The sequence below is a fragment of the Podarcis liolepis genome (assembly GCF_965112155.1).
Source record: "Podarcis liolepis genome assembly, chromosome: 18".
NCBI classification, from domain to species: domain Eukaryota; kingdom Metazoa; phylum Chordata; class Lepidosauria; order Squamata; family Lacertidae; genus Podarcis; species Podarcis liolepis.
The window spans coordinates 12,275,936-12,416,150 of record NC_139572.1 but is presented as its reverse complement, the minus strand read 5'-3'; the positions used below and the strand labels follow the sequence as shown (position 1 = coordinate 12,416,150).

The 140,215-nt window shown below is 52.9% G+C and overlaps 3 protein-coding genes across 9 annotated transcripts; all 3 read right to left on the bottom strand.

The window, feature by feature from the left end:
* Nucleotides 1-39,809: 39,809 nt before the first annotated feature.
* On the bottom strand, nt 39,810-55,153 carry LMNB2 (lamin B2). Of its 2 annotated transcripts, none has more exons than XR_014520998.1 (12): nt 54,469-55,153; nt 53,008-53,144; nt 48,695-48,851; nt 47,533-47,658; nt 46,557-46,727; nt 46,150-46,275; nt 45,548-45,768; nt 45,095-45,383; nt 44,863-44,970; nt 44,433-44,552; nt 43,752-44,255; nt 39,810-43,467 (listed from the first exon to the last, which is right to left on the bottom strand). XR_014520998.1 is itself a non-coding variant. In XM_083483845.1 (12 exons), exons 1-12 carry the CDS (start codon nt 54,706-54,708, stop codon nt 43,176-43,178), a joined length of 1,842 nt encoding a protein of 613 aa, XP_083339971.1. In that variant the 5' UTR covers nt 54,709-55,151; the 3' UTR covers nt 39,810-43,175. The 2 variants fall into 2 exon arrangements, 1 of the variants encoding a protein (XP_083339971.1); XM_083483845.1 differs by having other exon boundaries at nt 39,810-43,217; nt 44,151-44,255; nt 54,469-55,151.
* A 16,845-nt stretch (nt 55,154-71,998) lies between these two features.
* Nucleotides 71,999-112,892, bottom strand: LINGO3 (leucine rich repeat and Ig domain containing 3). Of its 6 annotated transcripts, none has more exons than XM_083483857.1 (2): nt 112,808-112,892; nt 71,999-77,198 (listed from the first exon to the last, which is right to left on the bottom strand). In XM_083483857.1, exon 2 carries the CDS (start codon nt 77,162-77,164, stop codon nt 75,341-75,343), a length of 1,824 nt encoding a protein of 607 aa, XP_083339983.1. In that variant the 5' UTR covers nt 77,165-77,198; nt 112,808-112,892; the 3' UTR covers nt 71,999-75,340. The 6 variants fall into 6 exon arrangements, with proteins under 6 accessions (XP_083339983.1, XP_083339984.1, XP_083339982.1 ...); XM_083483858.1 differs by having other exon boundaries at nt 112,779-112,874; XM_083483856.1 differs by lacking the exon at nt 112,808-112,892 and adding an exon at nt 112,424-112,483.
* Nucleotides 112,893-114,344: 1,452 nt separating this feature from the next.
* TMPRSS9 (transmembrane serine protease 9) lies at nt 114,345-135,928 on the bottom strand. The gene is made up of 19 exons (XM_083483637.1): nt 134,869-135,928; nt 127,688-127,845; nt 127,064-127,191; nt 126,110-126,177; nt 125,833-125,999; nt 124,979-125,020; nt 124,542-124,655; nt 123,540-123,711; nt 122,745-123,019; nt 121,326-121,462; nt 120,898-121,213; nt 120,630-120,801; nt 119,516-119,787; nt 117,875-118,011; nt 117,197-117,548; nt 116,742-116,858; nt 116,437-116,608; nt 115,630-115,895; nt 114,345-115,391 (listed from the first exon to the last, which is right to left on the bottom strand). The coding sequence occupies exons 2-19, from the start codon at nt 127,836-127,838 to the stop codon at nt 114,862-114,864; spliced, it is 3,588 nt and encodes a 1,195-aa protein (XP_083339763.1). The 5' UTR covers nt 127,839-127,845; nt 134,869-135,928; the 3' UTR covers nt 114,345-114,861.
* Nucleotides 135,929-140,215: the final 4,287 nt, after the last annotated feature.

The window sequence follows — 140,215 nt, the reverse complement described above, 5'->3', positions numbered from 1 at the left end:
AGAGCGCAAAGGCCATCTGATGCGTCTGACAATGAACTGGAACAACCACTGTTCACCATTGGTCACTTTTCTCCTAAGAAAGAGGAGATGAGTCCAGAAGACTTGCGTTTAGTACGCAGATCTGAGAGAGCCACGAAGGGCAGACCTCCAAAGAGATTTGCTGATGAGTTTGCTAAGACGGCAACTGCTGTTCTTAGTAGCTCAGAGAAGGTGTGGGAACCTTCAAGCTTCAAAGAGGTTCAGGAGTTAACCTCTAAAGATGCTGAGCCTTGGCTTAATGCCATGAAGGCTGAAGTTGATTCCTTGAATAGGAACCAAACTTGGGAACTGGTACCGGTAGTCCCAGGAATGAGACTGGTTGGCAGCAAATGGGTCTTCAAGGCCAAGACAGACCAGAATGGCAAGGTAGTCAGACACAAAGCCAGATTGGTTGCCAGAGGTTTTTCACAGGTACCAGGACAGGATTACCACGAGACCTACTCACCCACCGTCAAATATGAGAGCATTCGGCTGATGCTCAAGATCGCTGCAGAGGAGAAACTGCATGTTTCCCACCATGACATTAATACAGCTTTTTTGTACGGGGTTTTGGGGGAGGAGCTATTTATGCTTCCACCTGATGGAATGCAGAAGGGAATGGTCTGTAAACTGCAGAAATCCTTATATAGTCTCAAGCAGAGTGCCAGGTGTTGGAACACAAAGCTCACTGAGACATTGCTTTCTCTAGGTTTTCACCAGGGCAAAGCTGATCCATGTGTGTTTGTCAAGGAGGAGGGGCAAAACAAACTGTATTGTTTATGTTTTGTTGATGATCTTCTGATGTTTTGGAAGAATCAGGCTTTCTACCAAAGCACCCTAGCTCAGCTGAAGGAGCACTTTGACATGAAGGATCTTGGTGAGGTATCCAACTATCTTTCTCTGCAGGTGGAGAGGGACCAAGCAGGTAATTTTCTGGTACACCAAACACAGAAAATTGCTGATGTATTAACCAGGCTGAATTTGGTTGATGCAAACCCAGCAGACACACCGATGGTGACAGGTTACCAGGTAGACAGTACTGCTGAAGCGTTTTCTGACACAATGCTGTACAGATGCATTCTAGGCAAGTTGAATTTCATTGCTAGATGTTCAAGACCTGACATAGCTGTAAGCACTAACCTGCTTAGCAGACATGCTAACAATCCTACTGTTCAGGATTGGAAAGCTCTGAAGCGCATAGCCCGCTATTTGAAAGGGACTTTGCACTACAGGCTGAGGTTCACCAGTCAGAAGACTGGAGGTCTTGAAATCTTTGCAGATGCAAGTTTTGGAAGTGACACCACGGATGGTACAAGCACTTCTGGAGTATGCTACATGTACAACCACTGCCTGTTTGACTGGTTGTGCAAAAAGCAGACGACAGTGAGCCTAAGTTCCTGTGAAGCAGAACTCAATGCTCTGTCATTTTCACTCATGGATTGTGAATGGTTGATGCAACTATTTAAGGACATCAGAGTGTCTGTGAAATGTCCTGTACAAGTGTATCAAGACAATAGATCGTGTTTGGTTTTGCTGAACTCAGAGAGTTGCAAGCAAAGAACCAAGTACTTGCAGATTAAGCTACATTGTGCAAGAGAGTGTATTCAGAAAGGGCTCATTCAGGTGTCCTACATGGCAGGAAATGAAATTCCTGCTGATCTGTTGTCTAAGGTTGTTAACAGAGAACAACTTAAGGTTTATGTACAGAAGTTGCAATTGGGTTGAACCACAGGTACTACAGGTTACACAGAAAGGGGGAGGATGTTAGGATATTTCCGTTCCACCTTAAAAGGGAGCAGGCTGTGAGTCACAGAGTCTGCGTATTTCCTGTTCATAGGATGTTTATGTTTCTATTGCTTTCGTTCTCTCTGTGTCTGGAGACACTGACGCAGGCAGTGTAAATAATGCTCTCCTGAGTGCGACTTTTGCTGTGCATTATCTGCTGATAGAGTGTGCATGAGCTCTGGAATGTGGCAAGATATTTTCTAGAAACTCATTTCGCTAATTGCTGATACTGCGTGCCTACGGGAGATCAATGGATCGTCTGGCAGACGGCTTGGGGCCATGATGGACTTTGTCTCCCTGGCAGTATCCCAACAACCTGTTCCTCAGCCGTTGATGCCTCCACCGCCTGTGCCTCTAATGCCTATGCCGCGTCCACTGCCATCTGTACCTCTACCACCTATGCCTGTACTGCCTGTGCTGCTGCCTCCTATGCTTCTTCAACCTGAGCTACTGCCACTGCCACCTGTACCTCTACCCCCTATGCCTCTGCCAGTGCCGCTGATGCCTCCACTGCCTGTGCCTCTACCGCCTGTGCCGCTGCCACCTATGCCTCTTCCGCCTGAGCTGCTTCCACTGCCGCCTGAGCCTCTGCCACCTCTGTCTCTGCCACTGCCTCTTGTGCTTCCACCACCTGTACCTCTACCGCCGCTGCCGCTGCCGCTTGTGCTTCCACCACCTGTGCCTCTGCCACTTATGCCTCTACCGCCTGTGCCTCTACGGCCTGTGCCGTTGCTGCTTGTGCCGCTGCCGCTTGTGCTTCCACCGCCTGTCCTTGTACTGCCTGTACTGCTGCCCACCTGTTTATCTACTGCCTCTGCATCTGCCTCTCCCGCCTCTGCCACTGACGCTGATGCTTCCACCGCCTGTGCCTCTACTGCCTGTACCGCTGCCGCTGCCATCTTTGCATCTACCGCCTGTCCCACCTTCGCCTCTCCCACCTGTGCTGCTGCTTCTTGTGCTTCCAGCGCCTGTGCCTCTACTATGTTTACCACTGCCACTGCCACTTATGTATCTACTGCCTGTGCATCTGCCTCTCTTGCCTGTGCCTCTGCCACTGCCACTGATGCATCCACCGCCTGTACCTCTACCAAATGCCTCCACTGCCTGTGCCTCTGCCACCTCTGCCGCTGCCGCCTATGTCTCTTCTGTCTGAGCTGCTGCCACCTATGCCTCTGCCTCTGCCACTGCCTCTTGTGCTTCCACCACCTGTACCTCTAGTACCTGTGCCTGTACCGCCTGTGCCTAAGCCTATGCCGCTGCTGCTGATGCCTCTACCTCCTGTACCTATACTGCTACCACAGCTGCTTATGCCTCCACCGCCTGTTCCTCTACACCTGCCGCTGATGCCTCTACCACCTGTGCCTATGCCACTTATGCCTCTACTGCCTAAGCCTATTCAGCAGCCGCTGGTGCCTCTACAGATAGTGCTTATACTGCTGCTGCTGCTGCTGGTGGTGCCGCTGCTGCTGGTGCCTCTATGGCCTGTGCCTGTACTGCTCCCACTGCCGCTGGTGTCTCTACCCCCTATGCCTATGTCTATGCCGCTGCCACTGGTTCCTCTACCACTTGTGGCTACGCTGCGTGTTCCTTTTATGCCTATGCCTATGCCAATGCCTATGCTGCTGCCGCCGCTGATGCCTCTACCACCTGTTCCTATGCCGCTGATGCCTCTACTGCCTAAGCCTATGCAGCAGCTGCTGGTGCCTCTACTAACAGTGCTTATACTGCTGCTGCTACCGCTGAGGCCTCTACTGCCTGTGCATATGCCGCTACTGCTGCCGCTGGTGCCTTTACTGCCTGTACCTATATTGCTGCCTCTGCTGCTGGTACCTCTACCGCCTGTGCCTAAGCCTATGCCGCTGCCGCTGGTGCCTCTACTTGCTGTGCCTATACTGTTGCCAGAGCCGCTGTTGCCTCGACTGTCTGTGCCTCTACCGCCTGTGCCGCTGCCACCTGTTCCTCTGGCATTGCCACCTGTACCTCTGCCACTGAAGCTAATGCTTCTACTGCCTGTGCCTCTACCGCCTGAGACTCCACTGCCTGTGCCGCTGCCACTTGTTTCTCTACCGCCTCTGCCTCTGCCACTGCTGTTGATGCCTCCACTGCCTGTGCCTTTACCAAATGCCTCCACTGCCTGCACCTCTATCACTTGTGCCGCTGCCGCCTATGCCTCTACCGCCTGTGCCGCTGCCGCCGCTCTCTTCTGCCTGAGCTGCTGCAACTGCTACCTGTGCCTCTACCACCTGTGCCTCTACCGCCTGTGCCGCTGCCGCCACTGCCTCTTCTGCCTGAGCTGCTGCAACTGCTACCTGTGCCTCTGCCGTTTATGCTTCCACCGCCTATGCCTCTACTGCCAGTGCCTCTGCCGCTTATGTCTCTGCTGCTGCCGCTTGTGCTTCCACCACCTGTTCCTCCACCACCTGTGCCTCTACCACTTGTGCCACTGCCTCCACTGCCTGTGCCTCTACCACCCGTGCTACTGCCTGTGCCGCTTCCTCTGCTGCCTGTACCTCTACTGCCTATGCCTCTACTGCCTGTTACCACAGTACATGCCTCGACCGTATGTACCTCGACCGCCTGTGCCGCTGTCAGTACCGTTGATGCCTCCACTGCCTGTGCCTCCAGAGCCTGTGCCACTGCCGCTGCCGCTTGTGCTTCCACTGCCTGTACCTCTACCACATGTGACTCTAGTGCCTGTGCCTCTAGCGCCTCTGCCACTGCCGCTGATGCCTCCACCACCTGTGCCTATGCTGCTACCACAGCCGCTGATTTCTCGACTGCCTGTGCCTGTACCACCGATGCTGATGCCGCTTGTGGTTCCACTGCCTGTACCTCTACTGCTTGTACCACTGCCACTTCCGCCTGTGCCTCTACCACCTTTGCTGCTGCCACTGCCGCTGATGCCTCTGCCACCTGTGCCTATGCCTCTACAGCTGGTGCCTTTTATGCCTGTGCCTATGCTGCTGCCGCTGCTGCTGGTGCCTCTACAGCTTGTGCCTCTGCCACTGCTGCTGATGCCTCTACTGCCTTTGCCGCTGCCACTACCGCTTGTGCTTCCTGTTGAATGGTCTCTTTAAATTTGAAGGTTCATTATTGTTCCACAAGATGTGTATTTCTTTAAGAGCAAATAACCTGACCTAGTTTTACAGCTGTGAGGCAGGTACTGTTAAGTTGTGGTGATTAAGCAGTTGGGTATAGTATATAAAGAGCTCTCTCAGTACCCTGGTGGTTGAGTTGGTGGTTGGGCCATGCTTATTGATATATTATAATTAATGTAAAAGGAGTTTTTGTTTTTGTTATTGAAACCTAGCAAAAGTTATTCTTGCGTTCCTTGTAATGTGTAGTCTCCCCAGCACGCCTTCTGCAGCGCAACTAATCTGCAAATAGCCAAAACTTACATCCCCTGTGCCTCTACCTCCTGTGCTGCTGCTACTGCCACTGATTCCTCTACTGCCTGTTCCTCTACTGCTGCTGCTACTGGTGTCTCTACCACCTGTTCCTATGCCGCTACCGCTGGTGCCTTTTATGCCTGTGCCTTTGCCGCTGGTGCCGCCACTGCCTGTGCCTCTACCGCCTGTGCCGCTGCTGCCTATGCCTCTACCACCTCTGCCTCTGCCACTGCCGCTGATGCCTCCACCACCTCTGCCTCTACTGCCTGTTCCGCTGCTGCCGCCAGTGCCACTAGCACTGCTGCCTCTGTCTCTACTTCCTGTGCCTCTGCCCCTACCGACTGTGCCTCTGCTGTCTGTGCTGCTTCCTCTACCATCTGTGCTGCTGTCACCTGTGCCTGTGCCACTGCGACTGATGCCTCCACCACCTATACCTCTAACGCCTGCACCTCTGCCACTTCCACCTCTGTGTGTGCCATCGCCGCTGATGCCTCTGCAGCCTGTGCCTCTGCCACTGCTGCTGATGACTTCATCGCCTGTCCATCTACCACCTGTGCCACTGCCGCTGCCTTCTGTGCCTTTACAGCCTGTGTTGCTTCTACTTCTGCCTGTAACTCCACCACCTGTGCCTCTACCACCTATGCCGCTGCCACCTGTGCCTCTTTCACCTGTGCCTCTACCTACCGCCTATGCCTATTCTGCTGCTGCTGGTGCCTCTACCGCCTGTAGCTATACTGCTGCCACTGCCACTGTTGCCTCTACCGCCTATTCCTATGCCGCTGCCACTGCCACTGGTGCCTCTACTACCTTTGCCTATGTTCCTGCCGCTGATGCCCCTAGCGCCTATGCCTCTGGTGCCTTTACCGCCTGTACCTATACTGCTGCCTCTTTTGCTCGTATCTCTACTGCCTGTGCCTAAGCCTATGCAGCAGCTGCTGGTGACTCCACTGCCTGTGCCTATGCCGCTGCCATTGCCACTGGTGCCTCTACTGTCTGTGCCTCTGCCACTGCCGCCTGTACCTCTGCCATTGCCGCTGATGCCTTTACCACCTGTGCCTCCACCATCTCTGCCACTGCCGCTTTTGCCTCTATCAACTGTCCTGCTGCCTCCACCGCATGTGCTGCTGCCGCCTATGCCTCTACCACGTATGCCTCTGCCACAGCTGCTGATGCCTCCATCGCCTGTGCCTCTACTGCCTGTGCCACTACTGCCTGTGCCGCCTGTGTCGCTGTAGTAGATGAAGCTGGGTGCAGGGCGGGTGAAGTCAGGGACAAGCATGCAAGCAGGGAGCCAGAGCGGGTCAGGAGGTCAGGCAGGTAAGCAGGACAGGGTTCAGGCAGGAAGTAGCAACCAACAGGGACTTCCGGGGTGGCGCCATCGGTAATGGCGGATTCCCTCTGATCCGGAGGGACTGGCTCCACGGAAAACGGGTCTGTTCCACTACGGCGAAGCGGGGACCCTTTAAAAAATCACAGGCGGATGAAGCCTGTGACCATGGGACTCGGTGGGCACCTTTCGCGCCCCCCCAATTCGTAAAGGAACCCAATTACGGGCTCCGGAGCAGAGAGGGGCTAGTGGCGCGGTGCTGAGAGTCAACTGCTTCTTCCGTGGAGCGAAGCCGCACAGCGGTTGCTGGAGAGCGCTACCTTTTTCCTGGGACAATTTGGCTACAAAAACAACTACCCGTGAGCAGATCAAATTTGGACAATTGGACTTTAAACAACGATCTATGAGTAGAACGGAAAATTGGATTAAGAAATTCCTCTTAATTTGGCACTGAAGCGGGAAGGTCTAATCAGGAAGTCAGCCTTCCGTTTCTTGTAGATAGATTAAAGCAAAAACATGGGAAACTAGAGTTTAGAAAATCGTTTGTAAAGGATCAACTTTCATCATCTATGTCAGAGCTGCTTCCAGATCCTAGCTCACAGAGGATCACGCTAGCCAGCGGTCACTTGCAAAAGTCTTTTATTGAGTTACAGTTTCCATTCTCAAGCTGCTGCGCGCAACTCTACGTCTTAAGGGTTAGACCGGCGAAGCTCCGTCTGAGTCTCCGCCCCCTGTACACCAACTTAATACCCTAGCCTTACTCCACCTTTTCCGCCTGACTGTTCTTCTCTGGGTCCCTCTGCCCCCCGGGGTCTCTTCCTTCCGGGATTCTTCTGACGCTGACCCCCCGGACCCTCCTGTCTCCTTGCGCCGGGCTTTAGGACCTGGCTCCCTTTCCGGGCTGCTTACTGCGCCACCTTCCTGTGCATTTGAACTTGGCGCGCGCGCCCAACCTTCCACTTTCCATCTGACCGTTTCTTCGCTCCCCGATGGAGGTGTGGCCACTCCTGACTCGTGCCCTCCCTCCTGTTGTGAGCTTCCAGCGCTTGATCCCTGGCGCCCTTCCTCTCCCCTGCTCTCTGTTGGTGACGCTGGTCCCGATTTCCAACTGCTCCCCTCTGAGTCCCCTCTGGCTCTATCTTCCTGGGGTGTCCCCCTAGTCTCCCCCCTTGCCCTGGCCACTGGTGCTCCTTTCTGTGAATCTTCTGATTCACTGGAAAGACTCGGAGATCTCGGGTCGTCGTCATCACTCATCTTTTCTTCTGCCTCCTCCCCCTCGCTCTCTGTTTCCTCCCTTGCCCTTGCCTCTGCTCCTGAACCCCTGACATCCATCCCCCCCTCGAAGCCCCCCGTTCCCCCCTCCCCTCCTTCTGGTGCGTCCCCCCGTGTCAGGGGGACGAATGTCGGATACAGTTCGCTTCCCGTGGCGGGCCTCCATCTGAAGGCTTCCGGTTCTTCCTCCCTGCTCTCGTCGACGACGGTCACCTCCGCTTCCATCTCTGTGCCGCCGTGCTCGAAACCCGGGTCGTCCCCGAATACGTCCATGTCCGTCTCTCCCTCGTTTCCTTCTGGGGACGTTGCTCGTCCTGGACCCTCCAGCCACTTTCTGCGCCACTGCTCCTCTGGTCTATCGTCCCACCAATACGAGGGTTCTGAGGCAGATCCCGAGGGTGACCCCTCCGGGGAACGGGCATCACGTGTCGGTTCCTCGTCCGAGTCGAACCCCTGGAACGTGCTGGCTGAAAGCGTGGGCGTGAAAAGCCAGTCGTCGAAAAAGTCTGCTGGCATGGGCCTATGTGGGAAGAGGGCATGAAACTCTTCTTTGAGCAGAGGTTTGTCTAAAGCGTAGCCCGGCACCCAGCTGTTGGCCCTGGCCGGGGTGCCCTCCTTGGTGAGAAGGTATTCTACCCCCTCTTCCCCCCATCTGGAGTCCAAAATCTCCGTGACTTCGTTGATGTGCTCCTCCTGTGCCACTCCCCCTTGCTCGGGTCTCTCTCGGAGCGGACTCGGTGCCGTTCCTGGTTCCTGAAACCTGTGAGGTGCCTTGTAGGGAGTGAGCACCGATCTGTGGAACACCGGATGCATCCTGGAGCCCTCCGGAAGTGCCAGCCTGAAAGCCACCGGGTTGACCTGCTCTTCGACTTGGTAGGGCCCCAGTTGTTTATGCCCTAGTTTCTTCTTCGCCAACGACCTGGCCGGCACTGCGTGGGCTGCTAACCAGACCCAGTCTCCCACATGGATCTCTTCGCCAACCCTTCTGTGTTTGTCCGCTTGTACCTTGTATGCGTGTTTAGCCAGCTCCAGGTGCCGCCGCAGCTGATCGTGGACCTCCTGCAACTCCGACGCGAACGCATCTGCTGTCTGCGGCTCCCCCTCCCCCATTCTTTCCAGTCCCAGGAAGGTTCTGGGGTGCCTCCCGTTGTTGGCGAAGAACGGCGTGACCCCCGTGGACACGTGCTTCGTGTTGTTGTAGGCGAACTCGGCGAGAGGCAGGTAATCCACCCACGTCGCAGGCTGTTGATTCGCATAGCATCTCAGGTACTGCTGCATGATGGCATTGACCCGCTCCGCTTGCCCGTTGGTCTGCGGGTGTCTAGCCGACGCCAGGTTGATCTTGACGTTCAGGAAGCCCATCAGCTTCTGCCAGAAGTTCGAGATGAACTGTCGCCCTCGGTCGGACAGAATAGACCGCGGCAGACCGTGAACCTTGAACACGTGATCTATGAACAGTTTGGCGGTTTGTTCCGCCGTGGCCACCTTCGCACACGGAATGAAATGTGCCATCTTGGAGAACAAGTCCACCACCACCAGCACTGCCGTCTTGCCCCTCGAGCTGGGCAGATCCGTGACAAAGTCCAGGGCCACTCTCTCCCATGGTTCGCACGGAGTTTGCAGCGGTTCCAGCAGTCCGGCCAGCGGTCTGTGCACTGGTTTGGCCCTCTGGCAGGTGTCACACCTCGCCACGTAGTCCGCGACTTCCCCTCTCATTCCGGGCCACCAGAAGTCTCTGGCGACTAATTCCACCGTCTTCTCCTTGCCAAAGTGCCCGGCAGTGGGCGCGTCGTGCAGCTGCTGCACTACCTTGGCGCGAAGTTCGTCTCCCGGCACGTAGATGGCCCCTTTACGGAGGAGCAATCCATCTCGCAGCTGGAACTCGTCGGTCGCTGCCGTGCCCCTGTGCACCTCTGCCATCTTTGCTTGCGCGAAGGAGTCATCCTGCAACGCTTGTCGCACCGCCTCCAGGTCAACCGTTGCCGCAGCGCACGCCCACACTGTCGGTGCGAAGATGTGCATGGCGGCCGCTGGCGTTGCCTCCTCCAGATACTGTGGCTTACGGGAGAGAGCATCCGCCATGATGTTGGTGTCCCCCGGGACATACTCTATTCGGAAGTCGAAGTTCGCAAAGAACTCAGCCCAACGTATTTACCTCTGGTTCAGGAACTGTGCTGTGCGCCAGTGCTCCAGATTCTTGTGGTCTGTGCAGACCTGCACCGTGTGCTTGGCGCCGATCAGGAAGTGCCTCCATGCTTTGAATGCTGCATGAATGGCCAGCAACTCCCTGTCCCAGATGGTGTAGTTCTGTTCGGACTTGCTGAGCTTCCTGGAGTAAAACGCTCCCGGCCTCCAAACCCCCTGTGGGTCCTTCTGCAGCAGGACTGCTCCGACGGCTCTGTCCGAAGCGTCTGTCTCAACCCTCATCGGCCTGCTGGGGTTGACATGAAGCAGCTGTTCTTCCGACGCGAAGAGAGGCTTGAGTGCCTGAAAGGACTGCTCCGCCTGCTCTGTCCAGATGAACTTCTTTTTCTTGGAGCTGAGCGTGTCCGTGATGGCCGCTGTCTGCATAGCAAAGCCTTTGATAAACTTGCGATAGAAGTTTGCGAAGCCGACAAACCGCTGGACCTCCTTCCGGTTGCGTGGGCTTTTCCAATCCAACACTGCTCGAACCTTGGCGCTGTCCATGGCGAGCCCCTTGTCAGACAACTTGTAGCCCAGGAAATCCACCTCCGTCACGTCGAATTGGCACTTCTCCAGCTTGGCGTAAAGCCTATGTTGCTGTAGCCTGCTCAGCACTTCCCTGACGTGTCTGTCATGCTCCTGCTGCGATTCCGAAAAGATCAGGATGTCATCCAAGAAACAGACGCACGTCTTGTAGAGGAGCCCCGCCAACACGTGATGCATGAAAGCTTGAAAAACGTGGGAGCCATTTTGCAATCCAAAAGGCATAACTCTATATTCGTAGGTGCCCAGGGGCGTGAACATGGCTGTCTTCCACTCATCTCCTTCCCGCATGCGAATGAGGTTGTACGCCCCGCGCAGGTCCAACTTGGTAAACACGCTGCCCTTGCGTACCTTTGCGAGGAGGTCGTCGATTCGGGGCATGGGGAAGTCCGATGGCTTGGTCACACTGTTCAAAATGCGATAGTCCACTACGAGTCTTTTTTGGGGCGTGTCCCGCTTCTTAACAAAGAATACCGGACTGCCCCCCGCTGCCTTGGACTCTCGGATGAAACCGCGCTCCAAATTATGATCTATGAACTCCTTGAGTTCCTGCAGTTCGTCCTCAGACATGAAATACAGCTTCCCTTTGGGCAGCGCCGCCCCCGGCAGCAGGTCAATTTTGCAGTCATATGGTCTGTGGGGGGGTAGCCTGTCTGCCTCCTTCTCGCAGAAAACCTCCAAAAATTCTGCGTACTTGTGGGGAACCGCTTGCAGCGTGCCTAGCTGCAGCTGTGACTCCTCTTTCTCTCCTTCCTGCCGTGGCACGATGCAGTGTTCAGCGCAAAAGGAAGAGCCGAAGGTCAGCTGCCTCTGGTACCAAGCCAGCGTCGGGCTGTGCTTGTCCAGCCAACTCATGCCCAATACAATGGGCGTGTCCGATAGTTGAGTGACGTTGAAGCTGATGACTTCCCTGTGATTCCCAAGTCGCATCACCATTGGTGGCGTCTGCTTCACCACTTGCCCCCCTAGCAGCTCCCTGCCATCCACCGTGACAACCTGCAGGGGCAGCGTGGCAGGCAGCAACTGTATAGCGTGCCGGTCGACAAAGTCCTGCCCTATAAAGTCCGCGTTGCTTCCTGAGTCAATGGTGATTGGCACGTCCATGGTGATTCCATTGGGCAGCTGGAGAGATGCGGTGAGCCTTACTACTGGTTTGGGCGGGAGGGGGTCCATGGGCTGTAAAATCTCTGGGGACTGCTTCACTGAGACGTCTGGCTGGGCCCCAGTGCCTCTTCCTCCAGCCAGACTCCGTCGTTTCCCTGCTGTGGTTCTGCTTGCTGCGTTGCTGCAGTTACCATTGCTGAGGCTGCAGTGTGCTTGTGGAGCCTCCGGGGACACTCTTTCGCCATATGCTGTGGATCATCACATATGTAACACTTCCTGTTCCCTCTAGGAGGCTTCGCTTTCACTGTTGCCGGTGCTAGGGCTCTGGCTGCTGACTGAGCCCTTGCACCTCCAACCTCCATAGGTTCCGCCCCTCCTCCGGGCGGAGGCGTGGATTGCGCACGCGCTGCTTCTCTGGGAAGGAAGGAGGAGCCCCTGGCTGGTTCGCGCCCTCCACGCCCTTCATCCCTGCTCCACGGACGTTCTTCCAGCCGCACCCCCACCGCCAGCGCCCTCTGAACGATCTCCTGCGTGGTCCGGGGTCTCTCCCCCCTCGCAATTTCATCTTTAACCGAGCTGTGCAATCCCTCCCAAAACAGGTCTCTTACAGGGGCCGAATCTCTGTCCCATTCCAGGGCACTGACCAAAGCGAAAAAGCGGGCATGGTACTGCCTTACGCTGGCCCTCCCTTGCCTTAGTCCATGCACCTCCTTCCGGGCAAGATCCACGTCAATGCTTGATAAAAAGCACCCATCCATCGCTTTAATAAAGGCATCCGCATTTTGGAGCGCCGGATCCTTATCTCTCCACAAATTGCGCAGCCATCCTTTAGCGTCTCCATGTAAATGGGACATTATGAACCCCACCTTCTCTTCCTCATCTCTAAAGTCTTTGTTCAGCAGTTGCAGTGCACACATTACATCTGCTCTAAAGTTGGGGTACTGTTGCAAATTCCCATCGAAGTGAGAGACCAGACCGCCTGTTCGTCTCCCCAACCCAATCCCCTCTGGTTTGGGTGTCTGTTGCCCTTGCTTCGTAAGCACTTCCAACCTGACCTGGAGATCCCTGTAGGCGGCAGCTGCGTCCTCCTCTCTCTTCCTGGATGCAAGAGCCTCGGCATTCAGTCGTGACACTGCTTCTCTGAGTTCCGCTATCTGCTGTTCGGCCGTCATATTGTCTGCCGTTCGTGAGCTCGCTAGTAGGCACCCGCTTTCTCTCCTCTCCGCGAGGCCGTGGATGCCCACAAAATATAGAGACGGAGCTTACTGTCAGAGTTGCTTCCAGATCCTAGCTCACAGAGGATCACGCTAGCCAGCGATCATTAAAGAAAAGTCTTTATTGAGTTACAGTTTCCATTCTCAAGCTGCTGCGTGCAACTCTACGTCTTATGCTTAGATCGGCGAAGCTCCGTCTGAATCTCCGCCCCTTGTACACCAACTTAATATCCTAGCCCTGCTCCACCTTTTCCGCCTGACTGTTCTTCTCTGGGTCCCTCTGCCCCCCGGGGTCTCTTCCTTCCGGGATTCTTCTGACGCTGACCCCCCGGACCCTCCTGTCTCCTTGCGCCGGGCTTTAGGACCTGGCTCCCTTTCCGGGCTGCCTACTGCGCCACCTTCCTGTGCATTTGAACTTGGCGCGCGCGCCCAACCTTCCACCTTCCGTCTAACCGTCTCTTCGCTCCCCGATGGAGGTGTGGCCACTCCTGACTCGTGCCCTCCCTCCTGTTGTGAGCTGCCAGCGCTTGATCCCTGGCGCCCTTCCTCTTCCCTGCTCTCTGGCGGTGACGCTGGTCCCGATTTCCAACTGCTCCCCTCTGAGTCCCCTCTGGCTCTATCTTCCTGGGGTGTCCCCCTAGTCTCCCCCCTTGCCCTGGCCACTGGTGCTCCTTTCTGTGAATCTTCTGATTCACTGGAAAGACTTGGAGATCTCGGGTCGTCGTCATCACTCATCTTTTCTTCTGCCTCCTCCCCCTCGCTCTCTGTTTCCTCCCTTGCCCTCGCCTCTGCTCCTGAACCCCTGACAAGTACCTCAAGTACCTAAGGAACAAAGTATCTTCCTCGAAATGTTCTGTCCATTTTTTCTTTTTTTGAAAGCGAAAAGAAACAATGGAGTCACAATGTTTCCCTCCTTTTAACTATCTGTCAAAGTATTTATTTCTGGTCAATGAACTTCAAACGTCAAATCTGACCCCCCGCTCCAGGGGCAGGACGGTGGAAATTTACTTTACTTTCACTTTATTTCCGCAGGTTTTAACAAGTCAATAAGAAGACCCCCTTCTTCTCCTGCTTACGAAGGGGGGGGTTCCACTGTTTTAAATGGTGAAAGATGATCTTTTAAGAGAGATTTTTAAGGCTCTAGTTAGCATTGTCTTTCCTTTGTTATAACACAAGGGAACGGAAAGGCGACTTCCTGTTTAGCTCTTTCCGTTTCAGTACCAAATTGGGGTAGATTTTAAAGTCCAGATTCCTTTAACTTCGCCAATGCTTGTTTAAAATCCAGATATGTAACGTTCCAGTACTCACGGTTGGGTGATTTTAGTGCCAAATTGTCCCAGGAAGAAGGCAGCGCTCTCCGGTGACATCTATGCGGCTTCACTCCGCAGAAAAAGCAATCGACTCACAGCACAGCGCCACTTCTCCCTCTTCACTTCGGAGCCCGTTTCTGGGTTCCTTAGTGGGTTGGGGGGGCGCTAAAGGTGCCCGCCGAGTCCCACGGTCACAGGCTTCATCCGCCTGTGATTTCCAGAAGGGTCCCCGCTACGCCGCAGCGGTAAAGACCCGTTTCATGCGGAGCTTGTCCCTCCTGTTCAGAGGGAGTCCGCCATCATCAGAGGTTGTCTGGTCCCGGGGTTAAGGTACCTTGGGTGTAGCAGAGTCCACACGAAGAGGGGCGAGGTCCGAGGCAGAGAGCCGGGCGGGGAACAGGAACGCTGGAACAGGAGGCTGTGCAGGGAACAGGAACACCGGATGGTCGGGAACAGGGGGCCGAGCAGGGAACGGGAGTACCGGATAGTCAGGAACAGGAAGCCGAGCAGGGAACAGGAGTACCGGATAGTCAGGAACAGGAGGCCAAGCAGGGATCAGGAACACAGGAAGGTCCAAAGCCAACAACGACGTTGCTCCCGCAACCTGGGGCCGGGCTGACTGGGCTTTTATCCTCTTCTAAGGCCAGGGGCGGTCCCGGCCCCCAGGAGCCCCGCCTCCTCTGGCCTTAAGGCGAGCACTCCTCCTGGGGGCAACCAGTTCCCTTCGCCTCTCTGCCCTAAGCCTCTGCAGATCAGGAGAGGCCGAAGGGTTACTGGGCCCTGGAGGAGGCTCACCTGTGGCCACTGAGTCGTCAAGCCTCTCTGGGGCCAGAAGGGTTTCACCTGGGGCCAGCTCCTGATGCACTGCCACAGGTGCAGGTTCTTCAGCATCTAGGCCTTACCCCAGTTCAGCCGGCCCTGGAGGCGGGGACTCTTGTGCAGGCTGGGATTCCTCTGTTTCATCCTCCGAATCGGAATCCCAGGCCATCACACCATCCCCCCTCCCAGGCCCCCCCTCAACCGAGGGTCCGGACCCGGCTTGCCGGGGTACGACGCATGGAACTCTCAGAGGCAGGCAGGTGCGTGGACGTTGGCCGCTGGTTCCCAGGAACGGTCCTCCGGTCCGTACCCCTTCCTGTCAATGAGATACTGCAGCTTTCCCCTGCGGTATCGGGAGTCCAGGATGCGTTCCACCTCGTACTCAGGCTCTCCCCGAACCAACACTGGCTGCGGTCGGGGACGGTTCGGGTGGAACTCGTCGGGTGGGGCCACCGGACTCAAAAGGGACCTGTGGAAGACCGGGTGAACCTTCAGGGTTGCGGGTAACCGGAGACGAAATGCCACAGGAGAGACTTGGTCTACGATAGGGAACGGGCCGGTGAAGCGGGCGTCCAACTTCCGCGAAGGTCGAGAGGGGTGGAGGTGGCGAGTGGAGAGCCAAACCAGGTCACCGACGCGAAGTTCCGGCCCCACCTGGCGGTGGCGGTCGGCCTGGGCTTTGTACGCTTCCTTGGCCTGGTGCAGTTGCTCCACCAAAAGCTGTTGCTGGGACTGGAGCTCTTGAAGCCACTCCGTCACCGCCGGGACCGCGGACGCCGGCAGCACCTCTGGAAACAGCCGTGGATGATAACCATAACTGGCCTGGAACGGGGTCTGCTGGGTGGACGCATTCACCGCGTTGTTATAGGCGAACTCTGCCAATGCCAGGTGGTCGACCCAGTCATCCTGCTGGTAGCTGCAGTAACACCGGAGGTACTGCTCCAGCACCGCGTTCGCCCGTTCCATCTGGCCATCGGTCTGTGGGTGGTAGGCTGACGAGAGGCAGACCTCTGTCCCGAGGGTCTGGTGTAATGCTCGCCAGAACCGGGATGTGAACTGAACGCCCCGGTCGGACACCACGCGCTCAGGTAGGCCATGCAAGCGGAAGACATGCTGAAGGTACAGCTGAGCAGTTTCCTTGGCTGTGGGTACAGATGGACAGGGAGCGCAGTGCACCATCTTGGTGAAATGGTCGGAGAAAACCAGAAGGCAGGTACAGCCACGAGACGAGGGTAAGTCCACTATAAAGTCCAACGAAACCGTGTGCCAAGGGCGCGGTGGAACTGGCAATGGCTGAAGTAGGCCGGGGGGTCGCCCGGTAGGTCCCTTGGCGCGCCGGCAGACATCACAACCAGCAACGTAGCGAGCCACGTCAGCCTTCAGGCGGGGCCACCAAAACTCACGACTGACCAGATGGGTGGTCCGATACCGTCCAAAGTGCCCCGCTGCTGGGGCATCATGGGCCATCCGGAGAACCTCCAGCCGTAGTGGCCCTGGCGGGATGTACAGACGACCGTGATGCAGCAGAAGGCCCTGATGCAGGACCAGCCCCGGATACTGTGGGCTGGACCCTTCAGCCAGCTCCCGGAGCCGATCCTGGGCCCAAGCGTCGACCCGCTGCTGTTCCCGCACCCGAACCTGCAGTGGCTGCGCCTCCTGGGTGGCCAGGAATGCAGCCGGAGGTAGGATCGTGGTGGGTTCTGCTTGCTGTACCGTGTCTGCGTTGTCTTCAGGTTTCCGGGACAGGGCATCCGCCTTCTGATTCTGAGAGCTAGGGATGTAGCGGATCTGGAACTGGAACCGGGAAAAGAACAACGCCCACCGGATCTGTCTTTGGTTCAGCTTGCGGGTGGTCTGGAGGTACTCCAGGTTCCGGTGGTCGGTTCTCACCTCCACCGGATGTCGTGCCCCCTCAAGATGGTGGCGCCAGACCTCAAAGGCTACCTTGATGGCCAGTAGTTCCCGCTCCCACACAGTATAGTTACGCTCCGCTGGTAGGAGCTGGCGGGAATAGAAGGCACAGGGTAAGAGTGGCACTTCAGGACCAATCTGTTGAGACAAGACGGCACCAAGAGTCGTACTGGAGGCGTCGGTCTCCACCACAAAGGGTCGAGAGGGGTCAGGATGTTGTAAGATTGGTGCCCTCTGGAAACAGGCCTTCAACCCCTGAAACGCCTCCTCTGCCTCCTTGTCCCAGGAAAACGGCGTCTTTGGGCGCAGTAGCCGGGTCAACGGGGTGGTGCGATGAGCATAATCAGCGATGAAGGTCCGGTAGTAATTGGCGAACCCCAGGAAACGCTGTAGGTCCTTGCGGTTCCGGGGTGCCGCCCATTCTCGAACCGCTGTCACCTTCCCCGGGTCCATTTGCACCCCATCTGGAGAGAGCCGGTGACCAAGGAAGTCCACAGTCCGCTGATGGAACTCGCACTTGCTGAGCTTTGCGTACAAACGGTGCTCACGCAAGCGCTGCAGCACAGTCCGGACATGTCCCTCATGGTGAGCCGGGTTACGGGAGTAAATCAGTATGTCATCCAAATACACCACCACGTACTTGTCTAACAAGTCCTGAAACACGTGGTTGATGTAGCGTTGGAACACAGCAGGCGCGTTGCACAAACCAAAAGGCATAACCAAATATTCGAACTGCCCGTACCGGGTCCCAAACGCTGTCTTCCACTCATCCCCGGCTCGGATCCGAATCAAGTTGTAGGCCCCTCGGAGGTCCAGCTTGGTGAACACCTGTGCCCCTTGCACCCGCTCCAGCAGCTCCGAGATGAGGCGTAAGGGGTACCGGTCTGGGACGGTAATTTTGTTCAGGGCTCGGTAATCATGGCAAGGGCGGAGTTCCCCACATTTCTTCTTAACGAAAAGCACTGGTGCCGCGGTAGGCGAGGTGGAAGGCCTAATGAACCCACGCTCCAGGTTCTTGCGCAAGAAGTCCTGCAAAGCCTCGCGCTCTGGCTCTGTTAGGGAATATAAGCGACTCACTGGTAAAGGCGCTCCGGGTTGGAGGTCTATGCCACAGTCAAAAGGCCGATGCGGCGGCAGCTGGTCTGCCCCCCGTTCCTCGAACACGTCCTGGTAGTCCTGGTACACGGCTGGGAGCGTGGGTGCTGCCTCCTCTGAGGGCGCGGCCGCCAGCATTCCGGATTGAGCATGGGAACATGGGTCTGGGAAGTGCACGGTCCGTTTGACCCAGTCAATCTGAACGTTGTGGGCTTCCAGCCAGTCCATCCCGAGCACCAGGGGGAAGCGGGGCATAGAGGCAATGTCCAAAGTTCGCAACTCCCGGTGCTGCTGGAGACACAGGACCAGGGGCTGGGTCTCCTGAGTAACGGCACCTGAACGCAGAAGTCGTCCGTCAATCGCTTCCACCTGGACCGGTACTGGCTTGTTCCGAAGTGGCACCTGATGATGGGCGGCAAAAGCAGCGTCCATATAGGAGCGGGTTGCCCCTGAATCTACCAAAGCATGGGTGAGGATCCAGGGCCCACCTGGAGGGTATAAACGTACCAAAACCATAAGATGTTGCAAGTCCATTGGTGCGGGCCCATTCTGTACGGTTTGGGACCCCCGGTAGCTAGGGCCATCAGCTACTGGGGTTGGCGGTTTCCCTGCGGCTGGCGTTTCTCAGGGCAGGACCGAGCGAAGTGTCCACTTCCGCCACAGTAAAGACAGAGATTTCCCTCCCGACGCCGCGCCTTCTCTGCGGGGGAAAGGCGTGACCGCACTGCCCCGAGCTGCATAGGCTCCTCCGTTAAATCAGTTGTGACCGTGGGGCTGCTGGAAAAAGCTGGTGCCGTGAACTGGAAGTGTCGGCGACCCCGGGCCTGACGACGATCCTCCAACCGGTCGTCTATTTGTAGACTCCGTTGAATGAGAGTGTCCAGCGTGGTGGGGCGTTCCATTGTGGCCAACTGGTCCAGTACCTCGTCCGAAAGCCCTTCGAGATACTGGTCCCGCAGTGCCGAGTCATTCCAGGTCAAGTCCTGTGCCAACAGCCGAAACTCCGTGGTATATGCGGCCACCGTGGATTTGCCCTGTTTCAAACGCCGAATCGCCCGGTTGGCTTGACTCCCTTTCTGGGGGTTGCCGAACGCGGCCTCCAAACGATTGCAAAACCCCGTATAGTCTGCCAGCAAGGGGGAGTCTTGCCTGAGTAGCGGCAACGCCCACTTGGCCGCCTGGTCCTTTAACAAACTAATCAAAAAGTGCACCTTAGTACGGTCGTCAGGAAAGTTCCGGGCTCGCCCCTGAATATACAGCTTGGCCTGGGCCAGGAACATGGGAAAGCTGGCCGGGGCTCCATCAAATTTCTCAGGCAAAGCCACTGGGTACTTGCCCGGAGCCGGGGCGTCGGCCCCAGGAGCCGGTAGGGCTTCCAAGCGTTGCTGAAGTGCCACAACCGCGTCACTGAGCTGCTGCACGGTGTGAGTCAAGGCCTGGTTCTCCTGGGCCAAAGCCACCAGTGCAGCCGCCTGTTCAGCCATGGCCTCTGGCTCCTCCCGAATGCACCCCTACGAAGGGGGAGTGCGGGTGTGGCGGGAGCAAACTGTGCTGGTCCCGGGGTTAAGGTACCTTGGGTGTAGCAGAGTCCACACGAAGAGGGGCGAGGTCTGAGGCAGAGAGCCGGGCGGGGAACAGGAACGCTGGAACAGGAGGCTGTGCAGGGAACAGGAACACCGGATGGTCGGGAACAGGGGGCTGAGCAGGGAACAGGAGTACCGGATAGTCAGGAACAGGAAGCCGAGCAGGGAACAGGAGTACCGGATAGTCAGGAACAGGAGGCCGAGCAGGGATCAGGAACACAGGAAGGTCCAAAGCCAACAACGACGTTGCTCCCGCAACCTGGGGCCGGGCTGACTGGGCTTTTATCCTCTTCTAAGGCCAGGGGCGGTCCCGGCCCCCAGGAGCCCCGCCTCCTCTGGCCTTAAGGCGAGCACTCCTCCTGGGGGCAACCAGTTCCCTTCGCCTCTCTGCCCTAAGCCTCTGCAGATCAGGAGAGGCCGAAGGGTTACTGGGCCCTGGAGGAGGCTCACCTGTGGCCACTGAGTCGTCAAGCCTCTCTGGGGCCAGAAGGGTTTCACCTGGGGCCAGCTCCTGATGCACTGCCACAGGTGCAGGTTCTTCAGCATCTAGGCCTTGCCCCAGTTCAGCCGGCCCTGGAGGCGGGGACTCTTGTGCAGGCTGGGATTCCTCTGTTTCATCCTCCGAATCGGAATCCCAGGCCATCACAGAGGTGCCACCCCGGGAGTCTCCGAGAAGACGGATTTGATGACTGTTGCGATTAGAAATTTTGGACAGGTAGTGGGTATCTATATAGAGCCCACCCAGGAATCAACTCAGGAGTGTGCTCTGACAGATCAGATGAGGGAGGAGGTTGTTGTTGGACCTCGGGTGGCAGAGATGGAGGGAGCTGTGGCCCAGTAGGAACATGAGTTGTTGGATCTGACAAATGAACTTGGAAAAAGCCAGATTTGGAGAGATAGAGTTTTGTTTGGCTTGGAGATGGGGGGCTATGCAGAGATGTTTTGACTTTCCAAGTCTGGCAATGGGCTGTGAGGAGTTTGGGACCTTGAAACATGCTTTTAAATACCACATGGAGTTCAGTGTGGACTGTGGAAAAGGGGCTGATCTGCCGAGAAGGGACAAAAATACTGTCAAGTTGGAGTTTCCACGAGTGAAAGGACCAGGAGACAAAGTAAAGTACAGGTATAAATATGAAGAAGATCTGCGGAAGGGACATGGAAGACACTTAAGGGCCTCGGACATAAGATTACCAGGTTAATGAACTAGATGGATGGGATAGAAAGGACTGACAAAACCCGGGACCAGGAGGAAGAGACGTTGGATGAAGATTGGAAGAAAGTTTTTTAAAAAAATTATTTAGGATTGTTTTGTAATTAATGAGTATTATAAAAATGTTGGAACGAAATTATTTGGCTTTAGCAGAAATGTTAAAAAGAACTATGCAAGAATATGTTATGGTTATGAGAAATTGGTATAAATAAGATTTAAGATTTAAGTTTTAGGGTTTTTTATAGTAAGATAAGGTTAAAATAGATTAAGGTAATTTAATGACAGAATATTATGAAAAATGGGAAGGATTTGCTGTGATAATTAATAACTAGAATACAAAAAAGGGAGGTGTGAGGAGGTCAATGAAATAAGGTAATGACAAGAATTTGAGAATATTGGATCTGTTTTTAAATTTTTGTGGTTTATTTTTGTTTTTTGATTTTGATGCGTTATATGTTTTTGTTTTGCTTTTTATTGATTTGTACTGTTTGATTGCTGTTTGTTTTTCCCCTGTTTTTTCTTCTTCTTTGTCTCTTTGTTTTCTTCTGTAATTTTAAAATGCTTAATAAATATCATAAAAAAGGAAGTAGCAACCAACCATGTTGCTCCCGCAACTTGGGACTAGCCGGCTTTTATCTGCCCCGAGGCTTAGGGCAGCCCCGATCCTCTGGTGACTCGCCTCTCCTGGCCTGGAGGTGAGCACTCCTCCTGCGGGAACTTAGTTCCCTCCACCTCTCTGCCCTGAGCCTCTGCAGCTCAGGAGAGGCTGGAGGGTTACCAGACCCAGAGGCAACCTCAGCTTCCTCTGATGGGGCTGAGAGTGGAGCACCTGCAGGCAATGGGAGCCATCACCTCAGGAGCCAGAGCAGACTCAGCTGGTGCCTGCACCTGAGGATCCAGCACAGGTGAGGACCCTTCAGGCTCAAGCCCCAGCCCCGGCTCAGCTGGTTCTGGAGGCGGGGAATCCTGTGCAGGCTGGGATCCCTCAAGTTCAGCATCCAAGTCTGAATCCCAGGCCATCACACCACCCTTACCTCTACTGTCTGTGCTGCTGCTGCCTGTGCCGCTATCACTGCTGCCTCTGCCTCTACCGACTGTGCCTCTGCCCCTAGCAACTGTGCCTCTACAGCCTGTGCCGCTGTGCTTCTATTGCCAGTGCCTCTGCCACTGATGCCTCCATGGCTTGTTCCTCTACTGCCTGTGCCGCTGCCACTGATGCCTCTATCAACTGTGCCACTGCCACTGTCGCTGATGCCTCCACCCCCTGTGCCTCTATGGCCTGTGTAGCTGCAGCTGCCACCTTTGCATTTACCGCCTCTGCATCTGCCTCTCCCGCTGTGCTGGTCCCGGGGGGGGGAAAGGTACTATTACCGTAGCCCAAGTTCAGTCCAGAGTCTCTAGCAGGGTAGACGATCACTAGATGAGACGCGAGGTCCAAAACATGGAGCCGGGCGGGGAAACAGGAACGCTGGTAGGGCAGAAGCAGGAAGCCAGGCGGGGAACAGGAACACTGGTAGGGCAGAAGCAGGAATCCAGGCGAGGAACAGGAACACTGGCAGGTCAGCAGCGGGCAGCCGGGCGAGGAACAGGAACACCGGAGAGTCAGAAGCAGGAAGCCGGGCGAGGAACAGGCACACTGGGAGTGCAGATCTAGGTCTGGGTAAAGCAGGTACTCCACAACGACGTTGCTCCCGCAACCTGGGACTGGGCTGCCTGACCTTTATCTTCTTCTAAGGCCGGGGGCGGTCCCGGCCCCCAGGAGCCCCGCCTCTCTTGGCCTTAAGGCGAGCACTCCTCCTGGGAGACACCAGTTCCCTTCGCCTCTCTGCCCTAAGCCTCTGCAGTTCAGGAGAGGCCGAAGGGTTACTGGGCCCCGGGGGAGGCTCACCTGTAGACACTGAGTCCTCCAGCACCTCTGGGGCCAGAATGGTTTCACCTGGTGCCTGCTCTTGAGGATCTGGCACAGGTGCAGGCTCCTCAGCATCTAGGCCTTGCCCCAGTTCAGCCGGCCCTGGAGGCGGGGACTCCTGTGCCGGCTGGGATTCCTCCGGATCACTCTCAGACTCGGAATCCCAGGCCATCACACCATCCCCCCTCCCAGCCCCCCCCCTCAATTGAGGGTCCGGACCCGGCTTGCTGGGGTACGCCGCATGAAACTCTCGGAGGCAGGCAGGCACGTGGATGTTGGCCGCTGGTTCCCAGGAACGGTCCTCCGGCCCATACCCCTTCCAGTCAATGAGATACTGCAGCTTTCCCCTGCGGTATCGGGAGTCCAGAATGCGTTCCACCTCGTACTCAGGCTCTCCCTGAACCAAAACTGGCTGCGGTCGGGGACGGTTCGGGTGGAACTCGTCGGGTGGGGCCACCGGACTCAGAAGGGACCTGTGGAATACCGGGTGAACCTTCAGGGTTGCTGGCAACCGGAGACGGAATGCCACAGGCGAGACCTGGTTCACGATATGGAACGGGCCGGTGAAACGGGCGTCCAGCTTCCGCGAAGGCCGAGAAGGGTGGAGGTGGCGAGTGGAGAGCCATACCAGGTCACCGACGTGAAGTTCCGGCCCCACCTGGCGGTGGCGGTCGGCCTGGACCTTGTATGCCTCCTTGGCCTGGCGCAGCTGCTCCATCAACAGCTGTTGCTGGGACTGGAGCTCCTGAAGCCACTCTGTCACCGCAGGGACCGCAGATGCCGGCAGCACATCCGGAAACAACCGTGGATGAAAACCATAACTGGCTTGGAACGGGGTCTGCTGGGTGGACGCATTCACCGCGTTGTTATAAGCGAACTCCGCCAATGCTAGGTGGTCAACCCAGTCATCCTGCTGGTAGCTGCAGTAACACCGGAGGTACTGTTCCAGCACCGCGTTCGCCCGTTCCGTCTGGCCATCAGTCTGTGGGTGGTAAGCAGATGAGAGACAGACCTCTGTTCCGAGGGCCTGGTGCAAAGCACGCCAAAACCGGGACGTGAACTGAACGCCACGGTCGGACACCACACGCTCAGGTAGGCCATGCAGGTGGAAGACATGCTGAAGGTACAGCTGCGCGGTTTCCTTAGCTGAGGGTACGGATGGGCAGGGGGCACAGTGCACCATCTTCGTGAAATGGTCGGAGAAAACTAGAAGGCAGGTGCAGCCACGAGACGGGGGTAACTCCACTACAAAGTCCAGAGAAACTGTGTGCCAAGGACGTGGTGGAACCGGCAACGGCTGAAGAAGGCCGGGGGGTCGTCCGGTAGGCCCCTTGGCCCGCCTGCAGACATCACAACCAGCGACGTAGCGAGCCACGTCAGCCTTCAGACGGGGCCACCAAAACTCACGGCTTACCAGATGGGTGGTCCGATACTGCCCAAAGTGCCCTGCCGCTGGAGCATCATGGGTCATCTGGAGAACCTCAGCCCGCAGCGGCCCTGGTGGGATGTACAGGCGCCCGTGGTGCAGCAGAAGACCCTGATGCGAGACCAGCCCTGGATACTGAGGGCATGACCCTTCGGCCAGTTCCCGGAGTCGTTCCTGGGCCCAAGCGTCGACCCGCTGCTGTTCCCGCACCCGAGCCTGCAGTGGCTCAACCTCCTGTGTGGCCAGGAATGCAGCTGGTGGTAGGATCGTGGTGGGTACTGCTTGCTGAACCGTGTCTGCGTTCTCTTCAGGTTTCCGGGACAGGGCATCCGCCTTCTGGTTTTGGGAGCTAGGTATGTAGCGGATCCGGAACTGGAACCGGGAAAAGAACAACGCCCACCGGATCTGCCTTTGGTTCAGCTTGCGGGTGGTCTGGAGGTATTCCAGGTTCCGGTGGTCGGTTCTCACCTCCACCGGGTGTCGTGCTCCTTCAAGATGGTGGCGCCAAACCTCAAAGGCCACCTTGATGGCCAGTAGTTCCCGCTCCCACACGGTATAGTTACGCTCCGCTGGAAGGAGCTGGCGGGAATAGGAGGCGCAGGGTAAGAGTGGCGATTCCGGTCCGTGCTGCTGAGACAAGACGGCACCGAGAGCCGTACTGGAGGCATCAGTCTCTACCAGAAAGGGTCGAGAAGGATCCGGATGTTGCAAGATTGGCGCTCTCTGGAAACAGGCCTTCAACCCTTGAAATGCCTCCTCCGCCTCCTTGTCCCAGGAAAACGGCGTCTTGGGGCGCAGTAGCCGGGTCAACGGGGTGGTGCGGTGAGCATAATCCGCAATGAAGGTCCGGTAGTAGTTGGCGAACCCCAGGAAACGCTGTAGGTCCTTGCGGTTCCGAGGTGCCGCCCATTCTCGAACCGCTGCCACCTTCCCAGGATCCATCTGCACCCCACCTGGTGAGAGTCGGTGACCCAGGAAGTCCACTGACCGCTGATGGAACTCGCACTTGCTGAGCTTTGCATACAGACGATGCTCGCGCAAGTGCTGCAGCACGGTCCGGACATGGCCCTCGTGGCGCGCCGGGTCACGGGAGTAAACCAGAATGTCATCCAAGTACACCACCACGTACTTGTCTAGCAAGTCCTGGAACACGTGGTTGATGTACCGTTGGAACACAGCAGGCGCGTTGCACAAACCGAAGGGCATAACCAGGTATTCGAACTGCCCGTACCGGGTCCCGAATGCTGTCTTCCACTCATCCCCGGCTCGGATCCGAATCAAATTGTAGGCACCCCGGAGGTCTAGCTTGGTGAACACCTGCGCCCCTTGCACCCGCTCCAGTAACTCCGAAATAAGGGGCAAGGGGTACCGGTCTGGGATGGTAATTTTGTTCAGGGCCCGGTAATCATGGCAAAGGCGGAGCTCCCCACATTTCTTTTTAACAAAGAGCACTGGCGCAGCAGTGGGCGAGGTAGAAGGCCTAATGAACCCACGCTCCAGGTTCTTGCGCAAGAAGTCCTGCAAAGCCTCGCGCTCTGGCTCTGTTAAAGAGTATAAGCGACTCACCGGTAGGGGCGCTGCGGGCTGGAGGTCTATGCCGCAGTCAAAGGACCGATGCGGCGGCAGCTGGTCTGCCCCCCGTTCCTCAAACACGTCGTGATAGTCCTGGTACTCAGCGGGGAGCGTCGCAGCAGCCTCCTCAGTGGGCGCAGCTGCCAGCATCTCAGTCTCAGCAGGAGAACTTGGGTCTGGGAAGTGTACAGTCCGTTTGACCCAGTCAATCTGCACATTGTGAGCCTCCAGCCAGTCCATCCCAAGCACCAGGGGGAACCGGGGCATGGAGGCAATATCCAAAGTTCGCATCTCACGGTGCTGCTGGAGGCACAGGACCAGGGGCTGGGTCTCCTGAGTAACGGCACCCGAACGCAGGAGCCGTCCGTCGATTGCCTCCACCTGTACCAGTTCTGGCTTGTTCTGAAGTGGCACCCGATGATGGGCAGCAAAAGCAGCGTCCATATAGGAGCGGGTTGCCCCCGAATCCACCAGAGCATGGGTAAGAATCCAGGGCCCTCCTGGAGGGTATAGACGTACCGGAACCATAAGGTGCTGTAGTTCAATTGGTGCGGCCCCATTCTGTGCTGTTTGGGACCCCAGGTAGCCAGGGCCATCAGCTACTGGGGTTGGCGGTTTCCCTGTGGCTGGCGTTTCTCAGGGCAGGACCGGGCATAGTGTCCGCTTCCGCCACAATAGAGACATAAATTCCCCTCCCGACGCCGCGACTTCTCTGCGGGGGAGAGGCGTGGCCGCACTGCCCCAAGCTGCATAGGTTCCTCCAATGACTCAGCTGGGCCTGTGGGGCTGCTGGTAGAAACTGGGGCTGAGAACTGGAAGTGCCGGCGGCCCCGAGCCTGACGACGGTCCTCTAGCCGCTCGTCTATCTGTAGACTCCGTTGAATGAGGGTGTCTAGTGTGGTGGGGCGTTCCATTGTGGCCAGCTGGTCCAGTATCTCATCTGAAAGCCCCTCGAGATACTGGTCCCGAAGAGCAGAGTCATTCCAGGTCAAGACCTGTGCCAGCAGCCGGAATTCCGTGGTGTATGCGGCCACCGTGGACTTGCCCTGTTTCAACCGACGAATCGCCCGGTTGGCTTGACTCCCCTTCTGGGGGTTGCCGAACGCGGCCTCCAACAGATTGCAAAACCCCACATAGTCTGCCAGCAAGGGGGAGTCTTGCCTGAGCAGCAGCAACGCCCACTTGGCCGCCTGGTCCTTTAACAAACTAATCAAAAAGTGCACCTTGGTGCGGTCGTCAGGGAAGTTCCGGGCGCGCCCCTGAATATACAGCTTGGCCTGGGCAAGGAACATGGGAAAGCTGGCCGGGGCCCCATCGAATTTCTCAGGCAAGGCCACTGGGTACTTGCCAGGAGCCGGGGCGTCAGCCCCAGGAGCCGGTAGGGCGTCCAACCGCTGCTGAAGTGCCGTAACCGCGTTACTGAGCTGCTGCACGGTGTGCGTCAAGGCCTGGTTCTCCTGGGCTATTGCCAACAGTGTAGCCGCTTGGTCGGCCATGGCTTCTGACTCTTCCCGAACGCACCCCAACAAAGAGGGAGTGCGGGTGTGGCGGGAGCAAACTGTGCTGGTCCCGGGGGGGGGGGGAAAGGTACTATTACCGTAGCCCAAGTTCAGTCCAGAGTCTCTAGCAGGGTAGACGATCACTAGATGAGACGCGAGGTCCAAAACATGGAGCCGGGCGGGGAAACAGGAACGCTGGTAGGGCAGAAGCAGGAAGCCAGGCGGGGAACAGGAACACTGGTAGGGCAGAAGCAGGAATCCAGGCGAGGAACAGGAACACTGGCAGGTCAGCAGCGGGCAGCCGGGCGAGGAACAGGAACACCGGAGAGTCAGAAGCAGGAAGCCGGGCGAGGAACAGGCACACTGGGAGTGCAGATCTAGGTCTGGGTAAAGCAGGTACTCCACAACGACGTTGCTCCCGCAACCTGGGACTGGGCTGCCTGACCTTTATCTTCTTCTAAGGCCGGGGGCGGTCCCGGCCCCCAGGAGCCCCGCCTCTCTTGGCCTTAAGGCGAACACTCCTCCTGGGAGACACCAGTTCCCTTCGCCTCTCTGCCCTAAGCCTCTGCAGTTCAGGAGAGGCCGAAGGGTTACTGGGCCCCGGGGGAGGCTCACCTGTAGACACTGAGTCCTCCAGCACCTCTGGGGCCAGAATGGTTTCACCTGGTGCCTGCTCTTGAGGATCTGGCACAGGTGCAGGCTCCTCAGCATCTAGGCCTTGCCCCGTTCAGCCGGCCCTGGAGGCGGGGACTCCTGTGCCGGCTGGGATTCCTCCGGATCACTCTCAGACTCGGAATCCCAGGCCATCACACCCGCCTGTGCCTCTACTGCCTGTGCCGCTATCGCTGCCACCTGTGCCTCTACCACCAATGCCAATGCCGCTCGTGGTTCTACCGCCTGTACCTCTACTGCCTGTACCGCTTCTGCTTCCGCCTGTGCCTCTACTGCCTGTGGTGCTGCTGCCGCTGCCGCTGATACCTCTACTGCCTATGCCGCTGCCGCCTCTACCGCCTGTACCTCTCCACTGGTGACTCCACCGCCTGTGCCTATTCTGCAGCCGCTGCTGCCTCTACTGCCTGTGCCTCTACCACCTATGCCACTGCCGCTTGTGCATATACTGCCTGTGCCTCTGGCACTGCTGCCTGTACCTCTACCATTGCTGCGAATGCCTTTACTGCCTGTGCCTCCACCGACTGTGCCTGTACCGTCTGTGCCTGTACCGTCTGTGCCGCTGCCCCGGCCTCTTCTGCCTCCACCACCTATCCCTGTACTGTCTGTGCCGCTGCCGCCTGTGCCTCTACCACGTATGCCTCTGCCACAGCTGCTAATGCCTCTACCGCCTGTGCCTGTACCGCTGCCGCCTGTGCCTCTACCACCTGTGCCGCTGCCTCTGCCACTGATGCCTCCATCGCCTGTGCCTCTACTGCCTGTGCCACTGCCGCCTGTCTCTCCCCTCACAGTTCTTCCTCCAGGAACTTATGAGGACTCCTAGGGCTGGAGGGTGAGGCAAGGCAGGTGGAAGGAGGCCTTGCCTGATGGAGTCTCTCCCCTCCACTGATGCCTCCACTGCCTGTGCCTCTACTGCCTGTGCTGCTGCCACTGTGCCTCTGCCACCCCTGCCGCTACCAATGCCTCCTCTGCCTCCTGTGCCTCTACTCCTGTACCTCTACCACCTTTGCCGCTGCTATCGCCTGTGCCTCTATCAACTGTGGCTCTGCTGTCTGTGCTGCTGCTGCCTGTGCCTCTAATGCCTGTGCCGCTACTGCCTGTACCTCTACCTCTCTTTTAAATCAGAACCAGTGAAGGCGGTGAAGGTCCTATGTGAGTGTCTGGAGGCGGTTGGAGGATGGATGGCGGCTAACACATTGAGGTTGAATCCTGACAAGACAGAAGTACTGTTTTTGGGGGACAGGAGGCGGGCAGGTGTGGAGGATTCCCTGGTCCTGAATGGGGTAACTGTGCCCCTGAAAGACCAGGTGCGCAGCCTGGGAGTCATTTTGGACTCACAGCTGTCCATGGAGGCACAGGTCAAATCTGTGTCCAGGGCAGCTGTTTACCAGCTCCATCTGGTACGTAGGCTGAGACCCTATCTGCCTGCAGACTGTCTCGCCTTCTCGGTAGTGGCGCCCGCCCTGTGGAACGCCCTTCCAGCAGATGTCAAAGCGATAAACAACTACCTGACATTCAGAAGACATCTTAAGGCAGCCCTGTTCAGGGAAGTTTTTAACGTGTGATATTTTACTGTATTTTTGGTTTTTATGGAAGCCGCCCAGAGTGGCTGGGGAGGCCCAGCCAGATGGGCGGGGTATAAATAAATTATTATTATTATTATTGTCAGGGGTTTAGGAGCAGAGGCACGGGCAAGGGAGGAAACAGAGAGCGAAGGGGAGGAGGCAGAAGAAAAGATGAGTGATGACGACGACCCGAGATCTCCTAGTCTTTCCAGTGAATCAGAGGATTCACAGAAAGGAGCACCAGTGGCCAGGGCAAGGGGGGAGTCTAGGGGGGCACCCCAGGAAGATAGAGCCAGAGGGGACTCAGGGGGGAGCAGCTGGAAATCGGGACCAGCGTCACCGCCAGGAAGCAGGGAAGAGGAAGGGAGCCAGGGGGGAAGCGCTGGCAGCTCACCACAGGAGGGAGGGCATGAGTCAGGAGTGGCCACACCTCCATCGGGGAGCGAAGAAACGGTTAAGAGGAAAGTGGAAGGTTGGGCGCGCGCGCCAAGTTCAAATGCAGAGGAAGGCGGCGCAGTAAGCAGCCCCGAAAGGGAACCAGGTCCTAAAGCCCGGCGCAAGGAGGCAGGAGGGTCCGGGTCAGCGTCAGAAGAATCCCGGAAGGAAGAAGCCCCGGGGGGTAGAGGGACCCAGAGGAGGACAGTCAGGCGGAAAAGGTGGAGCAAGGCTAGGATATTAAGTTGGTGCACACGGGGCGGAGACTCAGACGGAGCTTCGCCGATCTAGCTACTAGACGTAGAGTTGCGCGCAGCAGCGTGAGAATGGAAACTGTAATTCAATAAAGACTTTTACTTAATGATCGCTGGCTAGCGTGATCCTCTGTGAGCTAGGATCTTCAAGCAGCTCTGACAGTAAGCTCCGTCTCACGATTGTGGGCATCTACAGCCTCGAGGAGGGGAGAGAAACAGGTGCCTACTAGCGAGCTCACGAACGGCAGACGACATGACGGCTGAGCAGCAGATAGAGGAACTCAGAAAAGCAGTGGCACAACTGAATGCCGAGGCTCTCGCATCCAGGAAGAGAGAGGAGGAAGCAGCTGCCGCCTGCAGGGATCTCCAGGTCAGGTTAGACGTGCTGACAAAGCAGACACCCCGGCAGGAGGGAATTGGGTTGGCGAGACGGACAGGCGGGCTGGTCTCTCACTTCGATGGGAACCTGCAACAGTATCCCAACTTTAGAGCCGACGTACTGTGCGCACTGCAACTGCTGCATAAAGACTTTAGAGATGAGCAAGAGAGAGTGGGATTCATCATGTCCCATTTGCATGGGGATGCTAGAGCATGGCTACGCAATTTATGGAGAGATAAGGATCCGGCGCTCCAGAATGCAGATGCCTTTATTAAAGCGATGGATGGGTGTTTTTTATCAAGTATTGACGTGGATCTTGCACGGAAGGAGGTGCATGGGCTGAGACAAGGGAGGGCCAGCGTCAGGCAGTATCATGCCCGCTTTTTCGCCTTGGTCAGTGCCCTGGAATGGGACAGAGATTCGGCTCCTGTAAGAGACCTCTTTTGGGAGGGGCTGCACAACTCGATTAAAGATGAGATCGCGAGGGGGGAGAGACCCCGAACCACCCAGGAGGTCGTTCAGAGGGCACTGGCAGTGGGGGTGAGGCTGGAAGGACGTCCGTGGAGCAGGGACAAAGGGCGTGGAGGGCGCGAACCAGCCAGGGGCCCCTCCTTCCTTCCCAGAGAAGCAGCGCGGGCGCAATCCACGCCTCCGCCAGGAGGAGGAGCCGAACCTATGGAGGTTGGAGGTGCAAGGGCTCAGTCAGCAACCAGAGCCCTAGCACCGGCAGCAGTGAAAGTGAAGCCTCCTAGAGGGAACAGGAAGTGTTACGTCTGTGAGGAGCCAGGGCATATGGCAAAAGAGTGTCCCCAGAGGCTCCACAAGCTTACTGCAGCCTCGGCAATGGTGACTGCAGCAACGCAGCAAGGGGGACCACAGCAGGGAAACGACGCAGTCTGGCTGGAGGAAGAGGCCCTGGGGCCCAGCCAGACGTGTTAGTGACGCAGTCCCCAGAGGTTTTACAGCCCGTGAACCCCCTCCCGCCCAAACCAGTGGTGAGGCTCACCGCATCTCTCCAGCTGCCCAATGGAATCACCACTGACGTGCCCATCACAGTTGACTCGGGCAGCAACGCGGACTTTATAGGGCAGGACTTTGTCGACAAGCACGCTATACAGTTGCTGCCGGCCACACTGCCCCTGCAGGTTGTCACGGTGGATGGCAGGGAGTTGCTAGGGGGGCAAGTGGTGAAGCAGACGCCGCCCATGGCGATGCGACTTGGAAATCACAAAGAAATCATCAGCTTCAATGTCACTCAACTATCGGATACGCCCATTGTATTGGGAATGAGTTGGCTGGACAAGCACAGCCCAACGCTGGCTTGGTACCAGAGGCAGCTGATCTTCGGCTCTTCCTTTTGTGCTGAACACTGCATCGTGCCCCGGCAGGAAGGAGAGGAAGAGGAGTCACAGCTGCTGCTAGGCACGCTGCAAGCGATTCCCCACAAGTACGCAGAATTTTTGGAAGTTTTCTGCGAGAAGGAGGCAGACAGGCTACCCCCTCACAGACCATATGACTGCAAGATTGACCTGCTGCCGGGGGTGGCGCTGCCTAAGGGGAAACTGTATTCCATGTCAGAGGACGAGCTGCAGGAACTCAAACAGTTCATAGATCATAATTTGGAGCGCGGTTTCATCCGAGAGTCCAAGGCAGCGGGGGGCAGTCCAGTATTCTTTGTTAAAAAGCGAGACACGCCCCAAAAAAGACTGGTCGTGGACTATCGCATTTTAAACAATGGGACCAAGCCGTCGGACTTCCCCATGCCCCGAATCGACGACCTCCTGGCGAAGGTGCGGAAGGGGAAAGTGTTCACCAAGTTAGACCTGCGAGGGGCGTACAACCTCATTCGTATGCGGGAGGGAGATGAGTGGAAGACGGCCATGTTCACGCCACTGGGTACCTACGAATACAGAGTTATGCCCTTTGGATTGCAAAATGGCTCCCACGTTTTTCAAGCTTTCATGCATCACGTGTTGGCGGGACTTCTCTACAAGACGTGCGTCTGTTTCTTAGATGACATCCTGATCTTTTCGGAATCGCAGCAGGAGCATGACAGACACGTCAAGGAAGTGCTGACCAGACTAAAGCAACATAGGCTCTACGCCAAGCTGGAGAAGTGCCAATTTGACGTGACGGAGGTGGATTTTCTGGGCTACAAGTTGTCTGACAAGGGGCTCGCCATGGACAGCGCCAAGGTTCGCGCGGTATTGGATTGGAAGAGTCCACGCAACCGGAAGGAGGTCCAGAGGTTTGTCGGCTTTGCGAACTTCTATCGCAAGTTTATCAAGGGCTTCGCTATGCAGACAGCGGCCATCACAGACACGCTTAGCTCCAAGAAAAAGAAGTTCGTTTGGACAGAGGAGGCGGAGCAGTCCTTTCAGGCACTCAAGCGTCTCTTCGCGTCGGAAGAGCAGCTGCTTCACGTCAACCCCAGCAGGCCGATGAGGGTGGAGACAGACGCCTCGGACAGAGCCGTGGGGGCGGTCCTGCTGCAAAAGGACCAGCAGGGGGTGTGGCGACCGGCAGCGTTTTACTCCAGGAAGCTCAGCAAGTCCGAGCAGAACTACACCATCTGGGACAGGGAGTTGCTGGCCATTCATGCAGCGTTCAAAGCGTGGAGGCACTTCCTGATCGGCGCCAAGCACACGGTGCAGGTTTGCACGGACCACAAGAATCTGGAGCACTGGCGCACGGCACAGTTCCTAAACCAGAGGCAGATACGTTGGGCTGAGTTTTTTGCGAACTTCGACTTCCGCATAGAGTATGTCCCGGGGGACACTAACATCATGGCGGACGCCCTCTCCCGTAAGCCACAGTATCTGGAGGACGCAACGCCAGCGGCCGCCATGCACATCTTCGCACCAACAGTATGGGCGTGCGCCGCGGCCACCGTGGACCTGGAGGCGGTGCGACGAGCGTTGCAGGATGACTCCTTCGCGCAAGCAAAGATGGCAGAGGTGCAAAGGGGCACGGCTGCGGCCGACGGTTTCCAGCTACGAGATGGATTGCTCATCCGTAAAGGGGCCATCTACGTGCCGGGAGACGACCTTCGCGCCAAGGTGCTGCAGCAGCTGCACGACGCGCCCACGGCCGGGCACTTTGGCAAGGAGAAGACGGTGGAATTAGTAGCCAGGGATTTCTGGTGGCCTGGAATGAGAGGGGAGGTCGCAGACTACGTGGCGAGGTGTGACACCTGCCAGAGGGCCAAACCAGTGCACAAACCGCCGGCCGGACTGTTGGAACCGCTGCAAACTCCGGTCGAACCTTGGGAAAGGGTGGCCCTGGACTTTGTCACGGATCTGCCCAGCTCGAGGGGCAAGACGGCAGTGCTGGTGGTGGTAGACCTGTTTTCCAAGATGGCGCATTTCATTCCGTGTGCTAAGGTGGCTACGGCGGAGCAAACCGCCAAACTGTTCATAGACCACGTGTTCAAGGTTCACGGTCTGCAAGCGGAGCGGGTCAATGCCATCATGCAGCAGTACCTGAGATGTTATGCAAATCAACAGCCTGCGACGTGGGTGGATTACCTGCCGCTTGCCGAGTTCGCCTACAACAACACGAAGCACGTGTCCACGGGGGTCACGCCGTTCTTCGCCAACAACGGGAGGCACCCCAGAACCTTCCCGGGACTGGAAAGAATGGGGGAGGGGGAGCCGCAGACAGCAGATGCGTTCGCGTCGGAGCTGCAGGAAGTCCACGATCAGCTGAGGCGCCACCTGGAGCTGGCCAAGCACGCATACAAGGTACAAGCGGACAAGCACAGAAGGGTTGGCGAAGAGCTCCACGTGGGAGACTGGGTTTGGTTAGCAGCCCACGCAGTGCCGGCCAGGTCGTTGGCCAAGAAGAAACTAGGGCATAAACAACTGGGGCCCTACCTAGTCGAAGAGCAGGTCAACCCGGTAGCTTTCAGACTGGCACTTCCGGAGGGTTCCAGAATGCATCCGGTATTCCACAGGTCGGTGCTCACTCCCTACAAGGCACCGCACAGGTTCCAGGAACCCGGAACGGCGCCGAGTCCGGTCAGAGACAGAACAGGGCACGCGGGAGTGGCACAGAAGGAGCGCATCAACGAAGTCACGGAGATTTTGGACTCCAGATGGGGGGAAGAGGGGGTAGAATACTTTCTCGCCAAGGAGGGCACCCCGGCCAGTGCGAACAGCTGGGTGCCGGGCTACGCCTTGGACGAACCTCTCCTCAAAGACGAGTTTCATGCCCTCTTCCCCCATAGACCTATGCCAGCAGACTTTTTCGACGACTGGCTTTTCACGCCCACGCTTTCGGCCAGCACTTTCCGGGGGTTCGACTCGGACGAGGACCCGACACAAGACGTCCGTTCCCCGGAGGGGTCACCCTCGGGATCTGCATCAGAACCCTCGTATTGGTGGGACGATAGACCAGAGGAGCAGTTCCGCAGACGGTGGCTGGAAGGCCCAGGACGAGCAACACCGCCAGGAGGAAGTGAGGGAGAGACGGACATGGACGTTTTCGGGGACGACCCTGGTTTCGAGCACGGCGGCACAGAGATGGAAGCGGAGGTGACCGTTGTCGACGAGAGCAGGGAGGAAGACCCGCGAGACTTCAGATGGAGGCCCGCCACGGGAAGCGACCGATATCCGACGTTCGTCCCTTTGCAACAGCAGCCCCCAGCTCCAGCACCAGAAGGAGGGGAGGGGGGAATGGGGGGCTTCGAGGGGGGGATGGATGTCAGGGGTTTAGGAGCAGAGGCACGGGCAAGGGAGGAAACAGAGAGCGAAGGGGAGGAGGCAGAAGAAAAGATGAGTGATGACGACGACCCGAGATCTCCTAGTCTTTCCAGTGAATCAGAGGATTCACAGAAAGGAGCACCAGTGGCCAGGGCAAGGGGGGAGTCTAGGGGGGCACCCCAGGAAGATAGAGCCAGAGGGGACTCAGGGGGGAGCAGCTGGAAATCGGGACCAGCGTCACCACCAGGAAGCAGGGAAGAGGAAGGGAGCCAGGGGGGAAGCGCTGGCAGCTCACCACAGGAGGGAGGGCATGAGTCAGGAGTGGCCACACCTCCATCGGGGAGCGAAGAAACGGTTAAGAGGAAAGTGGAAGGTTGGGCGCGCGCGCCAAGTTCAAATGCAGAGGAAGGCGGCGCAGTAAGCAGCCCCGAAAGGGAACCAGGTCCTAAAGCCCGGCGCAAGGAGGCAGGAGGGTCCGGGTCAGCGTCAGAAGAATCCCGGAAGGAAGAAGCCCCGGGGGGTAGAGGGACCCAGAGGAGGACAGTCAGGCGGAAAAGGTGGAGCAAGGCTAGGATATTAAGTTGGTGCACACGGGGCGGAGACTCAGACGGAGCTTCGCCGATCTAGCTACTAGACGTAGAGTTGCGCGCAGCAGCGTGAGAATGGAAACTGTAATTCAATAAAGACTTTTACTTAATGATCGCTGGCTAGCGTGATCCTCTGTGAGCTAGGATCTTCAAGCAGCTCTGACAATTATTATTATTATTATTATTATTATTATTATTATTATTATTATTATTACCTGTGCCACCGATGCCTCCACTGCCTGTACCTCTAATGCCTGTACCTCTGCGTGTGCTACTGCCACTGATGACTTCATCGCCTGTCCCTCTACCACCTGTGCCGCTGCCACTGCCTCCTGTGCCTCTACCAGTGTGGTGTAGTGGTTAAGAGCGGTAGTCACGTAATCTGGGAAACCGGGTTCGTGTCTCCACTCCTCCACATGCAGCTGCTGGGTGACCTTGGGCCAGTCACACTTCTCTGAAGTCTCTCAGCCCCACTCACCTCACAGAGTGTTTGTTGTGGGGGAGGAAGGGAAAGGAGAATGTTAGCCGCTTTGAGACTCCTGAAGGGGAGTGAAAGGCGGGATATCAAATCCAAACTCTTCTTCTTCTTCTACCGCCTATGCTGCTGCGACCTGTGCCTCTACAGTCTGTGCCTCCACCGCATGTGCCACTGCCTCCTGTGCCTCTACCTACGGCCTGTGCCACTTTCACTGCCACTGATGCCTCTACCGCCAATTCCTATGCCGCCGATAACTCTACTGCCTTTGCCTATGCCACTGGTGCCTTTACCGCCTGTACCTATACTGCCTTTGCCGCCTGTGCCTATGCCACTGCCTCTACCTCCTGTGCTTATATTGCTGCCGCTGCCGCCTCTACTGCCTTTTCCTATACTGCTGCTGCTACCACTGAAGATATCTAATACGGGAGTCTGTTGCTAGCATGTAATGTGGTTTATCCAGGTACTAAAAGACCTAGATTTGCCCATCCAAATGTATGGAGATAGTCAATCGTGCACTGCATTAGTGAGCTTGGAAATAATGAAATCTGCATCAAAACAAACGTGTGTACAGAATGGGGTAATCAATCAAAAGATAATACCTCGGGTTACAGACGCTTCAGGTTACAGACGCTTCAGATTACAGACTCCGCTAACCCAGAAATAGTACCTCGGGTTAAGAACTTTGCTTCAGGGTGAGAACAGAAATTGTGCGGTGGCAGCAGGAGGCCCCATTAGCTAAAGTGGTACCTCAGGTTAAGAACAGTTTCAGGTTAAGAATGGACCTCCAGAACAAATTAAGTTCTTAACCTGAGGTACCACTGTATTGATTTGTTTACCAAGCCGTTGCCAGGAACATGCCATAATGAATTGATGACAAAACTGGGTTTATGCATATAAGAAACAGAAGGGGTGTCATGGCTTAAAATTAGTCATTGCATGCATATTCACCCAAAAAACACAAAATGAAGTGAAATAAGCCCAAAGCAAAACACGTGTTTTACGGGTCAATTTGCGTAGAAAGAAGACGAATTAGCTTTGTTTGGGCTTATTTCACTCCATTTCGTGTTTTTTGGGTGTGCATGCATATTCACCCCAAAATGCAAAGCACAGTAATCCCAAACAAAGCAAAGCACGTGTTTTTTGGTTCAATATGTATAGATCGAGCACAAATAAGCTTTGTTTGTGCTTATTTCACTTTGTTTCGTGTTTTTTGAGTGTGCATGCATATTCACCCCAAAAACGCAAAACGAAGTGAAATAAGCCCAAAAAAAGCAAAATGTGTTTTTGGGTCAACATGCATAGAAAGAAGACAAATATGCTTTGTTTGAGCTTATTTCACTTCATTTAGCGTTAACACAAAACGAAGTGAAATAAACCAAAAGCAAACAAGTGTTTTGAGAGGAACAGCCACTTCGTGTCCCTCTCACCAGGAATGAAATGACCCAAGACATTTTGGCACCTGAGGCAAACCACAAGATGGCGCCTCCCCACCACGAAATAAGGCAGGAGTGAAGATTTCCATCGGGAAGAAGTGGGAGAATCAAATCACCCTCATCTTTTGGTTGAAGGGGGACTCAAGGGCCTCATCTTTTGTAGGTAAGGGGTCCACTCTGAATCATGTGAGGCGGGTGCAGACCCCTGGAGACCCTAGAGAGCAGCTCCTGCCATTTCCTCCCTAAGGGGGAGAGGACACCAGCAGCACCTTTTTCCCCAAGAGGCTGCATGGGGGACAGAGGGTGCTGCGGTGGAGGAAAGGTCAGCCTCCATGGAGCGCACTGCAGCTGTCACTTTTATTGTGGTGACAGCAGCGGGTGATGGAGCAGAATTTTCAACCTTTTGCTCTCTTGGCAAACTGTATTCTTTCTGTGGCATCAATGTCAGGAGTCCCGCTTCCCAGCTTGATCACACAGTAAGCATAGGTGATTAAAAAGGAGGATTTATTACCAAAACGAACAGCTATCTCCAGCTGCTCCAACGAAGCGTCTTGCACCACCAGTCTCCTGAATTTGAGGTGTCAACAATTTTGGTCGGCCCTCATGAATTTTTCCTTCATGAAATCCAGCCCTCTTTGGGCACCCCTACTGTAGGCTCTCTGCCGAATGCTTTGCTGGGCAGTCAACTCTAAATGCTCTATCCCTATCCCTAACCCCAACCTTAAACTTAACCCTAACCCTAGCTCCAGCCCTAGCCCTTTCGTTCTAACCCTAACCCAGGGGTCAGCAAGGTTTACCTCACCTGGGCTGGTTCACTCCAGCGGAGATCCCTCTGTGGACTGGATTGCATGCGCATGTGAGCGCACACGCACGCCTGTGATTTCCAGCAGACATTTCTGGTGTCTGAACAGACATGATTTTCGCACTGCAGAAGTGAGTACCCATGCCGCGCTGGTTTGCGCAGCATGCGGGGACTCGCTGAGCGGGTGGCTTGGTTCGGGGGCAGCTCGTGGGCCAGTTAAGCCCCGTGGGCCGCTTGTGGCCCATGGGCCTTAGTTACTTACCCCTGCTCTAAACCTACTTCTAGCCCTAGCCCCTTGCCTTTGCCCTAACCCTAAAGCAAACCTTAACCTTAACCATAGCCCTGTCCTAACACTAACACGAACTCTAAACCTCTAAAGCCCTAGCTCCAACCCTATCCCTGTCCCTAAACTAACCTTCACCTTGACCCCAACCCTACTGGGCAGCCCTAGCTCCACGTCCAACCAGTGGCGAGCCAGTGTGGTGTAGTGGTTAAGAGCAGTAGTCTCGTAATCTGGTGAACTGGGTTCGCTTCCCCGCTCCTTCACATGCAGCTGCTTGGTGACCTTGGGCTAGTCACACTTCTCTGAAGTCTCTCAGCCTCACAGAGTGCTTGTTGTGGGGGAGGAAGGGAAAGGATATTGTTAGCTGCTTTGAGACTCCTTAGGGTAGTGATAAAGTGGGATATCAAATCCAAACTCTTCTTCTTCCAACCCTAATGAGAGCCCTAACCCTACCTCACCCTACCTCTAGCTCTAACCCTGGTCCTCACCCTAACTCTAAGCCTAACCCTAAGCATAAGCCTAAGCCAAAACTATTCAAAGTTTGACCAAGTTACAATTTCTTCTACTAGTGGCAAAGATGTTGCTGCAGAAATATCATCAATCTGTTAGAGGACTGGGGGCACGCCAAACATTGATTTCTAAGGGACAAGGGGGTTGTGTTTAAACCCTTGTACTGACAGCATAACAGTATTTCTAGTCCTAATCACCTCAATTTCCAGACTGCTGGATCATGTGCTCCCCTTGTTGCTGGATCAGGCTGAAGAACAGTGCGCACAGAACCAGTTTGCATGCAATGCTGCTCTGCTGGCCAGGGATATTCCTACGTGTGCATGGTAAACCCTTGCCATTCAAACCCATCCAAGCTGGACAGAAACCTTTCTTGCTCACCACTCCTTTGTGGAGAAATTGGCTTTTGGTACAGCAGTTTGAAGCCACAAAGACATTTGGTGGCTGTGAGTTAGCCCGTCTCTCTGAGGCTCAGCTTCCCTAACATCATAACCTATACTAGTAAAACCTTTGCCTCACAGGAGTTTACCACAATGACACCAGGTAAAAATGCAAAACATTTATTGGAGTGTTTCGTACAAAAGGTTTCTGGTCAGAAAAGGTATATTACAAATCCTTGAAAAAGACAGAATTTGGCATGCATATCCATAATAAAGCAAAACAAATTTGAAATGCTAACGTCTAGATCAGTTTCCTCCAAAGGATGGGCAATGCCAACGCCATCTCTTCCGCAGCATGCACTCCGAGTCTTTCCTGCCACCATGCAGAACAGCTGCTTCATGAACAAAACCTGCAAGTCAGAAATTCACTCTACAAAAATAAAAGTTATAATAAGGAAATCCTTTCTGAATGAAGAGAGGCAGTTTGCAACACTTCTTTAGAGTTTCAAATAGCTTATTGCTTGTGGATTTAGTGTCAATTGACAGGGCATGGGGCAGGCAGATGTGTTTCGCCCACAGAGCAGTCTGCCCAAGACACCAGGAAGTGGAAACATGCTCAGTCATCCTACTGCTATGGTGAGAAGCAAAGACTTACCCCCATCCCCCAGCAAGCAACCCAGAGGTTTTCCACATCTTTTTAAGGGTTTGCTCTCTAGACTTTAGCATTTCAAGGCAGCATTAAAATTTTCTAATAACCATATATGAATAACAGCTCAGAGAGAATATAAATTTGCTTTTTCTAAGGGCAACCCCGCCCCCAAACATTCTGTCTCTCAGGTTGCAGCCCAACACCTCCACTCCCCAGTGGGAGCAAACAGAGTGGAAACTGAGGCCGGGAGGGAACTGGCCTCTCAGATGGGCTCCCACCTAGAGACAGAAAGTGGGATTTGGGGACCACTGGATTGGTGGGACGAGATCCATCCGGGCTGAACACAACTCAAAGTGAGGTGAGGGACATCAACCTTGTGGGACCCTAGCCAAGGTCGTCCTGATCGTAAAGGCTGGACGCTGCTGGGCTCGGCCCTTTGAAGGCTTTTCACAGCGCTCAGCTCCTGGTTCTGGGTTCTGCACTCCCTGACACAGCCCGAGACCGAGGGAGACAGTGCAAGGAGCAGTTGACACTGGCCTTGGCATTTTCACAGCAACTGTTCTGGAATGGCGGTTTGGGGGGGGGGTTCAGGGAGACCAAGAGGAGGGTGCCCTCCACAGCCGGTGGCCACCCTAAGTGCATGGCAAACAGCAGCACTTGGGGACTCTGCTCAGGTCCCTGGCTCAGCTTTGCAGAGCAGTCAGGAACCCCCCTCCTCCTCCCCTCTGGCTCAGGCCAGCACAAGAAGAGCAGCCTGCTTAGCCCAGTAGCACATTTGCACCTTCGCATCTTTAGTATTCACAGGAACAAGGAGACTGGCCTTGGAAGAGCAGCTGTGAGCACAGCAGGTGGCCAAGAAGCTTGTAAGCCAGACCTGAGAAACAGAATTCAGAGGTACAAGAGGGCAATGTCTATGGCAAACACCCTCAGCCCCTGGTCAAGCTGAGCAGAAGGAGCGTCATGCGGTAGAAGGGGAGGCAGAAGCCATACTTCCAAAAGAAGTGCTTTCCACAAGTGGCTCCATGAAACAGAGTTCAACTTCTAAATCTAATATGCTTCTCTACCACGTGGCATCATTAAAATACCTGTGGAATATTATTACCTCTGGGTTTTTTGTTTTTATTTTTAAATATAAAGTAGGACATTTTGTTCCCCAACCCATCCATTCCCACCCAACTTGCTCTGCACCAAAGCCTTGCCCGGCAACCGTCCCACGCTCCCCACAAGACCCTATGAACCAGAATATCTGCAGGGCTGTATCTCCTCTCTGTACACGTGCCACTAAAAGCATCAGAGCCCTGGGGTCCCAGGAGTGGGTGGCAGGAGCTCTGACCCCTCACTGCTGCAAGTGGGATATGCTGCTTGCTGGCGCCACTAACTCTGCCCCAGACGCAGCCCTGCTTGCCCCTCAAGGGGATCCAGGGCTGCCGGGAGAACATCACACACCACCTTTGGACAGGTGCTGCTCAGCCAAGGCAGCTTCTTTGGTGGAGAACAGCTGTGCCAAGGATTCTGCAAGGCCAAGGGTGGGGTGGGGAGAAGCTGAGCTGCCCTAGGAGGGGGTCACTGCCCACCTGCTCCAAATACTTATCACCTACCTGCCCATACCTTGTCCTCTCACTCTGGGAGGTGGTGCAGATCAGGGCAGAGTAAGCAGCGGCAGCATCTTCCCTAAACTCCCCTTCCAAACAAAGCACCCTGGAACTTGCAAGGCTGCCCAATGGGAGGGACCCATTGAGGCATGGGGCAACACTGCTCACAGTGCAACACTGAGCTTGCCTCTGCCCCCTCTGGGCAGTGTGGAGCGAGCTGCAAGGAAGAGGGACTCGGCAGAAGACGTCCCACATCCCCACCCACCACTGGTCTCCAGTGGCAAGACAAGCAGACAAGTCGCTTCTGGTTTTTTACTGCAGAGGACAGAGCAACATAGACCTCCAAGCGGAATCTCAGCATCCGACACGTTTTGTGTGAGGGCTCAACTCTGGATTTTGAGGGCAGAAACAGTTCCCACAAAATCTAGACTTCATAAGGGCTGGCCTTCAAGTGAGTTGCATCCATTGGATTCAGTGGGCCTTTGACCTGATTTGATACAACCCTGTTTCTAGGGTCATTTCGCAAGGAAGCAGCAATCTTAACCTCACTTACCTGGGAGTAAGCCCCACTGAAATCAACAAGACCTACTTCCGAGTAGACATGGTTAGGATTGTTCCCTGCTTGAAAGCATGGCAGCAGAACTTAGGCAGAGGAAGTTCTGCAATGACTTCAAACAAGCCTTGCCTTAAATCAGTGCTTCTCACTTCATCTCAGCTTCTGAGACCTCCATGCTCCACAGAGCTGCCCAAACTGTTTCAAGAGTCATTCTGTCTTCGGAGCTCCAGGCCTTCTGAGGCACACCTAGGGTCAATGGCATGAAAAGATCACTAATCCTCACATTTGCCACCTGGTTTTATCTGCACAACCACTGGGGTTGCCCCTGAGGGCACAGGCAGGCTTACACCCAGGGTCACTGCTTGACCACTTCCCCCCAGTACAAGAACAGGAGGGCCACAGAAGCAGACGGTCCACTCCAGAGTGGCAACTTCAGCCATGCTTTCTCTTCCCTGGAAACTCCTGGAGCTGCATCACTCTTTGGCTTGCAAGTAGGACAACAAAGTAGACCATGGGCATTGCAAAGGGAAAGCAAATCTTCAAAAGATGGTGGCAGTTCTGGCTGATTCAAGTTCTCTCTTTAAGAAGTTTACTAAGGAACCATCTCCAAGAAAGAAAGAAAAAAAGGAGTGATCATATGCAATGTATAAAAATAGTTTCAGTGACTCTGGGCAGAGTCCCTGGGCAGAGCAAAAAAAGGAGAAAAGACGAGCAGAGATGGTTTCCCTTCCTCTCACATGACGGTGCAGCCCCTGGAGGTGGTCCTGGGATCCCCCTGGAGATAGAGAAGGAAGGAGGGGCATCAGGAAGCTCCCCAGGTGGCCCCGGCAGAACCCTCTCTCCTGCCCCGGCTAAAGATCAGAGAGGCAACTTGGATAGAGCTCAGCCTAGCTGTCCTCTTAGCAGCTTCTACCACTTGGGGACCGACCACCCTAGAGAGAGGCAGGGGGTGTGTGCCACAGCCAGTTGGGTGCAGGAAGGAAAGAAGAGCAGCTCCTGGCACCACCCACAGCAGAGATGAGCAGCTGGGAGTCATAGAATTATAGAGATGGAAGAGACCACAAGGGCCATCGAGTCCAACCCCCTGCCAAGCAGGAAACACCATCAGAGCACTCCTAACATATGGTTGTCAAGCCTCTGCTTAAAGACTTCCAAAGTAGGAGACTCCACCACACTCCTTGGCAGCAAATTCCACTGTCGAACAGCTCTTACTGTAAGGAAGTTCTTCCTAATGTTTAGGTGGAATCTTCTTTCTTGTAGTTTGGATCCATTGCTCCGTGTCCGCTTCTCTGGAGCAGCAGAAAACAACCTTTCTTTCCCTCCCTCCCAGAATCTACCCTCACAAGTCCTCCCCTTTTCAAAATGAGTTAGGACCCAGGAACGCTCCCTCTGCCACACCAGGGAGGAAGAGACTCCTGACTTGGCCAATTTCTTCACTTTCCCTTCTTGAGCAGAGTCAACTCCCAACTCCTTTAGTTACCTTTGATAACTAAAAGGCTGGGCCTAAGCTGCTCAGCCTCGCTGTGTGTGTGTGTGTGTGTGTGTGTGTGTGTGTGTGAGAGAGAGAGAGAGAGAGCGCAGCTGCCCCTTAGGAGAGACCAAGGTACCCCATTGTCTCCTTGGAACCACCCCCAAACCATGGCTGCAGTTAGGCCCCAATCGATTCTACCCTTGGTGGGTGGGTGGAAGTGTTTTTTCTTCCAGCTACCTGCTGGTGAAAGAGGTCTTCCTCCCCAAACTCTGCCTCCTCATCTTCCTCCCCGTTGTCCTGCAGCACAGCAGATGACTGAGTCAAACTCCTCACAGCAACTTCCTGAGAAGAAGTAGGAGAAACACAGCTCAGGTTGAGTGTAGCAGGTGCTCAGTGAATGCTCAAAGGCAGCTTCTTTGTCATGTCCTTGCATCAAAAGCAAGGCAACCTTTTCTTCACTATTTGGCTTCTCCAGCACCTCCACCCCCCACCCGCAGCGCCCCCCTTCGGAGGACCTACCTCTCCATCAGAGTTCACCAGGTAGGTGCGGACACTGGTCCCGGTGCCCCAACTGGTCTGGTGCTTCCACACAAGGACCGAAGGTGGGCTGTGGGCCACCCCAGCATCAGCTGCCCAGATCTAGCAAGAAAGAGACTCCCTCATTCACAGGCAGGGCACCCTTGATCCTTCACCACGCCAGTGGGAGCAGCTCTCCAAGCTGACCCCAATGGCCAGCCCTCCAAGTGGCAGAGGCATCTGGGCTTCCTGCAGGGACCACCCCCCAGTCGCAGGGAGCCTTTTCTCCACAGGCTGCAGGAAACAACCAAGGAGGTTCTGCGTTGGGCACGGAAGGTGGGCAGAGTGTGAGCAGGTCTCTGGATACTGGGCAACCAATACCCTCCCTTCCAATGAGGAGGCCTTTTCTCCCGAGGAAAGAGCCATGACTTACTGTGACTGCCTGCCCAGCCCGGAGGACATATTTTGGGGTAAATTTGTAAGCCACCTCTTCTCCCTCACCAATCTTTTTCTTCAGCCTCCAGTTCCCAAGAGATTGATCCTGAGGGAGAAGCAGCGGGACTCAGGGAGCAGCAAAACCAGCCCCAGGGCCAGGCCAGCCAAGGAGGGAAGCCTGAAGGCTCCAACAGGGCTTCAGAGCCAAGACCTCTCTTCCCGCAGCCTACCTTGTCAGAGCGGTTCTTCAGCTGAACATACTTCCCCTCTGGGTCCACGTCCTCGATGCTGATGCTGCCCTTGGCAGAAGCCTGCTGGGAAGTCTGGAAGGCGCTGCTACTGCTGGCACTGCTGCTCCTGGTGCCCAACCCGCTGGAGCCACTGCCAGAGAGCTCCTCTGCTATTTCCAGGCGCTTCCGCTTCCCCCGGGAGGAGCGGGTGGCGGAAATGCCGCTGCTGGACGAGGAGGTGGCCCGCGAGACAGTGATACGGGCTGAGGGGCTGGGGGACAGCTTCAGCCTGGCGGGGAAAGGCAGGCGAGGGTCAGCGGGCAAGAGAAGTGAGGGAAGGGCCTGCAGCCCATCCAGCCAAAGAACCAAGCTGCTGGCGCCACTGCCCAACACAGAGTAGCACCCATGTGCGCTCTGCTCCTTCCTCTCTCTCCCTGCTTCCTCCCTCCGTACCTCTCCTCTTCCCCTTCGAGGAGCTTCCGGTAGGCGCTGATCTCCATGTCCAGGGCCAGCTTGACATCCAGGAGCTCCTGGTACTCCATCAGCTGCTGCTGCATCTGGTCCCGCATCTCTGTCATCTCCCTCTCCTTGGCGTCCAGCATCTTCCGGAACTTCTCTCGCTCACCAGCCATCAGCTCCTCCAGCTCCCGTATCCGGTCTTCTGCGGCGTTCGCCTGCAGGAGAAAGAATAGCGCTGGCCTGGGACCCAGAGAGAGGAAAGCCTCCCAGGTGGAAGGGCACTGTGAAAGGAAAGGGGGGCTAGGCCAAAGCACTGTGCAAGCACCCCCTCCCTCACCCAGCCCAAGGGCAGGGCCAACCCCACAGGGAAGGCCTGGATCAGAAACAATCGACTGGAAAGGAACACTTGAACAATCCCATACGAGAAACACTCCTGAGCTGAAAGGAGTTACTACAAATAAACACAGGAGCTTCTCTGGGAGGTATAAAAGGGCACACGTAGTACAAGGTAGCTTTGTGAGACCAGGACAGCCCCAGGCAGTCCAGAGCTGAGACTGGAAGGCAGAAGGGCGTGTGAGAGGCTGCCTTTACCTCACCTGCTTCTGCAGCCCTGAAAGCTGGTAGCTGAGGGATTCAATCCTCACGCGTGCCTCCTTCAGCTCCTCCCGAGCAGCACTGGCAGCTTTGTCGTTCTGATCGGAGCAGAGTTTGGCATTCTCCAGCTGACAGGAGATGGAGGAAAGCGTCAGGCTGCTCCCAGGGCTCTTCTGCCTGGAGATCTGCTGTACAGAGCACTGGGCACTCTCCTCCCAGCCGCCAACGCCAAGGAGCACCACAGAGAGCAACAGATTCCAGGAGGAGGGAGCTCCTGAAGCCCCTTGAACAGAGCTGCCCAGAAGCACTCCTGGCCACTGACGTGGAAGGAGTGCAAGGCCAAATGGACAGCAGCCCCCTCCCACGCCAAGCCTTTCCCAGCCCACTCAGCATCTGCCTCCTCCCTCACCTTGGCCTGGTAGGTCTGCTCCACCTCCAGCTTGTAGAGCCGGACCTGCTCGTCATGCTGCCGCCGAAGGTCTTCTAGCGTCTGGGAGAGTTTGGACTCGCACTCCTGCTGGCGGCTGCTATCCACCTCCACCAACTGGCGCTCGTGCCGCTTCCGTGTCTCCCGCACCTCCTGGGAGTGGGGAGCAAACCCAGGCCAGGGCTCAGGCTCGCAAGACCCCTTGCAGGAACCAAGGCCCTCAAGGACCACCCCTCAAGGCCCCCGTCCAGGAAACACCAGCCCAAACACAACAGGAAGACTGAGAAGTACATCATCACACTCACTTTCTCACACCCATTTGGGGTGGAGAGTACTGGCAAATGCCTATTCCAGGAAGATTCATAAAATGCAGGGAAACCTCAAGAGGGAATTGGGTGGTAGGAGAGGTCTCCTGCCTCCCAGCCCCAAAGCAGCAGGTCCCAAAGGTGGGCATGACCCACTGCAGACATCCAGGAAATCCAGTCATCAGGTGCCACCGTCCCCACCTCACATCCAGCCCCAAGATCTGGGCTGGGGAGTGATCTGGGTGCTGGACCAAGCCAGCCCTTTGCACCTCTGAGCTGCCAGCTGGGGTCTGGAGGGACTCCTGCTCCCCCACCGCCAATACAGGGTCACACAAGTGCCTCCAGCATAAGAGAGGGACTCAGAGGAAAGGAATGAAGCTCCTTGGGTGCACACCCTGCTCCCTGGTGACCAGAGCAAAAAAGGCATCAGGGAAAACGCTCCTGGTGGGGGCAAATGTGAGGAACAACAACAGCAGGATAGGTGGCTACTTTTCCCTGGCATGCTCAAAGGGACCCTTCTCCTTCACAGCTCAAACCCAGCAGGACTGTGATGGAGAAGGGGGCCCTGTCTCCTCTCCCTCCCTGCCCACTCACCCCACCCCACCCAATGGCAGCCGCAGCCCAAGCAACCCAGCAGCCGCAGCAGGTTCTACCTCTTCAAAAATGTTCCTCCTGAAGTCAAGCTCCTCTTGCAGACTCTGGCAGCGATTCTCCAGGTCCACCCGCATCAGAGTCTCCTTCTCCAGCTGCTTCTTTGCCACAGCGTGACCATCTTCTGACTGGGAAAGGCATTGAAGGCAGAGAGTGTGAAAGGGGAGCAAGTGTCCAAATGTCCAGGCGAGTCGTGCTGGAGATGGGTCCTGCACACTTCCCACTGCCTGCCCAACCTCTTGGCTGAACACGAGACATGGTCAGCCTCAATTCACACATGCAGTTCTAGCACCTGCATTGGGGCCTAATTCTGACTGTGCCTTTTCCAAGCCCATTCAGAGCCAAGGCCTCCGCAGCCTTGCTGGATGCAACCAAGCAGGGTGGCTGGGGGCTCTGAGAAGGCACTTCACACAGCACCTTATGCTGTTGGCAGCACTGCCGCAGACTGGCCTCCCAATTTAGACATGCAAATACTGACTATGAGTACTCCTTATGGAAGGAGTTACACTTCAACCATGTAGGCGGAGTCGCAGATAGTGTGCCTCCACCCCCAAAACAGACACCAGCAGTCAGCAACTCCTAGAGAAGCCCTGTCCCCGTCCAAGATGAGCCTCATGTGGCACATTAGCACCATCAGAGCAAACAGGAGGACAAATTTCAGCACCGGACAAAGAATAATTTGGTCCAGAGAGGAACAGCTTCCACACAGCTCCTGGAGTGAGAAATGGTGGGGGGAGGGGATGAAACCTGCCAACATGTCCCTTTGGCTACAGGCAGGTGCTGAAACCCCAGCATTTCTTAGGCCTTGTTCAAGTTTGGGGCAACCCCAAGGACTCAGCCAAGGACTCCCATGGTTCCAAGTAGGCCATGAGGGAAACAGCCTCTGGCTTCCTTACGCTGCCAGACTACCGGAGCCAAGGAACCTGGAGCCGGGACTTCATTTTGGCATCTTAGCATCAGCAAGAGACTCAAAGCAGCAGGAGCTCAGCCCAGAGACAAGGGAGGCCCTTGCACACAGCTGACCCGCAGCCGGGCTATTCTGGGATCAGGAAATCAGGAACCAGGGATGAAGATGATGCCTATGGAGCGACTGCAGATGGCCCCTTCCCTGCTGCTTCTCAGGATGCTCTCTGCCTCTGCTGTGGTAAACCCCCCCCCCTTTACCTTGGCCAGCTGTGCACGCAGGTCGGCCACCTCCACCTCCAGGTTGCGCTTCTCTGTCAGGGTTGCCGTGAGTTCTGCTTCGCTCCGATGGAAGAGGACTTCCAGCTCCTTGATGCGGCCCTGAGATGTGGACCACTCCCCATCTTTCTTTTTGTAGCTAAGGAAGGAAAGAAAGGAAGACTCAAAAGCAGCTTCTGCTGTCATAACAAACAGTCATAACAAACTCCTTGAGTCGTAACAAACTCCTGCAAGATCTGGCCCCTCCTCACCCTGGGGCTATGGGCAGATCACCTCCTCAAAGCATTGCAGCACCAGGTCGTTCTGCCTCTAGCAATTAGAGCCGAACTGACAGACATCAAGGGAAGTGTTCCTGCATAGCAAACATGTGACCTCTGTCTCTCTCGCGTGCATATATACACGCACACAAAGGGTGACAGGAAAACTACCGTATTTTTCGCCCTATAGGACGCACTGGCCCATAGAACGCACCTCGTTTTTTGGGGGGGGGGGAATGAATAAAAAAAAATTATTTCCCCCCCCAGCCGCGGGGCTGGGGCGGGGGAAGTCTGAGCTTCCCCCGACCCCTGAACAGGCTGCTATCCGCAAGCCTTGCGAGCCTGGGAGCTCCCGCCGGGCGCGCAAGGCTTGCGGACATCTGGATATAATATACAGTTTGATGACTGGGTTAAGGTATGGAAGGAAAATTTAAAATTCACAGCATGTACTGCGTTAAAGGAAAATGTTAAGTGGTTAAGAAAGTAAGGATATGAAATTATGCATGTTTGTGGTTGTGTGTCTGTGTTGTGTATTGCGTGTCTATATAAAATCTGAAAATCCAATAAAAATGTTATAAAAATAAATAATAAAAAATAAAAAAATAAAAAGGAAAATGTTATGAAAATGGTATACAGATGGTACATTACACCGGCAAAATTAGCGAAAATGTTTAAGACATGTAATAAGTGCTGGAAATGTAAAGAAAAAGAAGGGACATTCTATCATACGTGGTGGGATTGTAAGAAAGTGAAAGGCTTCTGGGAGACGATATATAATGAATTAAAAAAGATGTTAAAATATACATTTGTAAAGAAACCAGAGGCTGTTCTTTTAGGAATGGTAGGAAATGAAATAAATAGAAAGGACTGTAAACTTTTCCAATACGCAGTAACAGCAGCAAGAATATTATTGGCCCAAAAATGGAAACAGGAGGAATTACCGACGCTCAAAGAATGGAGAATGAAACTGATGGACTATGCAGAACTGGACAAATTAACTGGGAAGATCAGATATCTACGTGACCAAAAGTTCATCGAGGACTGGGGAAAATTTGTCAAGTATCTGAAAAGTATATGTGATGAGCAAACAACGCTGGTGGGGTTTCAAGAAGTTCTGTGAAATTTGAGGAGTATTGTCAAAATGAAATATGATTGGGAGGGTATACTTAAAGGCAATACTAAATAAGGGAATGTGTAATCAAAAAATAAATATGTATGATTGTCAGAGAAGCTGAAGGAAGTCCAAAAGAGATAATTTGTGGAAAAAAATGATATGGAATTAGATGTATATTTGAAAATCAATAAAAATTAGTATAAAAAAAGAAAGAAGGAGAGCCTGTGTGTCGGTCTGTTTTTGAAGGGGAGCCCTTTCTCCCCCCCCACCCCTCCTTTAAAACAAATTTTTTCCCCACACCACTGCCACAGCTACAGTTACCTCTCCCTCCCCACCCCCTCTTCTTCTTCACATGTCTCCTCTTCCTTCTCTCTTTTTCTCTCCCCCTCCCTCTCTACATCCCTGCCCCCTTTCCCGCCTCTCTTTAAAGAAAACACATACACTCTTACACACATACCACTGTAGTATACTTTCCCCTCTCATATTATAGCTAAATCACTGCAATCTATAACCACTGTTATTACTCTACTTTCTCTTCTTCTTCTCTCTTTCTTTCCCCCTTTCTGTCTTCCCCCCTCCCTTTTTACTCTACTCTCCCCTTCTTCCCTCCTTTTCTTTGTTTCTTCTCTCTTTTCTCTTCTTTCTCTTTTCCCTCCACCCTTTGCCTATATTCTGTTTTGTCTGTTCCTGTTCTTAACCCCGCCTTCTACCTTCATTGGACCCTAGTATCCCTTTAGCATATATAAGTGTGCAGGTGTGTACACATGGGTGCACCCACAAATAACCCCCCTCAAACACACTTTTCCCTTGGCCCACTCCTCTGGTCTCTGGCATCTCTGTCTGTTAACCCACCCCCTTTTTATGCGACTGTCTGTCTGTTGGTCTACACACCTGTCAGCTTACCTACCCCCCACTCTGGTGGCACTGCTGAGGTGACCATGTGAACCCCAGAGAAGTTCTTAAAACACAGCCTAGACTCGACACAAACAGCCACCTACCCCGAACGCTCTGTAAAAGCCACCAGTCAACAACGCCTGTTCAGCTCAGCAACCCAACAACATCCAGGAACCATCACCACCACAACTCCTAACCGCAACACGCCCTACTCCAAGAGGACGCCAAGTAGACTCAAACCAAAACCATTAAGGAGATTGAGAGGACACCAACCAGGGAGATGGCAAATAGCGCTGAGACCGCAACACCCCTTCAAGATGATGACCACCCAGCAACTAAACGAGATTTGAGGGAAATGGAAGCGAGATTAGCAGAAAGGAGGTTAAGGGGTGATATGATAGCCATGTTCAAATATATAAAAGGATGTCACATAGAGGAGGGAGAAAGGTTGTTTTCTGCTGCTCCAGAGAAGTGGACACGGAGCAATGGATCCAAACTACAAGAAAGAAGATTCCACCTAAACATTAGGAAGAACTTCCTGACAGCAAGAGCTGTTCGACAGTGGAATTTGCTGCCAAGGAGTGTGGTGGAGTCTCCTACTTTGGAGGTCTTTAAGCAGAGGCTTGACAACCATATGTTAGGAGTGCTCTGATGGTGTTTCCTGCTTGGCAGGGGGTTGGACTCGATGGCCCTTGTGGTCTCTTCCAACTCTATGATTCTATGATCTTAATGTATTTTTTTAAACTATTATTAAAATCTTATTTTTTTAAAAAAAGGAAGGCAAGATCACATCAGAGGACTGATTTGGAAGGACCTTGCAAGTAACATGTGCATCATTTTTAAAGTGCATGTTTCTTTGTTTTAAGCGCAAAAGAACCTCCAACCAATATCTGATCTGAGTCGCAGGCAATGCAAGGCAGAGGGCAAAGTATTTGGAGCCTCATTCCAGGTTTGCAGAAAGCAAGACCTTGATATGCTAAGCATCTGGCAGCTGACCAGAGCAGAATTTCACTTTCAGATGCAGCAGCAAACCACTGAGCGAGCGCAGGATTTTAAAAGCTCATATCCAGGACAGTAAAAATGGCACTCGCCACAAGCAGAGCAGCCAAACTTACACCAGGGAGAAGTCAATGGTTTGTCAGCAACTCAGTTTTATTCAGAGGAGACCCACGACCAAAGTCAGCCGTGTCTTTTACTTTCAGTGGGTCTACTCTAAGCAACACTAACCCTGGATAAACCCTAGCGTCCATGCTCCATTGTCTTTCAACTTTAACTCCAAGCAGAGAATGTTTCATTCAACGTGGATTCCTGGAAAAAAACCGGAGATCTGCACCCACTGGGTCCCAACTCTATTCCCCATGTCAGCATGAAGGCTGGCTAACGAACTCACCAAGAGCTTGTGAGAACTTTGGTCCTAACTTCATGTCACACGCAAAAGGTGTGCAGCAAACAGTTCCAGAGCCACACCTTCTGCAGGGAAGCAGCTCCTGGAATGGGGGTGTAATTTGGAGCAAAAAACAGTGTATGTGTGGGGTGGTGGGCTCTTAGCATCCTTTTCTCCAGCCTGCTCCCCCCCCCCCCAGATTCTTTCCACAATATTTAAGGAGAGGGAATGCTTTCCTGCTGGAAAGCAGCAGGCAGGGAAAGCAGATAGTCTCAAGACCAGCCTTGGGAAGCCTGGGTCCAAATTCAGTCCTCCAGATCTCTCTCTGTGTCCCTTGAGAATCTCTCCCTGGGTGGAAAGCATCCTCACACTGTGAGAATGCCTTCCCTTCCCTGCACAAAAAGGTGGGGGGAGGAGTGTGTGCACATGTGTGTGCAGCAATCTCTGATCTGTGGGTGGCCAGCCCCTCCCACCACAGGCAGCTCCCTCAGAAGGTGGTTCGTGGCCTGAAAAGGGTTTTCCACCCTGCTTCCTTCCCCTGCAGTTGGTGGGCGGGGACAAGCACATCACAGTAGCTTGTGTGCAACACGTGTTCCGGCCCAGACATGCTCACGCCTAAGCATCCTGGCAGCATGGCTTCCCTTACCTCTTGGCAAGCTCATCAAGTTCTGCTCGCAGCTTCCCAATTTCAATCTGCAGCTTGGCCCTCTCTCTGGCCGTCTCATCAAGAACTCTCCGGGCATCCGCCAACTCTGACTCATAGAGGGCCTTGATGCCGGTCACCTGCACAGAGGGGAGAATCAGGTACCCCCACCAGCCTCTGGGGAATATAAAGAGCAGCAGAAGGGTGGGTGCCATTTGCCCCCCTCCAAAGCATGGAGAAGAGCCCCCCCCAGGCCACAGCAGGAAAGGGGCAAGAGAGGCCAAGGCCACAGCAGAAGAGCAGTGTGGGAGCCACTTTCTCCTCCCAGAGCAGCAACATCTATTATCTTCATCCTCCTGCCCCTATTTCTCCAGAAATGCTTCTTCCTGCTCCTTTCTGAACAGCCTACCTCTCAGCAACTCTGCCATTTTGGGGGGTCCTGCCCATAGAATGATTCAGTGTCATTAAAAGCAACATGAAGTGCTCAGCCAACCACTAAAAAGAAATGTTGCCCTAGCAATAGGATTGGGTCCTTATTTAGCGCTTTGGACGCCTTGGGAAAAGCAGACCAAGCGAGAGTTCTGTCCATATTCCAGCCACTCTGGAAGGGAGGCCAAGGACATCCGTGCGCAGAACTGAAGCTCTGAAATGGCACAGCTCAAGGCTGCCCCAGGAAACAAGACACTTTGCCACAAGGCTTTGTCCACAGCCAGAGGAGCGGGAAGCCCAGCCCCACCTGCAGGGCCATGGGGTCCCCATCTCTGCTCAAGCAGGAAGCTGGAAGGAAGCAAGGGAGCAGCTGAGCTAGGGGCATGCAGGCGATGACAGATGCCTCCCGACAAAGGAGGCAGCTGCTGCTTCTTTTCTTGTCCCACCAGGCTTTCCGAACTTTTTGAAGGGACCAGCACAGAAAAGGCTCTGGGAGGCCGCTGGGGTAAGAGGGGCCTCCCAAGCGCTTTCGACCAGCTCTCTCACCCAAGCCCCGAGGCAGGAGGAGGGAAGGAAAGAGCAAGAGCGGAGCGGAGCAACAAGAGGCAGCAGCTTCTCTGGCGGGAAGAAGCCGGGAGGGAGCGGCTGAGAGGGATGGGCAGCGGGGAGAAACCGACGCGAGGGGAGATCCTGCGATCCCCGAGGACAGCACACATGCACACCCACGCCCCCCCCCTTAGGAAACCTCCAGAAGGTTCCGCCCCTTCTGCTCCTGGGACTCCCGGGGTGAGCTAGATGCCCTCGGGGCGACCTCGCCAGCAATGGAGATCCGCCTGGCGTGGCGAAGCGAGGCTGCCGGGGCGGCGGCTCTTCTCGCCCCCACCGCCGGGCTGTCGCGACCCGCTGGATGGCCGAGGTCGCCCTCGCGAACCCCTCCCGAGGCCCGACAGCCCCGCGAGGTGGGCCGCCAGAGGGGCGGGACTCTCGCACAACAGCCCGGCCAGGTAGGCCGCCCCTCCTCCCTCCGTAGCGCACCTCTCTCGTGACCACCTCCTCCTTCTCGGAGACGCGCAGCAGCAGCCGGTCGTTCTCGAGCTCGAGGGCGCGCACCCGCTCGATGTAGTGGGCCAGGCGGTCGTTGAGGTGCCGCAGCTCCTCCTTCTCCTGCAGCCGCGAGATGCGCGTCGGCGACAGAGGGGTTCCGACCGGCGGCGGCGCTCTGGGGGTGCCCGGGGAGGGGGCCGGAGGGGCGGCCGAAGGCGGAGAGGAGGACATGGCGGCGACTCCTCATTCAATCCGCCCGGCACTGGGCGGGAAGGCGAGAGCGAGGGCGGCACAAAATGGCGGGCCCGCGCGCCAAGCTCGGAGGAGTCGCCGCCTCATGCGGTGCACCACGGGAAATCGAGTTCTCCGCCCGGGCCAATCAGAGGAGGCGGCGGAGCTTCGCGGGCCTTCCGCAAAGCACCCTGGGGAACCTAGTCCTCTCCCTCATGGCCTTCGCAGCCGCCATTTTGTCGCCTGGAGGCGGTTTTGTGTGTTTTCTCCTCGCGCGCTCGCCTCGAAACGCGTTTGTTTGTTTGTTTGGGTACGTAAGTTTAAGAGACACGTTATAGCGCAATGAAAGTGGTCTGTTGGTGGAGATGAAGTTTCCCGCCTTCCCCGGAAAGAGCGAGCGAGGCTGGCTCCTCCTCCCGTGCCTCCTCTTTGGGCGCCCTTCTCCACGTTGTCCCTGTGATAGGAATTTTATTTTTTTATATATATAAATTTTTATTGGTTTTACAAAATTTTTAAAACAGTACAAACATATAAAAAGACATACAAACATGTATAGTTTCATAACCTTTTTTTCATAAACCTTGTTTCTCAGACTCCCCCATACCTCCCCTTTCTGTATCCCAATGTCCAAAGTTTTTCAGCAACTTCTAAATAGTTCCGTCAAGCCTCTGTCCTCTTAATCTTTCCTTCATTCTAATATTATATCGCTGTAACCCTTTCTTTCTCAGAACCTCGACATTCTAACATTCATCAAGTTTATAATAGTCCTTAAGGTAGATTTTAAATTTCTTCCATTCTTCTTCCGCCGTCTCCTTCCCCTGGTCACAGATTCTGCCAGTCATCTCAGCCAATGTCATGTAGTCCATCACTTTCATCTGCCATTCTTCCAGAGTGGGTAGATCTTGTGTCTTCCAATACTTTGCGATAAGTATTCTTGCTGCTGTCGTAGCATACATAAAAAAGATCCTATCTTTCTTTGACACCAATTGGCCGACTATGCCCAAGAGAAAGGCCTCTGGTTTCTTAGGGAAAGTACATTTAAGTACCTTTTTCATTTCATTATATATCATTTCCCAGAAAGCCTTAATCTTCGGGCACATCCACCAAAGGTGATAGAAAGTACCTTCAGTTTCTTTACACTTCCAACATTTATTGTCAGGCAGGTGATAAATTTTTACTAGCTTGACTGGGGTCATGTACCACCTGTAGATCATTTTCATAATATTTTCCTTTAAGGCATTACATGCCGTAAATTTTATACCGGTGTTCCACAACCATTCCCAGTCAGCAAACATGATGTTATGACCAATGTCCTGTGCCCACTTATTCATAGCCGATTTAACGGTTTCATCTTGTGTATTCCATTTCAGCAGCAAATTATACATTCTTGACAAATTCTTGGTATTGGGTTCTAACAATTCAGTTTCTAATTTTGATTTCTCCACCTGGAAGCCAATTTTGCTATCTTGTTTATAAACCTCCATTATTTGATAATAATGGAGCCAATCTTGTACTTTAGGTTTCAATTTCTCATGACTCTTTAATTTCAATTTATCTCCATCTTGTTCCAAAATTTCCCAATACTTTGGCCATCCGGCCTCCATATTGAGTTTCTTCAATGCCTTAGCCTCCAAAGGTGACAGCCATCTAGGGGTTTTATTTTCCAACAAGTCTTTATATCTTATCCAAACATTAAACAACGCTTTTCTAACAATGTGATTTTTAAAGGCCCTATGCACTTTGATTTTATCATACCATAGATATGCATGCCAACCAAATGTATTATTGAAACCTTCTAAATCCAAGATATCTGTATTCTCGAGGAGCATCCACTCTTTCAGCCAGCAAAACGCTGCTGCTTCATAATACAATTTTAAGTCCGGCAGGGCAAATCCCCCTCTTTCTTTTGCATCTGTAAGTACTTTAAATTTTATTCTGGGCTTTTTGCCCTGCCAGACAAATTTCGCAATGTCTTTCTGCCACCTCTTGAAACAGTCCATCTTGTCGAGAATCTGCAAAGTTTGAAACAAAAATAACATTCTAGGCAATACATTCATCTTAATAACTGCAATTCGGCCTAACATTGACAGTTTCAAATTTGACCATATTTCTAGATCTTTTTTAATTTCTGACCAACATTTTTCATAGTTGTCCTTATACAAGTTCAAATTTTTAGATGTCAGATGAACCCCTAGGTATTTCACCTTCTTAACCACTGTCAAACCTATCTCTTCTTGGAATTTCTCCTTCTCCATGACTGTTAAATTTTTTTCTAATACTTTAGTTTTTTGTTTATTCAGTTTGAATCCGGCTACCTGGCCAAATTGTTGGATTATCTCCAACACCCTTTTCGTGCTAGTGTCTGGCTCTTGCAAGGTCAATACTAAGTCATCTGCAAAAGCCTTTAACTTGTAATGCTTAACTCCGACCTGTACACCTTTAACCTGCTGGTCATTTCTAATCATATTCAGCAACACCTCCAGAACAGAAATGAAAAGCAATGGGGAAATTGGGCACCCCTGTCGTGTTCCTTTTTCTATCTTAAGTTCCTCAGTTATCACATTATTTACAATCAACTTAGCTTTTTGTTCAGAATATATCGCACCCATACCATTTTCAAATCCTTGGCCTACCCCCATCCCATGAAGATTCTTTTTCATAAAACTCCAAGAAATATTGTCAAAGGCTTTCTCCGCGTCCACAAAGATCAGCACTGCTTTGGTGTTTATGTTCACCTCTAGGCGTTCCAAAATGTCTATTATGTTCCTTACATTGTCCGATAAATGCCTCTTTGGGAGAAAGCCTACTTGGTCCCTATGAATCTTCTCCATCAACACTCTTTTAAATCTTTTTGCCAAAATGTCTGCAAAAATTTTGTAATCCACATTAAGTAATGATATTGGGCGGTAATTCTTAAGTTGAGTCTTTTCAGTCTCTGTCTTTGGTATGAGTGTAATATAAGCTTCTTTCCACGACTCTGGTGCCTTTTTTCCCTCTAAAATCTCGTTGCAGACTTCCTTTAACGGTTGAACCAACCACTCCTTCAAAACTTTGTAATATCTGGAAGTCAGTCCGTCTGGTCCAGGAGATTTGCCCAGTTGCATGTCCTGAATGGCACCCTCTATCTCTTGTTCTGTTATTCTCTGGTTTAAATCCACCTTGCTTTGATGAGAGATTTTTTGTAATCCGTATTTATTAATGAATTCATCTATGTCCTCTTCATTTTGTGGCCCTTGAGAATAAAGTTTTTTAAAATAGCTCAAGAAACAGTTTCTAATCTCATTGGGTTTAGATATATTCTTTCCATCCACTTCTAGGCTTGTAACTGTATTTAGTTTCTGCCTTTTCTTCAATTGCCATGCCAGGAGTTTACCACATTTATCTGTCGATTCAAATATCTTTTGTTTCATTTGCTTTATCTTCCACTCAATCTCTTGATTCATTAATTCCATATATTGTGTCTGATATAGCTTAATCTCTCTCAAAATCTCCTGGGACTTTGGTTTTGATCTTAATTTTTTCTCTCCTTCTTTTATCTTTTCCAAAATCTTTTCCTTCTTCTCATTCTGCTTTCTCTTTTTTATTGAATTTTGTTGAATCAAAAATCCTCGCATCACAGCTTTACTTGCGTCCCAGATCACTCTTTTTTCCACATCGGCCTTTAGATTTATTTCAAAATAGTCCTTTAAAGCTTTTTGGGCCTTCATGTGGATCTCCTTGTCTCTAAACAGGGTGTCATTCATCCTCCATCTAAATTGACCAGTTGTTGTAAGTTTCATTTCCATCTTCACGGCGTTATGGTCGGAGCAAGTTTTTGGGCAGATTTCTACCTTTTTAATCTTTGGAGCCATCCCACTAGTGATCCAAATTTGATCAATTCTGGTCCAGGTCATCATTGCTTGAGAAAAGAATGTTCCTTCTCTCTCAAGAGGGTTCCTCGTTCTCCATATATCTATTAAGTCCATATTTTCAGTCATTTCAAAGAAGGTCTTCGGAAGTCTCCCTTCCTTTGAGATTGTCAGTCTTTGTGCCTTGTCCATATTTGTAGAAACCACACCATTCATATCTCCCATAATTATTACATTGTAATCCAAATAGTCCATCAAAGTTTCGTGGAGCTTCTTAAAGAATTCCGCCTTACCTTCATTTGGTGCATAAACTCCAACTATTAAAATTTTTTCTCCTTGTACTTGTATTTCAACTGCCAGGTATCTTCCTTGTTCATCTTTAAACATCATTTTTGGAGCCCATTTCTCTTTTACATAAATCACAACTCCTCTTTTCTTAACTTTGTCCGATGAAATAAATTCTTGTCCTAGTCTTTTATTTATAAGTAATTTCCTGTGTGCCCTGGTTACATGGGTTTCTTGTAAGCATATCAGGTCCAATTGTTCTCTTTTCAAAATATGAAACACTTGGCGTCTCTTCAAAGGCATGTTCAGCCCATTACAATTCCAACTAAGGAACTGCAGGGCCATCTTGTTACTTTTCCGTTATTCCTCCAACCGCTCCAAGTTGTTGTTCTTCCTCTGATGGTGGTGGGTTGAGTCCAAACGGTAGGTTCAGAATATCTAGTGCTCTCCTTTGTTCTGCAATTGGGTCCACAGTTCCCTTCTGTAGGTCCTCTTGATTTCTTTCCAAAAACTTCTCTTTATCTTGTATTGTCTTTATTTTCACCTTCTTTCCCTTATAGTTAAAGGACAATCCTTGTGGGAACTCCCACCTGAAAGGGATGTTGTTCTTCTTCAGCAGGTAGACCAGATCCTTATAGAAGGTTCTCACCTCCAAAATATATTTAGGGATGTCTTTGAAAATTTGTATAGATGAATTTTCAATTTCCAGGGCCTTTTCGTAATGTAGTTTTAGTATTTTGTCTCTTTCTTCCTTGGATCTAAGGGTAATCAGGCAATCCCTCGGGGTCTTTCTGTTCAGTCTCCTGCCCAATCTGAATGCTGTTGTTATCTTAAATTCTTCCTCCTTCAAATCTTCCCAAAAATCAGCAAACTTTTGTGTTAGGAACTCCACCAGGTTGTCTCCTTCGCTCTCGGGAATTAATCTTAATTTCAGATTTCTTTCCTTTCTCTGTAATTCCATCAAAGACAAAGTTGCATCATGTTCATAAACCTTTTTAGCAATCGGTTCTAGCTTCTCCTGTGTCGCTCCGGCAATGCTTCTGGCTTCCTCTGCAATTTTACGTGTTGCAGAATTTTCTTCAATCAACCTGTTTATAGATTCTGTGTTACTTGTCACACTTTTTGTGTTCAAGTCCAATCTCGCTGTTAGTTCTGTTAATTTCTGTGTATTTTCTGTACTCTGCTTTGTCAAAGTCTCCAGGGATTGATTTATCTTAAGTAACGCCTGTGTCACTGACTCCATGGAAGCAGCTGTCACTTTTTCTTGTCCTGCTGTTCCTGTAGGAGCTAAACCTGTAATTGAGCCTCTTTTCTTTTGTTGCTGTTGTTGCTGTTGTTGCTGCTTAGCTTTGGCTCTGGTGGTTATCTCTTCTGCTGAGCCACTCATGTCCCAAGGACGTTCCCACAGAAACAGTCCCCTGATGGAAAATCCCACTGTCTTAAACTGTTACAACCGTTACTTTAAGCCCTCTAGGGGGAGCAAAACAAAATGTCCAAGTGAGGAAACAAAGAAGTTAAAAACAAGTATATCAGGAGGCTTGAAAGTATATGGTGTGACACTTTTTCCAGTAGATATTCTTTCAGCACACTCCAATATACTGTAGCAGCCAAGTCTTAAAACTTTGTATCAAAGAAAACTTCAACCATGTAACTTTCCCAAGAGTTTAAAGGCAGTTCAGTGCCCTAATGTCTTATTTGGCAGTCCGTTTCAGGGTATTAAGACAGCAGAAGGCTTTTTCTTTTAGGTAAATCATGCAGGTTCTTAATGTCCTTTCTTTTTTCCTCCCCTCTGCCCTGCTTGCTAGAGGGGAAATCTAGGTCCAATGTCAGGTTTAAATAGTCAAAGGATACTTCATACGGATGCAGCTTAAAATTTCCGTTGCTTTAACTGTCATGCAGTCGGGGGAAGGCAGACTTCCTTAATTTTTACCTTCCCCATTTTCAGCCAAATTTCAGGTGTAAGCTTTGGTTTCAAATAGATGTTCAGTCTTACTCACGGGTTTTTCCAGTCCAAAATTTACAGGAAGGAATCGGCGCTCTCCGTCAATGGCGACGCGGCTTCACCCTGCGGGCTGGGTAGCGACTCTCAGCACCGCGCTCTCCCGATGCCGTTCCGGAGCCTTTAAAAAGGCTCTTTCTGCAGTAAGGGGGGGCGCTTCTGGTGCCCACCGAGTCTCCTTGTTCACAGGCTTCCGTGCCTGTGATTTTAGGGGTCCCCCGCTTGCTGTAGCAGGTCAGACCCGAACTCGCAGAGCAGTCCTCCTCCGGAGCTCGGAAAGAGGACCGCCATTAACGCTGGCGCCGACCGGAAGTCCCTGTGATAGGAATTTTATGGTCTTAGATATATGGTACTGTTCAGAACTGCACAGAACTTCCTGACAGTAAGAGCTGTTCGACAGTGGAATTTGCTGCCAAGGAGTGTGGTGGAGTCTCCTCCTTTGGAGGTCTTTAAGCAGAGGCTTGACAACCATATGTCAGGAGTGCTCTGATGGTGTTTCCTGCTTGGCAGGGGGTTGGACTCGATGGCCCTTGGGGTCTCTTCCAACTATGATCCCTCCGCCCTGCAGCTTCTGAATCGCTCAGGCTCACCCACTTTAGCTTGGGGAGGACAGGCGCAGCCGCCTAGCGCTTGGTGGGTGTGACACTGAGGAGCAGAGGGAGCTCCTTGGTCCAGGATCTGCCCTCTTGTCAAGGAGTTTGTACAGGTCCCCCGAAAGAAGATGTCCTGGGGACAGAGGCGCTTGGGTTGCATTTGCCAAGGAGAGCAGTGCATGGTGAATGCCGGCTCTGCTTGCCAACCTGCCCTGAAAAGAGACCTAACAATTTAACCCCCGTGTTGCAAACAATAGTCAGTAGTCTCCAAGGCAACACGATGACCAAAGACAATGATACAATATCAATATACACTCTTTATATAGTATGAAATCACATAAACAGAAAACTTATGATTAATGGATTCTCTTGAAAACATAAAACCTTATCTGGTGAAAACTTTCATAAACTAAGCTGTACAGCCTGTTTTCACCAGATAAGAATCTGATACATTGTTTCTTTCAGAGACTTGCATAGTCTTCAAAGACTTTTAGAGGCTTATAAGACATGTTTATTTGGTTTTATTTCCTATTATATAAAGAGTGTATATTGATATCATATCTTTGCATTTGGTCATCGCGTAGCCTTGGAGATTACTGATTGAAAAGAGATCTGGCAGAGCAGTCATGTCCCCAAGAGGAGTGCTGTGCAAAAGGTCCCTCTGGTCTTGTGCAGAGGACAGCACCCCCAGAGTCCATCCCCACAGTTTTGCCTGCCAAAGCTCCATCTGCTGCGTCAAGACAGCAAAAGGGAGCTGAGTGCGCAGCAAAATTCCACATGGTGCCTGATGGGCACCAACCTGTCACAGGGCCAACCTCGGCCTGTTCCCCCACCCCAAAGTCTGCAAGAGCAGCTTTCTGTTTCTCCTGGGCAAGGCAGGCTTATGTCATGGGTTGGCTTGTCTTGGTGTGCAAATTGTGCTTTTCGCAACAGTTTCACAGGCTGCACGGGGGTGGGTGGTTCCTGGTGGGGACCAGGCTCACTGTCCCGCAGTTGGGCTCCTCCATAAGGAAGTAGCCTTCGGTGGCGGCTTCCTGCCATGCTGGGCCAAGCAAAGACATCCGCTTGCCTCTGCTTTCCATGCCAGCATTTGGCCTCCCTGCTTGACAGTTGGCTCCACACCTGCTTTTCCTAGGCTATCAGGGGCGAGGGAGCTTTCTTGGGGGGGCATATGCAGCTGGACATCAAAGGTGCCCCCCCAACTAGTCCAACGTTGAGAGTGCCACTGGGGCCAACTAGATGCGCACAAACATAGCAGCGTAGCAGCATCAACTCTCCCCCCACTCAACTTATATAAATCTCTGTAATCTTTGGCACCGGATGGCGTCAACCCTTGTGGCCAGGAGGCATTGGTAGCCTTTGGATTTGCCAAAGCGCAGCTTAAAGCAGTTCTCCAAATTGCGCCTGGTCATTTCTGGCTGTTGGAGAAGCAAATTCTAGCATTTCACCATGTGCTGCAGCATGTGCACAGGACAGGGGGGCTGCAACATGTGCAAAGGGCAGGGGGCAGCTGTCCCACCCCATCAAGTACAGTGGTGCCTCGCAAGACGAAAATAATCCATTCCGCAATTCTCTTCGTCTAGCGGTTTTTTCATCTTGCGAAGCAACCCTATTAGCGGATTAGCGCTATTAGTGGATTAGCGGCTATTAAAGGCTTAGCAGCTTAGCGGCTAAAAGGCTATTAGCGGCTTAGCGGCTTAGGAAAAGGGGGGAAAGTGGGGGGAAATCGGAACACTCGCAAGACGTTTTCGTCTTGCGAAGCAAGCCCATAGGGAAATTTGTCTTGCGAAGCAGCTCAAAAACGGAAAACCCTTTCGTCTAGCGGGTTTTCCGTCTTGCGAGGCATTCGTCTTGTGGGGCACCACTGTACAGTAAAACAATAGAAATACTTAACTAACTAACCAATCACCCCTAACAAAAGTCCTCCCAACCAAGTAACACCCCCCCCCCCGCAAAAATCCTGACTGCCCATTTGTTGCAATATATCTGCCCTGAATCCCCCAACATTCAGTTTCACTGGGTACGGTTTGCAAGGAAGCCCCCTTTCTCCAGCCACATGCCCTGAGGCACTTTCCTGTCCTGGTCCCTCTGCCATCCCTTGCCTTCCTTCTAAGCCAATTTACTCCTGTCTTCAGGCCCCATCCAGGCTTCTCCTCTGCAGTTTGGTGCTTTGGCTTGTACCCACCATTGAAATTAATGGACCATAGTCATGTCCATTATTTCCAATGGGTCTACTCAGAGTAGGGCTAACACTGGCTAAACCTCCTTGGCTCAGTGTCTTATCAAAGCTGAATGATGCCAAACCATCACAGCCTCTTGAGCAGCCTTATTTTAAGTTGGAGCACACATTTGTCCAAAGGTCAGGCCAGCGCCCAATGCAAGAGGCAGGCTGTCCTCAGTGCTGGCCCCACTCCTCTCTGGGGAGTGACGCAGAGCCTTTGCCCTCTCTGCTTTCTCTGTTGAATGGTCACTGTAAAATGTAAAGGTTCATTATTGCTTCACAAGTTGTGTATGTCTTTCAGGGCCAGGGCAAATAACGGGACCCAGTCTTGCAGCTGTGAAACATAGCAGGTGCTGCTGAGTTGTGTTCAAGCTGTGTCAGCAATTGTGTCTAGTATATAAAGAGCAGCACCTAGCTCCTCTCCCATTACCCTGGGGGATGGGTTGGTGGTTGGGTCATGTTTGTTGTTGTTATCTTTAGTGTAAAAGGAGTTTTTGTTTTTGTTCTTAAAACCTTGTTAAAGTTATTTTTTAGTTCCTTGTCATGCATGGTCTCCCCAGCAAGCTCTCTGCAGCGCTACTAACCTGCAAATAGCCAACATTCTCCACTTGCTGGCCCCCCGCTCCAGCACCTGACCACGTCCCATTCTTTGTAAATAGCAGCCTGTCTGGGCAGCAGAGGCTCCTTGAGCCTTGTGGTGGCCGCTGCACACAGAGGCAGCTGGGGTTCTGAGCTTTGGGGCTGAGCGACTGTGGGGTGTAGTTGGGTGTGTGAAGGCTGAGCTGGAAGTGATCACCAGACATGAAACCAGACAGGGCTTCCTGTTTCCATGGCACAAAAGTCAGTACCTGGGTCCTTGACTGACAGCTTCTATGCTTCTGTGCAGCATCTGCATGTGGCTTAAACCATAGATGGGGACTCGTTGCGCCCCTTCCCACTGTGAAAATTACCTCAAGTTTCGGATTCTGTGACCAGGGCTGTGTGCTCTGGGCAGCTGTGTAGAAATAATCCTGCCTGTACTGCTGCGAGAGGCCCCTGGGCAGAGCCCAGGGAGGCCAGAGACCCAGCTGCTCCAGTCCCACCTGCCTGTGTTTTCTGAAACCAGCTTTCAGTTGAGCCTTTCTTCTTCGCCCTTGCCAACAGTTGGGACATAGGCCTCTCTTACTGACTGGGGAGGCAGAGGGAGCAGCTGAAGCCCCTGTCAGACAAGGGGCAACAAAAGGAGCACAAAGTTCATGTGCCTCCTTTTAAAGAGGCAATTTATCAAGTCAGAAGCTTTCATGGGCCAGAGCCCACTTCCTCAGACACACATAGGGCAAGTTGGCATTGGACTCCAGGCCTCTGATGTTCCTACATAAGACATTTGTAAGGTGCCCAGACTCTGCTGGCTTCCCTCGTCATCCTCGGGATGGTGCCCTTGCCTCACACAGAAGGCATGGAGGCTCCAGATCCACTGCCATTCAGCAAAGATTGTGTGTGCGTGTGTGTGCTTGGGAGAGAGAAGTGGCATCCAAAAAGGGGGGTGCCAGGGGGTATTCACAGGAATGTCTGTAGCAGGGAATTGCATCAGGAACCCACCTCCTTCCTTCTCTCCTCTCCACACCCACCCACCCCATAGGCAGGGTCTGATCCTTTCACATAGACATGCAAAAACACACAGCCTGTGTGCTTGGCGGTGGCTGGTATTCTTCTTGTAGAACGTGCTAGCAGAGGAAGGCCAGGTTCAGGTGCTGTGAATCTGCCTAAATAATAAATAGCATTTAGATCTCTCAGCCAGCAAACAGCTTTGACAAGCCCACATGGCTGACTGAGAGAGACTCAGAGAGCTTGCAGGGCAACAGCTGAAGGAGGAGCAAAAGGGTTTTCTTGTGTGTGTGTTTCTTTGTGGCTGATTAGCTGCTCTCCCTGTGCAAAGGTCAGAGGGGGCAGGGTTTCTGTTGAGTCAGGTGATTAGCTGTGGGATGAGCTTATCAGAGCTTGCAGGGCAGTGGCGCACACCATTTGATCAATCTTTTAGATTTAGGGGAGCTAGTCTCAAACGTTTGCTGGGGGAGACCTAGGTTTTTTCGGGGGGGGGGTTATTTGTCCTGTCTTCACGCTTTTTAAGATGGAGGACCACTGTAGCCACCCCCAACGACACGTTTTCAAAATGGAGGGTGAGGGAACAGCTGCAGTCGCCTGCGGTTCCTGCGCAATGTTTGCCATCTTGCCAAAGGTTGCAGGCAGCTTTACCTGCAGCAATTGTATGTTGATTGCCCTCTTAGAAGACAAAGTCCAGCAACTGGAGGAACATGTAGCTACGCTCCAAAGAATTAGAGAGCTGGAGCTCTTCTTGGAAGCAACAGAGCACACCGTCTCCACCAAGGAGACAGGGGACACCCCTGAGAAGGAGGCTAGTTCACCAACACAGTTGCCAGATATATGGAGAAACGTGACTCAAAGAAGTAGGAGGCCCAGGGTTCACTCTGATTGTTTAGAAATACACAATCGCTTTGAGGTCCTCTCCCCTAGCATGGAAGACAAAGAGCAGACTCCATTTGAGGATCTCTCCCTCATTACAGTCGATCAGGTATATGAAGACGAGCAGCAAAGTCAGTCCTCAGGGAATGTGCAGGCGACCTTGGAACGGACAGCTCACGGAAGAACCCCGACCAAACCTAAGAGGAGGCGTGTAGTGGTGATAGGGGATTCCCTACTGAGGGGAACAGAAGCAGTGATCTGTGGGCCTGACAAGATGTCTTGGGAGGTGTGCTGTCTCCCCGGGACTAAGATCCAAGATGTAACTGAACGACTGCAAGGAATCATAAAACCCACTGACAAATACCCCTTCCTCTTGGTTCATGTGGGAACCAATGACACTGCAAGCAATAGCCTCCAGAAGATCAAAAGAGACTACGAGGCTCTGGGCAGGAAATTGAAGCAATTAAATGCACAAATTGTCATCTCATCTGTCCTCCCAGTTGAACGATGTGACCCAAGGAGAGAGGGAAAAATAGTGGAAGTGAACAGCTGGCTTCGCAAATGGTGTAAACAGGAACGGTTTGGATTCTTAGATCACGGACTGAAGTTTCTTGAAGATGGACTTCTGGCAAGCGATGGGCTGCACCTCACAACGGTTGGGAGGAATGTTTTTGCCAAAAATCTCAGAAACCTCATCAGGAGGGCTTTAAACTGACTAATGTGGGGGAGGGAGACAGTGCTCCTGAAGGTAGGAGTCTATCAACTGATGAAGATGATCATCCAAATGTCATAGACCAAATGGAGCAAACAGCATGCAGACCTAGTGGTGGGAGGAAAAAATCCTTAAATAAGAGACACGGGGGAATGATTAATGGACTTCAATGTCTGTACACTAATGTGCAAAGCATGGGAAATAAACAAGATGAGCTTGAGCTCTTGGTACAGCATACTAAATATGACATAATAGGCATCACTGAAACCTGGTGGGATAAATCCCACGATTGGAATGTAATAATGGAGGGATACAATCTATTTCAGAGAAACAGACCAGACAAGAAAGGAGGAGGAGTGGCGGTATACGTCAGGGATGTGTATACCTGTGAAGAGATCCAAGATTTAGAACCTCAAAGCCAAAGTGAGAGCATTTGGGTCAAAATTAAGGGAGAGAAGAATAACAGAGACCTCATTGTGGGAGTTTACTACAGATCCCCAAGCCAAACGGAGGACATAGATGATGCCTTCCTGGAACAGATGGCCAAGCATGCAAAAGAAAGGGCGGTAGTAGTAATGGGGGACTTCAGTTACCCGGATATTTGTTGGATGTCAAACTCAGCCAAGAGCATAAGGTCAAACAGATTCCTCACTGGCCTTGCAGACAACTTCATTGTCCAGAAAGTGGGAGAAGCAACAAGAGGAACAGCCATTTTAGATCTGGTCATAACCAATGTTGATGACCTGGTTAGTGGGGTAGAAGTGGAAGGATCATTAGGCGCGAGTGATCATGCTCTTCTGAAGTTTACTATACAGCGGAAAGGAGCAGCCAAGCATACTAGGACTCAATTTCTTGACTTCATAAAACTTAGGGTTCATAAAAGCCGACTTCATAAAACTTAGGGAAGTGCTGGGTGAGATCCCATGGACAGTAATACTAAAAGGAAAGGGAGTTCATGATGGCTGGGAGTTTGTTAAGAGGGAGATAGTAAAAGCACAACGTCAGGCAATACCAGTGAGACGGAAACATGGAAGGTGCCTAAAGAAGCCAGGGTGGCTATCTAAAGAACTTTTAACTGAGTTAAGATTTAAAAAGGATGTGTACAAAAAATGGAAGAGGGGGGAAACCACCAAAGAGGAATTCAAACAAATAGCCAGCACGTGTAGACACAAAGTCAGAAAAGCTAAAGCACAGAATGAACTCAGGCTTGCTAGAGATGTTAAAAGCAACAAAAAAGGCTTTTATGGGTATGTCCGTAGCAAAAGGAAGAACAAAGAAACAGTGGGGTCACTCAGAGGAGAAGATGGTGAAATGCAAACAGGGGACACAGAAAGGGCTGAACTCCTCAATGCCTTCTTTGCCTCAGTCTTCTCCGATAAAGAAAACAATGCCCGACCTGAAGAATTTGGAGCAAATGATTCAGCAGAGGAAACACAGCCCAGAATACTAAGGAGATAGTACAAGAATACTTGGCTAGTTTAGATGTATTCAAGTCTCCAGGGCCAGACGAACTGCATCCAAGAGTATTAAAAGAACTGGCAGATGTGATCTCAGAACCACTGGCAGTCATCTTTGAGAATTCCTGGAGAACAGGCGAAGTCCCGGCAGACTGGAGGAGGGCAAATGTTGTCCCTATTTTCAAAAAGGGGAAAAGAGAGGACCCAAATAATTACCGCCCAGTCAGTCTGACATCAATGCCAGGGAAGATTCTGGAGCAGATCATTAAGCAAACAGTCTGTGAGCACCTAGAAAGAAATGCTGTGATCACCAATAGTCAGCATGGATTTCTGAAAAATAAGTCATGTCAGACTAACCTGATCTCGTTTTTTGACAGAATTACAAGCCTGGTAGATGAAGGGAACGCAGTGGATGTAGCCTACCTTGATTTCAGCAAGGCATTTGACAAGGTGCCCCATGATATTCTTGTAAAGAAGCTGGTAAAATGCGGTCTTGACTATGCTACCACTCAGTGGATTTGTAACTGGCTGACTGACCGAACCAAAAGGGTGCTCATCAATGGTTCCTCTTCATCCTGGAGAAGAGTGACTAGTGGGTTGCCACAGGGTTCTGTCTTGGGCCTGGTCTTATTCAACATCTTTATCAACGACTTGGATGATGGACTCAAGGGCATCCTAATCAAATTTGCAGATGACACCAAACTGGGTGTGTGTGTGTGTGTGGCTAACACCCCAGAGGACAGGATCACACTTCAAAACGACCTTGACAGATACTGGAAGACACAGGATTTGCCCACACTGGAAGAGTGGCAGACGCAATTGATGGACTATATGGAACTGGCTGAAATGACTGGCAGAATCCGAGACTTGGGAGAAGAAACAATGGAAGAGGACTGGAAAAAATTTAAGGACTACTTACAAAAACACTTAAGTTGTATGAATGTTAAGAATTTGCATGATTCGGAAACTTTAGCTCCAGCAATTAGATTTTGTGAAACAGGAAACTAAGCTATAAGTAAGAAAAGGTCGAAATTTAAAGTAATATTATGTTTAATTTAAGGTATAAGCAATTGATAAAAAGTACTTTAGATTCAGAAATATAACATTTGAAAAGTACAAAATAAGGTACGAAACAAGGTAATAATTTGCTGATATCTTTATTATAAAGAATGCAGGGTAAGGGAGATGCGAGGAAGTCCAGTTAGTTATACAAAAATGTTTTGAACGGTTGGATTTCCTCTTCTTTTTTCTTTCTTCTTTTTTATCTCTTTTTTCTGTGTATATTCTGATACGGAACGGAAGGGGGGGGCTCCTCTCCTCCCCTCTTTCTAGGAACATCCGAGGCGATGACCTCGAGGGTGCCCACCACACACTCACCCTCAGCCCCCTCACCGTTGCATAAGCACCACACTTCTCCCAGACCCCAGTGGAACCCCCCTTTTCCCTTCTTTCTACGAGCGAAATAAGCTCATGTATATCCCTATCTCTTGCTATGCCTGTTCGCGCTCCATACTTATAACGAGTAGACCGTGTGTTGCTGTATCTCCGCTTATTCCTATGGCCGCTGTCAGGGTTGCTTCCAGATCCTAGCTCACAGAGGATCACGCTAGCCAGCGATCATTAAAGAAAAGTCTTTATTGAGTTACAGTTTCCATTCTCAAGCTGCTGCGTGCAACTCTACGTCTTATGCTTAGATCGGCGAAGCTCCGTCTGAATCTCCGCCCCTTGTACACCAACTTAATATCCTAGCCCTGCTCCACCTTTTCCGCCTGACTGTTCTTCTCTGGGTCCCTCTGCCCCCCGGGGTCTCTTCCTTCCGGGATTCTTCTGACGCTGACCCCCCGGACCCTCCTGTCTCCTTGCGCCGGGCTTTAGGACCTGGCTCCCTTTCCGGGCTGCCTACTGCGCCACCTTCCTGTGCATTTGAACTTGGCGCGCGCGCCCAACCTTCCACCTTCCGTCTAACCGTCTCTTCGCTCCCCGATGGAGGTGTGGCCACTCCTGACTCGTGCCCTCCCTCCTGTGGTGAGCTGCCAGCGCTTGATCCCTGGCGCCCTTCCTCTTCCCTGCTCTCTGGCGGTGACGCTGGTCCCGATTTCCAACTGCTCCCCTCTGAGTCCCCTCTGGCTCTATCTTCCTGGGGTGTCCCCCTAGTCTCCCCCCTTGCCCTGGCCACTGGTGCTCCTTTCTGTGAATCTTCTGATTCACTGGAAAGACTCGGAGATCTCGGGTCGTCGTCATCACTCATCTTTTCTTCTGCCTCCTCCCCCTCGCTCTCTGTTTCCTCCCTTGCCCTCGCCTCTGCTCCTGAACCCCTGACATCCGCGCTTTAGCCAATCAGAGTCATGCATTCGCTCTGCAGAAGCTAGCTCAGGGAGCTCCTGCACGCCTCATTTCACTCCTGACAAGCTGCTGACGGCCCCCCACTGCGAGAACAATGGATCTGAAACCAAGGACCTCGTAAAACTGTCAAAATCCTGTTACAATGTATCCATTCTGTTTCCGCTTGTCAAAATCTTGCTACAATGTATCCATTCTGTTTCTGCTTTTGCTCTATAGTACAGAATGGGTTAGAAATCATTGAAATCTTTAGAAATTAATATAAAATCAACCGTAACTCCGATTTCTTCGCTCTCGGTGTCATTCAACTCAGTTCCCCTTGGACTCCATGATGCTGTCCTACTTCCATAACCCCTGAAGCGGCAGGTCACGTACGCAGGAACTTCCTAATCCTGCCAGATCGCTTTGTCAAACCTTTCCTCTAGGCAATATTAGGTGGCAGACGATGCATATCTCTGACCCATTGTCTTGCCACCACAGGTACTCAATAAATGTTTATCTATGTATATTTCTTGCTCTGCATATCTCCCCCTCCCTCATCCGAAATGTTAATGAATGTAATCCCACCCTTAATCTATTCATGACGTGTGAAATATATTCATGATGTAATTCGTGAAACACGACCTTCCCATAATGTATTCATGACGTTTCCTGCACTGTATTCTGGGTTATGGAGGGAACTTTTAAAAGCCTATGTCACCCCATTCTCGGGGTTCAATGCCATTTTGAACCTGTTGCGCAATAAACTCGGATCTTCGTACTTTGCTCCTGTGCCCGGCTGAGCTCCTTTCTTCTCCGCTAGGACCCGCGGACTCTGTCCGACGAGCTGGGTGGCTGTGCACTCACGCACCCAGATTTTACCGTGACAATTCTTAAACTTGTATCTGAAAAATTTAATAAAATATTTAAAAAAAAAGAGAAGAGGAGGTTAAGGGGTGATATGATAGCCATGTTCAAATGTATAAAAGGATGTCATATAGAGGAGGGAGAAAGGTTGTTTTCTGCTGCTCCAGAGAAGCGGACACGGAGCAATGGATCCAAACTACAAAAAAGAAGATTCCACCTAAACATTAGGAAGAACTTGCTGACACAGTAAGAGCTGTTCAACAGTGGGATTTGCTGCCAAGGAGTGTGGTGGAGTCTCCTTCTTTGGAGGTCTTTAAGCAGAGGCTTGACAACCATATGTCAAGAGTGCTCTGATGGTGTTTCCTGCTTGGCAGGGGGTTGGACTCGATGGCCCTTGTGGTCTATTCCAACTCTATGATTCTATGACTCCCACTTCCACAAAGGGGTTCAGATTGTGCAAAGGATTCTGTTCTCATCATCATATAACTGAGAAGAGGCACCAAAGCATAAAACAAACAGGAGACGGAGGTGATTATGTGATACATTGCTGTATTGTACATGCAGTCATACATATTTAAAAATGTGCACATTCTGTATAAACAAGGTATTCCATGGGGACAGTGAATGACTTTCCCACTCTTGGCTTTTTGAGCATCCACCACCCCAAACTCCAGCAAATTTCACCCACCCTCAAAATCAGTGCTGGGCTCCTTTCCTACTTCTTGGGTGGGGGGGGGGGGGAAGGATGAAATAGTTTCATGGTTGTGATTTCCCCCTTGCCCCTTCCCTGTGTAAAATCTTACACCTCTGTCCAGTGTTATTCCACTAAAATGGAAGGAAGGGCCAAGTGATTGGGACTATTGGAGAAGTCGTTTTTGAAGTGAGCAGGGTGCGGTGGAGAGGAGTCCAGAAGATGCAGAGGGGGGTGGAATGGGTACCGACAATAGATTTCTTCATGGCCTCCAAGTCAGAGATCCAGAGAGCCAAAGGCTACTCTACCCAAAGCTGGCTGCTCCCCCCCCCCTTTGTCAAACATTATTGCAGCTCAAATCTTTGTGGTCTGATGCAAGTGGTCTCTAGATGCCAAGAGCCAACCTTGTGTGGTGTTTAAAGAGCCACAGACTGGGCAGATACATTTGCAGCCTGCTTGGCCAAACTCCACCTCTGAGCCTAGCCTACTTTCGCAGTGTTGGTGAGGATAAAATCAGTGTGGGGAGAAACATGTACACAGCTTGGACCTCCCTGGCCAGGCAATAAATAAATGTCATAAATTAATTGGTCTATGGAAACTCATGCCGCACTAAATCTTGATCTTTAAGGTGCCTCCAGACACATACAGTCCATGGCTGCTCAGTGCCCTCGGGCCAGCACTGCAAAAGGAAGCCACTTTTGGACTCTCCGCTTGGCAGTCCACAAGCCAGGATTTAGCTATGTATTCAGCACTCCTAGACACACTTGTGTTGGCCCTCAAAATAGCTACATGAATCAGCTGCTGTTGCCATTTTACAGGTGGGTGAGAGGAAGAGGGCCAAATGTTCAAGGGCCAGGCAAACACACCTGAGAGCCTGGAGAGGTCTCTATTGCCAAGAGGTCACGGGGAGCAGGCTGAATTTCCCCTGCAAAATCTTTCTCTAGCCAAGCTTCTGTCTTTTCAACATGCCCCTCAGTGGCGCACTGTCCCGACCCCAACTTTCACGCCTTGTGCTGCCCTTTAGAGCAGACCAGGTGGTGGGAGGAGGAACAGACGGAGCGGAACTGAGTGGCAGCCTTCCCTCTATTTTATTAGCATTGATCCAGCAGCATATCTGAGGAGTTCTGGCTGACAGACGCCTCCACATCTCTTGCCCTGGAAGGTCCAATCAGCACCATCCTAGCAAGCAAATGCGCACTTCTCCATCGCTGACCTGCCTTGCTCTCTAAAATACTAATTTCCTGTTGTCAGGACGATCCCAGTCTTCCCTGCCAGTTGGTGTTTTCATTGGAAACCAAAACAGATGCCAGTAAATATGTCAGCCAAAACCTCGTTTAGCAGAAATAATACATTATCATCAACAAGCATAATCTTCTAGCTCATGCGTGGATGGATGTGCAAACACACACACACACACACACACACACACACACACACACACCACTTCCCTTGGCAGGCAGAGCCTCGGAAGATTCTCCTCTCCTGTGCGGCAGGCAGGGAAGGCGCAAAAGGGACCCTGTTCTTGGGATTTGCTCAGGCTTCTTTTGCAGCTGGGATCTGTCAGCCAAGGAGGGGAAGGTGACCCAACTGGAACCTGCCATGGGGCTGTGCCTATTTGGGAGAATCAGCCCCAGAACACATCCATCAGGGCCCTGGGCCAGCCACCTTCTTGCAACCTTGCCCACTTCACAGGAAGGTTGTAGGGATGGCAGAAAGCACTTTGTACACATCCCTAACTGGGGCAGCTCAACCCCTTGCTCTGCCTTGGCCTTGATCCAGCCACCCTTGGCCTTCCTCAGAGTCCACCTCAAGCAACCAGGACTTGTAGTGGGGCCCTTGGTGGGGCTCAAAGGTGGCAATGGATTCTTTCTGTCCAGAGTGTTCCTTCCCCCACTAAACCAGCTAACACTCCTCCAAGTGGCTTCTAGCCTTATTCAATGAAAAGAAGAGGGCAGCCTACATTTCACTTTACATCTCTCTCTCTCTCTCTCTCTCTCTCTCTCTCTCTCTCATCTACACACTCAAAGCTTGGCTCTCCCTTGGGGAGAGTGCAGGACAGTGCACAGTGCAGGAGCTCAGCCTTCTTGGGTCCGTGTACCGGGCCCTATCCTAGCCAGCCAAGTGGAAGAAGCAGGTTATTGCTTTGTTGAGGAGGGTCTCGGCACAGAGGGCAGTTGTCTGCCAACATACTCCTCATTATTAAGAATGTTAGACAGGGTTCTTACAAGGCACTGCATCTCCCCCAGCATAGCCTCCACCTTGCTGGCTCTGGTCTGGCGGGCAAAGGTAGGTTGGTCTCCCTCTTCCCTCCCTGCACAGGGAGTCCTCAGCCGCACAGGAAGATGCCTGTTAGGCGTGCATATAAATGGTTTAAAAACAAGCACTCAGCTCAACAGAGATTTCCAAATATGTCACTTAGAAAAATGAGAGAGAGGCGAGGTTCTTTAAAGCCCAAGCGTAATGCTCCCGTTACTTGAAAGATGCATAGTTGATGAAACAAAGGACAAAAGTCAGCTACAGCAAAAAGACCTGAACAGCCCCCTGTGTTGTTTGCGTGGAGCACGTTGTCCATCCATTGGGTGGGGGATAGAAGCCCAGAGACAGGGAGAAAAAGAGAGAGGCAGAAGCCCCTGGCCAGGGCTGCCCTTCAGCCTGGGGGAAGTCGCATGCAGTGCAGTGCCTGCCAGTGAACAGTGCAGGCTGTGGCACTGAGTGGAGGAGCTCCCAGCTCACTCGGCATGTGGATGGTGCTAACCAAACCCACCCTGCTAATGATGCCGCTCCCATCCACGTGCGAGCATCAGGACCAGGGCGGTGCTAGGTGGCCACTTGGTGCTTTCCAGGCGAGCTGGAGCTCTGTCCGGTGCTGCTACCACCCGGCCGAGCCGCATCAGGAGGCTCTGGTGGCAGCAGCAGGCTCTGCCAGGGTGCCAGGGTCTTCCCCACCTTGCTGGGTGCTGGCACTGGGCCAGCCATGATGGGCAATGCTGCCACTAGGTTCATGGCACCCTTGGCAAGTGTGGTGCGACAGAGGTCCCTCAGCACGGTCACTGCTTGCCTGGTCTAAGCCCTTGAAGTTGAACTGAACTGATGGCAGAGGAGGGGCAGCAGCACCCACAGCCCACTTGGTTCTCCTTGCGGGTGTTCCCAGCAGGGGCCCCCTCCCAGCCTGCCAGCAGTTCAGATCATCTTCATGTTGAACTTCCTGGCGCCCCCTTGCCCAGCCGCTGTGGTTGGGCCGTCCACCTTGCGGAAAGAGTACTCCACAGAGAAGTGGTTCTTGTGCTGCCCACGGCCTCGACTCCAGACAAAGAGGAGGAGGAAGCAGAAGAGCACCACGCCCAGGAAGGTGATGCACCCCATGGCAGTGGACACCAGGATAGTCTTGAGGTCAAGTGTGAACTTCAAGAAGACCTGTGTGCTGTTGTGCAAAGTGTCGTTGAAGTCACTGAGGTGCAGGGTCCTGTTTGCATAAAGGGCTCCGTTGGCCAAGTGCCCCTTGATGGTCAGCGTGGCAAAGTATGTGTCGTTGCCACCGGCATTGCTGGCGATGCAGATGTAGGTCCCACTGTCTTGGACCTGTGTGTAGCGGATCTCCAGCGTCCCACTGGGCAAGACGGCAACTCGCCCAGTGCTCCTGGTAGTGATCATCCGATGCTGAGGAGAAACCCAGACGATGGAGGGGGTGGGCTCTCCGTCTGCCCGGCACAGGAAGGACACAGCCTGCCCTTCATAAGCAGTGATGTGCTGGAGCTTCCGGTCCCTGATTTTTGGCTTTTGGCAGGTGAAGTACTCAAAGAGCACAGAGTCTGGGAAGTCGCGCAGGGCGTCACCCTGGATCTCGGGTGGTGAGGAACACATTGGTGGTTGGCCATTGAAGTTGAGCGTCTTCCGGCGCTGGAGGATCCAGAGGAGGCGGCAGTCGCAGACTAAGGGGTTCCGGTCCACCCTGAGTGTCTCCAGAGTGTTGACAGAGTGGAAGCTGCTTTCTTCCAAAGTGGACAAGAAATTGTTGGAGAGATTGAGAAGGCGGATTTGCCTCAAGCCATACAGCGCCTGGGGCTCTACCAAGGCCAACAAGGCACCCACCATGTGGAGCTCTCTGAGCCGGATGAGGTCCCGGAAGGCGCCCTTGGGGACTGTGCTGATGGGGTTGTAGGAGAGGTTCAGGTACATGAGATGCCCCAGGTTCCTCAAGGCAGCTGTTGGGACAGCAGTGATGTTTGTGTACGTGATTGAGAGTGAGGTGAGGTTGAGTCCTTGGAAGCCATTTGGTGATATGTCCTCCAGGAACGGCCAGTTGTCAATTTCTAGCTGCCAGAGGTTGCAAAGCTTTTTGAAGTTTTGGTCTTCCACTGTGGCAATGCTCAGGTGCCTGAGCCGGAGGGCCTGTAGGTTCTGGAGGCGAGAGAGCGACTCTGCGGAGATGTCTGTCAGGTTGCATTTTTCTATTGTCAGCTGCTGCAGGCCCAGGAGGCCGGAGAAGGCCTTCCGAGAGACATAAACCAGGTCATTGTCCCCAAGGTCCAGGATCCTGAGGCTCCTCAGGTCTTGAAATGTGTAGTCCAGGAGGATGACAATCTTGTTCTCGCTGATGTCCAGGATGGTGAGGTTGGAGAGCTTGGTGAAGACGCCCGCGGGGAGCAGTTTGAGCTGGTTGCCACGAAGGCGCAAGACCTGCAGGTTCAGGAGGTTGCTGAAGGCACCCGGCTCTACACTGGCGATGATGTTCTCACTGAAGTCCAGCTTCTCCAATAGTGGAAATGGGGACAGGTCCCCCGAGTTCAGGCAGCGGATGCGGTTCTTGTTAAGCTCCAAGATCTTGGTCTCTGTGGGAATCCCCTCAGGGATTGCGGTGAGGCGCTTGCGGTGGCAGCTGACGGACTTGATCTGGGGGATACAGTCACAGCGTGCTGGGCAAGCCGCCACTGAGGCTGTACTCAGGAGGACACAGTGAAAAACCAAGACCAGAAAACAGCAGCAGCATGTCATGGTGCAGTGCATGGTCCTACGGGCATCCTACCATCTTCCCACGCACCTGCAAGAGAGAGGGAGAGGAGGGAGTTACAGACATAGGTGCAGCTGCTCTGGCAGGCCTCTGCCATAGGAGCCCCTGCCCCCCTCCCCCCCCCCGGCAGCTGCACCAAGGCCATTGGCATAGCCAGGATTTTTGTTATGGGAGGCAGGACTTACTTAGGTGGGGCAGGACTTTTCTGGTTGGTGGCAGAACCAATGGGATTGGGCAGTGAAATATTTCTTTTGTTTTACTTGATCTAGGGGGCAGTTGCCCCTCTGCCCCCCTTGGCTACTGAGACACATAGCAGCAAACAAGCCATGGAGGAGCAAGGAAAGGCAGGTGAGTTGGTGGGGATGAGACCAAGCTGAGTAATATGAATCATTAAAACTAAAGTGCGCATGAGGCCCAGGCGAGAAGAGAAGAGCCTTCTTTAGCCTACCAGTTTCACTTCCTTTGAGGAAGAAGCCACCCCACCCCCGGGCTCTTGAGAGGGGAGCTGCCCTTGCCCTATTCTGCAAGTCCCTTGCATATGGGTGTGCCATGGCCTTGGGATGACAGCCACTCTCCCCACAGGCAGAGCAGAGAAGATGGGAGGTGCCTTGGGCCAGAGACCCTCCTTTCCTTTGCTTGTGCCCTGTACAAGCAACCTAGCTTACACACACAGCCGCTGTACGATGCTGGCTTTGCTCTTCTGGAAGAAGCAAAGACTTTGCAGGTGTGTGAAAGAGAGAGACACACCATAATTGGGATGGCTTGCAGCTGGGTGGGGCATGCCCACCTGCGTGTTGAAGAGCCCCCCCCCCATCTTGCCCCCTCTCCAGAACAGAACCAAGCACTTGCACGTTTACATGTAGCAAAGAGGATTTTCCTTTTCCTGCAGATCACAAAATATCCTTGGCAGATTTCACATTTTAAAAACTGGTGATTGCAGAATCCATTCTTTGTAGATTATGGATTAGTAGCAGCAAGAGCAGCAGCAGCAGCTCACCCTTGAGGAATAATAATGCAAAGCCCCCTCTTTAGGCAGCTAAAAATAAATTGGACTCAATTTTTCTTCCCTTTTCAGGGAGTGGAAGAGAAGCAGGAATTTGTTTTGCAGCCATTTAATTTCCTCCTCCCTTTCTTATATAATAACTTAGTGTACACTGAGGTCTTGAGGGTGGGAAGCAGAGGGGACTCAGGTAGTTTTGACTCAAGTGCAGTCCCGGTGGCAGAAGGGAGGACCCCTTCCCAAAGAATCTCACTGAGTTACCCTAGAAAAGTCTCTTCCTCAGTGGTCCTCTAATGTAAAATCAAAGGACAGGAACTGATCTCCCAGCACTGCATATTGGCTTCCACACTCTTCAACTTTTACATAAATGATATGGCGCCACACGTAGCACTGGCGCAATCCCCTACCCCATCAATTAGCAATAGGAAAATATCTTGTCTGCTGTATGCCAACGATGTGGTGCTCCTATCACTCCCGATTAGGTCTTAACAATCTGCTTAGCATTATTGCAAGCAGGAAGACCTCGCCATGAATTACCCCAAGACCAAAATTATGGTCTTTGGGAAGCGTAGTCCCAGATTCAAATGGATCAGCAGGATCTGGAGCAAACACACTCCTTCAGATATCTGGGAGTTCTCTTCACTGAGACGCTATCGTGGAAGGGGCACATTGAGGCTACGAAACTCAAAGCGCAGAAAGCTTGTGGCCAGTTACTAGAACCTGTGCTGAAAATCTTTGCCAGCAAAGTGGTTTCCCAGATGCTCCATGGAGTGGCAATATGGGGCATGGACCTAAAGGCTAACAAAGCCTTAGAAATAGTGCATAACGAATTCCTCAAGAAAGTGTTCTCACTCCCCAAGGGGACCCCAGCTGCTGCTCTTCTTCGTGCTGAAGCTGACGTGACAACAATGCAGGCTAGAATTGCCTAAATTTGCCTAAATTATGTGAAAAGATTTCAGTCTCTTTCGGAGGAGAGATTCCCTGCTATGTCTTACACAGAACGGGAACAGACCAAATGCTGGAAGGTTGGCATCCAATGCCTCTTGTCCCAATATCAATTACAAATCTTCAGGTGACCACGAAGATGAATAAGAGGCACTTAAGAGACTGTCTTTTTAGGTCCAATGCAGAAAGCAATCTAACCATGATTGCTTCTACCAAGAGCTCACCATGGTTTCCACTTATCAAAACCGAGCATGCCTGAGCCAGATACCTGACAAAGTTCCCACTTGCTGTACTAAGAATCACTTTTACAGAACTACGATTCCAATCGATGCCCTCGGTGGTGTTGGATGGGTGGTACGGCAAAGTACATTATGAAGAGAGATTCTATCCATGTGGACAACCCTGCGTCGAGGACCTGTGCCATTATTTATTGCAGTGCCCGTTATACATAGACCCAAGAGACCGATTTATAAAACCTGTTTACAAATGGAAGACATTTGAATAGGTTGGAAAGGGTGAAATGGCTGCTGAGTGACACCAACGACTTCGTTACTTATAAAGCAGCACTTTATGTGCTGGCAGCTAAGAAGATCAGGAGGAAGGAACTAGACACAATAGCGATCAACTGCAAAGGGGATTTGGATATTTAATTTGGCACATCTTAGCTGAGAATCTTCTGCTATTCTATTCCATTTGATGCAACAAATAATTTTAGTAACCATGACCATGGTTTTATTGTATATCAGTGCCCAAAGATTTTTATGGTTATTGGTGTGTGTGTGTGTGTGTGTGTGTGTGTGTGTGTGTGTGTGTGTGTGTGTTTCGTTCTCCTTCTGAATGATGCCATGGCCTATGGCTAATGCAATAAAAAGTTTAACTGGAGATCTCCCAGCAAGAGCATCAGAGATGGGAGAGACTTCTAAGGGGGGGGGTCAAGAAGAGCCCAGGAACACAAGACGGGGTGTGTGTGTCAAGGGCCAGGAGCAACTAGATGTTATGCACTTGCCCCAAGGTGACTGGCTTCCTGCCTCTACCCCCTGATGTGGCTGAAGGATGGTGGGGAAGAGCTTGGTGTTGTGCACTTGGGCCTTAGTTGTTGTCAGACAGTGTGGGGGGTTGTTAACGACTCACAATATCTTTCTCTTTCCTTCATTGCCTGCATTTAAGCTGCCAAATCTCCCTCTACCACCCCACACAACTGTGTTTTCCTAGGAATGGTAAAAAGTGTTGCAAATACAGACTGGCAGCTGGAGAATTCCTCTGCAGATGATTTGGCTGCTAGAGCCATGAATATTAGTCTTTAAAATAAACCTTATGACTAATTTTCTGAGCTCCAACCAGGGTAGTTGCCACAAACACTGCATTTCTGGTCCCATCACCTCCTGGCAAATAGAAGGGGAAGAAATGGAGGCAGTGAGAGATTTTACTTTCTTGGGCTCCATGATCACTGCAGATGGTGAAAGCAGTCACGAAATTAAAAGATGCCTGCTTCTTGGGAGAAAAGCAATAACAAACCTAGAAAGCATCTTAAAAAGCAGAGACATCACCTTGCCAACAAAGGTCCATATAGTTAAAGCTATGGTTTTCCCAGTAGTGATGTATGGAAGTGAGAGCTGGACCATAAAGAAGGCTGATTGCCAAAGAATTGATGCTTTTGAATTATGGTGCTGGAGGAGACTCTTGAGAGTCCCATGGACAGCAAGAAGATCAAACCTATCCATTCTTAAGGAAATCAGCCCTGAGTGCTCACTGGAAGGACAGATTATGAAGCTGAGACTCCAATACTTTGGCCACCTCATGAGAAGAGAAGATTCCCTGGAAAAGACCCTGATGTTGGGAAAGATGGAGGGCACAAGGAGAAGGGGACGACAGAGGATGAGATGGTTGGATAGTGTTCTCGAAGCTACCAGCATGAGTTTGACCAATCTGCAGGAGGCAGTAGATGAGAGGAGTGCCTGGCGTGCTCTGGTCCATGGGGTCATGAAGAGTCAGATACAACTAAACAACAACAATGGGACAACAAACATACATGCCCAGGTCATTATGGCCAATGAAAGGATCCTGGATCTGCATTTGAATTGAGGTTGGCTGCTGTCCCATGAAACTAATGCTCTGGAGATGCTTTAAAGAGGAATTGCAGGAAGGGGTGTCATTAGCACAGTCCTCCCATCAGAGTACCATCCTTTGCTGCCCTTTTACAGAACAGCCACTTCTTTGGTTAGGAGCCATGGCAGTCAGAACAGGTTCAAAGGCAGATTCAATTTGTTTTGTGGACACATCCTCAGTGACTGCCTTGCATACTTTGCCAGACAGCGAAGATGATCCCAGGGGCCGCCTCAGAAGGACTCAAATCAAAGGATCCCCAAAGGCAAATCATTATTCTTGAACAAAGGAGGTGTCTATTTGCTTCTCTGGTAATAGGGGAAGTCCCCCCCCCAACCTCATTTCTTCCTCCTTATCCTCACCCACAGCCTGCTCATCTGTTCTACTCTTGGTTTTGAGCTCTCCAAGCATGTAATATGTTCAAGAGAATTGGTCCTCCGGGGTCAACAACACTTTGCTTCCAACAAAATGTGCTTTTCTGCCTTTTAATTCATATTAACATTTCTCTTGGTGTCCAGGCAAGAAAAGGCCCTTAGGGGCTTCCTGGCCAGCAGGAAGAGGGGCTGGAATTTGAGCGGGGGGGGGGCAGTTGGGGAGGCTTCTCAGCCCCACAGGCTCTTCTGCCTTTTATCTGCACCAAGTATCTGGTGGGGGAGGAGCAGGCAGGGAGAAAGCAAGGGAATGCACCTAAGCAAAATTTTCTGTCGCAAAAACAAAGCGAACCCCCCCACTAAGTACAGATGTCCTTCCTGCTTCTTAAGTGCAGCCTTGTGCTTACATTTTGCTGACTTCCTGGAAGGAATCCCAAGGTGGGTCCACATTTTCCAAGGCAGGGTGAATGTCAGCTAGCTTGATAGGCTAGGCTTAAGTGGAGGAAGAGGATGTGGCTCAGCAGTTACCAGATCTGGAGCGAGCCTCTGTGGGCTCTCCCTCCCTGGATCTTTGCTGGAAGGAAACAAAAGTGGGCTCACGTTCTAGAAAGTCACCCTTTGATCACCCCTTCAACTCCTAGCCAGGGACTCTCACATTCTTGGCTGAGACTGGAAGCTGTTGCTTTCATTGCCCCCCCCCTTGGAGTTCTGGGACGGGAAGGGTCTTGCCTCTCGCACTATGATTTGGGTTCTGGAGGACCTTGCAAGCAGCAAAAGCCCCTTGGGCAAGCAGTGATGGTTCCTGGCATTATTCCTGTGGCCACCATCTGGGACCCGGGTGCTGCATTTGTGGAGCCCCCCCCCCTCTTGAATCAAAGATGGATGTACGGAATTTGCTTTGCTTCCCCTGCAGCTCCTCCTCCGCTGCCATTTTACAGTACTGTTGCTTCTTATGTATTTAATGTTTCTTTTAATTATTTGGTTTTATATTGCTAGCAGTTTGCTTCTCAAATTCCTTCTCTGTCACTGTAACACACACTCTTCTTAATGGTGCCCTCGGGTCCCATTAAAAAGTATTTAGCTTATTTGTTCCATTTGTCATACAGCTGAGCAAAGCAGTGAGAAAGAAAACCAGAAGCAGGGAGATGGAGCCAGGCTGCTTCCTGGAGCAGCAAACTTTTCTGTGTCCAAGCGCTCAAGTCTGCTCCTTTCCCCACTGGGAAGCCTCAGAGCAGAGCCCCAACCAGGCCCTTGGGCTCCCTGGAAAGCCCCCCCCCCCGCCCGAACTGGGGACGGGCTCCTGTCCCCTCCAGCTGCCTCCTCCTCTCATGCACACAATGAGGCAGCACCCCATTGACAGCTCCAGCTCTTTGGGGGCGTCCTGTCTCTAGCTCCCTCCACTCCCTCTCTGTCTCCTTAGCCTTCTTTTTGACACACCACAAATACCTCCCTGGGTCATATTTAATGGAAAAAGCAACCGCGTCCCCCTTTCTTTGGGCAGGACATTCCGCAGCTCACATTACGGCTAAACAAGGCGAGGGAATTGAATTAGGAGGCCGGCTGCTCTGGGAAGGGGCTTTGCGGGCGGCGGGGATTCTTTGCAAAGCCTCCGCTGAGCCTTCATTGATTAAAAGCTAAAAGAGGGGGATGGTCCGCCTGCCTTCGGCCAGGCTGCTCCTGATCCCGGGGCGGAGGGAGGGGGCCAAACGCCGTGGCGCCCCCCCCCCCAGCCTCTATATTCTGCGCTTGTCAGGCTTGGCTGCTGGCCCTCCGTGGCCTGGTAACGGACTCAAGGCTGGTCGGGGGCCCGAGAGAAGCCTCGGAGAGTTCTCGCTGGGTTGACCTCGCAGCCTGGGCTACCCTGCGGGGCTGTTGTGAAAGGCGAAGGCGAGCGGCAGCGTGGCTCGCAGCGGAGCAAAGGGCCCGACCACGGCGCCGGGACGAGCCCTTGGCTGGGGAGGCTGAGAAGGGCGCTCCTTTGCGGGTCCCCGTCGGAAGCAGAGCCCGCCGCCTGCGCTGGCGAGGAGGATGAGCCCAGCTGGCAGGCCGGCCAGAGAGGAGCCTGGCGGGCGGCGGCGGCAGCGCAACTCCCTCCGGCCGCGAGAGGCGGGCAGCAGCCGGGCCTCGGACCTGCGGCCAGGAGCGCTGCCTCTTCCCGCGCCCAGCAACCCGGGGAAAGCGCCGCACCACCTGTGGGTCCGCCGCCTCGCATCCGCTCACCTTAGTCGCCGGGCGAGGCGAGCGCTCCTGCCTGGCATCCGCGGGGGGTTCGCGGCCAGGCCCTGGGGCGGGGGCCGCTCCCTGGTTCCACCACTGGCCCCTGAACCCCAAGGCTGGGGCTCATGGCGCGCACCCCGGCGGCTTGCAGCAGCTCCTCCGCCGCCCTTCCAATGGGGCAGCGGCGCGCAGGGAAGAGCAGGCGCGCTCTCTGTCCCCAGCCGAAGCCGAGGGGGGCTTCTGGTAGCCCCGGGGCGGGCGGCGGAGGGGGGTCGCTGGCTGCAGCCGCCTCGCCTCGCCTCCGTTCTCCTCTCGAATCAGACACAGACGGCTGCTGACAGCGAGGAGAAGGGGCGGAGAAGCGCGGCGTGGGCAGCGGGAGGGGGCTGGGGGGGGGGCTCGCAAGAGAAGCGCGCCCCGCGGGACTGAACCAGGTGCCTCTCCTCGGCTCCCGCAAGGCGACGTGCCCGTCTTGTGCTCTCCGCAAAAGGCGCCAGATCAAAGCGGCGAACGGTACAGATCCACGCCACGCCCCCCGCGGAACAGTCGTGCCCCCACATCACAGGCAGCTCAGAGTTAAACTCTGGAACTAACTCCCTCCCACAGGAGGAAGCGATAGCCACCAATCTGGATGGATAAATTCATGGAGGGGGAAGAGGGTTATCGAGGGCTTCTAGCCACAGTTGTTTCTGCCCTACATCCACAGTTTGAGGCAGCAAAACTTCCAAACACCATTTCCTGGAAACCACAGGAGGGATTCCCTTGCGAGCATCTGGCTGGCCCCTATGAGAACAGGATGCTGGACCAGGTGACCCCTTTTTGGCCTGATCCCGTAAGCGCTTCCGACGTTCTTGTGCCCCAGAAGTGTCACAATATGGACTCCGCGTTTGTGAGAAGGGGCTGGGAGGTCTGGATTTACCGGGTGATTTTGGAGTAGGTTAGGACGACTCCCATTTGTTGAACAAGAGGAACGGTTCGCAACACACACACGCACATTCCAGATTGTGCTGCTGAAAATATGAAAGTTTCATGGAGTCAGGAGTGGAAGGAACAGGGGATTCCGATTGTCAGGCTCTTAATGCTAAATGTATAGTGTTAGTCCTACTCTGAGTAGACCCATTGAAATTAATGGGCATGGCCTGGAGATTGTTTCAGAAAAGAAAGCTGAGCCATTGCTTCTTCAGGTAGCTGTTCCATGGCTGTGCAAAGCGAAACACAGGATTCCTCTGGGGTGACCCAGAACTCAGCTCAGACATCAGTGCTTCTTCCTTCCTCCTCATCCTGGACCACTTTTCTCCATTTACTGCCAGAAACATGGAAGCTGGGTCCAAGCATGGCAGGTGCCTGGGGCAGAAGCACCGAGGATGTAGCTGTGGGCTGCTCTGGCCTGGCAGGGGCCTCCACACAAGACAGCTTTGTATTCTGGATGTCTGACATCCCTCCTGCCTTGTAGCATCTTGTTCTCATGCTGTGACAAACCCAGGGAAATCATTTTGATGGGAAATTGAGCCCCAGCTCCTGGGAGGCCCAAACAGCAGCTGCTCCCCATATGGTCTGGACCACTGATGGGTCGATGATCCTTTCCAGTCAAATGTGGTGGGACACATTCCTTGAAGGGACGCCACAGGCCCCTCAAGAGCAGTCATCTTGAAGCACTTCTTAGGTCTCTCCCCATCACACACACCTTTGCCAACTTGATGCTGGCCATCTGCTACACTGGCTGCTTGCACATTAGATCTGAACTCTACAGCAGTAGAAATTTAACAGTTTATTGCAATGAATATACACAGAGTAGGTGACGTCTTCTAAAGAGACACATTTCAGGAGGGATCAGCACTAAAACCAGAAGCAGTGGCAGGTCAGGGGAATGAATCATAAAGATCTGTCATCTCACTTTAGCTGAAGCAGCAGCAAGGAGGAGAGACAGATTGACAAGGCCAGGCAAGGGAAGGCTCCCTCATTTGTAACCCTGAAAGCTGGGCTTGGCTGCAGCCTGAGGTGGCCTTGCAAACATCAGCACTTGCCCCCTAGAACCCCGCCCCACAAAGACCACTGTGCATAGGAGACCAGGAACTCAGAGCAAGGCAGTGATGGCTAGGAGGGGTCCTACGATAAATAGTTGCCCTCTGTTTCTGCTGAGTCTGGAAGGGAAGAAATTGAAGGGTGGATCTCTCCCAACACCTCACCTTGGTGTGCCAACAAACTCTTGGCTGAAGTGGTGATGGCGGAAGCTGGAGTAGAGTTACGACAGTTCATCCATTATGCAGACACCAGAACTTGGCACATGGCAGGACAGAGGGAAGGCAGAGAGGTCCCTCATTACGCTCTCCTTGTAATGGAGACCATTGGAAGGGAGCCCAGCAGGTTCTTCGGCAGAGAGAACAAGCAGCTCTTGCAACATGTGCAGAGCAGGGAGCGAGTGTCCACCTAGGCACAGCCGTGCATGCTTGAATCTTTGGGAACAGGGAAGAGTCCAATGTACAAATACCATTATTGTCATCACCCACTGTGCTTTGTCTGGGGCATGGACCAGAATTTAGCACCTTGAGAAACTCAGCGTTTGCATTTCACAAAGAACATTTAGAAATTCACCAATTTCCCAGCCCTCATGACTGTAGAGAAACAAGCCGGAAACTTCAGCTGTGTGAGATCACAAGGTGGATATCCATGTGCATGTGTTTTTGATGCCTAGAAAGCCAAAGCAGCGTCACACCAAGTGGAGTGCAGACTCCTTGGGGGAGCCACCAAAGAACAGCCAAGCCATCCTTGGCCACAGGCACTGAGGCTCACAGTCTTGGAGGCTGTCTCCCCGCTCCCGTCCCAGCCAACCTCAGCAAGTCATGTTCTTTCTCCCTCCTCCCATGAGCAAAAGTCAAGGGGAGATGAGAGGGTCCAAGACCACAATAACAGTCTACAAAGTGAGGAAAACATCCTTGTGGACAGGGAATGTTTGAACAGGACACCCCTAACACGCTGAATGATGTTTTTCTTCTTCTTTCTGTTTTATTAAATTTGCTTAGTAACATAACATTATTATATTCTATAAAACAAAGAATACAGAACAAAATTCATTCATACTACAAAACCTAACTACATAACATTAATATATATGGTTTATGAAAAAAGGGCTTACATAACAAAATCCATTCAAAATACCATCCAGTTTACTTTTTCTTTTTCCCCTCCCTCCCCACTCCACCCGCCCCCCCCCCCGGGTCAGGCCTTCCTTCTTCATATTTTTATCCATGTACACAGTCTGTTCATTCGAGCTTGTATGTTAGGGTTGGCTTCCCCTCTTTCTATCCAGTTCCTGTAAAATGCCCATTTATTTGTGATTCTTTGGCATTTACTTTCCCATCTATCCTCTACCACTATCTGTGCAAATATTTCTGACTGTACGTATTCAAAAACATAATCATTCCATTTTTTCATATTTCATTTGGCCTTTTATTTCCATCCCAGAGCAATAACTGCCATTCCAGCTAGAATCATAATCTTGTACAACTCTTGCTTATTACTCTTTACTTTGTTATTTCCCAGTATTCCCGAAAATAACAAATCCCTATTAACTTCTATGTTTATTTGAAACAGTCCAGAAATTACCTTTATAACCTTTTGCCAATATTCCTATATTCCACATGTGTGAATATAGTCCTTTTTCCTGACCACAATGCCAGCATTTGGGACTAAACCCTTTCACTATATACGCCATTTGTGCCGGAGTTCTATACCATTTTAATAAAAAATTTCTACTTAATTCTTTATACTTTTCGATTTTAATATTGTTTATATTCTTCATCAGTTCTTGAGCCGTGTTTGGAAGGATCGTACCTTCCTGCCCCCATTTAATCTGGATTATCCTTATCATTCTTTCTTTGTCGCTTATCATCAGTTTATATAAGATCCCTGCTATCCCTTTCTCCGTTATTTGTCTTTTATTCAGCACCATATCTATTTTCATTTCTGTCCTCATCGTTTCCTCTATTCTTTCCGTTTTTATTAAATCATAAAGTCCTTGCACTTTCAGCCAATATTGTTTTCCTATTTTTTCTAAAAAAAACTTTTTTTGTAATTAAATTCCCTTCTTCATCAAACATATCTTTTAATTTATAAAATCCCTGATCTTCTAATTTCTTCCACCAACCCGGTTCCCTTTGACTCTCCTGCATATATTTTAATGGCGTCCACCTTGAGTATGTTGGCATCCATTTTGTTTTCCAATTCTTCCAAATTCCTAACACAGTTTTCCTTGGTCCTATTGTCTTCTTAAAAGCCGTATTAATATCTCTATTAAATATCCCTTCTCTTCCTATTCCTTCATTTATTTCATTTTCCAGCCTTATCCATTTAATCCGATCCTTATATCCAATATCTATTAGATTTTTCAATTGGAATGTTTCATAATAAAATTCTAAATTCGGTATTCCCCATCCCATCTCTTCTTGAGATGAATAATTTACTATGTCTGGGGTTCTAACTCTTTTGCTTCCAAAAATCCAATTTTTAAATACCTTATTCCATGTTTTGAACCATATTTTCCTAATGGGTAGTGTAATTACTTGAAATAAATATAATAATTTCAGTACCAGAAAGATTTTAACTGCTCTAATCCTACCTAGAATTGATAAATTCTTATTTTCCCATGATTTTATGTCCTTCTTGATCTTCCTCCACGCTTCTTTGTAATTTACATCTGGAATCTTAGCAATATTTTTAATAATTACCCCCAAGTATTTAATTTTTTTCCTATTGATACCCATCTTTGTCATTTTTGCAATTTCCTTCTTCTCATTATTTACATCCCAAAATAAAATTTAAGAGTTCTCCAGATCTACTCCCAATCCCGACTCCTCTTTAAAGTCCTTCAAGATTATCATAAGTTCTCTTACACCCTCTAAGGGGTTTGTAAATAATAATAAGATATCATCTGCATACATGTTTAACTTCATTTCTTCCTTTCCTTTCTTATATCCTTTTATCCTTACTGAGTTTCGTATTCTGTCTGCCAAGTACTCCATACCCAATACAAATAGTAGTGGTGAGAGTGAACATCCTTGTTTAACTCCTCTTTGTATATTGAATTGATCTGAAACCCCCTCATTCACTCTGACCACAGCCTTCCCTTCTCTATACAATTCCTGGATTGCTTCCACAAAGTTCTCTCCTAATCCTACCTCCCACATAATATTCCATAAGAAGGCCTTATACACATCCAATTTTAAGACCACCAATTTTCCTTTTACCCTGCTTGTTAATTCGTTTAACACATTTCTTATAGGATGCCCTATGTATCTTCCCTTAACAAATCCATATTGATCTTCCTTAATTATTTTAGGTAGTACCTTTTCCAGTCGCCTTGCCAGGATCTTTGTAAATATCTTATAGTCTTGATTTAATAGGCTAATTGGTCTGTATGACCCCACCTCTGTAGGGTCCTTTTGCGGTTTTTCAATCACTACTATTTCCGCTAGTTTCCAAGTGTCTGGGGCTTTCACCCCTTCTAAGATATTATTAAATACTTTTTAAAGTTCTGAGCCCAGGATATCAATTGTTTCTTTATAACACACTTGTCAGAGCTGCTTGAAGATCCTAGCTCACACAGGATCACGCTAGCCAGCGATCATTAAGTAAAAGTCTTTATTGAATTACAGTTTCCATTCTCACGCTGCTGCGCGCAACTCTACGTCTAGTAGCTAGATCGGCGAAGCTCCGTCTGAGTCTCCGCCCCGTGTGCACCAACTTAATATCCTAGCCTTGCTCCACCTTTTCCGCCTGACTGTCCTCCTCTGGGTCCCTCTACCCCCCGGGGTTTCTTCCTTCCGGGATTCTTCTGACGCTGACCCGGACCCTCCTGTCTCCTTGCGCCGGGCTTTAGGACCTGGCTCTCTTTCGGGGCTGCTTACTGCGCCGCCTTCCTCTGCATTTGAACTTGGCGCGCGCGCCCAACCTTCCACTTTCCTCTTAACCGTTTCTTCGCTCCCCGATGGAGGTGTGGCCACTCCTGACTCATGCCCTCCCTCCTGTGGTGAGCTGCCAGCGCTTCCCCCCTGGCTCCCTTCCTCTTCCCTGCTTCCTGGCGGTGACGCTGGTCCCGATTTCCAGCTGCTCTCCCCTGAGTCCCCTCTGGCTCTATCTTCCTGGGGTGCCCCCCTAGACTCCCCCCTTGCCCTGGCCACTGGTGCTCCTTTCTGTGAATCCTCTGATTCACTGGAAAGACTAGGAGATCTCGGGTCGTCGTCATCACTCATCTTTTCTTCTGCCTCCTCCCCTTCGCTCTCTGTTTCCTCCCTTGCCCGTGCCTCTGCTCCTAAACCCCTGACATCCATCCCCCCCTCGAAGCCCCCCATTCCCCCCTCCCCTCCTTCCGGTGCTGGAGCTGGGGGCTGCTGTTGCAAAGGGACGAACGTCGGATATCGGTCGCTTCCCGTGGCGGGCCTCCATCTGAAGTCTCGCGGGTCTTCCTCCCTGCTCTCGTCGACAACGGTCACCTCCGCTTCCATCTCTGTGCCGCCGTGCTCGAAACCAGGGTCGTCCCCGAAAACGTCCATGTCCGTCTCTCCCTCACTTCCTCCTGGCGGTGTTGCTCGTCCTGGGCCTTCCAGCCACCGTCTGCGGAACTGCTCCTCTGGTCTATCGTCCCACCAATACGAGGGTTCTGATGCAGATCCCGAGGGTGACCCCTCCGGGGAACGGACGTCTTGTGTCGGGTCCTCGTCCGAGTCGAACCCCCGGAAAGTGCTGGCCGAAAGCGTGGGCGTGAAAAGCCAGTCGTCGAAAAAGTCTGCTGGCATAGGTCTATGGGGAAAGAGGGCATGAAACTCGTCTTTGAGGAGAGGTTCGTCCAAGGCGTAGCCCGGCACCCAGCTGTTCGCACTGGCCGGGGTGCCCTCCTTGGCGAGAAAGTATTCTACCCCCTCTTCCCCCCATCTGGAGTCCAAAATCTCCGTGACTTCGTTGATGCGCTCCTTCTGTGCCACTCCCGCGTGCCCTGTTCTGTCTCTGACCGGACTCGGCGCTGTTCCGGGTTCCTGGAACCTGTGCGGTGCCTTGTAGGGAGTGAGCACCGATCTGTGGAATACCGGATGCATTCTGGAACCCTCCGGAAGTGCCAGTCTGAAAGCTACCGGGTTGACCTGCTCTTCGACTTGGTAGGGCCCCAGTTGCTTATGCCCTAGTTTCTTCTTGGCCAACGACCTGGCCGGCACTGCGTGGGCTGCTAACCAAACCCAGTCTCCCACGTGGAGCTCTTCGCCAACCCTTCTGTGCTTGTCCGCTTGTACCTTGTATGCGTGTTTGGCCAGCTCCAGGTGGCGCCTCAGCTGATCGTGGACTTCCTGCAGCTCCGACGCGAACGCATCTGCTGTCTGCGGCTCCCCCTCCCCCCCTTCTTTCCAGTCCCGGGAAGGTTCTGGGGTGCCTCCCGTTGTTGGCGAAGAACGGCGTGACCCCCGTGGACACGTGCTTGTGTTGTTGTAGGCGAACTCGGCAAGCGGCAGGTAATCCACCCACGTCGCAGGCTGTTGATTTGCATAACATCTCAGGTACTGCTGCATGATGGCATTGACCCGCTCTGCTTGCCCGTTGGTCTGCGGGTGTCTCGCCGACGCCAGGTTGATCTTGACGTTCAGGAAGCCCATCAGCTTCTGCCAGAAATTCGAGATGAACTGCCGCCCCCGGTCGGACAGAATAGACCGTGGCAGACCGTGAACCTTGAACACGTGGTCTATGAACAGTTTGGCGGTTTGCTCCGCCGTGGCCACCTTAGCACACGGAATGAAATGCGCCATCTTGGAAAACAGGTCCACCACCACCAGCACTGCCGTCTTGCCCCTCGAGCTGGGCAGATCCGTGACAAAGTCCAGGGCCACCCTCTCCCAAGGTTCGACCGGAGTTTGCAGCGGTTCCAACAGTCCGGCCGGCGGTTTGTGCACTGGTTTGGCCCTCTGGCAGGTGTCACACCTCGCCACGTAGTCTGCGACCTCCCCTCTCATTCCAGGCCACCAGAAATCCCTGGCTACTAATTCCACCGTCTTCTCCTTGCCAAAGTGCCCGGCCGTGGGGGCGTCGTGCAGCTGCTGCAGCACCTTGGCGCGAAGGTCGTCTCCCGGCACGTAGATGGCCCCCTTACGGATGAGCAAACCATCTCGTAGCTGGAAACCGTCGGCCGCAGCCGTGCCCCTTTGCACCTCTGCCATCTTTGCTTGCGCAAAGGAGTCATCCTGCAACGCTCGTCGCACCGCCTCCAGGTCCACAGTGGCCGCGGCGCACGCCCATACTGTTGGTGCGAAGATGTGCATGGCGGCCGCTGGCGTTGCGTCCTCCAGATACTGTGGCTTACGGGAGAGGGCGTCCGCCATGATGTTAGTGTCCCCCGGGACATACTCTATGCGGAAGTCGAAGTTCGCAAAAAACTCAGCCCAACGTATCTGCCTCTGGTTTAGGAACTGTGCCGTGCGCCAGTGCTCCAGATTCTTGTGGTCCGTGCAAACCTGCACCGTGTGCTTGGCGCCGATCAGGAAGTGCCTCCACGCTTTGAACGTTGCATGAATGGCCAGCAACTCCCTGTCCCAGATGGTGTAGTTCTGCTCGGACTTGCTGAGCTTCCTGGAGTAAAACGCTGCCGGTCGCCACACCCCCTGCTGGTCCTTTTGCAGCAGGACCGCCCCCACGGCTCTGTCCGAGGCGTCTGTCTCCACCCTCATCGGCCTGCTGGGGTTGACGTGAAGCAGCTGCTCTTCCGACGCGAAGAGACGCTTGAGTGCCTGAAAGGACTGCTCCGCCTCCTCTGTCCAAACGAACTTCTTTTTCTTGGAGCTAAGCGTGTCTGTGATGGCCGCTGTCTGCATAGCGAAGCCCTTGATAAACTTGCGATAGAAGTTCGCAAAGCCGACAAACCTCTGGACCTCCTTCCGGTTGCGTGGACTCTTCCAATCCAATACCGCGCGAACCTTGGCGCTGTCCATGGCGAGCCCCTTGTCAGACAACTTGTAGCCCAGAAAATCCACCTCCGTCACGTCAAATTGGCACTTCTCCAGCTTGGCGTAGAGCCTATGTTGCTTTAGTCTGGTCAGCACTTCCTTGACGTGTCTGTCATGCTCCTGCTGCGATTCCGAAAAGATCAGGATGTCATCTAAGAAACAGACGCACGTCTTGTAGAGAAGTCCCGCCAACACGTGATGCATGAAAGCTTGAAAAACGTGGGAGCCATTTTGCAATCCAAAGGGCATAACTCTGTATTCGTAGGTACCCAGTGGCGTGAACATGGCCGTCTTCCACTCATCTCCCTCCCGCATACGAATGAGGTTGTACGCCCCTCGCAGGTCTAACTTGGTGAACACTTTTCCCTTCCGCACCTTCGCCAGGAGGTCGTCGATTCGGGGCATGGGGAAGTCCGACGGCTTGGTCCCATTGTTTAAAATGCGATAGTCCACGACCAGTCTTTTTTGGGGCGTGTCTCGCTTCTTAACAAAGAATACTGGGCTGCCCCCCGCTGCCTTGGACTCTCGGATGAAACCGCGCTCCAAATTATGATCTATGAACTGTTTGAGTTCCTGCAGCTCGTCCTCTGACATGGAATACAGTTTCCCCTTAGGCAGCGCCACCCCCGGCAGCAGGTCAATCTTGCAGTCATATGGTCTGTGAGGGGGCAGCCTGTCCGCCTCCTTCTCGCAGAAAACTTCCAAAAATTCTGCGTACTTGTGGGGAATCGCTTGCAGCGTGCCTAGCAGCAGCTGTGACTCCTCTTCCTCTCCTTCCTGCCGGGGCACGATGCAGTGTTCAGCACAAAAGGAAGAGCCGAAGATCAGCTGCCTCTGGTACCAAGCCAGCGTTGGGCTGTGCTTGTCCAGCCAACTCATTCCCAATACAATGGGCGTATCCGATAGTTGAGTGACATTGAAGCTGATGATTTCTTTGTGATTTCCAAGTCGCATCGCCATGGGCGGCGTCTGCTTCACCACTTGCCCCCCTAGCAACTCCCTGCCATCCACCGTGACAACCTGCAGGGGCAGTGTGGCCGGCAGCAACTGTATAGCGTGTTTGTCGACAAAGTCCTGCCCTATAAAGTCCGCATTGCTGCCTGAGTCAATGGTGATTGGCACGTCAGTGGTGATTCCATTGGGCAGCTGGAGAGATGCGGTGAGCCTCACCACTGGTTTGGGCGGGAGGGGGTTCACGGGCTGTAAAACCTCTGGGGACTGCGTCACTAACACGTCTGGCTGGGCCCCAGGGCCTCTTCCTCCAGCCAGACTGCGTCGTTTCCCTGCTGTGGTCCCCCTTGCTGCGGTGCTGCAGTCACCATTGCTGAGGCTGCAGTGAGCTTGTGGAGCCTCTGGGGACACTCTTTCGCCATATGCCCTGGCTCCTCACAGACGTAACACTTCCTGTTCCCTCTAGGAGGCTTCGCTTTCACTGCTGCCGGTGCTAGGGCTCTGGTTGCTGACTGAGCCCTTGCACCTCCAACCTCCATAGGTTCGGCTCCTCCTCCTGGCGGAGGCGTGGATTGCGCCCGCGCTGCTTCTCTGGGAAGGAAGGAGGGGCCCCTGGCTGGTTCGCGCCCTTCACGCCCTTCGTCCCTGCTCCACGGACGTCCTTCCAGCCTCACCCCCACTGCCAGTGCCCTCTGAACGACCTCCTGGGTGGTTCGGGGTCTCTCCCCCCTCGCGATCTCATCTTTAATCGAGTTGTGCAGCCCCTCCCAAAAGAGGTCTCTTACAGGAGCCGAATCTCTGTCCCATTCCAGGGCACTGACCAAGGCGAAAAAGCGGGCATGATACTGCCTGACGCTGGCCCTCCCTTGTCTCAGCCCATGCACCTCCTTCCGTGCAAGATCCACGTCAATACTTGATAAAAAACACCCATCCATCGCTTTAATAAAGGCATCTGCATTCTGGAGCGCCGGATCCTTATCTCTCCATAAATTGCGTAGCCATGCTTTCGCATCCCCATGCAAATGGGACATGATGAACCCCACTCTCTCTTGTTCATCTCTAAAGTCTTTATGCAGCAGTTGCAGTGCGCACAGTACGTCGGCTCTAAAGTTGGGATACTGTTGCAGGTTCCCATCGAAGTGAGAGACCAGCCCGCCTGTCCGTCTCGCCAACCCAATTCCCTCCTGCCGGGGTGTCTGCTTTGTCAGCACGTCTAACCTGACCTGGAGATCCCTGCAGGCGGCAGCTGCCTCCTCCTCTCTCTTCCTGGATGCGAGAGCCTCGGCATTCAGTTGTGCCACTGCGTTTCTGAGTTCCTCTATCTGCTGCTCAGCCGTCATGTCGTCTGCCGTTCGTGAGCTCGCTAGTAGGCACCTGTTTCTCTCCCCTCCTCGAGGCTGTAGATGCCCACAAGAGGGAGACGGAGCTTACTGTCAGAGCTGCTTGAAGATCCTAGCTCACACAGGATCACGCTAGCCAGCGATCATTAAGTAAAAGTCTTTATTGAATTACAGTTTCCATTCTCACGCTGCTGCGCGCAACTCTACGTCTAGTAGCTAGATCGGCGAAGCTCCGTCTGAGTCTCCGCCCCGTGTGCACCAACTTAATATCCTAGCCTTGCTCCACCTTTTCCGCCTGACTGTCCTCCTCTGGGTCCCTCTACCCCCCGGGGTTTCTTCCTTCCGGGATTTTTCTGACGCTGACCCGGACCCTCCTGTCTCCTTGCGCCGGGCTTTAGGACCTGGCTCTCTTTCGGGGCTGCTTACTGCGCCGCCTTCCTCTGCATTTGAACTTGGCGCGCGCGCCCAACCTTCCACTTTCCTCTTAACCGTTTCTTCGCTCCCCGATGGAGGTGTGGCCACTCCTGACTCATGCCCTCCCTCCTGTGGTGAGCTGCCAGCGCTTCCCCCCTGGCTCCCTTCCTCTTCCCTGCTTCCTGGCGGTGACGCTGGTCCCGATTTCCAGCTGCTCTCCCCTGAGTCCCCTCTGGCTCTATCTTCCTGGGGTGCCCCCCTAGACTCCCCCCTTGCCCTGGCCACTGGTGCTCCTTTCTGTGAATCCTCTGATTCACTGGAAAGACTAGGAGATCTCGGGTCGTCGTCATCACTCATCTTTTCTTCTGCCTCCTCCCCTTCGCTCTCTGTTTCCTCCCTTGCCCGTGCCTCTGCTCCTAAACCCCTGACAACACTGAATGATGTGCCCCATTTCCAGTCAGATTTCCAGTGGGTCTGAGTGGCCAGGAGAGAACCTGGCAGGGATTGAAGGAGCTTCAGAGCTGCTCTGGGGCACAAAGAGAGAGGCATCTTCCTGTGACACCTCACGCCTGGGCCTTTGATTCTGTGGCCAGGCTACAGCATGAGACGGCAGATTCCAGCAGAGAAATCCAGCAACTGACAAATTAAGTGGGTCTCTCTGCCCAGGGCTTCCCTTCCAAAATAGATTGCCAGTCCCTTTCTGGCTAATGAGGGAAGCACCCTGGGGGTGATTTGCTCTGGAAACCAAGCAGGGCGGGGGAGCTCCTCTGACACATCTGCTGCGGTTTCTGATAACCTCATTACCCCAGTGTTTCCCAACCTTTTTTGGGCAACGGCACACCTGTTTAATGAAAAAAATCTCGCGGCACACCACCATTACAGCCCCGTGACGTCAGCGTGCAGCGTCACGCCGGGAGGGACGCACGAAAGTGAAAGTTTTTTTCCCTCCCCCTTGCCGGGGAACCTCCAAGCTTTGGGGGTGGGAGGAGGCAGCAGAGCGAGGGACTGAGGGACGGCGGCAACTGCGGCGGCGGCGGCTGTTGTGGTGGTGGCGGCAATAGCGGGCGGAGGAGGGGGCGGCGGCGGGGCTTGAGGAGCCGTCGCCGGGAGTTGCTGCTGCTGCTGTTGCTGCTGCTGCCCGGACATGCCGGCCTCCTCCTCCTCCGCTGTCTCGCGCTCCTCCCTTTTGCACGCGCTGCCCCGCCGCTCGGCACCACCACCGCGGAGCCGCCCCCGGCTGGACGCGGATCCTCGCCGCCGCCGCCTCTCACCGCCCGACTCGCCTGCCTCCCTCCCACGGCACACCAGCCAACGTCTCACGGCACACTAGTGTGCCGGGGAACACCGGTTGGGAAACACTGCATTACCCAGCTGTTATTAAGGCTCCTCTTGCTTCAGGAGAGCAACCAATGCACACTGGCTTTCTATCTGAAGTCCCCCAGTGCTTAATAACAACCACCACAAGAGGGTGCCTTGGAAACCACACCAAGCCACAACCAGGAAGCAGAGCTATGGAGATCCCTGCCACCTCTTCCTCCCGCTGATAGACAGGGAACAACTGGCAACTCGTGGCAGCTGCAGCAACCGTCTTGCTCAGCACAGATCCCTAGGCCAACCCTATCCCTTAGGGAAGAGTCTGGTTCCGAAGCAGATCACCTGCTTTGTATGCAGAAGGTCCTGGGTTCAATCCCCAACAGCACCTCCAGGTGGGGTTTGGAGAAACCCCCTCTCAGAAACCCCAGAGAGTCGGTTGCGCTGAGCTGGGTGGACCAGTAGTTTGGTTCTGTTTCTATGCTCCCTTCAGGCAGTGGCTCCTTGAAGGACATCAGAGGGCAGCATCTGCCTAATTTTACACAACTCTCACCTTTTTTTTGTCAAAAGTAAAAAAAAAAAAAAAAACGTTTCCAGAATGAGATGTGTTGGAGCTGCAGCCAGTGCTGGAAACATTCTCAGCCCTACCTAGAGATGCCGGAGGTTGATGCTCTCCACCCCAACCCTTTGTCCTAGAACCCCAAACATGCACATGCTCAGAAGGCCTTTGTTGCATTCGCTCACAGCTGAGCCTGACTGCAGAAATAGGCTGGTCTAGTGAGCATAGATGGTATCTTCATTTTGATGGAGAGATGCTTCCCCTCCCCTTTCTGATTTAGAAATGGAGGAGGAAGAGAATTAAATTACACTGGCAGCAAGAGGTCCAGAGGTGTCAGAGTTGCTTAGCAACCAGAGGTTGTGGGTCTGTGATGCTAGAGCAACAGGCACCTTCTCCCACCAGGTGAGCACTGGGTGGGTAGAAGGAAGAAGCAGGCATTTTTACCTGGTGCATCACTCTGTGACCAACAAGTTTCTGTGGATGGCCCATTTGAGTGCCTGCTGTCCCCTGGGATACTTACAAGGCAAATACCATGCAATTCCACCCCCACCCCTCACCGATATACCACCCTAGATTCACAGAAGGCCAGTCTCACACCAGACCCAAATCCCATGCAGTCAGCTTTCTCTATGATCATATCCAGGTACAAACAGGTCATGGAAACCAAACAAAACCTATTATTCCAAACAAAACCAGCCTTGCTGAAAAAACAATTTACAGATCAAGCAGCCCCAAATTCATCCAAGCAAAAGGGCAGGTGTTCTGGAGTCACAGGTCTGTGACTCTTGCTTGGTCAGTTTAAAATACTTCTGTTGCCCACAGTGAGGCAAAGAAAGATTAAACTGCAGAGCAGACCCTGCAAGCCTGGATCCAGCCCATGTGTGCCCGGCTGAAAATCGGCTGCCCAGATAAATTTGTGAACATCTTTCAGTTCCTCCATGATAATATGACAGCAACAACTGGAGATAACAATGGCTCTCAGTGAACAATTCACAGTGAGATCAAGTGTTAAACAGGGTTGTATTATTGCTCCAACTCTATTTTTTATCTTCATTGCCATGATCCTACACATTGTTGAAGGGAAACTCCTCACCAGGGTAGAAATCATATATCAAACAGATGGAAAGCTCTTAAGTAGGCTGAAAGCAAAGAGTAAGGTTACCATAACTTCTGTCATAGAGCTTCAATATGCTGATGACAACATAGTGTGTGCACACTCAGAGGATGACCTCCAAACCATCCTAAATATCTTCGCAGACGCTTATGAAAAGCTTGGCCTATCGCTCAATATCCAAAAAACCAAAGTGCTGCACCAACAAGCACACAACAACCCCTCTGCAGCGCCAGAAATCCAACTCAACGGTGTAACATTGGAAAACGTCAATCACTTCTCCTACCTGGGCAGTTACTTTTCCACAAGGGCCGATACTGATGCCAAAATCCAAAATTGCCAGAGCTCTGCAAGTGCAGTTTTCTTCTGATTGAAGTGCAGAGTGCTTGAGGGGCATTTGCAGGGAAACCAAAATGCTTATTTACAAACAAAGCTATTGTACTACCAACCTTACTGAAACATGAAACTTATAAACGCCATCTCCAACTTCTTGAAAGATTCCATCAACAGTGTCTCCAAAAAATTTTACACATCACTTGGGAAGACAGGCAAACTAATGCCAGTGTGCTGGAAGAAGCAAAGATCACCAGCATCAAAGCAATGATTCTTCAACATCAGCTTCGTTGGACTGGTCATGTTGTTCGGATGCCTGATGATCGTCTTCCAAAGCAACTACTCTATTCTGAACTTAGAAATGGAAAGTATAATGCTGGTGTTCAACAAAAGAGGTTTAAAGACTCAAGGCAAATCTTAAAACATGTAGAATAAACACCAACAATTGGGAAACACTGGTCTGCGAGTGCTCCAGTTGGACAACAGCCTTTACCAAAGGTGTCATAGACTTTGAAGACACTTGAACTCAGGACGAAAGGGAGAAACAGGCTAAGAAGAAGACTTGCTTGGCAAACCCACACCGTCATCAACTCCGACCCAGAAACCAATGTCCCCACTGTAGAAGGACATGTGGATCCAGAATTGGCCTCCACAGTCACTTATGGACTCACTCGGCTATGAGTGATCGCCGAAGAAGTTGCTTTCTCCATGAAAATCGAAAGAAACATTTGCAGATTGGCTTTGTTCATCCAAACAATGCAATCAAAAGCCAGTTTTAGGTAACCCTTTCATCAGGATAAATGAAATGGTTGCAATAGTAGTGAGCTCTTATTTCTGCTTGTTGTTAAGCAGAAACAACAAACTGGTGGAGGCTTCTGGCCTCTTATTATCATGAGAAGAGACTTAGCCAAGTAAAGGCAGATCAAAAACTGCTGGGTCAGAGGAAGAGCATTGGCTGCGCCCACCTTGACTGAAAATATAAAAATCAGGCAGCTCATTGAACTTGTCTCCAACACATCCAGGTGGGGATGCTTGGAGAAACATAGGCATTCAAGGACCAGGCAGACCTTTCAGCTCCACCCAATGGAAGCCTCCGGTTTCCCTCCCTCCTGTCCCCTTTGAAATCTGATGTTGCACACTATTCGCTTTGAGAGGTTCAACACCTTTTAGGGAAGGAAGTGCAGGATTGGCACACAGGAAGACTCACCTTTTGTTGCATTCTCCAAGTGGAAGTTTTCATCTTAGGAAAGTAGGATGACAGAAGGGAAGGAAGGAGAGATGTGTTGGGAAGATTTCTGAATTGGTTTTTTTAAAAAAATGAAATCAGAGATGTTTTGCATGTAGGACACTTCCACGTCTGGGCCACAAAAGATACATGCCTCATTGCCATCACAAAGTATCATTCTCAGGGTCTGTGAGCTGCCCCCACCCCATCACTAAAAGGAAGATAGCAAAGCCCTCAAATGACTCTACAAGCTGCAGGCGAGAACAGAGGTTTATCATGCCTGGAACTGATACATAAAATAGGAATGTATTGCCAGGTCAGCAAAGCAGGTTGAGCTCCGTGGAGCGAATCGGCTGAAGCAGCCATGGAGAGGCTTGTGAAATGGAGTCTGCATGGAATTATGAGTTAAGGCAGAGGGGCTCTCTGGGTGAATGGAGATCTTGAGCCAAGCCATTCAGGCGGACAGCTGCCTGCTCTACGCCTCCCTGTCATGCAGGATTTGCCCAGCCAGAGCACAGGGCGGAAGAAGCACCACCAGCATGCTCATCAAGTACCACCCCCAGACCAGGTGCATGGAGACGTATTTGGCGCATGGGCCTCTTTCTCCACATGCACCCCACTAGCCACCCTAACTGGGTTGTGCAAATTGCCCGATAGCAGATGCAATCAGCTTCCACCACCACTTATGTGAGAGGAATTTGCTTTGCAAGCCAGCCTGAGCATCCATCACCTGTCTTCTGAAAACACTCACCGCTGAACTGAACAAACCTTTTATCCGCTTGACCACATACAGAAGAGCCCTAAAGCCAGATGAGGGAGAGGGTGCCTTTCCTTTTCCTATGCATCACAATCATTTATCCAGTCACTATAAAAACAAAGGAAAGTAAGACAACTCTGTGCTTATTTTCCATGCTTGGGGGTGGGGTGGGGGAGGCAGCCAATGTCTGCCAACATCCAGTAAGGAACAAAGGCAGCAGACTGAGAAGTTAGAGGAGGATTTGCATAAATCCATGCAAGAGCCAGCCTCAGATTTATGCTTTGGAGACAGCGCCACGGGAAAAGGCTGACTGAAATCAGGACAAGCCTTTTGGGAGTGAGGGATCCAGGCACTGCTTCTTCCCAAAGCTCTGCAGCTTCAAACTGGAACCATCACTGAGGCACCAGAGATCCATATTGATCAGGATGTTTGAAGGGTGGGGAGAACTAGGCTTCCAGTGGCCTACTTGTCGCTGGGTTTTGAAAACCTGCAAAGACACAACAGCCCTTCAAATTAGGCATGTGCTTTTTACAAAAATGCTTCCTTAAGTTTTTCTCTGCTCTGCTACATCAGGAAGCCCCCAGTTCTGACCAAGAGTAGGACACTGAGCGCTTTCCTTTCCGCTTGTTGCAAGACTTCACACACACAAAACCACAAAGCCTTCCAGACAGATGCCACCTTGGTACTTCTGGATTGATGGAAGCAGGCAGCACAAAGGTGGCCACTTTGAGAGACCTGGACGGAGATCCTGGCCCTGGCAGGCCATGTTCCCCAGCTCAGCCAAGCTCCATGGCTACTTTCCTTTGTGGGCAAGCACATCCTTCCAGGATGTGGGGTCAAAAGGGCCTCCCTACCCAGAGCTAGAGGTGGCTACTGGCTGACATCTCCCAGCTGTGACCAGCAATGTTTCCAGAAAGTTGTGTTTGGGAGCCCCTAAGGTTGGAACTACATGCACTGCATAGTTTTCGCTCACAGAAGCGGATGCCAGGACATCCCGGAGGAGTCAGCTGACCACCCCTCAGGAAAGCAACACTCAGAGATTCTTCACTGGCTGATAGTTCTGGGAGGGGAGGAGGGTATATTTAATGCTAAGCATTCCAAAATACATTTGGCAGCCCAAGGGCACCTTTAAAGAGAGGTTTGCCTCTTATTCCCAGAATGCAACAAAATGTTGCCAGTTTCCCTAAGAATTGTTATCTGTGCTGGATAACACATATATAGCCGATGGCTGATATAGCCTCAGCAGGTACCTCTGGTCAGGAGAAGAGCCTCCCCCAACAGAGCCATCAACTTGCAAGGAGGGGGTCCAAGGGGCAGAAAGGGATGTACGTAGGAGGGGGTGAATTTGGGAGCCAAGCTCAGCAGCTTCTGTGCTCCATTTCCTTCTGGAATGCTCTGCTTGACTACTAAAATAAAATTTATCACCCACCTTTTGACTGCAAAGTCTCCAAAGGTAGAAAGCAAACATGCCATAATTTCATGAACTCCAGTAAGAACTAATTGGAGCAAAGGGGGGGGTGGCTCTGTGGTCCTCTAGATCAGTGTTTTTCAACCACTGTTCCGCGGCACACTAGTGTGCCACAAGATGTTGCCTGGTGTGCCGTGGGAAAAATTGAAAAATTCAAAAAATTTAAAAAACAAAAAAGTCAAATTTTCGCCCACTAGGCGGGCGCCGGACTGTGTCCTGGGTATGGGTGGGGTGGGGTTTTTGACCCCACCCTCGGCCAGCAGGGGCGCCGATTGGCGCTCCTCAAGGGGACACCCTCCACTTTTCTGATGTCCAGGCTGTGATTGGTCCAGACTCCAGCCTGGACCTATCACAGTAGGACATCATCTTCCGACTTCCTTCCCGCCCGAGCACAGTGTGCGCAGCAGTGGAGAGAAGAAGACGTCGCGGCTCGAGTCACCAGGAGGACCGGAGCAGGAGGAGACGGATGGAGACCAGGACTCGGCGGGAGTCGGCACTGCAGAGAGACCGCATCCGGATCCAGACTAGGTCGCAGGTGCAGCGTGAGGTGAGGAGGTCATCTGGAACCAGTCGGTCACGGTCGGGTCTCGGAAGAGAGACGAGTGAGTCCAGCCCTGTGCAGCAGCAGCAGCCCGGTAAGTTTATATATAGTCAATATAGGCACAGAGTTAATTTTTTTAACATTTTCTAATGGTGGTGTGCCTCGTGATTTTTTTCATGAAACAAGTGTGCCTTTGTCCAAAAAAGGTTGAAAAACACTGCTCTAGATGCTGTTCAACTACACTCTCAAAGCAGTGATTTTACATAAAGCAGTACAAATTATGCCTAGGCCCTAGAGTTGGACTCCCTGGCCTTTATGACCACCCGGATGACAAGACCCAGGCAGCTGCTTGCTGTTGCTTGAGTCAAGGAAGCAGCACATTAAGCGTGGCACATTTACTAACTTTGCCTGCAACACTGAATACTCTGCAGGCTCAAAAAGATTATTGATCATTAGCTCATGCTAAAGGCACCACAGAATTGCGGGACCCCGGCAAGGGTCTCCTGCCATGGGGCGGGGAGGGGTCTTCAAGAAGTCCCAGCCAGTCTAACTGTTAAACTCTGCAGTTTGGGCCTTGGGTGTGCAGCCACTGGGGGCCAAGGCTCCTGCCCAGGGTCCACCTTTTTCCTCTTCCTGCAGTGCAAGATTCTGCTCTCACTGCACTGACCTGATCCTGCATCAAAAGCCAAAAAGGGGCGCAGCAAATCCAGGTCAGGGCAAAGGTCCTGGCGCAGCCTTGCACACATCGGATGTTAGTGAAAAGAAGCAGCCTTTGTCCTCCCCTTGCAAACGCCCATGGTTAGGGAGTCCTGCCCACCCCACCCCCAGCACTGCAACTCAACAGCAGCCAAGGCCCACAACTCAGCAGGGCCCAGTCTCCGAAAGCCCACCCCAGGTCAAATGGCCAGTCTCAGCCATCCAGAATAAGCCTAATCCCTGGAGGCAGAGAGCTGGCCTGAGATAATGAATGGTTCACACCACAGCAAGCCTCACCCCACAAACAGCCTTCCTGCTACCCCCACAGCAAATGCTCTAAGCCATGAACTATTACTGGGAGCTATTACTGAGGGAACAGGGTGCAAAAACACATTCTGGATTTCCAGGTCTCTCTTCAAGCAAGAGGAGCCACTCCTGGTGTCCCAAGCCATCCTTGCAATTTCCTGGCAGCCATGGTGGGATGGGGGGGGGAGCAGTTTCTTCCCCCGCTGCCTGTGCAGGAGCTATTTTCTTGTCCCCAAAGAACATTGGCTGCTGGTGGCCTGCTAGCTGCCGTCTCCAAGTGAGGCAGGGAGCCCAGAGGAGAGCCAGGAGGAGCATCCATAAGCAAGCAGTTTACAGCTCCTGATACTGTTAGTCGAGGCAGCGTGCTTTTCCACAGGCCTGCCGGCAGCTTTGCCTCCATGGATGTTTTGCAACTCCAAGAGCAAGATGGGAGAAGGTTTGGGCTGCTCCCACCAAGCTCAAGCTGTCCCCATTTCTTTCTCCAAGCCATTTCTAGGCTGTTTCTGAGGATCGCTGATCCAAAGAGACTTACAGCATAAAAAAGACAAGCAGCAACCACAAGGCATGGGTAACTATAAAGTCAATTACAAAAAAGAAAGGGAGAAAAGAGCAGTTGCTGAAACCATGGCAGATATCACAGCCAAGCCCCTCAGAGGACAGCAGCTGACCCCACAGAAGACCCTCGGGGATCGGCCTCTCCTGGCTCCACCATCTCCTCAGATAAAGGTCTGAGCCACCAGTCAGAGCATTGAGGGGGGATTGTGGGGAGGCAGAGGACTACGCAGATCATGGCCACAATAGTCACAGCTCCACACACATTGCACACACCTGCGAGAGGCATCTGGATGCATCACGACCCAAGGACTTCCTGAGCCCTTGGAAGCCCACCACTGCCAAGGCCTGTGGCTCGGCTTGTCTTGCTCAGCTCCATTTTCTACCTCTTGCTTCCAGTGCTTCAAAGAGGCACCGCTGGTTCCCTGCCTGCTTTCCACATTTCAGCTCCCACCTGAAAACTGTCTCTCCTGCCACCGCTTCCCCTGGGAACATTCATCTGGAGGTGGCAGTTAATACCCAGCCTGCAATCAAAGGTGGAGTAAGAGGCATCACAATGAATCACAGAGCCATGGCTTCTGCCTCATAACACACACACACCTACACACCCCAACATCCCTCCCCATCTCCCTTAGGGAATCCAAGCCTAATTGCTTTATGGGGAGGATCTCTGATACCAACTCTGGACTCTCCTTCCACTGCCGCTACCATGCGCCCTGCCAGAAAATGTCTGCTTCAGCTGTGCTTCTCCCCCAGCAAGTCCCAGGCAGGCAATGCATCAGAAAGACCTGATTCAGGGGTCCAGACAATGGGCTGGACAGGTGGGCTGGCTCTTTGGACTACCCCTTGGAGTGGTTGGGCCAGTCCTAAGGCCACTGCTCAAGTCCCCTCCATCACTGGAAAGATGGCAGCTGAACTGCCTCTCCCAAGGAATAGCACAGGCCTTGGGGAGGGGGACACTAGTGCCTTGCAAGGCTTGCAGTGAATGAACTGAACCTCCCAGGATTCACACCCATCATTTTCCAGAGGTGTAGCCATGTTGGTCTATTGCAGCAAAAGCACCAGGAGCCACGGAGGCTCCCTCCCAACCCCATGGCTCCATGGGGCACCTGCAGGGTCTCCCACCCCAGTCTCAGCACCCCCTGCACATCCTCAGCGCTGACCAGATAAGCCAGAGCAATGCTGAGATTTCCACAGCAGTACCTGAAAGACCAACCAGTTTAACAAATCAGCTTTTGGTGGGGGATTAAGGTTTTCTGACAGCTGGCAAGTATTTGTTTCATACATTTATTTACTGCAAATAAATGTAAAATACTTGGGAGTGCAAAGGATTCCAGGGTGTATACACATAGGTGTAGCATGAAGGAAGAAATTAAAAGGAACTGACATACAAAAAATACAATCTGTCACCATTCACAAACCATCCAGCTAATTAACATCCAAAAACTGGAATAAATCCTGCTATCCTGATTCAGGCAGCGGATGAAAGGACTTCAGTCTTGCAATTCAAGCCCCTGAAGTGATGCCCTCCCAAAGCTTTGCTGGTCTTTCAGGAGTCAAGGCAAAACTCTTGCCTGACTCAGCCTGCCCCCAAGGGCTGCTCATCATGAACATCTCTGGGCTGCTCCAAACTGCTTTGCGTAATGCTAGCTGGTTCTGGTCCTGCAAAGACTTGACTCCGGGTAGGAGGAGGAGGAGCCCGCCCCCTGCCACCCCTCAGCCTGTGAAGGGAACATGGAAGGGGAAATGGAGACCAGAATAGCATCATCCAGTGACAGAAAGTATATCTGGTTTTTCAGAAGCATTTCTTCAGGTGGGCGTCAGCTTGACAGGCTCAGTGTGGCAGGGAAGGAAGGAAGGAAAAGAAAGGGGATGCTTGTTTGGCAGCAGACCCAGGGCCTCTTCCCTGTACCTGCTGCCACAAACTGCCGAGAGAGGAGATGTGGTGGCAGGACCCATGCTCTGTGAGGGGGGCAGGAGCCCCTCTGCCCACCTCCGGCTCCTGCAAAGCAGCTGATCTGTCTGCCTGCCTGCCCTTTCACCTTGCTGGAATCTGTAAGAAATGCAACTTGACAGGCAGTGTTCCAGCGTGGGAGAGCTGCTCTCCTCAGGCCTGGGGGGGCGTCTTTGTGGGGCCCCAAAGGAAGTGCTTTTAAAGTGCACTGATGTGATCAGAACAGAAAGGCGTAGAGAAGGCAGTGGGGGAGGCTGTGCCGGTGCAGGCTAGAGGCCTGGCTGTTGGGCAAAGGGAGGGCAGGAGTGTGAGGAGCTCATTCTACTCTTGAGTAGGACCCTGGCAGAGACACATGCCTGACTGGCATGTTCCCTCCCTCCTGGTCGATCGTTTGGGAGCTTCAAAAGCTTTCTTCTGCCCGAACATCACAACGACTGATGCCAACAGACATCGGCACACTTAGGGATCCGCAGAGTTCTTGCAGTCTGCGTAACAGACCTCAGGAACTCAGCATTTTGGCTAATCTACTTTATTTACAGGGACGCGGGTGGCGCTGTGGGTTAAACCACAGAGCCTAGGACTTGCCGATCAGAAGGTCGGCGGTTCGAATCCCCATGACAGGGTGAACTCCCGTTGCTCGGTCCCTGCTCCTGCCAACCTAGCAGCTCGAAAGCACGTCAAAGTGCAAGTAGATAAATAGGTACCGCTCTGGCAGGAAGGTAAGCGGCGTTTCTGTGCGCTGCTCTGGTTCGCCAGAAGTGGCTTAGTCATGCTGGCCACATGACCCGGAAGCTGTACGCCGGCTTCCTCAGCCAATAAAGCGAGATGAGCGCTGCAACCCCAGAGTCGGTCACGACTGGACCAATGGTCAGGGGTCCCTTTACCTTTACCTTAGTTACATATAAACACACACGGAGCACTGGAACACAGTAACACAAACATCCTGTCTCCGTCACTTCCCTCACTGTGGAGTCAAAACATACACCGTCATGTGATAGACAACAATCCCATGACTGCAATCATAAAGCAGGAATTCTAACAAGAAGGTCCTTAGCCCTTGGATGAGAATACCAAGCGTGGGGTGGGGGGCAGACACCGTTCCTTCCACGCTCACTGAATCATGGGTCAGTGAGGGGGGACGGTTGGCATCCTGAGACTAAGGACCCCACATGCCAAGACAGTGGGAATCCAGGGCCCGGACTTAAGAGGGGCAGAAGCCCGGCGAAAGGTGGATTTTGGGGAGCAGCTAAGTCCCCCTCGAGAAAAGAAAGTAAGTTCATTGGTCCTGTTCCAGAGCCACAGGCATGGCTGTGGCCTGCCGGCCTGCCTGCTGAGGGTGCAGCTGTGGGCCAGATGGGCACCTGCATGCAGGCGCGTGGGGGGGGGCTCTGTGTCCCACGGGGACTCCTGCATCCAGTGGCGTAGCGTGGGGGGTGCAGGGGGGGCCGGCCGCACCGGGCACAACATCTAGGGGGTAGGGTGAGGGGGCGCAAATCCACGGGTTGGGGGCGCAAATTACTTGCCTTGCCCCGGGTGCTGACAACCCACGCTACGCCACTGCCTGCATCTTTTGCATGCCGGAAACTGGCACCTCCTGTTTCAAAGGCTGAGAAAGGAGGTGTCTCTGCCCTCCTCCCACACAGAGACTGGCAGCTGCCTATTCCCAAAATGGTACGAGTGGGGTGGATGGAACAGTGGAAGCAGCACCTCTAAGGGGTCTTTGGGGCCTCTGCTCAGGTGATGGTGGGAGAGATGCTCCTGAGAGTGGGGGCCCAAAGGCATGGCTGGGTGCTAGATGGCATCACGGATTCAGAGAAGTCACCCAAGGGGAGTCCCTTGAGGGACACCATTGAATTGGTACTTTGTGCTCTGTGAAGGAAGGACTCTTTGCCATTTGGGATTGGGTGCCAAAGCCTGGGTTGCAAAATGGTTGATTTTTGCTTTAGCAGTGGAGAAAGGATTCTGAGCAACGGTTTGCAAGCACTACGCTGAAAGGAGAGCTTGCAATCTCTATCACATTTGCCCTTCCAACAACCTGGTGAGGTAGACCATTAACCAACATCTCCACTTGGCCCATGAAGAAAAGGAAGCTGCCCATGCACAGCATCCAGGTCCCACTTGCTCCCGGTAGACCAGGCTGGGGATCAAAGCCTCTCAGAGAGGAAACAGGGTGAGATTCACAAGTAACTCAGAGCTCTTTGTCATGGCTAGCAGGGCAACACTTTGGGAAACTGCCATGCTGAAGTACAGTGGTACATACCCTTCAGGTTACAGACTCCACTAACCCAGAAATAGTACCTCGGGTTAAGAACTTTTCTTCAGGATGAGAACAGAAATCGTGCGGCGGCGGCATGGCAGCAGCAGGAGGCCCCATTAGCTAAAGTGGTACCTCAGGTTAAGAACAGTTTCAGGTTAAGAACGGACCTCTGGAATGAATTAAGTACTTAACCTGAGGTACCACTGTATTTGTTTTGTCAGAAGAGGTAAACTGCAGATAAACACTTTAAAAATAGCCTCCCGTTAAGCTTAGGCAGTCATGGCCAGAAGTCAAATTGATGTTTTCAGCTGAGCCATCCATCCCATCTCTCCCCTCCCCTTCTTTGCAGCACTTTCACCTGATATGATGCCTTCGCTGCTGCTCTAAACGGAGATTTGAAAGAGATATTGAGTCAATATGAAATCTAGTCTGTTTCCATCTCCCCCACTTCCAAGACACTTTTCTTGCAAACACTTGCTGGTCTCTTCCCAGACTTCTTATTTTTCAGAATACATTTTTTTAAAAGACACAATACTTGGACAAAAGCATAGGTCGAGGGAGCTGGCGTACAGCTTCCGGGTCATGTGGCCAGCATGACTAAGCCGCTTCTGGCGAACCAGAGCAGCGCACGGAAACACCGTTTACCTTCCCGCCGGAGCGGTACCTATTTATCTACTTGCACTTTGATGTGCTTTCGAGCTGCTAGGTTGGCAGGAGCAGGGACCGAGCAACGGGAGCTCACCCCATCGTGGGGATTCAAACTGCCGACCTTCTGATCGGCAAGTCCTAGGTTCCACAGCGCCACCCAACAAAAGCATAGAGGTCTTTAAAAAGTACAAGACAAATTCATGGGGCAAGCAGGTCAGCCGGTGCTGATGTCAGCTGAAACAAGAGCCTCCCAATTCAGGGGGAGCTTAAAACTTCATGGCGAACCAACAACAAAGCAAGCCATCTTCCTTTGGCCCACTATGATTTCTGCCAAGGAAAGTGCTGGGCAAAGTGGGTCTTGGTTCTGAACCAGGAAGGAGCTGGTGTTCTCCCCACTCCTTGGTTCCTTGGCCAGCTGAGATATCCCCCATCAGTGGGGGCTGAACTGGTCTAGGGAGACCCTCACTCAGATGGTGTCCACAACTGTAGTCTCCTTTATCCCTCTCCCCCACCAGCTGCCAGACCTGGGCGAGGTTCACTGGTGTTGCCCATGGCTCTTAGGAATAACGGAAGTGGCCTTATTCCAAGTCCATCTTGCTCAGCACTGCCAAAACTGACCGGCAGCAGCTCTGCTGGTTTTCAGCACTGGAAATCTCACCATCAGGATTGAACCTGGGATCTCCTGCAGGCAAAGCAGAATGCCCCCCTGATTTGGATGCTTTAGCTGCGATTTCTGCATTGTAGAAAGTGGACTAGATGACTCTTGCAGTCCCTCCCAATTCTACAATTCTATTATTCTAAGGCAGAATGAAGTACAAACAAGCAGGAAATGGCCTCCTCTTCCTTTGTGGCCCAGAGCTGCAAGCCGGCTTCCGTACAGAGGAGCCCCCTAAAGCTGCCCACTGCAGGGGTCCTAGAACAGGCTTGCCTCTGCATTGCCTCATTTCTCCAGACCAAAAGATTTCCCCAAAAGCAGAAGCAAGTCCTCCAGACTGCGAGGAGCACAAACCAGCCATGAAAAGACCTCACTGGATGGATCCACTCAAGCCCTCACTCTCTCCTGCTTCTAAATACCAAACACAACTTCATCCAGACAGGCCTGTCTCTTTCCAGGCTTACAAATTAAAAGGGAACTTCTCAGCAATGGGAAATGTGTCCAGAAGCGATTAGCGAGCAAAAAATGATGCTGGGGTGTTGACAGCTAGTGAGCCAAACAAAAAAGCCACAAAGCATCTCAGGGAGGAGGTGACAGGAATCAGAGGAGAAGAGGCCGTCTCTGTAGCAAAAGCCTAAGGGGGCAAAGGAAGGCTGCTCACGGCACTTCCTTGGAGACCAGATACAACTCAGGCAATCTGCAGTGAGGGCTCTGGAGGGTTCCCCTGCCTCAACTCCGCCATGGGTTCTCCCAATCTCCACCAGAGCAGTAGCTCTGAGGAAGGGGTGCTGAAGCCACACACGGCATCCTGAACAGCTCTTTGCACACCAAATGCAGCATCTTATCACCAACAGTAACACTCAGGCTTGGAGTCAACAAGCTCTCCTGGAAGAGAAGTGCTTGCTCATTTCAGCTGAATCAGTTTCCAAAGGAAGCTGCCAAAATAACCTGGAAAGCTGGACAAGTTGCCAAATGAGAAACAAACCCAAGGCCATCTTCTCACCATTAGAGCAGGTTGGCTATCAGTGGATGCAGCCCTCAACACTGGAAGGTGCTAGTCCAGGACCACTGGATGTGGAAAGGAAGCCAGAGGAAGCACTTGGCCAGGTAAGGCCATCAAAGAGGCAGGAAACTACGACCCTGAGCAAGAACAGTGACAGCCGCAGCATCTACCAAAATGCCAGAAGGCACAAATATTCTCCACTGGGGAACCAGAAACCAAACATCTGTTCCAGCCTTCAGTTAGAATGTGTGGGGGTGGGTAGGTAGGTTGGAAGGTATGTATAGATGCAGAATAAAAAAGCAGCCATAAATATCTTTATCAAGGCATCTTAAAATGAAACTTGGAGGGAACCATCTGTGCCCTAATTCACAATTTGCATGCCTCACAGGACTGTCTTGCAGCTCTTTATAACTCACAGGGATTCACAGGGACTCTCACACGTGCACCAACCCCTCCAAAAACAACAACTGCTAAGCACACTTGTGGCCTGTTTTATGGCACTTCCTGGTGTACTAACTGTTTTGGGTCCTTCAAAATTCAGTCTTAAATGAAGAAGGGAAGCCACCAGGACCCATGAACACCAGCAATTCAAACTCAACCAGAGGGTCTGATGACTTCCTGGTTCAAGTTATTCTAATTGCAGAAAACACCACAATCACCAAGAGGCTTGTGGCAGGCAGTTCAGGATGACTGATATACTGCAGGAGAGGGGTTATGGGCTGTATGGGGAGGGGCACATCCTGCTCCTTTTGGGGGTTATTGTCCACTTTTGCCCCCCCCCCCCCCGCTCTCAGCTCTCACCTGTGGCTCCTGGAAGGTGTCTGCATGTGACAGAGGTCACAATTCCAAGAATCGCCTAGGGAACACAGTGGGACTTAGGGAGGGAGGCAAGCATGCAAGCAAGCACCATGTTGATGATATTGGGCGAGTCTGGATCAGGGCAGATTGTGCCCAGCTGTGACCCCCTCAGTGCACAATTCAAAGAGGTTCCACACAGATTAGAAACCGTTACTGAAGAAAAGTGTGTGCGTGTGTGCGCTCACCCCCAGCACAAGGGCAGAGCCCCCCTTTCACGTCCGCAGCACAGACTTGCTCAAGATGAGTCAGGAGCAGGACCCAGGAGTTCTGTCTCTCCTCTCCCCTCCCCATCACACCATGTGCATTGGAGCGCACGAGACGCCGCAGAGAACAACCATCTGTGTGCAGGGAGAGAAAAGACCAAGTATTTGCAAGGGGAAGGGGGGGGAGCACTCAAAGGAGGCAAGAGGGTCCTCGGTCTGAACAAATGGCAGGGAGAATCTGGAAGACCAGAAGAGCCCTGCAGCAACCGAACGAGGCCCAAGGAGGCCCACTTCGGCCAGCACCCTTCATCTCCCCATGGCAAATCACTGGGGCGCCTCCAAGCAGCGGCGCGGGCAGGCGGCCCTTTCCTCCCTGCGGTTGCGCAGTCGCCTCTCCTCAGATGAGCGCCCCCTTTGAAGCGCGGCGACGCTGCTCAGGATTGCACCATTGAAAACGAGCAGGAGCGAGGAGCGCCCGGGACCAAGGAGGAGGCCTCGCCAAGTCGCAGGGACGCGGATTCCCGGCTGAGGTCCTGGGGAACCCTCGCCCATCCCCAGGAGCACGTGCGACCGAGGAGCCGGCCCAAAGCGAGGCCTGGACGAGGCACCGCGCTCCCCGCTCTCGCCGCCTCGGGGCTTCTCTCCTCCAGGCCGCTTTCGAAGTCCCCTTCTCCGGTCCGAGAGCCGGAGCCGCTGCTTCCAGGCCCTGTCCGAGCCCCGAGTTGTGGCCTCACTTCGAGGAGCGCCTGTTGCTGGGGACGGGGCTGCATCCCCCTCAGCCGCCGCCGCCGCCTCGCTTCCCGGCGTGGAGACCCTCTCCCGCTCGCCCTCCTGCGCCCGGAGCAGACCAAGACCTCCCCGCCCCCGCCCGGCTCGGCCCTACCTGGGCGGCTGCTCCCCGCCGGCGCCTCCAAGCCCGGCCTGCTCCGCGTCGCGCTCCACGCCGGGCAGCTGCAGCGGGGGCGCGCGGCGGCCCGGCTGAGCGCGCCCCGGAGCCGCCGCGCCGTCGCTCGCGAGTCCCTCCGAGAGCCCTCGGGACTGACTCCGGAGGGCTTCCCACAAACGCGACGCTCCGGAGCAGGGTTGAGGGGACCGAAAAGAGCCCAGCAGAGCGCGCGCCCCGGAGGCTTCCAGGCGTCGGCTTTTTTGGGGGGGGGTCTGTAGGGCACCAGTGGCACTCAGAATTCTGCCCGCCCCTCGCCCCATTTGATCCAGATTTGCCCTCTGGGGAGCACGAGCCTCGTCGGCAGCAGCCTAAGCCCAGCAGGGGCGCCCTCGCTCCGGCCTAGGAAAGCAAACCCATTGCAGCGGGTTGGACTAGATGACGCTCGAGGTCGCCTTCCAAGGCTACCATTCTGTGATTGACCTATACCCCTGCCTTCCCAGCCCCCCAAGTTGACGTCCTGTGGGCCTGTGCTGAGAAATAGAAGCAAGCTTTAGGTAGAGGGGGCCAAGCTAGGGGGATGAAGAGAAGCCGGGAGAACCAGCCTGAGGCCTGAATTAGCGGGGGGGGGGGGCTTCCCCCGTTACTTGAGGGTGTGTGAGAATTGGAAAAGGAGTGGATAAATCATTCAGAGATATTTGTGCCTGAGAGTGGGGTCTCCGCAGTGTCCCGCCAATTGCAGGTGTGCCCCTGACTCAACATGGGCTGCTTCTAATTAAAGTCCATTTTGGGGACCCAGTGGCAGTTTATTTCTTGGGGTCAAATTCTAAAAAAAGCTCAACAACTTCAATTCCCAAAAAGTTCAACAACTTTGGGGTCAACAACTGCAACCCTAAAAAAACTCAACAATTTTGGTCTGCCCTCACTCATGTTCACGTAATCAAATCTGGCCCTCTTTGAAAAAAGTTTGGGCACCCCTGCTTTAGGATAACTGGGTCCTAGTCAGCCCCACGCCCGGGCACAGTGCCATGACAGGGAGGGCTTACAGGGGCACCGCTCACTGCTTGGCTGAGTCACCCCCAGGGCTTGTGTAGTGGGCAAGGTGCCCTTGCCCCCAGACCAAGCCAGATGAAGGGATGCAGGCATCACCCTGCTGGATCCTGCAGAACTCGGAGCCGGTGGTGCACGGGGAATGAACAAAGTTAGGTTGGGGGCAGGAGATAGGGCAGGCCTGAACCAAACTGTGCTGAGAAAGAAAACAGACGCTTGGCCGCTTCTCCCTGACATTTCTACAAGAAGGGACCTTTCCCCTCTTGCACAGGGGAGCATTTAGGTGGATGCCCAGGGAACCTCTTCCAGTTGAGCCCAAGGCCTCGTGCTGCTTTTTGTGAAAGTGGGGAGGGGGTGTGGTCTCTGGATAGCAAGGGAGACATTCCCACCCCGTTTCTGCAGATTTTGGGGCTGGCTTTGTTTTTAAGGGTAGCTGGGAGAAAGAATCTTTGTTTGCGTAGCACAAAATCCCCAGCACACACCAAACTCCACAAAGGGGTTTGTTTAATTGTCCGTTGCTCTGGCCTCCAAGCGCTTCTCTTGCTCACTTTGCACAGAGAAGGCTTGAGGCCACCCCACATCCAGCCCTTCAGCACAAGGCAGAGCCCCCCCCCCCCCCGGGCCAAGCTACAGCGGGAAGGGAAGTCGAGGCAGTGTCTCTGGCCAGACTGTCCAAGGGAAACGCTTTCTTCCTGAGGCAAGGATCCCTGTCTGTCCATCCGTCCTTTGGCCTGAGTTCCCAAGAGGCGGCTCGGTGTCCCCTGCCCTCCTTCCACAAGGGTCATGGCCAGAGATCATGGGGTGATAGAGTGGACAGGCCAGGAGAGGAAGGGGGAACTTCATCCTGCCCTTTTTGTGAAGTCCAAGTGAGGCAGGCGAGCCTCTTTATTCAGAGAAAACATGTTCTAAAAGTGCTTCTGTTGGTTAAAGGCATAGGGTCTTCCAAAGGAGAGTTGCTTTTCCATCTCCCAAGCCAGGCCCCACTTCCCTGCCTCTTCCCTGAGTCACGCCTTGAGGTTCTGCGCAATCCAGCCCCGCACGGCTGTCACTCGGGCGTAGACCCCCGGGAAGTAAGGGCGGGCGCAGCCGTAGCCCCAGCTGGTGATGCCCGCCAGGAACCACCTTCCCGAAGCCTCTTTGCAGGCCAGGGGGCCGCCAGCATCACCCTGCAGAGGAGGGAGAAGGCACTGAGTGTCCTTAGGAGCGGGGACGGGGCTCTGGGGCAAAGGGACCCCCCAGGCCCTGCAAACGGCCTTCTCTCCCTCCTCCCCTCTCACAAGCACCCCCAGCTCCAGCCATTTCTGGCCAGCTGTGGGCTTCCCTCCCATCCCACCTGGTGCAGCCAGGGCTGAGGGGGAGGTGGTGTGAGCCCTCCGGGAGGGGCGCCCAAGACTCACAGAGCAGCTGTCAACGGACCCCTGCAGGAACCCGGCGCAGACCATCCGGCTGCTGATCTGGACAGGGTAGAAGCGGCGGCAGTCCTGCTCCGCGATGAGGTTGACGGCCGCCTTCTGCAGCTGCCTCGCCATCAGCCCTGCGGGGGAGGGCAGAGTGGAATTGGGCTTCCAGGCAGCGAGAGGAGGCAGGAGACTCACAGCAAGGAAGGCCCAGGGCCCAATCCTGCCCTTTGCCTGTGGGCACCCCATAGAGCCAGCCAGCTGATCCGAGGTTGCTTGGCTGCCTGGGTTTTGAGGGAAGCCGGAGTGGTCCGAGGGCCAGAGCTGCCTCTTTGGGGCGCTCCCCCACCCAGCCGGGAAGAGGTTCCTTCCTACCTCCCTCCTTGGTGGAGCCCCAGCCGGTGATGACGCAGCGGGCGCTCTGGCCAAAGAGGTGGGCGTGGTCTGGCAGGCAGATAGGCTTGACGGTGCTGGTGAAGCTCAGCGGGGAGGCCAGCTCCAGCAGCGCCACATCGTAATCCAGTGTGTAGATGTTGTAGAAGGGGTGCTTGTGGATCTGGAACACCTTCTCCACCCGCCCGTCCAGGCCGCTCAGGAAGGGTGTCCCCAGGACGGCCACCCACATCTTGGGGTCGCTGTAGCTGAGAAGGACGGTGCACCTGGGACCCTTGGCCAGCCCAAGGCCTGCCCCGTCTCCCCAATCTCCAGGGAAAGGGGGGCAGGGCTGGCCCAAGACATTTTGGCGCCTGAGGAGAACCACCCAGTGGCTCCCTCCACTTCCCAGCCAGGAGTCAAGATCTACATCAGGAACAAGGGTGGGAGGAGACCAGCAGCCCTCCCCTTCACCTTGGTGCATCCCTTGGAGACTGCACCTGCTGCCCCAGTGGATCCTGCTACCTGAGGCAGTTGCCTCATCTCACCTCTTGAGTGGACTGGCCTTGGTTGGGGGCTCACAGGAAAGGGGATGCCTGGGATCCAAAGGGAGGGAGGTCTGGCAGTGCCCTCCTGTGCTATGAAAACATTGCTGGCTTAGGGAGGCACAGAGGATGGGGTCCTCTTCTTCACCAGCAAGGAGCTTGTTCCTGGAGCAGGGGAGCAATGGCTGCAGAAAGACCCCCTTCCCCCCTGACTCATATTCCACCTCTCCCCACCCCCAGCGCTCATCCCAGCCCCCCAACTCACACATCAAAGCAGTGGGCAGCCGAGAGAAGCCAGCGGTCAGCCACCACCACCGCCCCACATTTGTGCTCCTTCCTCCACAGCCACAGGCTCGCTTGCCACGGCCACTCCCCTCGTGCTGCGCCACTGCCCCCCACGATCTTGCTGAAGGCCAAAGCTGAGGTTGAGCCACAGTCTAGGTGGGTGGGAAGAGAAGCAGGCTGAGAGGACACCCTTGTGAGCCCCCACCACGTTGCTTGCCCCCCACACCGTCTGGTTGGGGGTGAGCAGAGCTAAATGTGGACTAGGGGAGAGGGGAGATCACTTACTGCAGTTGGCCTCGTCCCTGCCGTTGCTGCAGTCCATGACGCCGTCACATTCGGGGTTCGCTTTCCCAATGCAGACTTTGCCAGAGCACTTGAAGGTGGATGGGGTGCAGGGCACAGCTGGGGGCAGGAAGGGTGGGGAGCAAGTTAATGGGGGAGCTGAGACCCTCCACCCTCTTGGCCTGCACAGGGGTCCCCCAGCTCGCTGGGCACAGCTGTGTGGGCCACAAAAGGGCTGGGCACAGTGACAGGCCCAGCCTAAAGGAGAGGCTTCCCAGTGGGGCAGCGGCCATGTTTAGTCTCACAGCAAGAAAGATGACCCCTGCAGTGTCCTGCACCCCCTGCCTTGGAGGGCAGGCTCCTGAGGGCATCAGCCTTCACCTGGCACCCTGCTAATAATCACAATAATTTATTATTTATACGCTCAGCCTCTGCCCATTCGTGCCCCCACCATTTACCTGCGAACTGGGTGGCTCTCGGGGTGTTGGTTGGTGGCCTGGCTGTGCTGGGGGTGACCCTGAGGCTGGCCTGGGTGGTCCTTTGACTAGCCAAAGGCAGGCTGGGGGAGGAGGAGGAGGAGGCGCCGCCACTGGTTGTGGCCTTGGTTGTGGTGCTGGATGTGGTCGCGGCCTTGGTTGTGGTGCTGGGGCATGGTGAGATAGTTTCCAGGATCCAGGCCTTGAGCTTGGTGATGCGGGCGTAGACACCGGGTCTCCTGGCCTGCGCACAGCCGACCCCCCAACTGACCAGCCCCGCCAGGTAGAACACGCCTGGCGTCTCCTCACAGGCCAGGGCTCCCCCCGAGTCGCCCTGCGGGGAGAGATGGGAGCAACCAGCTCAGCAAGGGCTAACAAAGCTTCCCAGACAGGAGACGCTTCCTCTGGAGTCTCACAGGGGTCTCTTCTCAACTCCGCCCTCACCAACTCCCAGAGGCAAAGTGGCCCCTAGTGTGTCTGGAAAAGAGCCCTGGGGCCCCCAAAGAAGGTCCTTTTAACCAGAGTGGCCCGCTCTGCAGGGGGGACATTACACTTCAAAACAGGGGCCTTCCAATGAGCGCCCAGCTCTGTGATCAGGTGCACTTTGGAAGCTGAGTGGGAATGGGGCCTCCCAGGCTGGCCACCCTCAGTCACCCTCACCTGACAGGAGTCAACCTTCCCGTCCAGGAACCCAGCACAGATCATCTGCTCTGTCAGGGAGAAGTTGTAGAGGACATTGCAGGTTTTCTGGTCAATTATTCCCACAGAGGCTCTCTGGAGGTTCTCTGGCTTGGAGGCTGCAGGGAGGGGGAGGGCAGAGGGGAGGAGCGAAGGTCAGGCCAGGGGGCAGAGCAGTGTCCAGTAGCTCCTGGAGGGAAGTTTCCAGGACACCCATGAAAGGAAGAGGAAAGAAATATGGGGGTGGCCATCTTCAAATATCTGAAGGGCTGCCGCATGGAAGGTGGAGCCAGCTTGTTTTCTGCAGCTCTGAGGGGCAGGACTCGAACTGACAGGTTCAGCTTGCAGGGAAGGCAATTCTGACTAAACATTAGGAAGAACTTTTTGAAGACATGAGCCATTTGATGGTGGAACAGACTCCCTTGGAGGGCGGTGGAGGTTTTTGAGCAGGGATCTGTCAGGGATGCTTGAGTTGAGATTCCTGCATTGCAAGGGCTGGACTAGTGGCATGCCTCAGAACCTCTTCCAACTCTACAATTCTGTGAAACAGCCCGGGTAGACTGCTCCTGCACATGGAGGATCCACATACAAAAGTTCCAGTTACAGATAGGTAGCCGTGTTGGTCTGCCATAGTCAAAATAAAAAAATTCCTTCCAGTAGCACCTTAAAGACCAACTAAGTTAGTTCTTGGTATGAGCTTTCGTGTGCATGCACACGTCTTCAGATACACTGAAACAGAAGTTGCCAGATCCTTCTATATAGTGAGAGGGTGGGGAGGGGTATTACTCAGAAGGGTGGTGGGAATGGGTGATTGGCAGATAGCTGAGATGAGCCTGTTGACAACTCTTAACGACTGCAATAGGTCTTACAGGAAAAGGCAAGGGGTGAGAAGGTGAAAAATGGCTAGTCATGTATAATGAGATAAGAATCCAATGTCTCTGTTCAGACCAGGTCTCTCCATGGTTTTAAGTTTGGTAATGAGTTGCAATTCAGCAGCTTCTCTTTCCAGACTATTTCTGAAATTCCTTTGTAGTAAAACAGCTACTTTGAGATCTTGTATAGAATGTCCTGGGAGATTGAAGTGTTCTCCTACTGGTTTCTCTGTTTTGTGATTCTTGATGTCGGATTTATGTCTGTTTATTCTTTGGTGTATCTGAAGACGTGTGCATGCACACGAAAGCTCATACCAAGAACTAACTTAGTTGGTCTTTAAGGTGCTACTGGAAGGAATTTTTTTATTTTCACATACAAAAGTGTGTGTGTTGTTTTTAAAGCTGAACGTTCTGGAATATCCCTTCCCTACTAGCTCAGCAGCCTGATTTGCATGCAGAAAGGTTCAGTCGTGGAAGGAAGGGACCCTGAGGGTCATCTAGTGCAATTCTGTGCAATGCAGGAATCTTTTGCCCAATATGCGGCTCAAACCCATGAACCTGAGATTCAGAGTCTCATGCTCCACCCTCTGAGCTATTTGTCCTCTGCAGCATCTCCAAGCGGGGTTTGGAAAAGGCTCCCTGCTTGAAACTGCTGCTACCAGTCAGTGTAGACTGCAGGGAGCTAGATGGATCCAACGGCCTGCCTCCTTGGCTCCTGCGTTGCCTGCAAGGGGGAGGGGGAAGTGCTTACCATTGCCTTCCTGGAGGCTCCCCCAGCCGGAGATCATGCACTTCCTGCCCACGGGGAACTTGTGGACGGCCAGAGGGAGGCAGATGGGCTGGATGACCTTGCCGAAGGGGAGGGGGCGCTCCAGCTCCAGGACGGCCACGTCGAAGTCCAGCAGGGCCGGGTTGTAGGACGGGTGCAGCACCACCTGCCTTACGCTCACCTTCACAGAGCTGCTGTCTGCCGCCGACAGCCAGGTGGTGCCTGCAAAGGCTGTCAGGTACTCCACCTTGGTGCTACCAGCACGGGCAGAAACGAGACACAGGCGCAGACAGACCATTAGTGGCGGCCAGGCCAGGGGCAGGTGGGTGAATGGGGGGGGCTCATCTCTGGGGGTCACCATGCCCACAAAGGGCTCTCCCCCCCATCCAGCTCCTTCCACTCCTCCTGAGTGACAACAGCCTGTCAGTCAGTAATCAGCCAGTTCAAAGTTGGAGAGAACTCTTTCTTTGCAAAAACACAACCTCCACAGACTTGGCTGAGCAGGATCCCAGTGGTCTCACTGCATGAAAATCAGTTGCCAAGACTGAAAGTCCCCACAGCTTTCAAGCAATTGGAAATTGCCCACTAAGCCTCCTCCGCCCAACCCAGGACCCTCTTGCTGTGGGTGGAATTTCTCCTGGTTCTGGGGCAATGGGTGGTTTGGTGTCCCCCAGTGCCAACTGATAGTGTGGATTGGTGACATCAATTGCCCTTAAGGTGCCACACTAAGCTACAACCATTACAGCACCTGAGTCCCCATTTGCAGAAGTTCCCAGGATCCATTTCCCAATTTCGGAGAGTGGAGAGTGCTGATTGGAAAGTGGGGCACCCTTCTTCCTCCTTTTAAGCAGAGAGTGGGCAGGCATGGAATCCCAGAACTGTAGAGCTGGAAGGGACCCTGCTCCTCTATGCCAACCCCCTGCAATGTAGGAAGAGGCAACTGTCCCAAACGGGGATCAAACCTGCAACCTTAGTGTTGTCTGGGATTCTTTAGCTGCAGTTCCTACATTGCAGGGGGTTGGCCTGGGTGGCTCCTGGGGGTCCCCGTCGAACTCTACAATTTGGACCTGAGGCAACCACCTTTCTCCCTACTTACTGGTTGAAGCAGTGGGCAGCTGAAAGGAGCCACCGTTCCCCGATGATGGTGGCCCCACAGAAGTGGTGCAGCCCCTCCTTCAGGCTGACCTGCCAGGGGACCTCCCCGCGAGAGGCATCCAGGCCCCCCACAATCTTGATGGGCTTGGAGAAGCCGGGCCGGCGGCCACACTCTGCACAAAGAAAAAGATGGGTGAGCTTGCGACGGCTGTGCCCCAAGCCCCAGGAGGAGTCCAGTTGGGCCCTGTGCAGGGCAGGGGGCTTTCTACCTTGGGGCCGTGGTACCGTGGCAGCTGGCCTGCCCCCGGCCGTGGTGGGGCTGGGTAGGGGTTTGCCAGTGGTGGTGGTGGTGCCCTTGGTGGACGCCAGAGGCAGGAGGGTGGTGGAGGCCATCGAGGGGTGGGGGAGGCCTGGTGGGGCCGTGAATGTGGCCATGGTGTCGTGGATCCAGTTCCGCAGCCTGGTGACCCGGGCATAGACCCCTGGGCGCTTGGCCTCCGCACAGCCAATGCCCCAGCTGACGATTCCAGCCAGGAAGAAGCGGCCTGAGGGCTCCTCACAGACCAGTGGGCCCCCAGAATCCCCCTGTAGGTGAGAAGAGGAGAGAAGAAGGGCACTGTGGCATGCCAGAGGCCTCCTCCCGGAGCTCGCGCTGCAGCCAGACACGCCCTCTCTCAGAGGCTGCTTCTGGCCATACCTGGCAGGAGTCGACCTTGCCCTCCAGGTAGCCAGCACACAGCATCCGGTCGGTGAGGGCGTTGCTGTACAGGCTGGCGCATAGTGTCTGGTCCAACAGCTCCACCACGGCCTTCTGCAGCAGCTCTGGCTTCACCACTGAGGAGAGAGGGAAGGTGGAGCCCAGTGGCAAGGCCTGAGGGCAATTCAGGTGGACACATCCTGACAGGGACTCCTCCTGCCAGTTCCATGCACCCTGAGCTCTCCAGGGCAGGGCAGCTGAGGGGCAGGCACTGAACTGAATGGCCATGGGGTTGTTGAATTGCATTCCACACAGGTCCCACTATCAGAATGCAAAGCATTCTCATGAAATCATTTGCTAGGTCTGCGTTTGCATAACAAGGCAATGATTTTCATCATTTCCTATGGGTTCATTTCTAATTTTGACCCCAAAATTATTAGAAAACCCAGGAGAAAATCCTGAAACTTTGCAAAAGGCAAACAAGGAAGCAGGAAATGCTCTCTTCAAATCCACACCATGTTTTCTGATGGAATGGCTGCTGTGGACAAGCAAAACAAAAGAAGTCAGGATTCTTTAAGGCTGCTTGTTTCCTTGAAGTACAAAATGCAGCTCTGGCTGTTTGGATATTTGAATCCACAGCTTGTATAGTGAGGTTTTGGTATGAATTTGTCACGTTTGGACAAGGATTTTTCTGCTTTTTTTGTCTGAAGGAGTTTGGATAACTGGACCTGTGTGTAATTCTTCTGATGAACTTGTTGCTGCTGCTCCTTTCAAAATGTTGCTGTGCTTTCCCTTATAGTAATTGCAATGTCTGTTCACTCGCTTTTTAAAATGCTGCTGCTATTGCGAGCTCCACATTTCTTGCTGGGAAAGCAGAAGAACAATCTTAAATCAAACCAAATCTGTGCTAAGGGTTGGCTGGTATCTCAGGATTAACAGAGAAAATGGGGGTGCTCAGTTCCTCCTGCCCCAAACAATGTTCCTTTGGGTGAAGCTGGCCAGGGGCAACGAGAGGGAAGAGGAGGTGGGGAAGGAGGTGGAGCAGCAGCAACCTCAACCTTTGTGCAGAAAAGCAACCTTAAGGTCCCCACCTGCCCCCCAGTAGGGAGCAGCACACTGAGGGAACAACTGAGGCTGGAGTGCTCAACCACACCAAGACTCACCTTTACCTCCCTGACTGTGGCAAAACTACCCACCGTACAATGCTGACTGTGAAGCCAAGGAGAGCTCCTCCTCAGATGGATCCCTCAGGGGGACAGTTGCCCAATTCAGTGGAGAGCTCAGCCCCTTTTGCCCCCTGTAGTAGCCCTGCCTGAGCCACACCACCCCCATCTCCACAGGAGCCCTGGGAGGTAGGCTCGGCCGAGCCGTGACCCCCACTCCTTCTTCCACTTTTGCCTCGCTAAAGGTTGTGCTTACAAAAGTCCTCCTTGAGGTAACCCCAGCCGGAGATGGAGCACTTCTTGCCAGAGGGGAAGATATGGCTGGAGGCCGGCAGGCAGGCGGGCTGGACGTACTTGCCGAAGGGCAAAGGCTCAGAGAGCGCCAGCAGCGCCACATCATAGTCGGCCGTGTCTGTGTCATAGGAGGGGTGCTTGAGGATGTGGCTCACACCAGTCTTCACTGCACTGCTCTCGCTGCCGCTCAGCCAGACGGTGCCTGCATGGGCCGTCCAGGTGCCCGGATCCTGGAACCTGTTGGCAGCAGGAGAGCTTCAGGGCACATCAATGGACTCCTTGCACCCTTCCGTCTGCCAATAGACTGATATTGATTCAATGGGGAGATTTTGACATGGGCCACTTTGAACAATGGATAGGAGATGGCAGCTCTTGCAGATACTGTGTGGATAAATACAAATATATCTGGAATGTGTTTATTAAAAGCACCATGACTTGTTAATAATGTGATTGTTTGAATAGCCACACTTCCCTCACCGGCACAGGCAGAACCTGCCTTCTTGGCTGCTGAACCCACACTCGGTCTCATCTGCTCTGTCCATCAGAGTCTGTCTTTGCATGCAGGGTGAGCCCCTGACACACCAAAGGCCTGAGACCCAGCACCTGCCCCATGTGCCACCCACCCACCTCCAGTCTCTTTCCCTAACCCTGCAAGGTTCTCAGCACCAGAGAGCTGCCCACTTGCCACAACCCAGCAAGGCATGGTGCACTCAGTCTCTTGTGGGAGAAGCAAGGAAATGGGTCCGGCCGGGCTTACTCATTGAAGCAGTGTGCTGCAGACACCAGCCACTTGGCAGCCAGGATTGTGGCCCCACAGAAGTGCTCATTGTTCTCCCGCAGGCTGACTTGCCAGGGGAACTCCCCCCGAGTGGCCTCCGACCCCCCGACAATCCGGTTGGCTGCCTGCATGGCCGGCCGAGACCCACAATCTGCAAGAGACAAGGGGGGGTGGTCAACAGTCCCCACTCAGGGGTAGAAATGGTCTGCAGCAACTCCAACATGCCACCAGGTGGCAGCAGAATGGTTAAAAAGAGGCTGCAGGTACAATTATCTGTCCCCAGGTGGCAGCAGTAAGCAGAGGGATTCAGAACCCAGAGAAAGAAAATCCTTCACTTGGTGAAACTATGGACTACGGCCACCAGCTTGGACGGCTTTCAAAGGGCTGTTCTTATGTTCATTGATACAAGGAGGTGCCAGCAGCAGGCAGTAAGAAGCATTCTCCTGGAGGGGGAGTCCGTTTCTGAGATGGCAGCTCCCACCTGCCACTTCCAGTGTTCATCTTAACGCCTTCCTTTTTGCACATTTAATTGTTTAATGCAGGGGTCAGCAACCTAAGGCCCATTGGCCAGAAGCAGCCTGCAGAGGTCGTTTGACAGGTCCACAACCTGCCCGCTCACATGCTGCGCTAAACTGGCGCAGCACGGTGCAGGGACTCACTTCCACGGTGCCAAAAATTGCATCTGCGCATGTGCAGACGCCGAAAATTGTGGGTGCATGTGCTCATGCACGCGCACGATCCAGCCCACAGAGGGATCTCTGCAGGACCAATCTGGCCCAGGCAAGGTAAACCTTGCTGACCCCTGGTTTAATGCAACCACCAAAGAGGCCCCTTTGCTTCACCCTTGAAACCTCGTGGGGGAAATCCCCGCCAGGATATGGAATGAAGAGAGAGACCCAGGGGAGACCATCCCTGGAGGGAATGTCCCAGCACCCCTAGAAAAAGGAGGGGCAAAGGAGGAAGGAGAAGACTAGCACCCACCGCACTCTGCCTCATCGGAGCCGTCCAGGCAGTCACTCCGGTCATCGCACTCCACGTTCTCACGTGGCACACACTGGCCGCTGTGGCAGGTGAAGGCTGTCCCTGGGCAGGTGCCTGCAAGGGTGGTAGCAGGATGGGTCCCAGGCTCTTTCCCCCGAGGCAGCTGCTCTTTGGGGAGGGCCAAGGTCCTTGGGGGAGCCCTGTGGAAGCTGGACCTCGCCTTGCCATGGGAATCCCCACGCAGGTCCTGAGCAGAACAGCCTTTTCTCTTGCCTGCTTAAGATGCCCAGCAACTGGCCGTCTGCTTCCCGCAGAGCCAGCATGGCCAGAAGCCATAGATAGCCCCTTCCTCCCCCTCCCCCATGGCTTTGCAGAGAATAAAACTGTTTTGCTCTCCAGCCACGTCCTGAGCTCACAAAATGTTAAAAGAAGCCTACCTGATTTCAGTCCTGTTCCTGAAGGGGAGTCGCTGCTCAGCCCTGTGTGAGAGAGGGGGGGTGAAGAATGGGGGCTGGTCTCCAAAAGCCCACATGCTCCCCATGGAGGCCACTCCGGCCCAGAACTGGGACCCCTCCTCTCCTGAAATCCCCAGCAAGTCTCTTGAACCCACAGGGCTCTGGACCCATGCCTGACCCTTAGAGTACATGGCTCCCTGCCCCCCCCCCCAAATCCTGGGAGCTGTAATTTAAGGGGGCTGGGGTTGTACCTCCATGAGAGGCAAACTGTAGTTCCTGGGTTCCTTTGGGGGACAACTTGTGCTTAAGGGGAGATTATTGGGTTTTCTTGGTTTTTACTTTTATCATGTATTCTGTGTTTTTATATTGTAACTTTATCTTGTGCACTGCCCTGAGATCAACAAGTATAGGGCAGTATACAAATATTTAACAATATCATGATGAGGACAGGGGTGGGTGTGGGTGTGGGAGGGTGTGGACAAAGCCCCCGCATTCATTGCCACGGCTCCCCCTACACAGAGTGCAAAGATTTTCTAAGTTCCCTCTGGTCCAGCAAGGCCAAACCTTTTGGCTACCATCCAATGAGGAAGCCTCAGCTCTCCCCTCACCTTCCTTGCTGAGATGCAAAAGCTGCCATCTCGCCCCCAGGGTGAGAAGGTTGCAGTGACTGGCAGGAGGAGTAGGAGGCCCCTATCTGAATTTCTGCACTCAGGCAGGGACTGATCTTGCTTGCATCCTAGCCTACCTCACAGGGGGGTGATGAGAAGAAGGCGAGGCCACCTGCATGCCTGCCCTCCCTACCCCTGGATGATGGGCGAGGGATGATGCCATGCTACCTGTGAGAGAGGCTGCCCAGATGGTGCCATAGGAGGGCAGGGCGATTCCTCCATTGCCCAGCGCAGCTGCCAGTCCCCTCTCCAGCGCCTGCTCTTCTGCGTCTGGGCTGAGCGGCTGCGAGGAGAACCATAGGCGGAAGTGGACGAGGATGCTGGCATTGCCCTTCCTGCCAAGTGGAGACACAAGCGCAGGAGGTGGGGGCCAGGCTGCTTCCCCTCACCTGCAGCACCAGGGCAGGGCGGGGCAGGGCAGGACACACTCCATGGCTTAGCCTACCTGTATTGCAGGACGGAGCACCTGTCACAGGTCCCTTCCAGGGCTGAGTTCTGAAAGCTGCTTTTAAACTGAGACGGGACAGAAAAGGGGGGGGGCAAATGGGTGACTGTCATGAACTGGTTGAACGCAGAGGAATGGTGGGAGGAACCAGCTGGGGGAACCCCCAAGAAAGAAGGCCCAGAGCCTGGGGGGACGAGGTAGAAGAGGGAGAAGACGAGGAAGAGGTAACAGGGCTTTGTGAGCGGGGAGAGTCTGTGGCAGAGAGGAGTCCAGAATCGGAGGCAGAAGCTGAAACAGGAGAGGAAGGAGGCCAAGAGGCAGGGAGGAGTCTGGCTGGGAAGTCAGGGGGGGTCTCCCACTCCTGTGCCAACAAGCTCTCCTCCGCGCTGTTCTCCCAGAACAAGAAGAGGCATGAAGAGGGCAGGGGAGAGGTTGGCTGCATGCAGGTACAGTCTCTGATTGCTTGGGGGAAACCCTGGGGTGGAGGAGGCTTAGATAGATGTGGGGAGATGGGGACCTTTAGCCTCAGCAACCGCTTCATGGGAGCAAGACCTACCAGAGGTGAGCTGCTGTGTTCATTAGGCCTGACACTTCTGTTTTTGCTAAGAGAGCATGAACTCCAGCTTGCTAAGTGTGATTTACAGCTGGCTCCCCCCTGTCAGCGAACCTCCCCCCTGCACCCCCAGCAGGAAAAAGTGGTGATATGGCGCCCTGTGCAAGGCCAAAATTTGGCGCCCCCACATGGATCTTATCAGTGATTGATGTTTTCAATTTTGTGTTGCCTCGCCTGCAGCCCCCTAAATCCAGTATTGTTCCTGCCTTGAAGGGATCAGAAATCAAAGCCTGCCATGGCCACCCCAAACCCCCAGCTCCTCCAGTGCTTATGGGGGAGGATTCATCTGCAGAACCACCCACCCACCCACGCCCCACAGGGGCTCTTCTCTCTGCCCTCACCAGCCTCTCCAGGACGGGGGTCAAGGTGCGGCGATAGTTGGAGCTCGGGCACTGCAGGCTGCTCTCATAACGGAGGCCCTGCAGCTCCACCAGGTGATCTGCCAGGAACTCCTGCTTCACCAGGAAGGCTGCAGAGAGGAAGAGGCACAGGGTGGGTTGGTGTAAAAGCACCAGCGTTAAGGGGGGGAGGGCAGAAGCCAGGACAGAAGCACCCCAATCTGCACCTGTTGGACAGGCTGCCAAGCAGCACATAAACATTACAAAATGAATGAAGTACAGTGGACACTTGGGTTGCGATCCATGCTGGAGGCAAGTTTGCAACCCACAGCATTCACAACCCGCAGGGTCTGCACACGTGCAGGTTGTGATTCGGCGCTTCTGCGCATGTGCGACTGCCAAAACCCGGAAGTAACCCGCTCCAGTACTTCCGGGTTTCAGCGCATCCATAACCCGAAAAAATGCAACCTGAAGCATCTGTAACGCGAGGTATGACCGTAATGCTAATGAGATATTGCAATGAATTCAGGTGTAAACGCCTGACAAAGAAGGGAAGCAGGGTACACAAATTTAAGAAAGTAAGGCAAGTTTGAGAAATGAATCAAATTTCCGCATGGATGGACTCACCCATCAGGATCCCACCACAGCTGGCCGTGATGGCAACCAGGAGGATGGAGGCCAGGGTCAGCCTGCAGCGGGTGCTGTCTCCCCCAGCAACAGGGCGGCACTTCTCTCCCCCCAGCACTGGTTTCCCAGCAGGGACTACTGGCGGCTCCATGCTTGTCCTGCAGACTTCAGAAGTTCTACATTGGGGGAAGAAAACGGGCTAAAATGGCTTTGGCAAGGGATTCTTGACCCTTTCAAATTTCAAGTATTCAGATTTCTGGAAGATTTGGTTAGACACTGTGTCCCTCCCACTTAGGTCCACCTTCCCCTTCCCGTTTTGGACACATGCCAGTAAGACATGTGGAAAGGATCCTGGGGTCTAAAGTGGACCACACGAGTCCACAGGGTGATGCAGCAGCAAAAAAAAGCCCTAACATTACTCTAGGCTGCATACGCAGAATACAGTGGTACCTCGGGTTAAGTACTTTATTCATTCCGGAGGTCTGTACTTATAATAATAATAATAATAAATTTTATTTATATCCCGCCCTCCCCAGCCGAAGCCGGGCTCAGGGCAGCTAGCAACAATAAAACAGTATAAAAGTATAGCATAAACAACACTCTAAAATCATTCATTATAAAATTAATTAATTCAGGCCACTGGCAACCATTGGGCAGAGCTCCGCGAAGATTGCCGAGGGAGTCAGGCTGTGCCCTAACCAAAGGCCTGGTGGAACAGCTCTGTCTTGCAGGCCCTGCGGAAAGATGTCAAGTCCCACAGGGCCCTGGTCTCTTGTGACAGAGTGTTCCACCAGATCGGAGCCACAGCCGAAAAAGCCCTGGCTCTAGTTGAGGCCAGCCTAACTTCTCTGTGGCCTGGGACCTTCAAGATGTTTTTATTTGAAGACCGTAAGTTTCTCTGTGGGGCATACCAGGAGAGGCAGTCCCGTAGGTACGAGGGTCCTAGGCCGTATAGGGCTTTAAAGGTCAAAACCAGCACCTTAAACCTGATCCTGTACTCCACCGGGAGCCAGTGCAGCTGGTATAGCACCAGGTGAATGTGATCTCGCAGTGAAGACCTCGTAAGGAGTCTCGCTGCAGCATTCTGCACCCGCTGGAGTTTCTGGGTCAGTCTCAAGGGCAGCCCCACATAGAGCGAGTTACAATAATCCAGTCTGGAGGTGACCGTCGCGTGGATCACAGTGGCTAGGTCAGGGCGAGAGAGGTAAGGAGCCAACTGCTTAGCTTGGCGGAGATGGAAAAATGGCGCCTTTGTTATAGCTGCAATCTGCGCCTCCATGGAAAGGGAGGTGTCGAAGATTACACCCAAACTCTTAACGGACGGTGCTGGCACTAATTGTGCCCCCGCAAGAGATGGGAGTTGCCCCCCCCCAATCCCATATCGCCCCGTCCTAGCCACAGGACCTCTGTCTTCGAAGGATTTAGCTTCAACCGGCTCCCACGTAACCATCCAGCCACAGCTTCCAAACATCTGGTCAGTGTGTCTGGGGCCGAGTCAGGATGGCCATCCATCAACAGATAGAGTTGGGTGTCATCAGCATACTGATGGCAACCCAGCCCAAAACTCCGAACAAGCTGGGCGAGGGAGCGCATAACCTGAAACTGTTCTTAACCTGAAGCACCACTTTAGCTAACAGGGCCTCCTGCTGCTGCCGCGCCGCCAGAGCAGTTTCTGTTCTCATTCTGAAGCAAAGTTTTTAACCTGAAGCACTATTTCTGGGTTAGTGGAGTCTGTAACCTGAAGCATATGTAACCCAAGGTAGCACTGTAGTGTCCAGATCAAGGGAAGTCATGGTGCCGCTCTATTCTGCCTTGGTCAGACCACACCTTGGTCAGTCCTGTGTCCAGTTCTGGGCACCACAATCTAAGAAGGATGTTGACAACCGGGAAGGTGTGCACAGGAGGGCGACCAAGATGATCAAGGATCTGGAAACCAAGCCTGATGAGGAATGGTTGGAGGAGTTGGGTATGTTTAGCGTAGAGGGGTCTGAGAGGAGATAGGAGAGCAATCTTCAAATATCTAAAGGGCTGTTCCATGGAAGAGGGAGCAAGTTTGTTTTCTGCTGCTCTGGAAGGGAGGACCTGAACTATTGGCTTCAAGTTACAAGGAAGGAGATTCTGACTCAATATCAGAAGATGCGGTGCTGACCTGGTTGCATCTCAATGAGCCGCTTGGTGCTCAGCCCTTCGGTTCAGCCCTTCTCTTGTCCCTGGGAAAATCTGCAGGTGCCGCCTGGGGATGGGGAGCCTTGGGATTGGGGCCCCTGACAAGGCAGCCGAGGAACAATTCTCCTTGAGCCATTTCTTGTGGAAAGCAAAGGAGAAATGGAACGAAAGCCGTCCTGATCATTGGCTGCTGCTGCAGCAGTTACTTGGGGCTGAGAAGAATTCCCTTCTTCGGAAACTGTGGGGTTGTTATCCTGCACTTTCATTGTGAAAGGGTTGGGGAAAGGTTTCTACTTCTGGGAAGATACTGGGATTCCATGGGGGGGGGTGCTTTCAACTAAATGACACAAACAGACAACTGCAGTTGGGGACTAATCCTTGGGAGAGCCTCCAACTCCTAGGGGCTGTGGGGGCTTCAGGCCCCACAATAGAGTATTTCAGGGAGCTGAGCCCCCACAAAGTGGACGGGCGTTCCTACTCAGATGGTGTGCACACACTGCATCATGTGGGGGGGGGGCTTACCTGGGTCTCCACAATATTTTACTCAAGTTGGCACCCCTGCCTCCAACACATGACAAGCTTGCTGGATCAGGCCAAAGGGGGCCTGTCTAGCCCAGTATCCTGTTCTCACAGTGGCTGACCAGGTGCCCAAAGGGAAATCTGCAAGCAGGAGCCAAGCACAAGAGCAACTCTCCCCTCCTGCGGTTTCCAGCAACGGGCACTCAGGAGCCCCCCAGAGCCCTCTCCTCCTCCATGAACTTGTCCAGTTCCTCTTTTAAAGACAGCCAGATTGGTGCCATCCTTGTCTCCTGTGGGAGAGAGTTCCAGAGTTTAACACTACGAGGAGAATGGCCTTTTCTTGAGTGTGAGATTGAGGAGCTGTTGGAAATTTGGAAAGCGGACCCTCCTCACCCACAGCTTCCTGCATCTAAAGGGAGGGACCCAATGTGAGATGGGGGGGGGGATCAGAAGGAATCAGAGCCCCCAGCGGAAACTTGGGGAAGGCTGGGAGGGCATAGCCTCCAATGAAACATCTGAAGGCAGCCCTGTTTAGGGAGATTTTTAATGTTTTGTTGTGTTTTTAATATACTGTAGGGAGCCGCCCAGAGTTGCTGGGGAAACCCAGACAGATGGGCGGGGTATAAGTAATAAATTATTATTTATTCTTATTCTTATTAGGGACATCCTATTCCATAACAACAGCAACAATACCCGCCTATCCGACTGGGCTGCCCCAGCCACACCGAGCGGCTTTCAACATATATAAAAACATAATAAGACATTAAACATTTAAAAAACATCTCTAGACAGGGCTGCCTTCAAATGTTTTCTAAAGGTTGTATTATCTCCTTGGCTCAGGGCTCACATAACTAATCTACCCTCCAACATTTCTCTGTTGAAAATAGGGACATCCTAAGGAAAAGCGGGATATCCCAGGATCAAATCAGAAACCAGGACGGCGTCTGTATATCTGGGATGTCCCTGGAAAATAGGGGCACTTGGAGGGTCTGGGAGGGCAGGCAAATGGAAGCACTCAAACATCCTCTGGCACCTGCAGAGTAAGCACAGAGGATCCCTGGGCGCCGCCTGGAACTCTGGTAGTGAAACAGCCCTCTCTGTGTGCAGGCCTCTTGGTCACCCCCAGGTTTAGCTCCATCAGTGCCAGAAGAAAGGCCTCTCTGATTTCTCTGCCCAGCCCTGCCAGGGATCTCCCCAGAGAACAAAGCCTTTGTGGTTTCTGCTTTGTGAGAAGCGGCAGTTTCGGCCAGAGCAGACTGCTTGGCATGTGAATGCTGGCCAGAGGGCCGGAGTGGGCAGCCCCACTCTTGCTTTTGCCTCCATCTTCCAGATCTGCCAGGTGGGGCTGGCGACGCCCCTGCAAGGGGCGCTGGAGGCACTTCTTGGCGTACGCTCCCTGCACTGACTGCCAAACAGCCATGGCCCTCCTGGGTTTGGAAAGCCCTTTGGGCAGCAAAGAATCCCTTCATGAAAACCAACTTGCCACTGCCAGGAGGCATGGGAGGTGTCTCTGCACTCAGACCATTTCAGCCACAGTGCCCCCCACTTCCTTGCACAGAGATCTAACCTCTGCAGAGTGGGAGGGACCAACCCCTAGAAGGAGTTCCCAAGGGCCATGTAGTCCAATCCTCTGCAAGGCAATAATCTTTTGTCTCCGCCCAGTATACCTGAAGGAGCATCTTCAGCCCAGCTCTGAGGGCCTTCTGGCAGTTCCCTCCCTGCGAGAAATGAAGCTACAGGGAACCAGGCAGGGGGCCTTCTCAGTGGTGACACCCGCCCTGTGGAATGCCCTCCCATCAGCTGTCAAGGAAATAAACAACTATCTGACTTTTAGAAGACATATGAAGGCAGCCTTGTTTAGGGAAGCTTTTCATGTTTAATGCTTTGTTGCTTTTATATATATTCTGTTGGGAGCCACCCAGAGTGGCTGAGGAAACCCAGCCAGATAGGCAGGGTATTATTAATACCAACAGTAATTGCTCAATGTGGGGATCAAACCCACAACCCTGAGATTAAGAGTTTAATGCTCTACCAACTGAGCCAACTCTTGTCATTGAAGAATCTGTCCAGCAGATTTGCCGTCAAAGGACAGCAAGGGCTATAATAGTTGAGCTTTGATCGTCAGCAGCAGAAGAGTTTGGATTTGATATCCCGCCTTTCACTCCCCTTCAGGAGTCTCAAAGCGGCTCACATTCTCCTTTCCCTTCCTCCCCCACAACAAACACTCTGTGAGGTGAGTGGGGCTGAGAGACTTCAAAGAAGTGTGACTGGCCCAAGGTCACCCAGCAGCTGCATGTGGAGGAGCGGAGACACGAACCCGGTTTCCCAGATTACCTGACTACCGCTCTTAACCACTACACCACACTGGCTCTCTGCCACAGCAGCTCTAGGAAAGGTTGGTAGAGACCCGCCCTGAAGAGCTGCTGCTGCCAGCCTGTGTGGGCAATATTGAGCCTCATAGCCCAGGGGCCTGGCAGCTTTCCATGTTGAAAAAAAAGATAAGGGGGTCGCTAGTAGTTTAACGTGCAAATGAGTGTGCCTGCATGCATCCCCACCAGGTGGGATCCCCTGTCCCAATTCATAATCTACAGTCATACCCCAACTCTGGCCTTTTGCCTCCCCTTGCTAAAATTCCTCCTGGCCAGCTATATGGCTCAGCTGTTTTTGCATCAGCACAGCAAGTTTTGTGGACCCTGATCTGTGCTCAGATTCTTCCCCCACGTCCAGGGGCTTCTTCCTGACCCTTCAGGTACTGAGTCCATTACCTTGATGGACTTTACCCTACTAGGTAAGGTAATAGCTCTGGTCCAAGATGAGTCCAGAGTCAGGGTCACAAAGATGTCAGGAGAGCCCTGCAGAAGCAGCAAGCAGTTGGATCAGCCCCAAAGTGGAGTCGGCTGCTCCAGCACCCTATTTTTACACACAGTGGCCACCCGGTGCCCTCCAAGGGGAAGAAGCCCCCAAGCAAGGCCTGAGCGCAGCAAAAAACCCCATGTGTGGCTTGCAAGAATAGATGGAAGGATATTTTGAACTTTTAGAACATTGTGACATTCAGGAAGGTTTTTGTTTTTAAGTGGTGGGTCTTGGCAGGAAGAGCTGGATATAAAGTCAACCAGCAAACAAACATTGTTTTGCAATGAGGCTGACTAGCTTGGCTGCCCTTTTGGAAACTGTCCTGGACTGGAGCAAAGCACCGTCTTTCTGTCTCAAAATGTTAGTTTCCTGATTTGCCATCAAGAACAGTAGAGTCTGACGATCCACCCACTGTTCTCTCTTGCAACCATCCTTCAAGCTTTTGGGAAGGCGAGATCCTTCTAAGGCAACGGAAACAATTCCTGGCTTCTGATGAAACGTCTGAAGGCACCACCAACAGCTGGATCAGGCCACAGGAGGCCCCTCTGTTCCCGCACCGTTTTCACAGTCACTGGCCAACCAGTTACCTCTTCTGGGAAGCCCCCAAGAGCAGTAACTCTCCCCCCAGCTACGATTTCCAGAAACTGGGATTCCACTGGCTTTGGCACTTAGAGTCCTCCTGGCTAGTAGCCACCAATAGCCTTAGGCCCCATGAATCTGTCTGAGTGCCAGAAGTTGGTGGCCATTGTTGTGTGAAGAAAGACTTCCTTTTGCCTGACCTGAGTCTCCATGCCAGGCATCGTGTCATGCCAGCGGTTCTCCTAGGGTGTGGCACGAGAGGATGGCAAGTGTGACAGGAAGATTCCAGGCCAATCCAAGAAACACTGAAACTTTTCTGTGTACAACGGTATCAAAATAATTTTGTTTGGCTCTACAGAGAGAAACAGGATCCATGCCTCTTGTCAAAAGCATTGACTATTCTTCCACAGTTCTCCGCAACATATTGCTGGAAATAAGAATTTCCAATTCTGACAAATATGCAAGGTCAGAGATGAGAAAGGCTTCTTTGTGTTGACAAGAGGAGAGCTTGCTAGTCTCAAATTAGACCTGATATAAGTGAGATTGCCTAGCCAAAGGAAGCTCACACTGAGTTTGTATTCACACTTAAAGCACACCTGTAAGAGGCTGGTTTATAACTACATTTGGGGAAAGGTTCCTGTTCTTATGTAGCCAGGTTGTTTTTTTTACTTTCTGGATGTGCCATGATCATGTTATAAAGAAGTTGCGTTCTAGGTTATAAATCAAGCACTGCTAGTTGATACGCTGGAAAACAAAACTAAGCAGAAATAATTTCTGTGGCGCAAGCAAATTGTTATTCTGAAAGTGGCCCAGAGAGAAAAGTTTGAGAACCACCAGATTCTGAAGCACTTCTCTCCTGCCTCTGCTTCCTCGCCTTTCCTTTCAGCTGAAAAGCCCCCCAAGGTGGCAACTTTTCCTCGAAGGGGAAATCAACCAGAGGTCCTTGTCGTACATTTCTGTCTCTCTTGGGCGCACCGCCCCTCCCCCCACCCCATGAGCCTCCACAGTACCCAAGGGTGGTCTTTAAGGGAGTGAGGCAGGGTGCCCTCAGGTCGGGGACTCACCTGCCTGGCCCAGGGCGGTCGTTTCAGCAGAGCTCACCTGGCTGCAGCCACCGGCCATGCTCCATCCGCTCCCCTCTGTCTCTGGCTCTGGAGGGGAGGTTTTGTTGGGCAGGGAAGGTGAGAGGAGGAGGGGGAGGGGGAGGAAGGTGTGGGTGGGGGAGCTTAAAGGTACAGGCCGAAAGGAGCACAGCAGCAGACCCCAGGTGAGGATCCTTCCCTGGCAGCGCCTGGCCATGTGGGATGCCATCTGCAGAGCCCAAAGTCCATGGGGCTGCTGCAGCTGCTGCTTCCAAAACATCTTTGTTCTCCTGAGCATTGATTATGGAATTTCCCATGCTCAAGGAGGATGGAGGGACAGTTTTCCCTCAAGGGAAAGCTGAAGATTCTTGAGTGCTTCATTTTGGGGATAGGAATGGAGTTTGCAAAAGGATGGGCTGGGCGGGGTAGGAGCCACTACAGAAGGTCCCAGTTTCAGTCCCCACTGGCATCTCCAGGTCAGGCTGGGAAACCCTGGAGAGCCTCTGCCAGTCAATGAATCCTAGAACTGTGGAGTTGGAAAGGAGCACCAAAGGTCATCCAGTCCATCCCCCTGCAATGCAGAAATCTTTTGCCCAACATGGGGCTCGAAACCATGACCCTGAGATTAAGAGACTTACACTCTACTGACTGAGCTATCTTACCAGCATAGACAATGCTGAGCTAGATGGACCCTGTGGTCTGGCTTGGACCAAGGCAGCATCCTAGGTTCTTGTTTCAACCAGTCCTTTGTTCAGAACCATGATGACTAGAATCTTTCTCTCCTATAATTCTATTTCAGGAGAGTTATAGTCCACTTGATTGCAAAAAAACCAAACCCCTTCAAGTCTTTGTCTGCATCATGTGTGGACTGGGGGCTGCCCTGCCCTGCACTTCGTATCAGCACCCACTCACTCACTATATCATCACCTTGTCGTGGGGAGTGGGCTTGCACGTTCCTAGGACCCTTGTGAGTGCAGCCGTCAGGAGTCTCATACTCCCAGCAGGGTCACCCAAGGCAGTAAGGTCAAAGGGAAGGAGCATGCAAAAGGAAGGGAGATAGTAGTAATGGGGGACTTCAATTACCCGGATATTTGTTGGATGTCAAACTCAGCCAAGAGCATAAGGTCAAACAGATTCCTCACTGGCCTTGCAGACAACTTCATTGTCCAGAAAGTGGGAGAAGCAACAGCCATTTTAGATCTGGTCCTAACCAATGTTGATGACCTGGTTAGTGGGGTAGAAGTGGAAGGATCATTAGGCGCGAGTGATCATGCTCTTCTGAAGTTTACTATACAGCGGAAAGGAGCAGCCAAGCATACTAGGACTCAATTTCTTGACTTTAGGAAAGCCGACTTCATAAAACTTAGGAAAGTGCTGGGTGAGATCCCATGGAAAGTAATACTAAAAGGAAAGGGAGTTCATGATGGCTGAGAGTTTGTTAAGAGGGAGATAGTAAAAGCACAACTTCAGGCAATACCAATGAGATGGAAACATGGAAGGTGCCTAAAGAAGCCAGGGTGGCTATCTAAAGAACTTTTAACTGAGTTAAGATTTAAAAAGGATGTGTACAAAAAATGGAAAAGGGGGGAAACCACCAAAGAGGAATTCAAACAAATAGCCAGCACGTGTAGACACAAAGTCAGAAAAGCTAAAGCACAGAATGAACTCAGGTGTCAGGGAACTGCCATCGGAGCATCAGGTGGTGGAGGGACTCAGGGAGGAAGAAAGAGACTCAACAGCTGAAGCAGGGACCAGCAGGGGGAGGAGTGGGTCTCTGAGGGAATGCGAGCAGGAGGGAGGGCTCAGGGAAGCTTCCAGCGAGAACAGTGGGGAGGTATCTGAGTCTCCCATAGGGAGACCCACACCTCGCCGGAAACTGTCACGCCGTGAGTCCAGGAGACGCGTTTCCGTTAAGGAGCTCCTTTGCTGGAAACGCTTCCGCAGACAGCCACTGTCGGACTCTACTAGTGACTAGAGCAGACATGTCTGAGGAGCTCCGTCACACACGGAGGTTTGTGGGGTCGCACAAACTCTGAGGGAGCACGTTTTTACGCACAAGCAGCTAATCAATCCCTAACAGCAGTCCGACAGTCTCTGTACGCTGCCTGTGCAAGAGAAAGCATCATGAGCGAACCAACCGGAACCGGAGGAGCGGGGGCTGGAGCTGGTCCAAGCTTGGAAGATAGATACCGAGCGTTGGAGGTCCAACTGGCGCTGCAGACGGCGAGGCTGGAGGAGAGAAGGGCTCAGGATGCAGACAAGAAGGGGAGAGCCACTCAATTCCCCAGAAAGGTACCAGGATTGGTGCAAAAATTTGGGGGGGACCCCAAGGATTACCATGCCTTTAGGACAGAGATGCAATATGCCATTAATGTGCAGTTCGATGAGTTCCCTGATGAGGAATCGCGAGTTGCTTTCGTAATTGGGCATCTTGAGAAAGGGGCGAGAGACTGGGTTCGACCCCTAATGGCAACGCACAATGACATACTAAAGGACACGAGGAAGTTCTTTCGTGCAATGGATATCATGTTTTCCAGCGATATTGAGGAAGGGGCGGTGCGCAGACAGCTAATGGCTTGTAAGCAGGGAAGTCGATCTGTCCGTGAGTACTGGACTGAGTTTACCATGCTGATTCACAGACTGAGTTGGGATTTATCGGCGGCACCCATTCAAATGCTATTTGAAGAAGGTCTTTCTTCGGCGGTGAAAGACGAGCTGTCACGGAGCCCCAGGGCGGAGTCTATGGATCAGCTGACCAAATCTGCGCTGACCATAGGAGCGCGGCAGGAGGCAAGAGCCTTGGAGAGGCGGGAAGGGAGAGGGGAACGTTGGAAGGAGTTCCGCATTCCAGACATTCCTGAGCCAGCTTTCCCGCCGGCAGAGCCGATGGAAATCGGAACAGCGCGCGCGCGCGCATTTTCAAAAACCAGCGAGGGGGCTAAGAAGGAGGGAAAGGGCCCCCGGAAATGCTATCTCTGCCAACAGCCAGGCCACTTTGCCAGAGTCTGCCCCCAGAGGAAGGAATGGCAAGGGATGGTGGGAGCTGTTGAGGGGGGAGAACAGGGGGGAATGGAGCAGGTAAAAGCCAACGCCTGGTTGCCACAATCGGGGCACTGCAGCCAGGCCAAAGAGCAGTGAAAGTGCCCGTGCCAGAAGCTCCTCGACCTGCTCTAGTGATTGAAGTGTCGCTAGAGCTGCAAAATGGGCACCCCCTAAAAATAAAGGCGCTATTGGACTCAGGCAGCTCCTGCAATTTTATGAGCAAGGAGTTTGCTGCTGAACACCAGATACAGACTATCCCTTTAAGCAACCCCCTGCAGGTGACCACGATTGATGGCAGGGAGTTGTTGGGAGGAGGAGTCAGCTTGCAGACTGTCCCAATGATAATGAGGGTGGCAAGGCACACAGAACTGATAGCGTTTAATGTGGCCACCCTGGGAGGCGCTCCCATTATTTTGGGAATGAGCTGGCTAGCTCTACATGATCCGCTGGTTGGCTGGCATCAAAGAGTGGTGTCCTTTGGTTCAGTACATTGCTTAGAACACTGCAAAGGGGAAAAGGGTTCAGCAGGGGCCCAAGCCACCCTAGCAGGGACTGAAGTAATGGAGAAGGTGAAGGTACCACCACAGTATGCAGATCTCAGCGACGTGTTCAGCGAGAAGGAAGCTGACCAACTACCACCTCATAGACCCTTTGATTGCCAGATCAATTTACTCCCTGGAGCACAGCTTCCCGTGGGCAAGTTGTATGCCATGTCAGACAGAGAAATGCAGGAGTTGCGAGGGTTTATTGACAAGAACCTGAAGAGAGGCTTCATCAGAGAGTCCAAAGCAGCAGGGGGTAGCCCAGTGTTCTTTGTGGACAAAAAAAAACGCGGACAAGCCGAGACTTGTATGCGATTTTAGGAGGTTAAATGCAGTGACTGAACCGGTGGCTTTCCCTATGCCCAGAATTGATGATATTTTGACCAGGGTGAGGAAGGGAAAGATTTTTACAAAGCTGGATCTAAGGGGGGCGTACAACCTGATACGCATAAGGAAAGGGGATGAATGGAAAACCACCATGTTTACCCCTTTGGGGGCATTTGAATACCTCGTTATGCCATTTGGATTACAAGCAGGCTCAGCGTGTTTTCAATCTTTTATGAACCACGTACTGGGCCCTTTGCTCTACAAGAATTGCGTTGCTTTCCTAGATGATGTGTTGGTGTATTCGGAGAATGAGGAGCAACATGTGAGAGACGTCAGAGAAGTGTTGAGCAGACTGCAAGCCAACAGGCTGTGGGTCAAACTGGAGAAGTGTCGGTTCCATACCAAGGAGGTGGAATTCCTGGGGTACCGCCTGTCAGACAAGGGATTGGCCATGGATCCCGGCAAGGTACAGGCAGTGCTGGAATGGAAAACACCCAAAACCAAGAAGGATGTGCAGAGGTTCCTAGGGTTTGGAAACTTTTATCGTAAGTTCATCCGCAACTTCGCCCATCTGACGGCGCCCATCACTGACTGTCTCAGCAGTAAAAAGAAGTTTGTATGGACGGCGGAGGCGGAGCGAGCGTTTGAGGAGCTGAAAAGGGCCTTCGCCTCTGAAGAACAACTTCTGCATGTGGATTTACGAAAGAAGCTAAGGGTTGAAACAGACGCATCTGACAGAGCCATAGGGGCGGTGCTTCTTCTGCAGCCGGGGAAGGAGGAGTCAGAGTGGCGACCGTGTGCCTTCTTTTCGCGAAAGCTGAACAAATCCGAGAGGAACTACACGGTGTACGACCGAGAACTTCTTGCTATTCATGAGGCGTTCCGGAGATGGAGGCATCTGCTAGTTGGTGCACAACATAAGGTGCAAGTGTGCACGGACCATAAAAATCTAGAGTATTGGAGAACTGCGCGAGTGCTCAACCAAAGGCAGTTGAGATGGGCCCAGGAGTTCTCCAAATTTAACTTTGAGATTTGTTACGTGCCAGGCCCAGAGAATGTTAGGGCGGACGCTCTCTCATGCAAACCTGAATATTTGGAGGGGGAGGGAGCACCCGAAGAAACCCATATCATTCCAGAGGACCGCTGGGTGTGTGGGGCGACTTTGGTGGGGCAAAGGGAATTGGTAGAGGGTACGGTGCAGGATGCATACGCCCAGGACAAACTCAGGGATCTCAGGAGGGAGGAAGACAAATCCGGTGGTTTTGAGGAGAGAAACGGGGCATTGTATTATAAGGGAGCGTTATATATACCTGAAGGGGAATTGAGGGAGAAGGTACTCAAGCAGCTGCACGATAGCCCCACAGCAGGGCACTTTGGGCAACACAAGACCATGTGGCTGGTTACCAGGGAATTTTGGT

Excerpts from the sequence above, each read along its gene's own strand:
- LMNB2 (XM_083483845.1), bottom strand. The coding sequence starts at position 54,708 with ATGTCCTCCTCTCCGCCTTCGGCCGCCCCTCCGGCCCCCTCCCCGGGC. Across the intron at positions 44,553-44,862 it reads GGGCTGGGCAGGCAGTCACA|ATCTGGGCAGCTGATGCTGG; the intron begins GTAAGTCATGGC and ends CTTTCTTGCTAG. Across the intron at positions 43,218-44,150 it reads AAGACCTCTTTCACCAGCAG|GGGGATCCCAGGACCACCTC; the intron begins GTAGCTGGAAGA and ends CTCTATCTCCAG.
- LINGO3 (XM_083483857.1), bottom strand. The coding sequence starts at position 77,164 with ATGCACTGCACCATGACATGCTGCTGCTGTTTTCTGGTCTTGGTTTTT.
- TMPRSS9 (XM_083483637.1), bottom strand. The coding sequence starts at position 127,838 with ATGGAGCCGCCAGTAGTCCCTGCTGGGAAACCAGTGCTGGGGGGAGAG. Across the intron at positions 126,000-126,109 it reads TGCTCCGTCCTGCAATACAG|GAAGGGCAATGCCAGCATCC; the intron begins GTAGGCTAAGCC and ends TCCACTTGGCAG. Across the intron at positions 118,012-119,515 it reads GAGCCTCCAGGAAGGCAATG|CCTCCAAGCCAGAGAACCTC; the intron begins GTAAGCACTTCC and ends CCCTCCCTGCAG.